Source organism: Vicugna pacos, chromosome 16, assembly GCF_048564905.1.
Source record: "Vicugna pacos chromosome 16, VicPac4, whole genome shotgun sequence".
Lineage (NCBI taxonomy): Eukaryota > Metazoa > Chordata > Mammalia > Artiodactyla > Camelidae > Vicugna > Vicugna pacos.
Window position 1 is genome coordinate 11,410,065 of NC_133002.1, and position 125,476 is coordinate 11,535,540.

The window sequence follows — 125,476 nt, forward strand, 5'->3', positions numbered from 1 at the left end:
GCGTAGGGAGGCCCCTCCCCTCGCAAACCCAAAACCGCAGCAGCGGAGGAAGCTGTCCGGCGCCCGGCGCTCCGCCGGCCTGAGCAGGGTCAGGCCGGGCCCGGGGTCGCGACAGCGGCCTGAGAGCGGACCGCAGCCGGGCCCCTGCAGAGCGGGTGCGCATGGGCAGAGCTGCACTCCAGCCTGCCTCCCCTCCCCCACTGCAGGTGAGCCGCAGAGCCGGGGCCCCCAACCCCCGCAGCCCCGGGGGTGACGTCAGGCCTCTGGACCGCGCTCCAGCCCCGCCCCTACAGGCAGCGCCCCGGGCCAGCGACTCCGCGGTGGAAGCCGGTCCCGCTGCGGGACACGCCGGCTGCGACGGGCAGAGGAGGCGGCGAGGCGCTCGCCCTACTGGGCTGGAGCCGCGGCCCCACGCCAGGGCCAGGCGCGTCCAGGCGGAGCTCAGGGCTCCTAGCGCGGCACACCTGCCCCACCGCCCGCACAGCCGAGGCCGCCGCGGGATCCGCACCCGCTTCCCCGCGGGACCGCCGGGCGCCCAGCCAGCCTCAGCTGTCCATCTCCGCCCGAGCCAGCCAATCGCCCGGGACTACCCCGGCCGCACCTCCCGGAATCTCTGACGGGCGTGCGGCTCAGCCTATGAGGTGGGGGCTTCGGCGGCCTGGGCTGGGAGCGGGAGCCAATGAGCATCATTTCAGGTGGGTGGAGGGAGCGGGACCTCGGGAAGGTAGCTTCGTTCGGGTTGCTAACGTCTTCCCTTGGAGATGGGCGCGCAAACCGACCAGTGGGTCTGGGGGCGGTGGTGACGGGCGTGGAGCTGGCCCAATGAGGGTGGGAGTGGGTGGGGCAGCCCGGAGTAGCAGTGCTAAAGGAGCCCGGTGGAGGCAGCGGTGGGTTTGGGACTGAGGCGCCGAATCTGTGGTCGCGGCTGGGGACGTGCGCCGGCGCCACCATCTTCGGCTGAAGGTGAGAGGTGCGGCTGCCGGGGTCCGAGTGCAGCGGCCAGGGACCGAGGGACGGTTTTGTGGGGGAGGGAAGGATCCCGGGCTGGGGGCCCGGGCGACTCTGGAGGGCAGGAACGAAGCTGAAGCGGGAGCTAGGGAGGACAGAAGGGGCTCTGGGCGGAGGGTTTGTGCTGCGGCGGCCGTAGATTCGTGCGAGGAAGGACCTTGTGGGGTGGGTAACGGCACCCCAGTGGGTGGAGAGACCCCTGGAGAGCCGGGAAATGAGGTCTTGAGGGTGAGACCCCTGCAGGGATTCGGTCCTGGGTGTGCGAGAGGACGAGCCCTCGGGGGCTAGGGATGAAAATCTGGGGGTGGGCATGTGCGGACCTGGTACTCGGCGTGCGGAATCCTTGGGGCGCGGGGATGGGGGCCCTCGTGCCCTGGTAAGGGTCCCGGGGGGGTCCCCCGAGTCTGTGCCTGCCTCCTGGGAGGGGCGGGAGTCCTGGGGCGGGCTGGAAAGCGCCATCCCAGTTGGGGGTGGGGGTCGCTGGACGGGAAGGGCCCCTGGGTGGGTTGCAAGGTAGATTAGGCCGGGTCCGGCACCCCGAGTGCCGTCAGAGCTTCGCCGCGGTCTCGGAAGGCGGGCGGCGCGCGGGGACCTGTGGGGTGGAGGGACCAGAGGGCTAGGCTGCTCACGGCCCGGGAGGCGCGCGGCGGATGAGGGTCTGAGCAGCCGGCCGCTAGCCCGGGGGAGGGTCGGGCTCCGCTGGTCCTGGGGAAGCAGGGCGGGAGCGGGGGCGTCTTACCACGCGCTCTGTGGACGGCGGGGGCCGGGGGTGGACACCGGGCAAGGCCCGGGCGGTTTGGGGGGGCGAGGCGGGAAATGCGGCGGGGGCGCGCTGCAGCAGGGCGGCCGGGGGGAGGGTCAGCCCTGCCTCGGGATCCCTTTATTGTGTAAGTGATCTGGGAATGGCTCGCCGCCGAGTCTCTTCCTCGCCTCCTGCAGTTGGGGTCACACCCTGCTCCCATAAAATCGGCCTGGAATGGGGTCGGAGGGAAGTTGCAGGCGCGGAGTCCCGGCGTTCGCGGGGGCTTTGTGGGCCTGCGGTGGGCAGATGCGGCCCAGGGACCGGGGAGGCCCCCAGCCTGGCCTGCCTGGGAACTAGGGCCTTGGGAAGGAGACTGGCGACTCGGCGGGTCCGAGCTCAGCTGGTGAGTTTTGGGGAACGTGGCCTCTGCCTGTGACCGTTATCTCTGTTTCTTAGGGCCTCTGCAGCTCCCTTCAAGATCACTGCGGTTGATGGAAGGGGGTGGGGTGGGGTGGGGTAGGGGAAAGCAGGCGGGCTAGATCCAGACGGCAAATGAAACAAAGACTGCTGTTTTCGCTGAATAGTATAATACTAAATATAATACTTCAGCTTTGCTGAGATTTTGGTTTTTTTTTAACATTGAAACTGAGGATTCTTTCAGTCAGGCTTAATAATTCTTGGTAGTATCTCACTCTGGAAAACTTTAATCTATTTATTGTTTTATTGCCTTCATCAATCTGCTCTTATTAATTGCCCTTTTAAGTCCCATGCTTTTGATGTTTGAGTGTGCCCTGTCTGTCACGGCTTCTGGAAAAGTGGCCATTTTATGCATCTCCTTACTTCTGCATCTTAAATTCAGTTCTTCCCCGTCCTTATCTGGAGAAAGCATATGGTGTAATTGTGCGATATAGCACCAGCTTCTGCAGCGAAGGGATGTGACCCGAGAGCTTGGCTTTTTATTTGGGCTCCTTGGGGAAATCATTTCAATGAAGACAGGCTGGATGGAAGGTGAGATGGAGGAAATTTTGAAGGGCACTCGTGGTACAGTGAAAGACTGTAGCTTCAGCGGTTCATACACTTTCTTGTCATATATGAAGAATAAAAATTCCGGGTGCTGGCTCTACATTTCAGAAATATTTAACAGAGTATAAAGATACTAACTGAGAGATGGCTTGGGCCATGAATAGTGAGTGTCCTTTTGCATTTGGTTTGTATTTCTGCTCATTCAGTTAAACAGAATTTTGGTAAATTAACAGACTTGCAGGTCTCTGTAATGTAAGTGACCTCTGTGGCAGCATTACACAATTTGGAACAATTCTGTTTTAGTTTCTCTGTCTTAGAGGGATACTTTATTATGGATAATTTATCCATTATTTTTGTTTGGCTTTTTATATACAAGGTATTCATAAAACTGTTTTCCTGTGTAGTAGGTGCTGGGAGACAGTTGAGAAGTTTGCTGGGTGGTATTTCAGTAATGGCCTCAGAGATGGAGCCCCAGGGGTGTGTGTGTCTAAAACCAATGAAGGGAATAGGGCTTTGTCTCTGTAGAGGGCTAATTCATATACAGATAAATGATTTAACTGTGAGTAGGCAGTTACTTCGAATGACACCAAGAACCTTCAGATTATCTTTATGTCTGTTGCAAAGAGGTTCCTATTTATTCCTTTTCTTACTAATACACGTTTTTTTCCTATAAAATATAAAGCCTCTGCCAGATTGTGCTGATGTGTTCATTGGCTGAGCCTGTAGTCTTGAAGGCATCATTGATGATTGAGAGGCAGGATGTCCTATACCACGTGCCCTTCAAAATTTCCTCCCTCTCAACCTCCATCCTTCCAGCAGGTGCCCTGGAGCTGAACTCTGTCTGGATTTACTCCCAGCTCTGCTCCTTGTTAGTTTAGCTCTGTGGCCTGAACTGTCTGTACCTCAGGTTCCTCATCTGTAAAATGGAGATACTAGTGGAGACAGTAATATTACCTACCTCTTAGGGCTGTTGTGAGGATTAAGAGTTGATACATCAACTGCTTAGAGTAGTGCCGGGCCATAATTAGTGATCTGTAACAACAATGTTGGCTGTTTTTAAAATTCTAGTATGATCCTTTCCATAAGGCAAAGCATTTGTGAGCGGTTTCCCTCTTAAATATCAGCATTACCAAGGTTGGAATGGAATTAGAAAAAATACAGCATATTTGGCAACCACAAGTGAAGAGGTAAAATGAAGGAAGCATCTTCCCGGGCCTCATGGGCTCTGTGGACCAAACAGGGCTTTGAGCACCTCCTACCTGACGGGTCCTCTTTTACAATGGTGACAGAGGGTGAGGAGACTGCCAGAAAGTCAGTACACATGTTAGGAGAAGGAGGATTAAATTGCCAGGTTGACCTGAAAAGAACTTCTGAAAGGGTGGCATTTGGGTCAGGATTTGAAGGAATGGTAGGTTTGGGGTTATGGAGGAGAAGCTGAAGCTTACTATGAGGGTGGGGGCCATTCATGTAATATTGATCAATAAATAGGTGTATAGATACCCTCCTGCGGACCACGCAGTAGGCTTCCCAGACGGCAAGGACAGGAAGCTGTCCTCATCGTGTTTAGCTAGTTGTAGAAAATCCTGGAAAAGTAGTTTGTAATCCCACTACCCAGTGAAGACCCAATGAATATTTGTTCCTTTAAGGAAAAAAAAAAGTGTATATGTGATTTTCCCCAGCAAAATAGGGGACATATTGTAATTACAGTTTTGTGATCTATTGATATTTTTTCTTATATTAAATTACAAGTGTTCCCCACCTTAAAAAAAGTACATACTGATAAATTTAAAAGGTGTTGATTTGATCAAAGAATTTAAAAATCCATTATCTACTTTAAAAAAAACCTGCCCTAGAAATGACCTGTTAAGTTATTCTAATTTATAGTCACTTGCTCAATCTAAGCCTACAATTATACGCCCAATGTAAAATTAAAGAAATGTGTGCATGCCTATTGGCAGCTAGACAGTTTCCGAAGTGTTGTGTAGGATATACAGTTTATACCTAATAAGAATAATCAGAGTAACTTGTTATCATACTTTGTTCTAGTTGGATATTTTCTCTTTTAGTGGACTGTCCTTCCTGAGGTGGAGTGTGGGTCCTGTTTTCTGTATCTAGATTCATCCAGGGTGATTCCCACTTCAGAGCCCGCCTCCCTTTTTCCTAGCAGCAGGTGCTGCAGAGGTTGGGAAGACAAAAGCTGTTAATAATTGTCTTATTAGTGCAGTCCATAGGGGTGATGGCCTTTGAAACCATTCTTCAACATGAACATGTGTGCATGAATATTTTCTTTATTGCCTTCTCCCACATGGATGCCTAAGAAGGCAACTGCAAGTTTAGTTAGAAAGGATGCTAGTGATTCTGTTGGTAGAAGTCTTAATTTTATGTTTTGTGATTTTTTTTTGCTTTATTCGGTTTTGATTTTTGTTTTATCCAGGTTTATACTCCTTAGAATGTTAGTGTATTCTTTAAATCAGGTGATCAGTTAGTCTGGAATATTAGTCTTCAACCTTTTTTCCTACCCCAACATATGTGGTAGTAGCTGTGGATCACCATGGCAACCAGAGAACTGTGGAGCAGTGGTTCTCAAAGTGTGGTCCCAGGACTGGCAGGATCAGCAGCATTGGGAAATTTGTTAGAAAGGCAGATTATCGGTTTCTCCACTCCAGACCTATTGAATAAGAAACTCTGGGACTAGAACCCAGCAATCTATTTTAATAGGCCTTTTAGATGTTGCCAGAGTTTGAGAACCATGCTCTAGGGCAGGAGTGTTTGTAATCCTTTACATTGTAACAGCTAGTTTCTGAAGAATCTTAGCTATTTCATTCTAGTAAATTCTTACTGGGGCTGAAAGGGCTAGTCTCTATACCTACTATGAACGATTCATCTTTTAGGACAAAGATAATTAGGCCCCTTTAAAAATCTGAAGAAAGAGCGTTCTCCTTAGAAAAGCCCAGATATACAAAAAAATTGTACAACATTTTTATACCATTTCAGTGATTTCATGGAGCTTGAAATTTGACTCATGGTGGAGAACCTTTTCACGACTTTGGACGACTGTGATTTTCCCTACGGCCTTCTATCCTCTTGCCTAACTGAGAATCCCCATCATTTTGGGGAGAGGGAAAAGTTGGGAGGATCTGATAGAGCCAGGGTAGTTACTCATTTGGCTTCTCACACTGATTTGGATGAGATTTGAGATAACCTGGACTTGGGAGTAATAACAAAAGTGTTTAATGATGGTATTGGATTCCAAAAGGATATTGTCAGGCAGGACTGATGAGTCACATCAGAAAGGTGAGTGAGTCAATTACCCAAGTATAAGAGGAAAGAAAGCTTAGAGTACCGTGTATGGAGCCCCAGCTGACAGCCCCTTAGGAGCCAACGGTAACTGAGCACTAAACAAACCGCTTAGGTCTTGGGATACATTAATTGTAAAAGTCACGGAAACAGTGCTTTCCCCAGTGTGGCCTAAGGCTGTGAATGGTTCCTTTTCCTCCTGCGCTGTTCAGACTGTTATCTGGAATGTTATGCTTGCTTCAGGGCCCCACGCTCTAAAGGGGACGTAAACACACGGAGTCTGTTCAGAGACGAGAGACCAGGGTGGCAGAGTGAGTTTCGATGAATGACGGATGCAGAGGAGGAGACGAGGGCGTGGGAGCAGCTGCAGGAATGGGAGTGGGGACCTGAATAGTCTCCATCACATACTTGAAAGGCTGTCATGTGAAGCCAAGTGACACTTGTCCTCTGTGGCCTCATTTGATCACGTGGGGACCGTGGGGGCCACAGAGAAGCTGCAGGGGGACTGACTTGTAAGGAAGGACTTGGAGTCTGTTGTGTGCGGGTGGAAGGGGAGGCCCGGTGTAGACTTGATGGTTGGCTCTCCTGGCGGCCCCCGTGCTCCCTTGTGGCTGCATCCTGGTTTACACTAACTCCAGCACCACCCTGGGGGCCTTTTATTATGAATCTTTGTTTGCTTTCTCTTCATTTTCCTTTCCCTCCTTAACTCCCTGTTTAATTTGTGGTGAGGGTGAAATAGGAGATGGAGAGAGGAAAAAGAGTCAAACTGGAGCTGCGCTTTTTCCTTCTGCTTGTTTTTCAGCTCAGTCACTGAGGGCACATCTTGAGTGGTCTTCAGACAACCAGAGTCATAATTTGTGGTCACCCCTGAAATTTACCTTGGAAACTCAGTTAGGATGGCCATGAAGAGAAATACCCCAGCTCCTTAACTCAGCGTTCATGTTTACCAAAGGTTTTGTTTTCAGTTTCTTAGAAGAGGAAAATTTGTGAATCCGTTTATTTTTAAACCTCTGACTTTGTCCTCCTCCTTTTCTCTTAGAGGCAGTTGCTCTTGGATCCTCCTGTTTCCAATGGCGCAGAGAACTGGACTGGAAGATCCGGAGAGGTATCTCTTTGTGGACAGGGCTGTCATCTACAACCCTGCCACTCAGGCCGATTGGACGGCTAAAAAGCTAGTGTGGATCCCATCGGAACGCCATGGTTTTGAGGCAGCCAGTATCAAAGAAGAGCGGGGAGATGAAGTCATGGTGGAGTTGGCGGAGAACGGAAAGAAAGCCATGGTCAACAAAGATGATATTCAGAAGATGAACCCACCTAAGTTTTCCAAGGTGGAGGATATGGCAGAATTGACGTGCTTGAATGAAGCTTCCGTGCTACACAATCTGAAGGACCGCTACTATTCAGGACTTATCTATGTAAGTATGCCCTCTCGGCGGTCATGGGAAGTGGTCCTTGGCCGTTAGTGGAAACTGTACAGGCTCATAATCAAATGAGAATGTGGAATACTCACGCCCTCTGTTTAACATTACTGTTTCTGCTGAAGATAGATTGTCTCTTGCTTGTCCAAGTCTTGCTTTGCTTTAAATCTTAACACATAATTTTAAATAGTCCAGTCTGCAGTTAAATATACTAAAATGGCATTTGAAGACTTTTGTAGCGGTTCTCTGGAGCATCATAAGCTGGGGGAGAGCATGTGGCAGAAAGAGCAGGGAGTTTAGTATGGTACTAAGAGTTGCACTAATGGTAGGATAGCAGATTGGTAGGAAATCTGTGCGTGTAAAGTGGTGGGGCTGCAAGCCTTAGAGGTTCCATGAAGAGTAAGAACCAGGTCACTGGGTACAGGGAAGTGGGAAAGGTGAATGCTGAGGTTTTTAAGGGGAAACACTTTAGGATGAGATTGAGGCTGGGGTTGTCCTGTGGTTAGCAGTTGACACATATGTTGCAGCCACTGACAATGTCGCTGACTATACAGAAGTTACTGAAAATAAGAAGGGAAGAGGTTGAGTTGAGAAATGCAAACCAGACACTGAAAAAGTTGAGAATGCCAAGAGGTCTGAAGCAATGGTGGACACGGGGGGCAATGATTTAAAGAAGGCAGGGTAGATGGAACGTAGATTTCGAATGAAGAGAAGAAGAAAGAAAGGTTGACATTGTAGTGGGCTGAATTTGGAAAAGAGTTGAGTTTTATGCAAAGGGTGTGCTACTATTGCTCATTCTTAATTCCAGACTTTAGCAAATCAGAAGCCGTCTTCCCATAGGATTCAGTGTATTTAGTGAAATTTACTGGGCACCTCCTGTGTTCTAGGTGCCGGGAAGAGCGTGGGGAACAGGCCAGGAAAGGCGCCTGGCTTCGTGATCCCATAAGGAGATGAAACAGGACTATGGGATGGAGTAAGTGGGAGGATGGGTCCGTGAAGGGGTCTTGGAGAAGGTAGCATCTGAGCTGGAATCTCACTGATAAGAGCGAGCTTGCCATGGGAAAATCTGAGAATGAATAGTGAATTCATGACCTTTGCCAGAGTAGTTTCAGTCAAGCCTGATGGTTTCTCTCTCTTTTTTTTCTCTCTGTGAGTTAGGATGCAGAGTAAGAGAGTAAGAGGCACCAGGGCTGGGAAGATGGCTTGAGGAGAAATGGGTGAAGTTTGGAAAGAGAGGAAGCCAAGGATAAGGAGAAGGACTCTTGAAGAGCAGCGCAGGGAATCCAGCTGAGATGGATTAACGGAATGTGTGAGGCGGCCACGTTTTTGTCTAGAGAGAGGAAGTGAGAAGATGGGAAATTAAGAGATTGTGGTCAGATCATAATTTTGACACTTGAGATTGGAGAGGTGGGTGGATTATGGATGACATGGGCTGCAGTGAACTGTGAAGGGTCAGAAGTGTGGAGACACAACCGAAAAGTTGTGGACCCCTGGTGTGGAAGGGAGCCCGTCTTTCCCTCTGTCCCCCACCCTGACCATGTGACCTCTGCAGGGAGGAGAGAGGAGGGAAATGGGAAGGGGACGGAGACTGTGGGTAAAAGGGAAGGAGAAAGGAGATAGTTTATTTGTAGCCATTCCTCATGATAATTCTAAGACTTTGCAAGTATCTTTTATTGAGTTTGTTTGATTTTTTTTTCCAGCTTACTTCAGGGACAACATGAGTGAATTTTTGAGTTGTTATTTTTTTTTGTTTTGTTTTGCACGGGGGGTGGTGGTGGTGTAGGTAATTAGATTTATATATCATTATTATTTTTTAAATGGGGGTACTGGAGATTGAGCCCAGGACCTGCATGCTAACTAAGCACACACTCTACTGCTGAGCTATACCTTCCTCCCCAGTTTCTGAGTTTCTTTTCAAAACATGGCTCCATGGTCTTTACAGAAGGAGAATCTGAGTTTTTCTTGAAATACTAAGATGACAACAGAGATGATGGTTTGGGAGGGTCATACCCTAGAAAGGGTTCCTGTGGAAGATTCAAGTTGGAGCACTTGACTCTAAAGAAACCTATTAGGAGAATGGGGCTGTGGATGGCCACGGTTGCTAATAAGCATTTGAGTGGAAGGTGTACTGGGCTTTGGGATTTACAGGCAGTTGAAATTGGTCACTTGAGGTGCCATGATATAGACACTGCAATAACTTAGGTAGGACCTCTTGGGACATATTGCTATAGATAAGATATAATGTATGCTCATTTAAGTAAGTTAGGTTACTGACCCGTTTAGTTGTATTATTTCCTTTTATTTTCCTTGGGTTTAATTTCCCCAGCATCTGGCTTCTCAGGTTATTAATTTTTATCTTTCCTAATAAAACCATTTACAAACTGTAAATGTCTTCTCTGCTACTTAGTTCACTTCACACATTTTGACATGTAGTATTTTTATTATTCGGTTCTAAACATTTTCTAATTTCCATTATTTTTTCTTTCCTATGAACCACTTAAAAATATACTTTTAAAATTCTTAAGTGTTGGTTTTCAAGTTATCTTTCTATTATTGATTTTTAAATTAATTGCATTTTAGTTAAAGGGTATAGTCCATAGAATATCTTTCCTTGTTTTTGCTGAGGCTTGCTTTGTGTAGCACATTGTCAGTTTTTATGAGTGTTCTTGTAAGTTTGTAAAGAGTATGTATTCTCTTATTGTTGGGTGTGGTGTTCATTAGACTATACTTTTTAATTGTGTTTGAACTGTTAATTTTTGTCTTCTTAGTCTGTCGATTATTGAAAAGTGTCTTAAAATCTCCCAGTGTGTTTTATCAATTAAGTATGCATTCCTCACTGAAATTTGACACAACATTGTAAAATGATTATAAGTCAATAAAAAGTCAAAAGGTAAAAAAAAAAGTATGCATTCCTTAAAAATATAGTTTAGTTTTGCCTGTTGATGAATTTTTATATGAATGAATCTCATAATATATAACCTTTTGTGTCTGTATTTTGATCAGCATCACATTTTTAAGGTTCACCTGTATTACTTTGTGTCGATGTAATTCAGTATTTCTCAAATAGCGCTCTGCGGACTACTTGGGTTTCTTTAAGACCCTTTCACGAGATCCTCGAGGTTAAAACTATTTTCATGATTATTGAAGACTTGACTTGCCCTTTCACTTTTGACATTGGTACGGATGGTGCAAAGGCAGTGGTGAGGAAAACTGCCTACACCTTGTCGTGAATAAAGGTGGTGACCCCAAACTGTTACTGGTGGTCGTTCTAATCCAGTTTTACTCAAGAATGTCCTTGATAAAACAGCAGAAATGATTGGCTTTATTAAATCTCAGCTCTTGAGAAACCCATCTTTTAATATTCTGTGTGATGAACTGATAAGCATGCATAAAGCACTTCTGCCGCATACTGAGCTCTGATGATTGCTTTGAAGGAAAGCGTGTGTAGTTATTTGAGTTGCTAGCTAAATTGGCTACTTTTTGTACAGAATACCATTTTTGTTTAATATTGGCTCATCGATAAGCTGTGGTTAATTTGCATTGGGGTATCTGGCAGGCATGTTCTTGAAAATAAACGAAGTGAGCCTGTTACTTCAAAGAAAACAGTTGGATACATTTGTTGACAATGATAAAATGTGAGTTTTCACTTGAAAATTAGAATTTTGGAAATTTTTGTCTACCGCTGTGAAGTTGACAGCTTGTCAGTACTTAAAACCTTTCTGATGAGATAGATGGCAATATTAATGATTTTTTTTAATGTCGTATAGTGTGAAATGTCATCATTTGGAAGACTTACATAATTCATTGAACCAGAGTTTTCCAGATGATGTGTACATGATGATACCAAATCACGCCTGTGTAAAAGTTGTGTTCAGCATGCTAGATTAGCCAGTGGATTTGATATATGTAACAGTATGGAAAGTTCATTTGGTGGGTGTCAGATGCTACTTTGCATCTGATCTCTAGGAAATTCTCCCTTGTCGAGTTTTGGTGTAGTATCAAAGGGGAATACCTACAATTACCTGAAAAGACTTAACTACTCCCTTTTCCAGCTAAATAATAGTTGGAAGAACTATTGGTATAAGTTGGTATAAGGATAATTTTCTTTATATACTTCAGTCAAAACCATGTCCAATAGATTGAATGCAGAAATAGATATGAAAATTGAGCTGTTTTCTATTAAGCCAGACAATGAAAGATTTGCAAAAATATAAAATAGTGCCACTTTTCTCACTTTTATCTTGGAAAATGAGAGGTTATTTTTCATAAGAGATGTTATTTATATTAATATGTATTTTAAAATGAATAAATACAAGTTTTAAAACTCAGTTTATTCATATATATATGTATGTACATATATTTATATATAAATATATAAAACAAAAGGTCTTTGGGCTCATTAACAATTTCTAAGAGTGATAAAGGGCCCTGAACTGTAAAAGTTTGAGTATTTCATTCATTTTTGTTGGAACGTAATGTTCCATCGTAAGATTTTTTTGACCCAATTTATTTGACCCACTCAACTGTTTTTGGACATTTTTTTTTCCAGTTTGGGGCTGTTACAAACATTGTTTCAACAAACAGCTTTAAACATGCTCATGTGCACAAAAGCATGGCCTTTTTCTGGGAGGTGTGTAACTAAGAATGGAATTTCTGGGTTGTATAGGACATGCCTATCTTTAACTCCTATCTTCAGCTTTTCTAGATGATGCCTAAGTTAGTCAGATTCCAGCAGGAAATAGAAGGCCTTCAAACTAGGTATTCTGCTAATTTAATAAGGGGATGATCTACAAGTATGTGAGTATAACAAATGCAGAAATCCTGCCGTATGCTGGCACTGGTGATGGCCAGGAGCCCTGGATCCATCTTGATCTTTACAGGAGCAAAGTGCTGTTCCGTCTCCAGTGGGAGAGGATGGCTGTGTGGAGAGGGCTTCCTGGTGGGAATTTTGACCTTCTGTAGAGGGAAGCCGACAACTGGCAGGGAGCAAGCGGCCTGGGGAATAAACATTCTGCCTTCATATTCCCCCCGACCCTGTCTCCTGCTGACTTCTCTCCCATTGCCTAACTCGGTTTGAAGCCAGTGAAAGGAATTTGATGATCTGTTTCTTAGGGTCAGCCTCACTTCCATTTGGAGTTGAATTCTGTGTATGGTAGAAGGTATGGGTAAGATTAATTACCCCATGCAATGGCTATTCAGTTGACCCAGTGCCATGTACTGAAACATAGCCCTCTCCACTGCTCTGAAGTGCCGCTTTGTCATAAATCAGGTGCCAGGTGCTCATAAATGTGCCCTTGACTCCCTATTCTGTTTCACGGGTCTGTGCGCCTGTCCTTGGGCTAATATTACATTGTCTTGATTATTACAGCTTTATACTATGTCGTGTCCAGTATGATAAGGTGTCTCATTTTTGTTCTTTAGGATTGTTTTGGCTGTTAGGTCTTTTGCATTTCAGTGTAATTTTAGAACCCGCTTGTCAGTTTTTCATACACAGACATACATACATACATAACACACACACATTCACACACAACCTTGTTGGAATTTTGATTGGGATTTTGTTGATTCTATAGATCAGTTTGGGGGAGAAATGAGATCTTTACAATATTTGATCTTCTAGTTCATGAGTATACCTATTTATTTAGTTCTTAATTTTTCTCCAAATGTTTTAGGTTTGTTTTTTGGGTGTTTTGCTGTTGTTGTTGTTGTTTGAGAGTCTGTGTGCTTCTTTTGTTGGATTTATTTTTAGGTATTAGATTTTTTAATACTATTTAAGTGGTGTTTTAAATGTTGCTTTTAAGTTGTTACCATTGTGTAGAAATACAGTTACCATGGTTTTTTACAATTAATGTCTGTATATTGACTTTATATTCACCAACTTTACTTAAGTTTACTTACTGATTATAGCAGGTTAGCTGAAGATTCTTTTGAATATTGTATTGAACATGTTTCTGTTGTTTGCAAATACTGACAGTTTTATTTTTTCCTTTCCGATTCATATATACTGCTTTACAGCATTGCCTAGGACCTCCAGTAAATATTTGCTGAACAGTAGTGGTGATTGGAGGCATCTTCGTATCATTCCTGATGTCAGAGGGAAGGCTTTCAACATTTCACTATTAAGAATGATTTGTTTTGTTTTGAGTATTCTTTCATCAGATTAAAGGAAGTTTCCTTATATTCCTAGTTTTTATCCTGCATGGATGCATTTTTAAAAATCCTGTTTGGATATTAATTTATCAAATGTTTTTCCAGTATCTGATGAGATGATAGTGCGATTTTTCTGGTTATTTTGTTATCATAGTAAATTATATACTGTATTTTTTAGTGTTAAACTCATCTCATAAGGACCAAGTATTCTTTTTATATATTACTGGATTCCTAGATTGTGTTTGCTAATATTTTGTTTAGAATTTTTGCATCTATATTCATGAGTGAGATTGACTTAAAATTTTCCTTTCTTACAATGTCCTTGTCATATTTTGCTATCAAGATTATGCTGGCTTTATAAAATGAATCAGGGAATGTTTCATCTTTGTGTTTTTTTCAGGAAAAGTTTGGATAGGATTAATGTTACTTCTTTTTAAAACAATGGTACAGTTTTCTTTGTGGGAAAGTTTTCTTCCATAGATAAGAACTTTCCAGATTTAAGATTTTTGGTATCAGTTTTGATAACTGAGTTTTTCCTAGGAATTTGTCTGTTCCATGTAAAATTTGAAATTTATTGATACAAGGTTGTTCATAATACCCTCTTGTTTCACGTAGGATTTGTAGTGATGTTCTCTCTCATTCCTGAAACTGATCATCTGTTCTACGCTTTTTAAAATGTCTCACCAGAGGTTTATCAATTTAACTAATCTCAATCATGTATTTTAATTAGTTGCACATATTATTATCCAAGATAATAATACAAGGCAATAAAAGTAGACTCACAGGGGACCCACATAATTTGGATTTTAGTCGCAATTTATGTGCCAATTATTGTATATAAGAAATTGTAAAGGCAATTTGAGGCCCTGGATGACATCAAGCTCGTTCTAGAGTTTTGCTCTGACCAGGCGGTTAGGTTGAGACAAGCATGCGTAGGTCAGCCAGGCCTTTACATCCTTCCCAGCTGGGCTTTGGGCTGGTCTGTTTCTGGTATACTCTAAACTCTTAGGTGTAGCATTCAGGGTCCCAGCTGAAAGCCTGGGGTGCTTGCTGTCCTCCTGGGTGGCCTTACATGCTGCTGGAAGCTCTGCTTATTTACTTGCTTTCTTAGCAACAGTTTTGGGGACTTGTAACTATTATCTGCCTAAAAAGAAAATAACAGTAACTGTACCATCAAATATTCAGTCACTTATCAGATTTTCCTAATGTCTCATAATTGTTTATTATAGTTGGCCTATTCAAGTCAGGATCCAAACAAGGTCAATATATTATAATTTGTTGTTATTTCTCTTCTATATGACTCACCTTTTTAAAAAAAGAAACAAAAGTCTATTGTGCTGTAGAATTTCCCATATTCTGGATTTTGCATTCCTGGGTGCTTCCTGTAAACTGGTAGTCCAGAGGCTTGATCCAATTTGGATTCAGGAGGCCCAGGAGGCCGGGTTGTCTCTCACTTGGTGATGTTGAGATGCTTCAGTGAGTCATTTTGGGTTTTATCGGCCTGATTTGTGCCTTTTACACAGGAGTGCTTGCCATTCGCCTAGAGTTTTAGCGCCGGTGGTGGGTGCTGTCCTGAAGCATCATTTGACGAGGGAGCAAGATGCTGATAGTCTAATGTCATCACACCTTCGGTGTTTATTAGCTTGATGAATTCTGTTAACTCATTGCATATTACCTGCCTCACTCACACACACACGCAATTTTCTTCAAATTGATTTTATTTTATTTATTTAAAATTTATTTTTTTTGTTTTTTTGGAGGGTAATTAGGTTTGTTTATTTTCATTTATTTATTTTTTAATGGAGGTGCTGGGGATTGAACACAGGACCTCATGCATGCTAAGCACGTGCTCTACCACTAAGCTATACCATCCTGTCTTCAAGTTTATTTTTGATTATTGTTCTTTTTACAGAATTTTGACCTTTTTTTCCCAAAGGAGCAATAACAATTAAAATTTTTGTTATCGTTTCTCTGCTGTCAGTATTCATTTTTCCTAAGTATTTTAAATTGATTTTATCTTTGTACTTACTTTTTATTATTTTATTTTTGCTTTACTTTTCTTTAAGAGTCTCTGTTATATTACATTCTGTTGCAGTCAAATCTATTGCCTAAAGTTTTCTTTTAGCTTTTTTTTTTTTTTTTAGCATTTTGTAGAGAATGTTCACAGGTCATTTCCCTGAATATTCTGGGTGATGATTTTTTCCTTATTATATAGGGTTGTCATTTTAAAAAAAAATTCACATAATGAATTTAATCTAGGTTTTGCAAATGGTGTGGGTGAATTAGTTTTTCTTCTCTCCTTTCCTTTCGGGTGGAGATCTGCTTGCTTCTGAGAGCTGCAGTTGGGGCGTAGGATTGTGCGATGTTCCCCGCTCAGTACCCCGTTCCTAATAGGAGACTGTCATAGCTGCTCCGTTGCATTGACATCTACACCTGCCTCCACTTCCTGCTTCTCTAATCCTTCAAAGCCATGAAATGATAACATGTGTGTATATCTCTGCTTTCTTAACTGGAGGCCTGATACTAAAGGATGAATAAACTTTCCCAGCACTGGGCAGGAGGCGGGGGTTCCAGGCAGTGATCAATACAGATGGGAGTCTGGAGGCATAGCGCAGCACAGGGGTTCTGAAAAATTGCAAGTTTTTGTGCAAGTCTTTTTGTCTGTCTCTCTCAGGTAAGGTATATAATAACGTTACTTGGTGTCTAAAAACCTTTGCAGACTTATTCCTCCAGCCTTTGCAGTTCATTAAAATGTTCTCTTGGCTTTAGGATTCCGGTATTTCCAGCTGTTCCTGAGGTATTCTCCTGGGCTCCCCTGTTGTAATGCATCTCCTTTTAAGCACAGTCTCAGGATATTAAAAGGGGATTCATTATCTTTCCCCGCAAATCAAATGATTCTCCTGTTTGACAGTGGCCTTTCCAGGCTCTAAAGCTTGACAACCTTGGCATCATCTGTAACTTGCGTCTTGAGTGATTTTTCTCTGTTCTGGGTTCCAAGTACTGCTGAGTCTCCATCCCGCTTTGTCCGTGACTCATCCCACCTCCGTCTGTGTCTTTCTCTTCTTGCATCCTGGCCAGTCACTGTGCTAAGACCGGTGGAGACATCTGCGCTTCCTGCTTCTCACCTCTTGCCCTTTCAGTCCATTTTGCATGTTGCTGCCAGATTTATACTTTTTCAGAAAGACCTCTTTCCTTCCATCACTCTTCTCCCCTGATGCTCAGCCACCCGGAGAGGACAACATCTAAATGGTTCCGTTTGCCTCTCTGGGCTCTTCTCTCTCACTTTTCATGGTCCAAACTGTTGTCAACTTGACCGCTCTCCACTGTGCCGTGGATATACCCTGCCACCAAGTTTTACAGTCATCCCATGTTAATAGCAATTCCTTTATGCCTCCTTTCGACCCGATCATCTTTAAAAAGAACATCAAAGATCATCTAGATCTGGACTTTGCTCCTGGTTTTACAGTTTCTGACAAGATGGCCATGACTTTGAGTGCCCGGGGTTTCTTATGTGTGCCACTCCTGAGTGTCTCTGCTGTTTGTGATACCTGTTCATCTCTCTCTCTTTTTTTTTTTTGTACCATTCTCTTTGTAGTGCCTTATTGTGTCTTTTTTTTTTTAATGAAGTATAGTCAGTTTACAATGTTGTGTCAATTTCTGGTGTACAGGCACAATACATTGTCTTGTTTCATACCTAGAGCGTATGTTTCTTAAAGGTGCTTAATTAATACCTTGTGTGGGTATTCAGATACTTAATAATGAAGTTTAATATGAACTTACGGCCTCCAGAGAAATTATTTTAATAACATAATGCCCTCCTGTCATATACCATGGGGAAGACAAAAGTGATACAGTCCTGGTTCAGTTATCACTTGTGCAGGAGCCCAACATTTGAGCTGATTTTCGAGGTAGAAGTTTAGCTTCTTCGGCACTTCCATTTAGCATTCCCACTGAAACTCGTATTACTGCTTCTCTTTGGCAAGCATAGGACACTGATGATTATTCAACCTTGTTTTTTGATGACTTACTCATATTTGTGGGACTTACTCATCTTTGTAATCCTACTCCTCAGAAAAGTACCCAGCACATGGTAGACACACATGTTGGGATGATTTCTGATTACAGATGTCATTGTTATGATGTGTTACCATGCCTTACATGCCATGGGATGTTGATCTGGATTTGTGTATTTTAATTTTCTTGGAGTTGTTGTTGTTTTGGCCAGTCTGTAATTATTTGCCTCTTACAAAAGAAAGTGAAGGGCAGAATTTGTAGCTTCGTGATAGACAGTTATTTCATTTCTGAATAAAAAAGTGGAGGCTGTATATGTAACAATTCATTGGGATGTGGAGCTAGGATTTGTCGAATTTACTGTGTATAAATTAAATGCAATAAAAGATATAAATGTTGAGACTGCCTCTCTTTGGTTTTCTCACCCTTAGTCAAATCTCTGTTTTTGTGTCCCTCGTTGCCTTTTTGTCCCGTGGGCGTCAGAGAGAGCAGAGCTATTCAGACAGGAGGTTCCGTTGGTAGAAGGAGCCAGGCTGTGAGGGTGGGAGGCCTGAGAGCCAGCCCCAGTTCTCAGGGATGTGATGCTGGACAGTCCCCCGGCTGCAGACCCCGGGTCAGCAAGGTAGGGCACATCATTACAGCGGCCCCAGGCAAACAGGGGCGGTGTCCATCTGGTCAGTGCAGAAGTCAGGCAAACAGCCCAAATCGGTGAGCTCTGGGCGGAGCCCTCCCCTGCCTTTGTCCTCTTCCCGAGTGCTAATCTAGATCGGAAATCCATTCGGCCTCCAGTGGGAGGGGAGCAGAGATAAAGGAGAACAGCTCTAGAGGTGGCTCTGATCACTGAAACTTTTGGGCATCCTCTCTCCCCGTTTCAGCGTTCAGAATAGAGTGGGCTCGAGAGCGCCTTCTGGTGGCCGCTGCCGAAGGTTTCAGCCTTTCTGGCCCCCGCGGAGGTTGGAGTCCCCTCGGGGCTCCCTGGGGAGTAGGCGTGGAGCCCAACGTCACCACTCGACCCCTTTTCTGGGGTCCTCTTGCCTTTAGATGTGGTCTCCCCGAATCACCCGAAGGAAGAGGTCCGCTCCTAGTGTCCTCAGCCCCAGCGAGGCCCGAGCATCTGGCAGCAATCCTGACCACTCTTGTTTTTCCCATAACTCCCAGAGTTAGTTCTCAGAAATCATTCTGTGTGAATTCAAAAACCCCAAAAGGCAAAAGTGCTCACAGTATTAATTCTGAGTAATGATTCACCCTATTTATCAGTAAAGTTTGTGTCTTCTAGACTGGCGGCTCTTAGGAATTATTGAGGGCCCCAAAGAGCTTTTGTTTACATGAGTTATTGACTGTGCTTAGAAATTAACATAAAATTTTCAAATATTTATCAATTCATTTAAAAATAAACATATAACAAGTCATAAATTATTTTTATGGAAAAAAACAGTATTTTCCCCCAAAAAAATCAGAAGAGAAAAAACTCTTTAATAATAATCTTTTAAGATAATTATGGATATTCCTCTTTGATACTGTGCCCAAACTTGACAAATCGTATTTCCTTAAAGATTAGCTGCAATGTGGAATCTGAAACTTTGATGAACTTCTCACACCTTAGACACTCGTGAGAGAATGAGTATGAAAAAGCAAATGACATATTGTTTAAACAATGGCTCTGTGAAGCCATGAAGTATATATTATTATTTGCATTTGACAGATGAGGGAATTGACTCTGGGAAAGTACTGCTTAATAAGCTATCTGTGGGAGAACAACTTGTGGTTTGGAATTGCCCGTTATGGGCTCGATTTAATTTTAGGGATAGATTAATTGCGCAGGATTACTGTGTGGTTTGTCTCCTGATTGTATTCTGTCTGATATACACAGTTGTTTCTGTTTCTGATTTTAACACTATATTTTATTTTTGTCTATTCTAGACTTATTCTGGACTCTTCTGTGTAGTCATAAATCCTTACAAGAATCTTCCAATTTACTCTGAGAACATTATTGAAATGTACAGAGGGAAGAAACGTCACGAGATGCCTCCTCACATCTATGCTATCTCTGAATCTGCTTACAGATGCATGCTTCAAGGTAACTGGAAATGTCAGAATACTAAATACTCAGAAATTCTTAAATATAATTTGTTTTTTTTAATATCAATCTTCTATAGAGGGCTTTAAGTTTTTTATTTTTTAAAGATTAAAAAGGACGTGATGGGTATAACTCTGTGGTAGAACACATACTTAGCACACATGAGGTCTTGGGTTCAACCCTCAGTACCTCCATTAAAAAAAGGAAAAAAAAGATTAAAAGAAAAATAGAAGATGATTATTGTAGAAAAATTTTGAATTCTTAAGATTAGAGTGGGCAATATGGCCATTTTATTTTTTATTATTTACTTGGTTGTTTTATTGCAGGATATAGCCATTTTCTGTAGGCAGCTGGTAATTAGGCCTGTTGCTTCATACATACTTCGTGTTAATTTTTGTGTTAGAAAGCATCTAGTTTTTATATACATTTAATCTCCACCAGAAGCCAGTATAATCAAAGCTCAAATGCATTAGTTTTAAAAACCAACGGGAAGAATAATAGGAAAAGTGGATGCGTCATTGGGGAAAAGAAAGCTTAAAAAATATTTTTTATTTACATTCATGAAAAAGGACACAACAATTAATCAGCATGTGTCAAGTTGGTTGATTGATTGTTTTCTTTTGGATTTAGAATGAAATAAAAATTTAAAGAGTCATTCATTTGAATTATGGCTTCATACACAGTGGTTTGTGGAGGGACGGACTTTTTTTTCAAAAACCAGGAGGTAGCAGTTTTGAATGCATTTAACATTATTGCTCAACAAGACTGCGTTTAAACATAGGACTTCCTAGCACTATGTAAAATCTGTAATTACTCTCCCTCTCTCTCTTTTTATTTTTTAAAAAATAAATTCTATAAGGTATAATAAAATCTGTGAGGTTCTTCTGAAACAGTCCCGTGATCTTTGGAAAACAGAGAATGCTGCATCCACCCATCAAATCACAGGTCATGAAAGGCTGCCTGGGTGCCGGGTCTAAGGCAGGGGGAGGGAGTTCACAAGTACAAGAGCCATTTCCTGCTCAGGTATCACTTGGATGCTTATTATATATCAGGTCCTCTGAGGCAGAACAGAAGGAGCTTAAAGACTAGAACAGTGGCATGGTTTCATAAGGAGAGGTTCAGAATCCAAAATGAGCTTAGGCTTTTAAAAAAAAAGATTAAATTTAATAACCTTTCCTTAGGTTCAGAGCCAAAGAAAGTTAAGAAATGGCCATGACTATGATAAATTGCTGTTAGACAATGGAGAAAGAAGAATCATCAGCTTTTCTATTTGTGTCTGAGTCTGTCTCTGTAAAGAAAGATGATCTTTATATGCAGAAAAGCACTTGTATGGATGAGCAAACTTTGCCTTATATGGGAGAAGAAATTGGCGAAAGTACACTCCTTCTATAATTGAATCCATATTTCTTGGTCTAAATAAATACATTCTCACAATTGAGATTACTGACCCCTTGGTCTTTAAAGTATTATGTAGAAGGGGAGTTCCCAGAAGGCTGGGATGAGCTCACATATAGAATTCTAATTTTTAAAAAGGGGAAGAGGTTCCACACTCATGAGCTTAACGTACCTACCAGGAAAGATTCTAGACTCTGTTGTTAACAGTCTGAAAACAGCCTGAAAATGTTCATCACATTACTTTAGGCTAAGTAGGAAGGGAAATACAGGAGACAGTGTTACCAGAGAATGAGGACTTGTGCATGGCATTGCACATAGCCTTCTGCGACGTCCTCGTGGCTGTCTGCTGAAAAGTTGGGCTTGAGGTGCTGAGTAGTGATCGAGGCTGGCTAGGTGTCAGGTGTGCACCAAGGGGTTGGTGCCCTTTCCAACATCCCAATCAACATACCTAAAGCTGTATGATGCATGCCCATAAAATTTATAGATGACATGAAACTAGGAGGAAAAATAAATACATTTGATGAAAGAAATAGAATTTTCTAAAGCTCTTGGCAGGATGAATGCTGGATTGAGCCTGATAGAATAGTTACTGCCCCGTTACTGGGTTATATATGAATACAGAATGAGGAAGATGGGGCTTACCAGCATATGGCAGAATGATTAATATCATCATCAATGCTAGAATGAACATTTGTTAAACAGTATTATGAGCCAGGCTCTGGGCTAAGTGCTATCTGTGTGTTATTTAATCCACAACGACAGTCCTAAAAGGTGACTAGAACTGCTGTCCCTGTTTCACTGAGGCACAGAAAGTTACGTAACTTGACCAAGAAAATGTAGTTGGTGGTCTTGGTTGGTTGGTTTGTTTGTTTTGACGGGGTGTAGTAAGTAGGCTTATTTATTTGTTCTTGGAGGGGGTAGTGGGGGTTGAATGCAGGACCTCCTGCATGCCAAGCAAGCAGTCTACCACTTGAGCTATACCCTCCTCCCCTGACCAAGAAAATGTAGATAGTAAGAGGTATGAGCTAGGATTCAAACCCTAGGCAGTGTGACACGTTCTCATCCACAGTAATAAACTTCCATGTGAAAGTTAAAAGAATTAGGCAGGAAGACTGAACCGAGACACATGCCTAGTCTTACAGAGCATGGTGTGGACAGGGAAAATTAGATGCTCTCAGTGGAGAGGGAGTTGTTGGGCTCAGACTGCTCATTTGCAGCCCTATGTGTTAGAAACCGAGTCCAGGAGCACGGAGACCTCCGCCCCAGTGGACGAAATCACGCGAGAGGACCTAGGGCTGCTGCTGCCCCAGGCTCCCCCACCACGTGCTCCTCCTCCTCTGCTCCCCATGGCTCACCGTGGCCTCCCACCCCAGCCAGCTTCCACTCAGTAGCGGCCAACACTGCTCGCAGCCTTCTGTTGACCTAGGCAGATATAAAGGCAAATTTTGCTGTAACAATAGTTGCAGGGGCCACCTGCTTGGGCCACATGAGTCTTTATGACCTGAGATTCTGCCGTCTTCCTGGACTCTTAGAGTGACATCCACAGCTCCTCATTTCCTCTGGTTTCCCAGTCCTGTCTTCATTTCCATAATGCTCTCTTTTCATTTTGCCTTCGGTAACTCCCACTCTGATGTGCAGATTTCCCTACACATTCAGTGTCTTGACAGACTGTTTTATTTTCCTCTGGGCTGCAACTGAAACTTGGCTTTCCCCTGAGGATGGGGTTTCAGCCCACTCACTGAGGATGGCCCCATCACTCAGATCCTGTGCGCTGGGCAATGGGGCCCTGCCCTTTCTCCCAGGGCATCTGCTGGACCATCATTACTCTTTACCCCTTGAGAACACTGCACCTGCTCTGCCTGCCCTCATGGCTTGTGGCAGCTCTCTTCTGGGTTCCCCGTCTCCCTCCGTGATGGGTCTGGCCCTGGCCACATTTCCTCTCTGCCTCAGGCCCTGCCGTAATCCTGGGGTGTCTCCTAGTTTTTCATGATAAACCAGCCCCTTGATCTCTCAGATCCTTCATCTTCTCTTCTCACGCTCTGACACCCTAGGCTTTGCTTCCCTCTGAAATTACCTTTTCTTCAAATAATTTTCAGAAACTCTGTTGCAGAATCCTTCCTTGTTGGCAGTTCTGGCAGTAAGCCTCCCGACCGTGTCCTTTGACGCCATTTCCATCTCCGGTCCATTGGTGGCTCTGCTCTTCCCCTGTGTATTATCAGTACCGGCTTCACTTTCTTCCTTGTGTGGTTTAGATTTCACAGTCTGTCATTTCTCCTGTCTGCTGTCAATGTCCTAAACCCCGTATTCCTCTGTTCTTTTGTTATACATCAAGGAAGGCTTCAGAAAGTCAGAAAATGTGTAACATCAAATACAGCAGTAGATATAAAGCTCTTTACCCGTCCCCCCATAAATAACAGAACCTAATATAATCGTACGCCACTTACAAGAGCAATGTCTCAAAGCAGAAGAACTGTAGCAGCACGGTGATTGGCATTCCCTCAGCCAAATGTGTGTGGAAAGAGAGCACCAATTAAAGTCACCTCAAGTTTAACGTAGACTTCAGAGCAAAACCAGGGACAGAGGGCATTATTTTATGTCAGGAAAAGGAATGTCTAATAATGAATTATAGTTGCCTTGAATCTATATATTGAATTTTATAATGTGCAAATACAGACAGTAGGAGACAGTAACACTCCTTCCCCTGAGAAGGTGTAAAATGTAGGAAAACCCTTCTAGGGACTGTGTTAGAGGATACAACAAAAATAAAACCAATATCATAGTAATAAGTGCTAGAAAAACTAAGGGTACGGACATCAGAGAAGAAGGGTTAGTGAGGGATGGAACAGTGATGTCACAGGGTGATAAATTTACAGATGTAGTTACGCTTTAACCAAAAATAAATAAACGTTAGCAATAGACAAAAATATATGTAACCTGAATGAGAAATTGCAAAACTTTTTTTTTAATGGTTGTACTGAGGTTCTAAACCCAGGACCTTGTGCATGCTAAGCGTGCGCCCTACCACTGAGCTGTACCCTACCCCCTGCAAAACTTTTTTGTAGTCTTAAAGAAATGTAGAGGCATGGCATGTTACTGGATGGGAAAACTAAATATATGTAGTTTTATTAAGATCTCATTTGCATACAATCGAATTCAGCCATTTTAGTGTATGGTTCTTTGACTTTTATCGAGGGCATATGTTTGTATAACTATACTCAAGATATAGAACAGTTCTGTCTTCCGCCCAAATTTCTACATGCTCCTTGTAATCATTCCTTCCCTCTAATCTGTGGCAACCACTGATTTTTTTTTTCTTTGTGACTATAGTTTTGCCTTTTCCAGAACTTCATGTAATCATACACACGTTAGCCTTTTCGGTGCGGCTTCTGTTACTAGCAGAATGCATTTGAGCATCCTTTGTCAGCAGCTCACTCACTGATTTTTAGTTCTGGGTAGTCTTCCACTGGGTGCGTGTCCACTGTTTATTTATTCACTGAACTGTTTGAAGGGCCTTTCTTAGGTAGTTTCCAGTTCTTGGCCCTCAGGGCCCTAGAAGCATTTGTATACAGGTTTTTGGTAAGTTTTCATTTCATTTGGGTTAATACCCAAGAGTAGGACTGCTGGGTGCTTAACTTTATAAGAAATTACCAAACTCTTTTCCAGACTGGCTGTGCCGTTTTCACCTTCACTAGCAAAGGATGCGAGTTCTGGTTCTGCATCCTGTCGGCACTTGGTATTGTCGATTTTTGTATTAAATCGTACTCTCTCTAATAACTGGGTAGTGGCATTGCATTGTGGCATTTCCCTAGTGACTGATGGTATTAAGCCTCTTTGATGTGCTCATGCCACCTGTGTATCTTTGGGAACGTGTCCAAATCTCTTGACCATTTAAAAAAAATTGGGTGGTTTGTTTTCTTATTCAGTTTTGGGAATTCTTTGTTCTAAAATTTAGTTACAAGTCTTAATGGATAAGTGATTTGCAATTTTTTCCCACCCACTCTGTGATCCATTTTGAGTTAATTTTCATACATGGTGCAAGATATGGATTGTAGTTCGTTATTTTTATGTGTGGACATCCAGTTGGTCTTGGCACCACTTGCTGAGAAGACAGTTTTTTTTCTCCAGTGAATTGCATTTGTCAGGATTCTCTGTTCCTTTGTGATCTGTATTGTCTTTTGTTTGTTTGTTTGTTTGTTTGTTTGTTTAATATTTTGTAGAATTCACCAGTGAAGCTATGTTTTCTTTGTGAGATGTTTTTTAACTACAAGTTCAATTTCTTTAATAGATAGAGGTCTGTTCAGGTTATTGTTTCTTCTTGAATGAACTTTAATAGTTTATGTCTTAAACACATTGTCCCAGGGAGGATATAGCTCAGTGGTAGAGTGCGTGCTTAGCGTGCGCAAGGTCCTGGGTTCAATCCTCGGTAGCTCCACATTGAAGAAAAAAAATTAATTAAAAATACATAAGTAACCCTAATTACCTACCCCAAAAAACGAAAACCAAAAAGATTTATACACATTGTCCCATTATTTTAGTTGTCAAACTTCTTGGCATGAAGTGTTTCCTAGTGTTTCCCTGTTACCCTTTTGGTATTTCTGGGATCTGTAGTGGTTTTCCCTTTCTTCTTCCAGATATTGGTAATTTGTATCTTTTTTCTAATCATTTTATCTAGAGATTTAGCAATTTCATCAGTCTTCTCAAAGAGTTGGCATCTGGTCACTAATTTTTTTTTCTCTTTTCTGTTTCCCATTTCATTGATTTCTTTCCTTATTGTTTCCTTTTTTCTACTTACTTTGGGTTTAATGTGCTCTTTTCTAGTTTTTTAAGGTAGGAGTTGAGGTCAGTGATTTGAAACCTTTTTCCACTATTGAAAATATAATTTGACTTGGATTTATTGAGTAGTTCATATGTTTTTTTTGAGAGGTGCTTTGGGAAATAACTGAGCCATCAGACGAGTCTTTATTCTTTAGAAGACTAGCTGCATTTTTGAAAGTAAAATTGTTTCCCTTAAATGTCACTTTAAAGCTGTGTCTGGTTACATTTACAAGTTTTTAGGGTATACAGATCATTGTAAACTACTGTGGCGCTTAAGGTGGTCCTTGAAGGGAGTAAGAGGATTCCATGAAGCAGAAGGGAGGAATAGTGCAATTGCAGACTTGGAAAGAATCTTTGAGGTTGTTGAGCCCACGCCTTATTTGTGCTGATAGTGAAACTGAGGCCCAGAGCTGTAGAAAACCAGACAGACATGACAAGAACAGGTGACTCTGGCTAGAAGAGAGTTCTTCTGTTTTATTTTGATTTTTTGTTGGGGTGGAGTGGGGTGAGAAGCGTGGGGGAGAGACGTCTGGAGCAGATTTGAAGAGTAGATTGTGGTTGTGAAGGTCTCAAATTCCGGACAATGATAACAGCATGTCCAGATGCAGGAAGAAAGCTGTTCTGAATAAATTAGGAGGCAATTTAATTTTGGTTAATTTTTGTGTATATTTTGATTGCTTTAGTGTATAAACTAGTTCAGAAAAGCCCTAAGATCTTGATTTGGTGGAGTTCTATAGACGTTGCTCAGACCAGGAGAATTTAGGAGTGTGAGGGTTCATACTTAGAATGAATAAGCAAGAACTTGGTAAAATCCTGGTTTTTATAGGTGAGGAATCAGTGACCAGCAAGGAATCAATGCCTCATTTGTGATGCATGGTCGGTTTGTGGCAGGGCTGGACCTGGGACACAAGATTCCAGTTCCCACTGTCTGGCCAGCGCCCGGCCCGGCACCGCCTGCTGGAGGTCTCTCAGTAGAGTAGGCCTAAGGCTAACTGTCCGTTCCGAGAATATAGAAGCCGGACAGTCTCCAATCTCAGGCAGCACATTCCAGCAGGGCGGGCAGTTGGTAGCATCGTTTGTCTAACTCTGAAAGGTGGTTTAGAGAAGGAAACAGTGAGGAGCCTGAGGAGGAAGGTCTGGGTACCTTCCCAGAGGAGGTACCACTGAGCTGAGCATGAAAGGACAGGTGGAGATGATCCAAGTGGTTGTGGCTCCAGGGAGAACGCGGCGAAGAGAGGATGTGGCGCGCTCCTGGGAAAGTGAGCAAAGGGGTCAGCGTCAGCTCCGCGCTGTGCGTGTTGCCTGCAGCAGCCAGAAGGAAGGATAAAACTGTGGTTAGGAGATATTAGGAACTGCATTAGACCCGAGGGGCCGGGCAGTGGAACGCTCTTTGTATAACTCAGTTTATACATAGAGTATACAAATGGATGTTTTAGTAATAGTCTATGGAAAGGGTCTGACACAGTGAGTGAACTCTTTCTCTCTCTCTGATGGACGTCATCTGTGCCTGAACTACTGTGAGATCTTCACTGGGCACCTGGTGGCATCCACCAGAGGAAAAGCAAAGCACAGCACAGGGAATGACAAAAATGCTACCTGGCTGGGCCCCGTGACCTCAGTTCCATTGAAGGCAATGACATTCTTGGCTGGGAGTATGGAGAACACGGGTGCTAGAGGTGGACCGGCCTGGCTTCTCACCTGGCATCCTTGCCCCTCTAGCCGTGTGACTGGAGGACTAAGTTCCTCAAAGAACATTTCTCATCCGTAAAATAGAGATGATGATGCTTGTAAGTGATTGGAAATCATCCAACCGCATTGGTGGTTTTGTCCTTGGGCTACACGTGGGTTTGCATTTCACCTTTTCACGTGAACAGTTCGGCAAAATATGAATACTTAAATCATTAATCACTTAAAAATCATGTTAGATTTTTTTCATTGTACAGCCTTTCATTATTTTTGGTGTATTTAACATTCTGACTTGCAACAGTGATTCAGCGTCATACAGATTTTATCCTCCTTCAATCTTCTCCACTCAGCATTTGATACTTTTTTTTTTTTCTCTGTTAAGGTCAAATTAATAATGATTCCTTGCTGGTTGTGGGTTTACTTGAAAGGCAGTGCATTCCATTCCCGGCCCCGCATCAGAATCACCTGGGGAACCTAAAACAGGGGTTTTCAATCTCCACCTGCTGAGATGATTTAGGGAAGGTGGAGCTCTGGAAAGTTCATTTTTATAAAACTTCCCAGTTGAATCTGATGAGCAGCAGGGTTTGAGAATCCAGGTTGATGAGGCATGTAAACTCGACTGAACCTGGATTGTTATCTACCCTGGAGAATCCGGCATGTGTGTGAGTGAACTTGACCAGATTTAGGACTACATAATATATAATAGGGTTGGGGAAGTGTTAACTTGCTCTGAGAGGAGCAGAGTTACTAATATTTTATAGGATATTACTGCAACTTTATTATTATATCAAATACTTTAAAAAACCAGGCAAATGGTCACTTTCTTTTTTTTGTTTGTTTTGTTTTGTTTTGTAGATCGTGAGGACCAGTCAATTCTTTGCACGTAAGTAAATGTTGAATGTTCAGACTTTTATTTGATTCTGTTGGAAAGTAGAGCAATTTTTTTTTGGTATGGGGGAGGGGGAAATGGAGTAGTAATTTAAGAGTTTGATGTAAAGCTTGCAGTTTTTGTTTTAAGACTTAAGATGTATAACTTACTTAAATCTGGTGTTCCTGTTTGGTTGTCAAACTGAGCTTTTCACACACTTCATATTGTCAACCTGTGAAACTTTATCTCTGGTTTCTTTGTCCAAGAGTTCACCTACTTGGATATTTCAGGAATTTGCCCACATCACCCAGTGTTACCCAGTGAGCATTGATTATCATGTGCCTTGAGTACCGTGTGCGAAGAGAGTCGGGCTTGAATAAAAGGAAGAGCAGGACAGGAAGGGGTCAGATTTGCGCTTTATCACGTGGGCTGCAGAGGGAAGGGGGTCAGGAGGGAGAGTTAAAACTGGAAAACGAGTTAGGCGGCTATTCAGTTATCTGCGTGAGAGAGGATGGTGACCTCAGTGCAGGTGTGGTCAGGTGGTCATGAGCCTAGAGCAGTGGGTGAATCTAAATGGTGTTCAGTTAAGGAGACAGACTCCCCAGCACGCGGTGAGCGGTGATTTACCTGCTTAAGGAAAGGAGCTCAGAGAGGAGGAGGAGGAGTTGGCTGATTTCAAGTTGTCTCCTGACGCAGGAAGGTGGAGGAACGAGTTCGGAGTGGAAGGTAGGGAGTTTGGTTGAGGACACTGACTTGGAGGTGCCTGTGGCTCATCTGAGTGGAGCTGTCCCCAGGCCGCTGGCCACGTGGATGTGGAGTGAGGAGAGCTGTGCCCGGAGGCGGAGCTGGCTGGCGGCCTGGGTGGTGGTGGAAGCCGCGATCACAGGAGTGGGAGGAAGAGGACCAGGTGCCATAGAGCGCTCAAGCCGCCGGCCAAGAGGAGGCCGGATGGAGTGGTGACACAGACGCGGGGGAGGGACATTTCAAGAAACAGGGCATGGTCAGCACATCATGCTGTTGAGATTGAGGGTGATTTACGGAGACCCGTGCCTGGGGTTATAGCGCAGGGAGGTAGGCAGTGGAGGACTGCGTGCACGGGGGACGGCGTGCCCGGGGCCGGGGAGGGAGGGCGGAGCCGGCCAGCAGTGGAGGCATGACTGATGCAGGGCGGGGTGGGGGTGGAAAAATTTTATAAAGTTCCAAAAAACCAAGTGTAGGCCTCCTACTTTCAAATAACTTGAGAATGTGAAAAGAGTAGTAACTGAATAGTAGTAAGAAATCAACAGAGAAGTTTTTGTTGTTACTGGTGGTGTTTTTAACGTGGGAGAGATTAAATGCTGAGGAGAGGGAGACAGAGGCAGGGCAGTGAGAGCCGAGGGGCTAGGAGGGCACAGGGTTGGATGTCTGGACAGGAGCAGGGGAGATCCGGCTCCTCTGGGGTGACAGGGTGGGGAGGCGGCAGCCTGGGACTTGAGAACTTTCCCGTCTATGAAGTAGACACTTTGTGCTTACTAAGAAGGAAGAGGGGAGAAGGAGGAATAGCTGACGCTAGTCTGCTTTGTTGTGTACATTGTCTGCCAGCGTTGTTTAGCCTCTGAGTTGTATTAATTAGGTTCTCCTAAACAACAAACCGCCCTGACACTTAATGACTTAAAACGGGTTTCCCAGCGGTTGGATTGGGCTCAGCTGGGCGTTTCTGCTGATCTGGGCCAGGCTGAGCCGTCTCACCTGAGGCTTGCTCCTGCCTCTGTGGTCAGCTGCTGGGGTGGCTGGGGGCTGGCTGACTGTTGGCTGGGTGCCTTGGTAGGCCCTTTAATTCTCCGGCGGCTTAGTCCTGGTTTTGACATGGCGGCAGGGTTCCAAGAGCATTGGGAGCGAGAGCTCCCACGTGTAAGGGTTGGCCAAGTTTCTGCTATATCCCATTCCTAAGCCAGACACCTGGCTGTGTGGGAGGTGGGAAGTGTGGGAAGCACGACCAAAGTGGGGGGTGGAGCAAGGTGTGAAGCACTGGGGCCACTGCTGGGGACAGTGAGTCCCCCATGAGAGTGTTGGAATGAAACCAGATCCAATCCACCAAAAGATCGAACAGTTGCAGTTCTTTTAAGTGGATGCAGGTGGGGGACACTGGAGTGAGAGAACTGACTACATTGGCAAGAGAAACTGTCACTTGGAGCATGGGATATGGGTGGGTGGTTGATAGGAAGGAGGTGGGTCAGAGCACTAGGGATCAGGTTATAATAGAACCGGTCACTGTGGGGATACTGGCACGTCGGAGCAGGAGTAGGCAGCGTGGCCACATGATGAGTTGGTCACACCTCGGTGTGGCCACAGGAGTGGGCAGCTGGAGAAGAGAGGTAGGAGGAGGTTGAGGGTTGAGTTGAGGGCCTCAGGGAGTCAGGGGGCCCGGGGTTTGGGGTGTATCATTCACACGAGGACAGGAGGGGCTGAGCGACACACAGCAGGGGTGAAGTGAGGGCCATGGCCTCCGGTAAGCCCTTCATAAAGCTAAATTATTTCACTTAGACGAATGTCCTTTATTCCAAGATAATACCCTTCCCAGTTTTTTCGGACTAGAAAGTGCTTGCTTTTTTTAAACAGGAGTGGAGGTTTTTGTTTGTTTTTAATGGTCTTACTAGGCAAAATATATCCAAGTGTCAGAACCACTGCTCCTGCTGTATGCGACCTCAGAGGGGCGGGGATGAGGGGGTGGGGCTTTTGTAATAAGAGGGTCTGGAATCAGCATTAAGGAGAGTGAGAAGGATGCCTCTGGCTTTCTTCCTGACTTGTTTGTGTGCACGCGTGTGCAGGTGTGCAGTGTGGGAGAGGTGAGATGTGTCTTCACCTGAGAAAGCTGCCCCGGGGAGATGGGGGAAGTGTTCAGTTAGGAGGCTGAGGACATGGTGACTTTGCACACCATGGAATGGGGGTCCTAGAGAGTATGGAGGAAGAGAGGGGGCAGGGGGCAGAAGATAGTGGGGTTTGGAGTCAGGAGAAAGAAAATGCAACATGAGAGCAGAGGGTAGGAATGAAAGCGACCAGAGGAACTGCATTGTAGGCAGTGGATCTGGGGGCAAATGTGAGTCTGAAGGATCCCTGTGGAGTCGTCTCTGGGCCCTGATGGAGAGAGGAGGGGACTTGGGCCCTCGGGAGGCAGCAGCCTTGGCTCAAACTTACTGGCCTCTAGTGGATGCCTAGCTCAGGTGGGCAGCCACGCAACCAGATTAGTTTTAGACCCTCATCCTTGTCACAGTCCCCTGTGGCTTCTTAAAGAATCAGTGTGGCAGGTGGCCAAGGGTGGTCTGGTGAGCGTTCCAGGTGCAGAGGGCAGCAGGTGAGATGTGGTACCAGGCGGTGTACAGGTAACTTGATGTTGCTGGAGCATAAGGTGTGCAGTAGGGAATACGTGCCAGTTTACACTCAACACGCCTGAACATTAACCTTTATCCTGTACAAACAGGATGCATCTCCCAGTATCCTTCTTTCCATCATCAACACAATGCGTTTCAGGGCCCAAGGCTTAAAATCTCAGTCTGCTTTGACTCTTCCCTCTCTTTTACCCGTTTCTAGTTGTCACCTTAGTTCATGTTTCTTCCCATCTTGTCCAAGCCCCACCCAGCCCCTGAAGTCTGGCCCATTTTGGTGGATCCTGGCCCACTTTCCAGCTTTCAGCTTCTTCCTCCCTCCAGGGAGGAAATATGCCCAATTTGATTTGCAGAGATACAGCAAGTTCCAGCCCACACCAGTGTCCTTTCATTGGGCCCTTTCCCTTTATATATTGTAGTACATTACTTATTTGGGTCATATGTATCTTTTCTTAATAGCTAGACAGTAAGGTAGGAACTGTGACTTTACCTTGATTGCTTTTTAATTGTCCCCTGAGAGCTTGGCACACTGTTCTGAACATACTTAGGAACTGGATAAAAATTCAAACAAAAGAATGAATCTCTTAATTAAGTAGGACCCAAGGAAACAGGCTTAAGTACAGATTAGAAAGTTATAGATACAAATGAACACTGCATGTGTTTTCAAAGGGTAAAACCTTTCTAATACCATTTTATAAAGACATTTTATTTAAAACTTCAAACCTACACAAAAGTAGGATAGTAGGTGACCCCCAATATGACCCCCATCACCCAGCTTCAGTGATGTTTAAATTTTTATCACATTTTCTTTACTTCATTTTTTCCTTTTTTTAACTTTTGCTGATGCATTTCCCCAAGTTTTTATTTTAAAAAATTTAAAAGCTGTATTTTACTGAAGAGTTAAAAAAAAATGGTACTTTTTTTCTTTTAATTGAAGTACAGTCACAGTGTGTCAATTTCTGGTATACAGCACAATGTCCCAGTCATGCATAAACATATGTATAAGGAGTGATACTTTAAATGCTCTTATACCCTTCACTTAAATGTGTCCATTCTCTGTACACACAGCACTTTTTTTTTTTTTTTTTTTTTTTACCATTTGCAGATTGTTTGCAGACATCCTGACACTTTACCCCTAGACACACAGCCGGTGTCCCCTAAGAGCAAGGGCGTTCCCACATAACCAGGCCATTATCACACTTGAGAAGCTTGACAGTGGCTCAGTAATGTCATGTCCTATGGAATCCATATTCAAATGTCCATAATAGTCCTCAACATGTTTTATTAACTTTAAAAAAACCCACGATCCTGTCAAGCTCTCACTCCTTGCATTCCTTACGTCTCTTCATTTTAATTCTAGGCTAGTCTGTTCACTTTTTTTCCCTTTTTTTTTTTTCAATTCCATTGGCTGTCTTCAAAAAAGTCAGTTATTTAAAACCTGATCTACAAATGTCTTTTAACTTTTTTTTTTAATGAAGGTACTGGGAGTTGAACCCAGGACCTCATGCATGCTAAGCATGCTCTCTACCACTTGACCTATCCCCTCACCCTCTACAAATGTCTTCTTAAAATACCTATTTTGAAGCAGTTCTGACCCTGACTTCCCAGGCCCCACTCCTCCACGTGGGCCTGCACGCAGACACCGGCCACAAGCTCAGGGTTCCCAGGCCTCCTGTACTTCTGACCAAACAGCTACACGTTTGGGGGTCGCCATGGCCCACTCAGATTCGATACTTTGCTAAAATGACAAATCTGAGCCAACCAAAAGAAGAGACACATAGGGTGAGGTCTGGGGGGTTCCTAAAGACACAGCTTCCTTATCTCTGGACACCTCCCCTCCACGCACATCAGTGTATGTCACCAACCCGGGAGCTCATCCGAGCTTTACAATCCAGTTTTTACTGGGTTTCATCACGCAGGCACGATTGATTGAATCATTGTCTACATGATTGGACCCAGTGTCTCCCCACTCTCCTCCCAGAGGTGAGGCTCACATCACATGATTCCAAGGCCCCAAACCCCTAATCACCATTTTTGGTCCTTCAGCTTGGCCAGTCCCCATCCTGGAGCTACCTAGGAGCCCACCATGACTAGCAAAGACATCCCATGACTTAGAGGCTCCCTCCCAGGAACCAAGAACAAAGACCGACCAAACTCTTTATTATCCGGCATCAGTTAATAGAGTCATGTCACCACCAGAATCTAGTCACTGCAGCGCCATGAAATGAGCACAGTCAGTGAGCTCCTTCTGCTTACGAGTGAGGGAGGAACAGAATTTGTGTGGCCTGCCTGCAGGGTCACAGTGATGGTGACCCTGCATACAGTAAGCAGGGGGCCGGCTGCAGGTCACATACCTCTCCTCTGACTGACTGGGTGGTTCTGGAGCTTGGATGACCATTTTTGTTGAGGACGTTTTGAAATGTCTGGTAGCAGGAAACACTTGGGGAGGGAATGACTGATGTTTGGCAGAACCAAGGGTTAGTGAGCACTGATTTATGTTTGTCACCAGAAGTGCCCATTATGGGCACTAGCACTTGTAATTAGATGGTCATTGTTGTTTTCGACAGATGTTTGCATCAATGAATAAGCTTAGATTTATAAGTCTCCTAGCAGCTGGCTGTATCTTCCTGGGCACAGAGGAGCAGTCATCAAGTACCATGTTTGTTTTCTTTTCTTTCCTTTTTTTTTTTTTAAATTAAGTTTTCTGAACGTTGTGTTATGAATATTTTCAAGCATAAAGCAAAGTTGAAGGAATTTGGGCATCAAGACCCATATATCTACCACCTCGATTCTAGCGTTAATATTTCACTCTACTTGCTGATTACATATGGGTCTGTTCATCCCTCTCCATCCATAGAGCCATTTTATTGTTTGTATTGGGAGGAAAACTTTTCCATCTGAGGCCCCGTGATAGGGGGCCTGCAAACTGACATTAGACAGATGAACAGGAGAAAAGACAAGGCATATTTATACATGCATGTGGGAGTATTCAGTGAAGAGTAACTTGCTGAAAACCAGAAATGAAAGGCTTACATACTAAATTTAACAGAATGGGGGGTGTAGGAGCACTAGGGCTCCTAGGGGAAAGCCTGTTGGGCTTTATGATGCTGATAGACAGCTGAATTTGCTCTTGTTGATGCTGAGGGTCAGACTTTTTCTCAGTCAGAAATCCCTGGGATGGGGAGGGGAGGTGGTCAGTGGCAGCTATGTTTTCTGGATCCTCTCCTTAAGTTTAAGTGATACTTCTTCCTGTGGCTGCAGATTGTTTAAGTGTTCTCAGTTTCAACTGAAAACCACTTTGATGGGCTGTTAATCTGATGCCTTTGTAGATATCAGTACACTTCCCTCTGAATACATCAGCATCCGTGACATTAACCAAAGTCCAGTATTTACATCTTTATCTTTTGAGATAAAATTTACATATAATGAAATGTACAAATCTTATGTATGTTCTGGGTTCTTTGTCAGCTAAACTCCTCTTAAGATAGAGAACATTATCATCACCCTAGAGAGCTCTCTCCTATATCCAGCAAAATTCCTATCCTCACTTCTTTTAGCGTCACTGTATTTTCTTAATTCTTCCATACTACCAGTTATGATATTTAGTAACCGCTTTTTGTGCTTATATCTATTAGAGCTACATTGTGGCTTAAGAAATACCAAATGTGAAACAATGTATCCCAGACTTAAGAAAATATGATATGTTCCCTGGTGCCTTTGAGAGCCACCAAATAAAGAACTCTATGAGTGTATAACTGAGGTCTTCTTAAATTTAGTGCATGGCGGGGCTAATTAAGTTTTCCATATGATAATTGTCAACAAAAATTTAGTTGATCTAAAAAAGAAATGGAAAATTTTGTTCTAGCCAAATTTGGGAATCGTCACCCAGGAAGAGCATCGCAGACAGCTCTGAGAACTGTTCTGCCCATGTGGAAATCAAGGCAGTTACATCAGTTTTTTTGAGACGGGGGCTGTATTTTTGAGACAGAGTGGCATATTATTGACAGTTTATGTAATCCAGGTCTAATTGTCATCCTGATGGGTCATGTGACTCCTTAAAAGATCAAGAAGGAATGTTACCTTTTAAAGAGTTGTCTTGTTGATGCTAGGAGATTGTTGCCCTTTATGGTGGAGCTGGTGTTCCTGCCGATGGGGAGGTTTGGTCCATGCATGATGCAGGTATACGATGCACAGTGGGGAGGGGTGAGGAGGTCGAAGGGCAGAGAAGAATTTGTTTAAATTGTTCTTGTCTTGCCACAAAAATGAGCTTTATTTCTTAGAATAGGTAGTCATTTTTTTTAATTGGAGATCATCTTTTTATTGACATATAGTCAGTTTTCAATGTTGTGTCAGTTTCCAGTGTACAGCATCATGTTTCAGTCATATGTGTTCATTTTCATATTCTTTTTCATTATGGTTTACTACAAGATATTATAGTTTCCCGTGTTACACAGAAGAAACGTGGTATATCTATTTTATATATAGTACAGTCTTTACTTACCAGTTATTTTATATTGACTACCTCTGCTTACAGAGGTTTCACAAAGAGAAAATACAATTGGCAGCAACAGTTTTTTAAAAAATCAATACTCACGTGATTTGATGGCTTCTCTTTAAGCTTTACGTTTCTAGTCATTTACTCTCTAATTTACTTTTCCCCCCGAAAGATGAACATTTAATTTACCCTCTAGCCTCATCTGCGTACAACTCCCCACCAGCCTTTATTTCTGAAGACTCGGGCAGGCAGTGTGAGCTCACACTTGAGAATCCAAACCCCCTGCTTAGTCAGTATTCTGCTGTCCTGGCAAGGACTTCCTTGATCATGAGAGAGCACTCCATGTAATTGGAAGTGAAATCCTGTTAAGAGTGTAATCCTCATGTTGACTTTCCTTCTCATTTTAATTAAAATTCACAGTCACCCTTGGTGAGAAAATTACTCTGTTCTCTAAGCCCCCCTTTAAAAAAAAACAGTTTGCATTTTATGACTTTTAACTGCTGGTTAACTCTAGTTTATCTCCTTTTGAGTGTGTTTGACTATAAAATAACAATTGGGGAACAGTGGTTGCTTCACATCAGCCTTCTATCAGAATGTAACAACAGATTTTTTTTGTTAAGAAATTTTGTCATATACAAGTGTTACATCATGGTGATGATAAGGTAACCTGGATTTCAAACGCTTGTTGATTCTTGCTGTAAGTAAATACCTTAAAAGACAGCCATATCAATAGGATTAAGTAGGTAAGGCAACCCTGAAATAGACCCCATAAGTGCAGTCAGCTGATCTTGACAGGGGATCGAAGGCAGCACGATGGAGCAAAGATTGTCTCTTTAACAAACGGTGCTGAATCAACTGGACATCCACATGCAAAACAGAAAAGAAAAAAACACCCAGAGTGAATCCTAATGCAAAGGATGACCTTAGGGCTGATCACAGGTAAAAATGTACCATTCTGCTGAGTGATGTTGATAAGAGGTGGTTGTGCGTGTGTGGGTGCGGGAGGGATATGGGAAATCTCTGCCTTCCTCTCAGTTGTGCTGTAAACCTAAAACTGCTCTTAAAAAAACAAAGTCTTAAAAAATATAAACAAGGCAACAAAAAAAAACATTGTGTTGTCAGATGGGAGTTGGAATTCTTTCTTGTCCCAGCTCTGCTGTGGCCCTCGGTGAGCCGGTCAGCTTCTCTAGACCTCAAGTTTGCTTTTCCAATGACTCTTTGTTTTAGATTTCCTCAAGTCTTAAAACCTGTGGGGATTTTTAGATGATTGTAGCTTTGTCTCAGTGAGAGCTGTGTTGTGGGAAAGAGTGTACAAATCAGCTTGTAAATGGAAGTTTAAAATATTTCAGGCAAATCTTCCAGAAAAAGGAATCAACATCTTTGCAAATGTTACCTCCACTAATCTCTGCGGGGGTATCCCTGTCATCTCTGTTTACATACCACGTGATCCAAGGCTGACACTAGCTTGTATGTGTGTTTAATAAGACCTGAACCCAAGTCTATCTTGATCACAAAACCCCTGCTCTTCCCAGTAGGCTGCTTTCCGATAGAACAGAGTTTTGAAACTGGAGGAAATTGTCAACTAATGTTTTATATAAATGTTGAAGTAACATATATATGTGGTTTCCATATTGAGGTTATCTACAGCAAGAACTTCAGGCAAAGGGTGTTTTTGAAGCTCGGCTGAATTTGATGTTACGGACGTCCAGAGAGAATAAAAACAAAACTAGTTAAGATCAGGGAACGGGGGGTTCTCATTGGGGAAATACCCACAGTCTAGAAGGGGTTCAGAGAAAGATCCCAGAATTCATCATGGGTTAATGATCTGCTTAGCTACTCACCCCTGCTGTTTTTAACATTGTTTTGGATCGTGTGTCCCTTTGAGAAGCCATAGACCTCTCTAGAAAACACAGATACTTTCAGGTTAGAAGCGTCTGGTCTTTGATGTCTGAATGCGCTGCAGTGCACACAGGGCCCCCCCCCCCCCAGCAGGCTGCTTGTTCTGTCCTCCTGTTAACCTCGCACTTGAGCCCAGAGACCAGCAGAGAGACCCACAGCCCCTCACAGGACAGAACTGCTGCGTCGCTAGATCTCGTCTCGTTGGTGGAAATGAGGTCAGATTCCCTTTATGCTCTTCACTCTTTGAGGGCTTGGCCTGCTGTTCCTTTGAGGATTCTCCTGGTTTTCTTCGAGAGAAGCCTGCTGCGCTTTCTTTGTGGTTTCTTGCCCTTTTTGTTCAAGCTGCTTTATTTCGCCCTTTTTCCTTCTGGGACAGATGTGCCATTTCCCCTTTTAAAAATTTTTTCCTAAGAATTATGTTCCTTTCATCCTGCTACCTCTTTCATGTCCAAATCAGGGGTTATCACTTTTTTTTTTCCCGACTTCTGTCAGTTTCTTCCTCATCACTGTTGACCCGCTAACTGGTTGTTACCGCTAAGCCACTTACTGAGAAACTTCCGCCCAGATGCCGGGCTCGGCTCTTGGCGTGCGCTATCTCAGTCCTGTGAAGTAGCCGTATCTCATTTTAAAGGAGTAGGAGCTGAGGCCCCGCTGAGCAGCTTGCCCAAAGCCCCATAGCTGGAAGTGGTGGGCAGCTTCTGAATCTGGGTGGGTCACCAGGACCCCGTGGCTGCTTCTTAAACCACTTTACTAACACTCCAGGTTCATAAAGGAAGTTAGCGTTTAGTGATTCAGGTCGCCTCCTGTGTGGTGGATGACTGGTTGAGTGGACAATAATGGGTGATATTTATTGCATCCTAATTATATGTTTTAGATGAGCTTTTTTTCTTCACAACAGCCTTACATGTTAGAAGCTATTATCTGCATTTTGAGGTGGAGTGTGTAAGTCTCAGCGTCTCCCCTCATGGGACCTCAACCAGAAGGTATTGAAAAAAGTCTTAGGAGCAATATTTTCTTTTATTTTTTTATTAACCTAAGGAAAAGGAACTTTTTTTGTTTTGACACCTTTATTGTGGTGTAATTCCTATACAGTAAATTACATATTTTAGATGTACAATTTGGTGAATTTTGATAGATGTGTCTACACTTAGGAAACCACCATCACAATCAAGATAGCTAACATTTCCATCACTCCCCAAGAGGTGCAAATTTGGAACTCCTGATTTATCCCTCCCCACCCCTTACCTCCTGGTAACCATAAGTTTGTTCTCTATGTTTGTGAGTCTGTTCCTGCTTTATAAGTAAGTTCATTTGTGTCCTGGAAGCAATGTTTTCTATTGGCAAAGCTACCTTAGACTTGCAGTATGTAAAATGTAGCAGGGTTCACCAGCAGTTGTTAGAGTACAGCTCAGTACGGCTGCCTAAGTGTGACTGACAAGGAAAAAATGCTCTCAGGACACACTGAAGCATGTCCAGCTGAGCGGTTAGCTGAGCCCACGGAGGCAGACTGACCTGATGAGAAAGTCGTAACTTTTTTCAGGACAAGTTGTCATCAGTCCGCATAAGGGCCTCGTTTCTTAGCATAATGAAAAATTCTCTGTTTGAATCCAATAGCCAACATCATGATTAGCTTGAAATACTAGGTATTTTGAATAAAGAACCAAACAGAAAACCACCATCATAGCTCTTAAGAAAAGACACTTGAATAAAATCCAGAGTCTTTCCCGTGACTCCAGGGTCCATCACATGCACCCTTTCCCACTCCCGCAGTAGCTCCTGCCGCTGTCTGCCTTGCTGGTTATTGTATCCAGTGCTGCACACCAGCCACCGGCTCCTGGAACATACCCAGCTCTTTTCTGCTTGGAGGCGTTCATGCCAGATGCCCGGCCCTGACCCCTACTTGCTGCTCTCCCTCGGGAGGCTCCTCCCCACCTGCAGGGAGTTGTGCCCTGCTCTTCTCTGCCTTTCCCTTCTGCCGCCGCCTTGTTTCCCGCATCCTATAATCATCCTGCTTGTTTTCCTTGTTGACTCTAAGTCTCTTCTAATCTTGAGCTCCACAAGGACGTGGACTCTGTCCACAGCTGTATCTCTAGCACTTAAAAGAATGCCCAACACACAGAAGATGATCTGCAAGTATTAGTTGAATGGATGAATAAATAAAACATCACCTTCTCTATGTACCAGTGGTAACCAGGTAGAAGATATAATGGTGTTGAAAGGACATTAATGACAGGAACAAAAAAATATCATATAGAGCCTAGAAATAAACTCGACAACGCGTATGTAGGACCGATATTCATTTATTCAACAGAATTTTTCAGGCACCTGCTATGCTAGGCACTCTTAACGTAAAAGATAAATAAGGCATCATGGTCCTTGCTTGTTTTGAACTTGGAAAAATACAAAATTTAACTGAGTCAGGAGCTTAAAATAGCATGTATATTATTTAAGTCAAAATTCTGTCTTTTTTTTAATATGGGGGAGCAGGAGGTGGGGAAAGGATATAGCAGAAGAAAATCATCTGAAGTTTATCTGAGAAAAAAAAACCTCAGAGGCTACTTGGTTTTTTATTTTTTATTTTATTTTTAAAGAACAGTGATGGGTGTTCTGGTTAGTCCTACCTCACAACTACTGCAGTATGGTACTGGCTTTGAGATAAGTCCCAAGTTTAAGTGAAGATAACATTTCAAATCACTGGATAATGAATGTCTTTGTCAACCTCTGATATTGGGATGTGGGCTGAGTCATTGGAGGAGAAAATCAGATTAAATCTTTATCTCAAGCCATAAATGTTTTCCAGGTTAATTAAAGATTAAATTGGAAAAAGTGGAAAAACCATCAAAATTCTGGAAGAAAATACAGATGGACTGAATAACACAGATGCTATAAAAATGAGACTATAGATGGATATCACCTTGGTCCAGGGGAGGCCTTTTAAGCCTGAATAGCAGGCAGAAACCTCAACAGAAAGTTGGTAGTCTTGAGCCCCTGACATTAACTTGGACGGCCAAAGGAGGGGAGGGTTTTTAGTACGACAGTAGGTGGTGGTTAGTAAGCTATGTATGTAAAATACTCTCAGAAAGCAGTCAGTGGTTTGTATCTAGAATCATCAGTCTGAAGCTGGAAAGGATCGGATCCAGTTCCCCCGTTGTTTCCAGAGAAGAGGCTTTCCTCCCTCAGCCGTGCAGCTGGTTGGCCAGTAGGAGCCCTGGACCCAGCCCCTTGGTGGGGTCTGGCTGGGTGCATGGAGTTAGGAAGGTAATGCAACCAGGAAACCTACTGGAAAATTCAAATTGAGGACAGTTCAAATAGTACAATTCAAAGTACAATTTCAAGAAAGGGTCAGAGTTTGTTGGAAAAATCAAATTTTCAAGCCTTAAATAGAACGGGCCCAGCAGATTACCATACCAGTTGGCTGTGTATAGAATAACATTTTTGAGTTCCTGGAGTGGGTCCCCCCCCCCCAGAAAATTAATCTAATTAGATAAATTTTTTAATCTAAAATTGAGATTTTATTCCTTGTCTGGAGAGGTTTGCTTTGCTCACGTCTTGGGGAACCGTAAACATTTGAGCACAGAGGCCATCATTCAGGTATTGCCGGAGGCTTACCTGGTTTCAGGCTTACTCCTGAGGGGAAGTAAAAAGCAACCTTGGAATATTTCCAAGCAGCCTCGTTTGGAAATAGTGATGTAGAAAGTGCTAGCATTTGTCTCAGTTCATAACGAAATTCATAATGTTCATTCATTTTCTCTACGAGTTATGTCCTGGCTGTGTGTCATCACCGCACCAGGTTACATGGATTAAAAAGAAACCAGCACAAGTAAACACAATTGCAAACACACATCAGCAAACATGGGCGGCCTTATTCTTGCCTCGGGGAGCCCAGTAGGTGAGGCTTGTGATCAGTGTGAAGACGTTTACAAGGTGTGTACAGAGTGGAACGTGGGTCCCAGGGAGAGCACCGTCGTTAGCCTGGGCTGAGGGAGCCACTGAGGAGGCGTTCGGTGCCCTTGAAGATGCCGTCGGTAACTGGCGGACATCCCAGAGTTCTTCCTGGTGCTTCAGATTAAATTAAATTACCTTAATTGTCTGGGACATTCTGTTTCCAGTGGTGGGTGTATTTCTGCCGCTGAGGAATTTCTTCACTAACATGGCAATGGACCTCACTTCTCTGGCAGAGCTCTCCAACTCCAAGACAGAAAAGTGTGTTGTGAACATTTTCCTCTGCCCCCTTACTGGTGTCTACCCCCCAAAATTTGGGTTGATTTAAAAAATAATACTTTAAAAATAATAATTTCCCAACTACTGGTGATGTTTTTTTCTATTTTCATTTTACTTTCTAGTAGTTCTTGTTCCAGCTGAGTTTAACTTTATAGATTATAGCTTTGGAGTGTTTTCTTTAAAGCAGTTGTGTTAATGTCTCTTCCAGGGGTGAGTCGGGTGCCGGGAAGACAGAAAATACTAAGAAAGTCATTCAGTACCTTGCTCATGTCGCCTCTTCACATAAAGGACGAAAGGACCATAATATTCCTGTAAGTTTTTGTTCTACTGTTGTTTTTTTTACCCCTTAGATTTATTCTTCTGTAATTTCAGAAGCAAGAACCAGGAAGCAAGTGTACTCAGTGTGCCGCTGTCATTGGCAGCTCCCTTGTCTCCACCCTCCCACCTCACCCCACCAGCAAGGAGGAAGCCAGGACATCAGGAAATTGCTAGTAACCAGTGATTCCAGCAGAGCACACTGGAATTATGGTTGTGGCTCTGAAGCCAAATTTCTTGTTAAGCTTTGATGGGAATTGTTCAAAACCGATGAGCAGTACTTGTGAAGACTATTTTCCACCGAAAGAAGATCCTCAAGTATTTTCAGCAATTCTTTCCAACTTAAAGAGCAGCCCTTTGCTACTGCCTGTGGCAGCTTGAGGGGAGGATAGAAATCAGGGGAGCGTTGGTGATAGGAAGGGGGCTAGAACATAGACATCAGTTAGCCGGAGTTCGTAGGCCTGCAGAAGCAGAAGTTAACTCTCCCCGGGAGAACGCCGAGCAGACCAGCCCTCACGGTTCTAAACCACATGGTGACTTGGTGCTTTGGATGTGGCTTTTACCGCTAGGGAGAGAAGCCAAACTTGCTAACATTTGCGTTTATCTGTTTGTAATGAGCAGCAGGAATCACCTAAACCAGTGAAACACCAGGCAAGTGCTTTTCTTTATGCTTCTCAGTCTTGAGTGTTTGCGCTGATTTCTGCTTTAGACTGAGTCTCTGCGAGAGACAAATACCATCGTTCTCGGGGGGAAGCTCTTGCAGACAAAATACTTAATTTTGCAAATCTGTCGCTTAGAGGCTTATTCTTCGCTGGGAAGCAGCATGCCATTTTGCTTTGCGTTCGTTTGCTAGAGGAATTGTGGTATTTTTTTCATCCTTTTCATCATGACACTGAATCATATGTTTATGAAGTCCGTGAAGTTAGTTTCATGTGTCAGTGGCCAGGTGGCATCCCAGTAACCGTTCTTAAACACATAGAAGCCTAACTTGTGTCATATGTTAAATGTTGAGTTTGGGGCTGCCGCTTTAAACGTTGCAGCTTTAAATACTTCTAACTTGTTAACGTTGTATGGCCCTGTGTGTGTTTTAACCCGAAAGTCTCACTGTGTTTACTAGACAAATTTAGAACTTTGTCCAAGGCACCTGGTGAGGAGTGTTCTTCTTCATTATTGGATGCCCGTGTCTTAGCTCCTCAGAGCAAAGCGATGGCCAAACCACGAGCCAGGGCGTTTCCTGCCACCTGGGAAGAAGTAGGGCAGAGCCAAGCCAGACGCCTTGGGTAGAATGGGACGTCTGTGCTTGGACTTGATCCTTTCCCGGGCAGTGGAACGGTTCAGACTTGTCTGTCCTCCACAGGCGTAACCATATAAAGCCAGAAATGATAGTGTTGTGAAAATGATCGGTTAATATAAAGAAACGATCATACGCATCTAAAGGAATAGTCACAGGTGCTGAGGTTTTCACATAACTTTCTTAAATTCTTCAGAAATTCTCACACACCAGAGCTGTATTGGACCTGTGGCTCTCTTTTGTTCTTTTAGCTGCAGACCAGACCAGCGGTACAAATTGGGAGGATTGATGAAATAATCACTCTCCCATAGGTTATTTAAAGGCTCCTTTGCCAGTTAAAGGATGACTCTTTAGGTCAGAAACCAGCTTTTTTTGGTCCTTCATAGAGTACATGCTAAATATGTACCTTCAAATATGTACTTAGATCACTAGTGAAATCGTGTTAAATAATTAATGTACAGATTTAGGTTTTCCAAATCCTCTGCAGATTACATAAATCATTACTGTTAACATTCTGTTTCGATGTCATCTTAAACTACAGAGTGGATCCCTGTTGTGTGAATAGCATGCCTACCCCTAGGTTTTACTTGCGGTCAGGTCAACCCCTGTAAGCAAGTCCCCTCCAAGAAGGGATGGCTCCCTGGCCGCGCTGCACTGGCGTTCCCGGTTTGCATGTCTGGCTGCATGTTCTCTGTGCGCAGACCCCTCAGTGTTGCTTTTCCCGGCTTATTTTAATACTTGCCTAGTCAGGTAGTGGCTGTGCCGTGTTTTTAGAAACATGAGAAGAATGCTTGTTCTCAATTAATCTTTCTTCCCCAGCACCCCTGAGGAATATGAAACACTTCTGAGTGTAGGGGATGGTCACGACCTGGGGAGGGTCATATCAGGAACTTATTTCTCCCCCCACCCCCAGGTGCCCCTAGGCATGACTTAGAGCCCGTTTTGAGGTTGATTGCTGTAAAGTGATGGTTATACTTTGTAAGATCAGTGTTTCTTTTGGTTTGATATCACTGGTGTCTGAATTTGCATTGAACTTTATATAAAGGCAAACTGAGTAGGATTCCCAGGAACCATTTGGATAAACTGCTAGCATTTTATCACTAGACAGTAGGATAAATAATAAAAACAAAGGGAAAGGCATTTGTAGGCTCCTGACATTTGTTTGTCTTTGTCTCTTTGCTCATTTTTTTAAACCACTTTATTGAGGTTTAAATTTGTGTCCCATAAAATTCACCCATTTAAAGTGTACAACAGTTCAGTGGTGTTTTTAATATATTTGCAATTATTACTGCAGTCAATTTTAGAGCGTTTCATCACTCCAGATAGAAACCCCTGTACCTGTTCGGAATCACCTTCCATGTCCTCCCAGCCCGTGGAAATCACGAATCTGCTTCCTATCTGAATTTGCCTATTCATGTAAAGTACAAAAGGAATCACGACACGTGGTTCTCTGTGACTGTCCTTTCCCTTAGCATGGTGTTTCCAAGGTCCACCCATGTGGCAGCATGTGTAAGTGCTCCGTTCCTTTTTATGGCCAAGTAATAACCCGTTAAATTTGTCATATTTTACCTATACATTCATCAGTTGATGGGCGATTGGATTGTTTCTGCTTTGGGGCCATTATGAATAATACGGCAGCATACAAGTTTTCATGTAGACATGTTTTCAGTTCTTTAGGTGCACACCTAGGAGTGGGATTGCAGGGTCATGGGAACTTTCTAACCTTTGAGGAACTGCCAAAGGGTTTCCCAAAGAGGCTGCATCTCTTTACATTCCCACCAGCAGTATATGAGGGTGCCAGCTTCTCCATATCATGGCTAACACCTGTCATTGTCTTTTTATTAAAGCCATCCTAGCAGGGTGAGATGATCAGTCTTTTATGTTACCTTCTAACTTCATCTTCATTATGGAAATATGAACAAATTTAAGAAAAGTTTTCAAAATTAAGGTCATAGTATTTAAGAAGTAAATGTTAAATAAACATACACCTATAAGCATTTACTTTTTATAACAAAAGAAAGCCTTGTTTGGCTTAATGCCGCAGCCAAGTGAGTACAGTTTCAGTGCCCGGCCCCTCATCACGGGATGCTGTTACAGACCCCAGGGTTCACCACAGCAACCAGGACACTGTGCAGTTTCAGAGCAGATTTGGGGACAACTAATGTTAAAACTTGACCATCCCCTAAGAATGACTTCTTCAAGCTAGCCCACCTCCCTGCTGACTTTGGAGTCATCCACATCCAGATGGCAGCTTCCAGGTGACTTCATATCTGCTGGTCTAACCTGCCTTGAACTAACACAGAAAGATGATAGACAGCAATTTCAAACTCATTTTCCATCTATAATACAGCAAATGTATAAAATACATTATGCAATAAACTCAAGGGTACCGTTTCCATCACAATTGGTAAACCTTTAAAGCCTCATATAATTCTAAACATTTAGAACTTTAAAAATAATTTAATAGCTGATGCTGTTTTTCCCCCCACATTCCAAAATGACATTTCTTGTTACCATTTAGAGTAGAAACAGGGACATTGCCCATCCAATTCCAGTGGAAAAGTTAACACTTAGTCACTGCCCCCTGATGGTTTATAAATGGCTTCATAATTTGGTTGAGAGATCTTAGCACTGTTTATCTAAATGTGAAATTATTTGACGTAGAAATGATCAAACTTAGTGGTAATTTCTTAAAGATCATTTTTGTATTTTTTATAATATTAGCTGTGTGTCCAGCTTTTTGTGACTCATTTATGAGTTTCAGGGATCTTTACTTGGTCTCAGTGATGTAAAGAATCCATTAGAAGGGAATTACTACCACGACACTGTCCATGTAGTGGCCCCAGGAGCCTGGACCAAGTCTGAATCTACCACAGGGTCTGTGAGGACCCTTAACCCAGATCTCATTGCCACCCTTGGCTCACCACCATCTCCTCCCCCGTACTGCTAGAATGTCTTAGGACCTCTGATTATACATCCGTTCAGCAAATATTCGTGGAGCATCGTTTTGACATGATACTGACTGACCTAGTGCAGGGGATACAGCCAGTTCCTTAGAGCCAACAGAAGAATGAAATCAGAATCAGTGGGTCACATGCATGTGCACACACACAGTCACATGTACGCACAATCACATACATAGACACACACAACGGAGGAAAGAAAATAAACAAGAGTCTTGACCCAAAGAACCCTTACAGCCACATCTAGGAAATAATAATACTTGTTTTACCTCCAGATTAGGAAAACATTTTAATGATAGATTATTATTTAAAGTATTTTTATTGTGACTTTGTAAGATAATGTGTCATTTTAAGGAGTCTCTATTCTCATTCCTGATCTAACAGTGGATGTGTCATGTAAAGGCAGTGCCCCACTCATCAAGTCAGCGTTTCTCTGACAGCTCCTACACTCTGACCACGCGGACTGAGTGAGGTTTAAGGATCCTAGAGCCCAGACAACTGTTGCAGAGCCAGCACACCCAGGGCCTTGCAGGATGTTAGTCACAGACTGAGTGACCGCCGGCCCCCACGGGAAGGGCATTCCTCCATCACAGCACGGCGGCTGCCGTTCTTAGGGTGGCTCTCAGCCGTGACCACGGGCTCAGGATACCATGTTTAAGAAATTTCGATAGCATATAGCATTCAGAGCCGTTGACGTGAGAAATAATCGGATGTTTTGAAGTCAGAGAACGGGAAGGTTCACTGTGCAGGGGGCGTGTTCTCTAAAGCTGAGAAGGGGAACTGGTGCCGTGTCACGGCACTCACACGGCTTGGGGTTCGTAAGAGGACTGGACGCATTTCAGCTGAACACAGCTGTAGAGTGTAGTGAGGACCTGGGGGACCTGGACAGTCCAGACAGATGCTCCAGCTCATCTCCCCACTGTCACGGGCTTTAGACACACTCCCTACCCTCTCACCGGAGGCAACCACACCTCCTGATATCCAGCCACACCAGGGTTACATGTCGAGACCGTGTACATGGCGTAGATTTGTTTCTGATTTGGGGTTTGATGATGGTGTGACACATGCATCACACAGCAGCTGGCCATTCGTTTAAAAATCTTATATAAAATTCCTTATACTCCTTTTTTGCTTGGAGAATCATGTTAGCTAGCGGCTTTTATTCCTCTCTTTAAATCTAGAATACTATGGGTATTTTAAAATAGAGGGGTAAGATTTGTGTTTGGAAAAAGCAGATTTATTTATGTCCTAAAATTCCATCCAACAGGACGCAGCTTGACCTGTGGTGCTTTTCGTGGCCAGACACAGAGTCACCCCACCCCTTGCAGCTTCCCTTGTGCTGCTTGATTAAAGCACATGTCAACATACTGCCACTTTTTGTTTGTAAAATTTGTCTTGTAGCTTAATTTGCTTATAAATAAGGACATGAATAAAGCATACACTATATCACAGTATACTTAGCTTTTAAAATTTGAGCAGGAAGTCAGTAGCTTCACCATCTCTGTCACCTCTGAAATTGGAGACAAGGACCTTGCTCTAGGTCACTAAGATACTATGTGAAACCCTTGGAAAAATGACGAATCTTGTACCAGTACAATGGAAATTATTAGAATTTGCTGCTTTGAATCTTTGAAACAAGGCCAAGTAGAAATAAACAAGTATAACTATTAATATGTTCTTTTTTCTTTTCAGACCATGTAACAATGTCTTTTAATATTTATAGGGTTTTTAAAAATTATTTCTACCATCTCTCCATGCTCAGGCAAAAATAAGTGAACTGTTTAGCAAGTATTAATATGTTCTTAATGGAAGTATCATGCTAAATTTCATTTCATGAAAACTAGTTTGCTGTATTTAAAAAACTCTCCACTTAATTTATGTGCTCTGTCCTTAAATTTATCACCTGTTCAATGTGACATTTCTTTGCCTAGTGATCATTTGAGAGATGCTAAGATTTTTCCTTCAGCAGAGCCCCTCAAGACCAAGAGTTAGAAGCCAACCACAAAGTTTGCTGGATGGCAAATAAAGTGAAAAGGCTGAGGGAAAGAAGCAGTTTTTTGTTTTGTCTTGTTTTGTTTTCCCTGAGGACTGGAGTAGAGATACTAGATTAATGTACTTCTGCTTGTGTGTGTGTGTGTGTGTGTGTGTGTAATGTCTTTCAGGGGGAACTTGAACGGCAGCTTTTGCAAGCAAATCCAATCCTGGAATCATTTGGAAATGCGAAGACTGTGAAAAATGATAATTCATCTCGTTTTGTAAGTTGAAAAGCACCAGAAACTTTTATTTTCTCCGATTTCTAGTTAAATGTCTACTGTGATTAAACAGATAAAGTACCTTCCTTCCTAATAGATGTGGTGTGGAGCAGTGCTGTCCAGTAGAAATACAATGCAAGTCACATGGAATTTAAAAGTTTCTAGTAGCCACATTTTTAAAAGCAAAAAGAAAAGAAAAAAACAACTAGGAAAGTAATTTAAATTGTGTTTTTATTATATGTAAGTATATAATCATGTATTGTTACGTGGCTGTATAATTAAATAACCTCTCTGGACTTGTTTCTTCATTTCTGATTGGGGATGGCATGTGATTACAGGGTTGGCTTGGAGATTAAACAGGACGCCGGTTGAGTACTTAACACAGCACTGGGCATGGTAAACACTCAGCACGTGAGATTGGGGTTTGATGTGGGAAATGGTTCTTCTCGTTCTTTGCAGTGTCTGTGGGGTGTGGACCTCAGAGCAATTCGTTGCTGTTCTTACGTCTTTTAAAAAATCTTCTCAGCTGGTTGACTCTCTTAATTCATTGACAGCTTCACTTTCTCCCTCAGTCTGACCAGCTCTCACAGCTTGTCTGAGATGTTACCCTAGGTGACAGATCAGTGCTACCACAGGACACTGCTCCCCCAATTCAAGCTGCTCAGCATCAACACTTTAATAGCAAATCATCTCTAAGCTCAGATTCAATAAAATCTTTTGCCCTGGATTAGAGTCATCAAGATTGTCACCCTGTCCACAGTCAGATTTGGGCCCGGGGGGGGATCAATTTCTGTTACTTCTACTTACATCATTTGAGTTAATTCTATGTTTTTCCTCCTCCCTCTGATATTAGATGTATTGGTCAAAGTCGAGAAGGCCAGAATAAAAGAAACTTCAATTCTAACAATTCCTTGACAGACAGCTTTTGGAAATCTGGGTCTCTGACATTTTTACTCTGGGAATGTGCAGTCATGGTCTGCACATTGATCTTCTGATGACGTGGTTTCTGTGATCAGGAGAAGCTGCCAGATCACAGAGGACCCGGTAAATACAAAGGTGGCAGATAACCCTCTGTGTGCCTTTGTTGGGCTACCGTGATACCACAGATGGGGTGACTTAGCCAAGAGATGTATCTCTCATGACTGGAGGCCAGAAATCTGAGGGCAAAGTGCCGGCCAGGTTGTGTCTTCCGAGACCTCTCTCTCTGGCTTGTGGACAGCCGTCTTCTGGGCCGGCAACGGTCTTCCCTCCGTGTGTGCCTGCTCTGCTCTTCTTAGAAGACACCGGTCGTACTGGACTCGGCCCACCCTGGTGACCTCATTTTAACTTGTGTCTGTGAGGACCCTTTTTTCAAATCCTGTCATGCTCTGAGCTACTACAGTTAGGAATTCAACACGTGAATTTGCGGGTAGGACACCATTCTGCCCATAACTCTATCAGAGGTAGTTTAAGTACAAGAGGCTTTCCAAGTGATGTAAGAAACAGGGCCCTGTTTGCTTGGAACGTTGTCCCTGCCTAGGAAGTCAATCTGAAGATTCCCTTAATCCAAGTTCATTTAATAGTTACTTTAGCCTTTTGTGTACAAAATGGGATGACATGTGCCTGTGTCAGTGGGAAGCATGGTTGTGACTTTGGGATCCCGGGAGACTGAGATGCGTCTAGAGTTTGTGTCATCCCGTGGGCAGTGACCCATGATGCAGCCCTAAGTTCTTCCTGCTGAAGTCAGTGTTTAGCGGCTGGATCGTGGGCTGGTAGACATGGTGAGCTACCAGCGTTGGTATGTGAACCTCCGTGAAGGTTTACAAGGGTTTCTTAGTGGAAAAGCTTTTCTTTTACCACGTAAATCTAGTTGCCAGTCTATTCTGATCACCCCCCAACCACTCTCTAAATTCAAGAGAAACAGTTTTGTGCCTGCTTATCTCATTTTTGTTTAGAGAAGAGAAATTGCTTCTAACCTGTGATCTGTGTCAATTAGTCCATTAATTGATTTTACTGGTTCCCTAAGGAAATAACTAGTTGGGTTGACTGACTCACATTCAGTTAAAACATCCCCTTAGCAGGTTTCTGTGGGTGTTGCCAACACTGGTTCTCAGAAGGTTAGAGAGTAGCCAGTGCAGACTCATTTTTAAATTAAATGTTGTATAATTTGGAGTTTGGGTTCTGCCTTTCAGTTTGCTGTCGAGCACCTGTTCTTTGCCGGACACTGTGCCGTTTGTTATCTCCATTGGGCTGCCTGATAGATTTCACAGTTTGGTGTATTCCAAATGGAACTTTGTCTTTAAGATTTCTCTTCTAAGGCTTATGTCTGCTTGTCTGTGATCGCTCTCCTGCTAGGATGTACGATCTCTGACAGCAGGGACCTCGCCTGCTGGGCTCTCTGGACCCTTGGTTGCTGGCACTGTGCGTCGCACGTATAAGTAGATAGTAGGTGTATGTGTTTATGGGATCCGTTTAGTTAGAATGCGGTTGCCTGCTAAGTGCCAGGCACTCTTCCAGACCCTGGGAATGTATTAGTGGACAAAAGTCTGCAGCCTCAGGGAGCTCACCTTCGTTTGGGTTTTAACTTTAATGTGTTTTTCATGACATACCATCATGTACAGCTGAGCTCAGGGGGCGGGTTGCATGTGCTGGGCCCGCTGAGAATATGCGTGCCCCAGTTTTAGAAGCAGGGGCAGAAGGTATGTGGGAGGTGCCGGCTCCACGGCCAGGCCGTGGGTTGGGTTGGGATTGGTTATTTATCATACTGAGAGAGTGAGATGATGTTAAAAGATGAGTTCTGTGAGGGGGAGGGCATAGCTTAGTGGTAGAGCACATGCTTAGCATGCATGAGGTCCTGAGTTCAAGCCTCAGTACCTTCATTAAAAAAATAAATAAACCTAATCCCCCCTCTCAAAAAAAGATTTAACAAAAAAATTTTTTTAAAAAGATGTGTGTACAGTGGAGTTTCATGTGGTCATTTACAAGCCACATGCTTGCAGTGAAAATATTTGAAACCATAAACTCCATAAACTTTAGAATCCATTTGTTTCCATTTCTTTGATCTGATATAGATGAGTAATTTCCTGAAGAATATCTTTGCTTTCAAAGATGCTAGCGTATGGTTTGTGTTACAGGGGATTCTTTAGGAGAGCACTACCCTTATGAAAATAAGCGTTCACAGTTAGTACAGCTCTCTGTTTATGGAGAAGTCAGATGCATCCCAGATGGAGGAGATTTGTGTAAAATGAATCTCTTGTAATGAAACTTTAAGAACAGGGACTTCAATTTCAAAATGATTGTATCAGCAGACACATCTTCCCTCAGAAGGTTTTAATAGGAATCACTTTCCATATTTGTGCAAATCTTTTTTTTTTCTTCAAACTGAAATAAGCCAGTTTGGCAATTCCCGATTTTCTGTAACTTTTTGGTAGGTGATTAGCCTGTAATCGTTGGAGCTGGATAAAGGCCCCAGGTAGCCTGCCTACCACTTGGCTACAAGGCTGCAGTGAAAGCAAGTCAGAGTTCTGCACTCTCACGCTTAAAGCAGTTTTGTGGATAAATTAAATGCAGTCGGTGCTCTGTCTTTAGTAATCTCACCTAACCTTCCCTAAGGATTTCCTGAGGCAGATGCGATGGTGTCATAGACAGTCTCTGGTCTGCACCAGGCAACACACATCTTACAAATCAGCGGCTACCTTACTAACGCTGCAGCCCCTGGGGCTTGCCCACACCAGGCTGGCGACATCTGTGTGTTTCCAGTCTGTCCACGTCTCTTAATACCACTCATTTTACCCCAGAAGTTTCTAACATCCATTATACTAAGTAACAAGGCCACTTAGTTCACAAGAAAAACTCATTTTATAATTAACAAAGCTTCTGGTGTACTTTGGAGACTAAGATAGCTGAAGCATTTAAAATAGCCATCTGGCCTTGGGATTAAGTCCTAGCTAATTACTCCTAGAATGGGTTTTCCCATTTAGGGCAAATAGCTGCCTCCAGAGTGGAGATTTTCTGTGAAGCAAACTAACACACATACACAGCACAGTCACTACCTATGCCAATGTGATTTCAAGAAAATTACAGATCTTGTAATAACTTTGAATTCCAAATTAGGAAGGGCGTATTTTCAGAACATGAAACAAACTTGCATTGCCCCGATAATAAGTTGCTAACAGTCAAGGTTTAATTACTATGGATACATCGTAACCACCCACAGGAAAAGTTCCAGAAAGTCAATGTCCATTTAGAAGGAGTGAAATTCTTTAAGTAAGATAATTTTCTTATTTTGTTGATAGTATCAAAGTACCCAAGTTGTCCTATGCACCTCCTGAGTGAAATTCTTAACAATTTCTGTTTCACATGAAAGAGGAGATTCCAGCTGCCTTTGCTGCTCAGAACTCTTGCAGTGATGTGCTTCGTAGGTCTTGTAATGGGACACACGTGCATCGTAGCAGAATGCACACTCCGTAGTTAATACATAAGGTTCTTGTTGTATTTTTGGTTTTCCCTTTGTGTTTGTCTTCATTGGTGAGATCCTGGCTGCGTATTCTGAGTACTGTAACCTGACCTACATGGGAATCTTTACAAGTTTCTGCACATCATGTTTATAAGGTTAGAGGACCCAACCCACTTAAAAGTAAAACTCTTCACTTGTTTTCCACTTTAGTCTAAATTTATTTCTTAATAAAAATGTTAATTCTGAAAGAGGGAGAAACTTTTCAGTCTATAGATTTTATTTTCTACTCTCCCTCCCTAACCCCCAAGACTGTCTAACACTGAAGTGATTTCATGTCCCATGGCCGGCTTCTTACCTAATTTGCTGGGATATCCAGCATTAAGGGGAATATTTAAATCCTAGGCTGTTTAGGGAATATTCAGGAAAGTGTCTTTCTGGTTCTGGAATTTCACTTTTTCAGGTTGTTGTGCAAGTACTTGGGCAGACCTCGTGAAATAGCTGAGCATGACTATCACTTAGCATAGAGAGTTCATAGTTTTCAACTTTATAAGTTTTTTTTTTGTAAGTATTTTCAAAATAGAATCAATTCTAGAGCTTTGGCTTATAACCAAGATGTATTAGTTACTGAACAGGTGGTTTTCAGATTACTGGCTTGTTGGGATCTGGCAGGTGGGAGGGAGGGACGCCCCAGTCCACTCCGCCTCCTCCCCTCATGTGGTTTTCCTCCTCCCATCCCCTTCTTGCATCAGTGTTTGCCAGGCTCTTTTCCTGCAGCCAGAAGATACTTCTTGGGCACTAGCTGTAACAGTCAGAGCAGCCACGGGTGCCTTTAGGAAGGGGAAGGGGCTGTCTGGCCAGGGGACCAATGAGAAAGCGAGATGTCGTATGTTGGTGACTTTGCTTGTTCATCCAAGTAAGTGACCACACGTCCAAGCTGTGTGGGGTCATTTCTTTTTAGGTCACCTGATCAAAAGATCAAAACTTTAGTTTTCTTCCATTTCTCCTTTGAATCTAACTTCCTTTCCTAGTTTATATTTTTCACATGAAGTAAGGGAAGAATAAATTCACCAAATATAAAATGGATAATGTTCAATTTTAAAGTTATTAGGGTTCGACATTACCAGTATGGTAACTTTGTCTTCTTGCCCAAAAAGACTTTCTTTTGTTTAATGGATTTTGAACTTCAAATTCAGAATGGTAAAGAAAAGGGAAGTGGAAAGAGCATGAGAAGTTGAAAGCTTAAACAGCATGTTGATGAATGCATAATAAAGAAATTAGACCCCCAAAAAAGAAATTAGACAAATTATTGAAAGCTGAAAGCTTACGTTATTATAGAACGAATTTAAGGGAAATATTCAGTAAGAATTAGGTGATGCCATATGATTGTGAGGAACCTTCCTGCAGTGTTGAAACTTGAAAAACCTGAGCAATTATGTTGGCAAGGTGTTCTTTGCAGCTTTGAAGTAATAACACTGTCTTGACTACTCTCTCTTAAAATAGCAACCTTTTTATTAACTCAGTGAAATATTGTGTGGATAATACAGCTGTTTAAAGCGTGCAAAGAATTTTAACCCTCATTGTAACATCCCGGCCTGATTTTAGTTTCTGAGTTTTTTGAATGGTTCTGTTTGTAAGAACTGATCGTCTTTGATCTTTATTCTTTCTTAAGGGTCTTCCACAAAACAAGGGCAAAACTGACTTATTTATTTATTGAGGTATAATTTATATACAACAAAACATAATTCAAAAATTCTGTGACTGTATGCCAGTACTGACTACTCTTTTTTTTCTATTTAAAGTAAATATTTATGCACTGAAAAAATAACATTGGAAAGGTGAGAAGAGTGTTAAAGGCGTGGGTAAAAGAATGGGCGAGTTGAATGGAGACATAGTGGAAGAATGTAAACCAAGGGTTTTCAGTTTAACAAGGGTGTATCCTATTTAATTTAACAAGTTTATTGTAAATCTAAAGAATAGATGTTTAACTATATTTTTTAAAACGTTTTCCTAAGGAGTCCTAAGATAGTTGGTTTCTTGAGTTACATTTTGTACACAGTAAAATTCACCCTTTTCAAGTGTATGGTTGGATGGATTTAGACAAACGTGTGTGGTAGTGTAACCAGCACCGTGATCTTGAGGTAGGCTGGAGATAGGCTGTCCCCATCACTCCAGGTTCCTCTTGCCTTTATGTGGTCAGGCCCCTCCTTCTGCCCCTTGCTCTGATAGCCACTCATCTGTTTCGTCTCTATAGTTTTGTTTTCTTTAGAATGCAAGTCAATGGAATCATGTCAAGTAAATGGAATCATGAAGTGAGTGTATTTCCTGTCTAGCTTCTTTCACGCAATGTAAAGCTTTTTAGATCCAACCATGGTGTTGGATTTAGCGCTGGTTTGTTCAATTTTATTGCTCAGCAGTGTTCCATTGTGTGACTGTACCACCGTTTCTTTATCTGCTCACACTTGACGGACATTTGGATTGTTTCCTTTTCGGGGCTGTTAGGAATAAAGTGGCTGTGGACATTAATGTGCAAGGCTTTGTGTGGACAGTGCTTTCGTTTCCCTTGGGTAAACACCTAGTCATGGACTTGCTGGGTCGTATGGTAATTTGTTTACTTTGTAAGAAACTGGCAAACGATTTTCCAAAGTGGCTGTACCATTTTGCATCCTCACCAGGGTTGTATGAGTCTCGGTTGTTCTGTGTCCTTGTTGTTCTTTCTTTAAAAAGGATGGGTGTGTACTGGTACCGCACTGTGCTAGTTTTAGTCTGCATTTCCCTGTGACACTGGGCAGCTTTCCATATACCTGTCTACCATTTGCATATCTTCTTTGACGAAGTATCTGTTTCAATCCTGTGTCTAGTTCTGTGTTGTTTTGTTTTTTAATTGGTTGTTTGTCCTGTTGCTGACTTGTAAGAGCTCTTTCTATATTCTGGGAGCAAGTCCCGTATCAGATCCAGGTTTTGCAGATACGCTCAGCCAGGTTGGTTTTCTCTCTTCATTTTCTTTGCAGTGTCTATTGAAGAACAGAAGTTTTGATTTTTTTCCCCCCCACTTCTAAAAAGTTATTGGCTTTGAGTCCAGAAAAGTTTTAAATTTTGATGAAATCCAACTTAACCGATTTTTTTTTATGGTTTATGCTTTTTGCATTCTATCTAAGAAATCTTTGTCTAACTTAAGGTCGTAAAAGTTTTCTTCTGTTTTCTTTAGAAAGTTCTTGTAGAAAGTTTTCTTTTATAGTTTTAGCCCATGCATTTAGGACTATGATCTGTTTTGAGTTAATTTTTGTATGTGGCTTGAGGTTTGTTTCATTTTGCATAATTTTTCAAGCACCATTTCTTGAAAAGATTGGTCCTTTCTCTGTTAAATTACCTCAGCACCTCTGTCACAGATGAACTGACTGCATGCGTGGTCTGTTTCTGGACTCTGTTCTGCTCCATTGGTCCGTGTCTCTGTCCTTACACCAATACCACACCACCTGAGTCATTTTGTAGCTTCTTGAAATTGAGTGGTGTGAAATCTTGTCCTCTTTCTCAAAATTGTTGTAACTTTTCTAGGTCCTTTCCATTTCCCTTAAATTTTAGAATCTTCTTGTCCACATCCATAAAAGCTCTCCAGTCCTTTGCCTTTTCATGTGATGAATAATAGTAGTATGTTTACCAGTATCAGTCCTTAGCAGTCCTGGAATAAACCATTCTTCATCATTTTTAGCGTTCCTTTGTTTTGCAAAGTATTTAATTTGGCCTTTTATATCCGTGTTTATAAGTAAGATATTTGCTTTTATTTTGCTTTCCCTTTTTTATAATATGTTTACCAGTTTGCATATTTGGTGTTGTGACAACTTTATAAAATGAATTATGAAATAACCACTATTTTCTGTTTCCCAGAAACAGTTGTATGGTAAAGCAATTGAATATTCCTTAGAAATTTGCAAAGCCATTTCTTAAGACCAGTCCATCATTTTTAAAGGAGTAATTATACTTCATTATTTTCTGTGATTATGGTCTGTTCAAGTTTTCTCTTTTTCTTGAATGGATTTCTGTTTTCTTAGGAAATCATCTGCATTGTTCAGTTTTTTCAAATCTGGCATTATAGGGCTAGATACAGTGTTCCTTTAAAGCTATTAAAATCTTGTTTAGAAGAGCTTTTAAAAAGTTCTAAATGGCTAGGGTTTCACTTTTATAATGTCCAGGGAGGTAACCTATCCTAGCACTGTATCTTTTTAAAAAATTTATTGAGGCTTTTTCTTTTCTTTTTTTGGAGGGGAAGGCAGTGCATAAGCTCCATCTTGCAATCCATTCATGAAGACATAACAGGGCACATTGGCTTACTTTTCTTACAGTTTCACATCTCCTATGTCCTTAATTTATTTTCAGTTTTTGCTTTGTAATTTATTTTCAGGGCAAGTTTATTCGGATCAACTTTGATGTAACTGGCTATATTGTTGGGGCCAACATTGAAACATGTATCCTTTTCCATAATCGCATTATTCAAAATAAAGAATGTGGGTGGGAGGGTATAGCACCAGGTCCTGGATTCAATCCCCAGTACCTCCACTGAATGAATGAATGAACGAACGAACTTAATTACCTCCCCACCCCACCCCCACACCAAAGAGGGGAAGAATTATTTGACCTTCCTTCGGCCTCGTGGCAACCCTCTGTGATACCTCTCCCGTTATCCAGATGCTAAAGCTTAACCCAGAGAGATGGTGACTTGTGCAGACACCTTCAGCTACTGGACATTAGTTCCAAAGTAGTGGTTTGTTGTTGTTTGTTTTTGACACCAGGTCATAATCTGTTCCCATGGCTAGAGAAATGGGGAGTCCCACTGAGGTGAGGATACTGCACATGGACCCAGGCAGTGTTACGTGGTGTAAGGACGTTTAGGTGAATACTGTTGCATTGGACTCCTCAGTTACTGTTGTGTTACCCCACTTTTCTTTACCATCTGCTTCTGATATTTGCAGGGTGAGCATATACCCACTGAAACAAGCCTTATTAATGTACAGAGTTGAAATCATTTCAGTTTGTGGTTGAGCAGGATAAAACTAGAGGGGAAAAAAAGTCAAATACATAGACTAGTCCTGAGAAATGTTACGTGCATAGAATGGCCTGAAGGAATGATAGGTATATATAGAATTAATTTGATTAAAGAGATGATAAAATAGAAATGATTCTAAATGATACTGTGCCAATTAGGAAAGATACAGGTGGCAATTCTGTGATCCTTGTTAAATACTCTCCAGTGACAGGAATAAATTGTATCTCTCCCTCAGGTGAGGGAGAGAGAGAAATTTTCCTGTTAATTCAGACCTGGATTTTGTGTCTCTAAATATACTCAGAGCAAGAAAGACTTGAAAATGACAGGCAAATGGATCTGGGATTCCTTCATACTGGTCTGCTGTAGGTAGAATCATTCACGTGAATGTACTTGTCACTGCGTGTGGAGGATGTTTTGGGGATTTTTTTCCTAGCTTCTTACAGCTCCTTGTGTAGAGCTGTTTTTTGACCATGACCCAAGTCGGGTCAGCAGTGCAGTGGGTGAGGGAAGCACTCTGGTCTTCAAGTTCCCTCCCAGTTCAGAGGTATTGGAAGATGAGTGAGAAACATAAATTGCATGTATTTTTTTTCCACTTACGAAGTTCAGTCATTTAGAATGGTTCATTGCAGGATAGTTGATATATTTCAGGGAAAGGAAACATTTTATGAATTAAATGTGTACAGACACTGAGAGGACCACCTTTTTCATGTCACCCTTAACCATGTTTGCTCAGACCTTCTGGAAAAATCTCGTGCTGTTCGTCAAGCAAAAGATGAGCGTACTTTTCATATCTTTTACCAGTTGTTATCTGGAGCAGGAGAACATCTAAAGTGTAAGTTACAGAGTTTTTCACTATTTTATATCAGTGGAGTTATCTTTTTTAATATTAGAATTTTGTTTTGAAAAAGAGAACAGCTTTGGGAAACAGTGTTAGTTTTATACACACACACCAAAGTTTTAGTTGGTTAAATTATGAAACTGAAATGGAACTTCACGCCATGGGATACGTACTTGAAGTGGCAGGCATGTGGGTGGTGGTACCTTTTGTACTTTTGTTTCTTTTCTCTTAAAATAATTTTAAATTAGAAGACAAATGATGTGTTTTTAACATGTTTTATTTCAAAGTTTATAAATACAAAAGTAAGAAAAATAAATTTAATGAATAAAATTGAGTAAATATGTTTATGCCTAGCTTGACAGCTGAACGTACATGTCATGCTTCCAGTAGTACTAGAAAGAGCCTGAGGGAATTTTTATTTATTTTGTGAACCACAAAGCCTGGAAGTTTGGGATTGGGCAGGGTAAAAAGTAGAGTTCTGTTCTGGGATTTTGCTGGGTCAGAAGGGAGAGAAGATACCTGACTTTCTGGTTTCTTCTGAGTCTCCAAGTCAATGCTGCTCCTATAGAATTAGTATGTCTATTATCTAGATGCCCCAAGAGACGTATGAAACCCAGTGATACTTTTCTCGTCTGGGGTCTAAGCTTTTGCTAACCGCAGATCATCTGTGGAATCATTAAACCCAGAGATTAGAGAAAGAGTTGCAAGGAAAAAAAATAAGCAGCAAATAGAGTAGTTGCCAATGAGAGACTAAAAATTCAAGATTTTACAGTAGGTAATGGTGAACAGAAGAAAATTCTCAGGCTTTCAGACTGGCAGTCATTCTGCAGCAGTAGTGAATCAAAAAAAAAAAACCACCAGATAAAACTGTTAAAGAAGGAGATTTAAAAAAAAAGAAAGAAAGAAAGCAGGCAAGTCCCAGTAGAAGCTGACTGTGATGTAGGTAAGAATTAAGGGAAGAGGGGTGGTCAGGAGACATTCTCTGCAAGAGAGCCGGTTACGCAGAGAGCTGGGAGCACGTGGTAACATCTGCCATGAGGATAAATTTCTAACTATTTTGGTCGCTCCTGAAAACGTCCTTCTGCTCTTAACAACACATTTCTTGAAGGAATAAGTTAAGTTCTAAATCATGGCCCCTGAAGTACAGGAGTCAGTGGCGGGATCCATAACAACATCCTGTCAGACTATTAACATGTCAGACGTCACTCTCAAAGGCAAATTACCACTAAACAAACTCATTTGGAGAAAAGGTTTCAGTGCGGTGTCTGGGTTCGGGACTTGCCTGGACCACATTCTCCACCTTCGACATCCATGGTCTTCATCTAAGTCCACACAGTCTTTCATATTGATAATAATGTTTGCTGCAAACTCCTCGCTAAGACAGGAACGTAGAATTTAGGTTTGACAGCTTTCCCTCAAAAGATGGCTAACATATTTAAATCTGAAAACAGTGAAGTTTAGTTATCTGGAAGATTTACGTCATTGAGCAGCTATCTGATTTCAAATATGATGCTGGACAAACCACTGTCCCAAAAGCCCTTGTAGAGATTTTTGTCGTTCACATCATCTTTTTCCTTCGTTGTATAGATAATGGAAAACTGACTATGTTTGCACTTAACATGACTATATAAAGTAAAAGTATGTGGTGGTGATGGATTAGATGTTCTTCTGTAACATCAGTCCAGTCCAGTCCGAATGTGGGGTGTGTTTTAGTCTGTTGGTGACGGTTTAGTAAGTTGTGTTCCATTGTACTTTCCTTTAGCTGATTTGCTCCTTGAAGGATTTAATAACTACAGATTCCTCTCCAATGGCTATATTCCAATTCCGGGACAGCAAGACAAAGACAACTTTCAGGAGACGATGGAGGCAATGCATATAATGGGCTTCTCTCACGAAGAGATTCTGTGTACGTGATTCCTCTAAGATTCTGATACTCAGCTTCCGTAAGACTTACAAATTGGGGGTTAATAGTCTAAACTAGAAAATGACTGAGAAACTAATGAGAACTGCTCGTAATTTTTATGAAATCTTGAGCCGTGTCTTACTGAAAAGTCTTACAGGGCTCATTTTTAGCACAAAATAAATTAAGACTATCTGCTACATTTTGATGCAGTATTTTAATTAATTTTTTTCTTTTTATATCAACATAAAGCAATGCTTAAAGTAGTATCTTCAGTGCTGCAGTTTGGAAATATTTCTTTCAAAAAGGAGCGGAACACTGACCAAGCTTCCATGCCGGAAAATACAGGTAAAATGACACAGACGGTTTTATTTCTGTTTCGGTGGTTCGTTGCTGTGTTCTCCGAAAACATTACAGCGTAAGCATGAAAGCACCCCTGAAGTATTCCCCATGAGACCCCCCTGTTGCCCCCGGGCAAGGGTCGGTCTGACTCCATGAATGAGGGAAGGGGATGGGGTGTAGGGTGAGAGGTGGCCGCGGGGACCACGCGGCTCCTCCAAAGGGCGCAGCTGCTGGCTCCTAGCCAGCGTTCACCTCAGCAGGAGTATGGGCCCGGGGTTGCCAACTGTAATTGATCTTTCAAAGAAAAGTGGAAAGCTAGATGTCAGTGTGAAATCTTCAAGCTTTTAAATGTTGAAAATGGATTTTTTTGAGGGGTGGGTGGGGAGGTAACTAGGTTTATTTATTTTAATGGAGGCACTGGGGATTGAACCCAGGACCTCATGCATGCTAAGCACACGCTCTACCACTGACCTATACCCTCCCCCGCCCCAAAAACGGATTTAAATTCACACGGGTCGAGAACAAAAGTTTGTGAACCGTAAAATGTGTTTGTAAGCCTTGTGAGGTTGGCTTCTGAAGGTCTGGAGAGGAAAGGAAAACGGGGTCTCTGTTGACTCGGGTGCTTGATTACTGAGTCCCTTCTCCTGCTTCGCTTGAGCGTCCGCCATCTGCTGCGGCCGGTGAAGGCTGACATAGCTCAGACTCTCTGCCCTGGAAATAGGCTGCCTTCTCTGTAACAAACATCGATTTAACTCCGTGTAACCCTTTTAAGGGACCTGTCCCTCCCCTGACGCCTCATCATCGCTGCGTCCCCACAAAACCTTTGCGCCTCGTTTCAGAGTGTTGGATTTCTGGGACCATGAACTGTCTCGTTCAGTCAGTATTTTAATTGACATGGGGGCCCACTTCCTCCGTATAACTCTCACAAGGTTAATGAATAAGACTTGAAGCAGCTAAAGGTTTAGAGCAAGACACGCATTAGTGTTGAGTCTGCTTTGAAACCTTGCCCCCCAGAGGATGGGTGGCCCGTGCGAAGGCAAGGCAGCCGAACGTGTGTCCACTTTTCGGTGTATGACGAGATGTCTTTTCTAATTGTTACTTTAAAACAACTCTTAGCTTATAATGGTTGGCTTGCTTTCCCTTCTTTTTTAACGCCTGTGATTTGTTACTTTTTCACTTGACTTTGTAGAATATGGCATTTGAAAATCTCCCTGAAAATCTGGAAATGTCTCATCACGGCAAGCGTTTCCTTCTCTTTTTTTTTTGTTTTTTCTCTATTCTTTTCCATCTTTCTTTCCTTCCTTCTTTCCTTCCTGATGCATTTACAAAACAACTGTTTAAAAAAACAGAAAAACAATTAAGATGGTTCTGGTGTCATTGCTTCATTGCTGTTCATGACATCACCAGTGATGGAAGTAAAATAAATGTCTTCCCAATTGTGTGCGAGGCTTTTAAAATATTACAAATGTCTGTAAATAATTTTTCTCAGATTATTACCGGTATTAGGTAGTAGTAGTTAATTAACATTTGCTCTTTTACTGTGTGTAAGAGTTTGTACTTTTTAATTACAGTAAAACTTAATAGTGTTAGGAGCTCCCACGATCTCGTCACCTGTGTCAGATGATCCTGTTTCACTGTGCCTCCGCCCACTTGGTCTTCTCTGGATTATTTCAAAGCAAGTTCAAGATACTTTATTTGTAAAGATTTCAGTCTGATACTTGACTCAGGATCAAAAAATAAGGATATGAAGTGGGTGTATACATTTGGACTTCTTTAGTATTGGTGGTAATACTACTTTGTCTTACCAGAGATTTTCAGGTTACCAATATTTTTAAAATGTTTAATTGTGATAAAATATGCATCACAATGGATCATTTTAACCATTTTTAAGTGTACAGGGCAGTAATGTATATTCACATTATCATGCAATCAGTCTCCAGAATTTATCTTGCAAACTTGAACTCTAAGACGAACAACTCCGTGTCTTCCTCCCCATCCCCCGGCAACCACCATTCTACTTTGTTTGCATGAATTTGACTCCTACTAGGTACTTCCTGTGAGTGGAATCATTCTGTATTTGTCTTTTGTGACTGGTTAGTCACAAAAGGTTTCTAAAAAGTCACGTCAGACTACTAATATTTTATTACATATTAATTTTCCATGGCATTTTTACATGTTGGTACCAAAATGGCATTTTTTAAAAAACACTTACAGCCTGTGGTACTGGAAGTTAGATTATCCCACTACAGCCCCTCCTTCCTCTTCCATCCCCGCCCACAGAGATGAATAATGTAAATATAACAAAGAGCTGTTCATTCCTAGCACCGGCAGCACCACAAATTCTGAAAAGTGCATCTAGTCACAGAAATCGATCCCAAACATAATAATGAATCAAAAAGAGGAGCACATTTTAGTTATCGGGCTTTGAATAGAAGGCAGTTTGAAACTAGATAAAATCTGAAAATGTAATCTTAAACAGACCAAGCGAGAATTGGGAAATTAGGGTCATTATTGCTGCTTCAAAAACAAAAGTAAACGCCCCCCCAAAAGTCTGTTAGATCTAATCACCAATCTGCAGGAGAACAGAGACTACAAGAACGTGTTAGATGACCACGGGGTACAGTCAGGATGAACGGTTCCATTTCCAGTGATGCTGAAACATTTACCCACTCCCCCTCGAAGCTGCCTTCAGAGGTATATTGGCAGAATACCACCTTATAGATTGAATTTGACTTTTTTTAAGAAGAACATAAATAGCAAATAAGAGGGTAATAAGGCTTAGAAGCAGATGTGATGCAATTATGAGTAAACTTGTTTTCCTGTTGGTTTTAAAGGTTATTAGGAGGCAGTCTCTAAAGAGGAACTCCCAGTGTCTTCTGAGCAACATGTATTCAAAAATTGGTATTAAAATTTTTTTTCAGACTTAGAAAAAATTGCAAGAACTAGTACAAAAAATTCCCACGTATCTTTCAGTCTCGTCCCTCAGCTGTTAACATCTTGCATAACCACAGCACGTGACCAGAATCGAGACATTCGCATGACTGCGTATCTGTTCTACAGAGATACTGTTGTCTCTCCCACTTGTGTCCCTTTTCTGGTCCACGGTCAGACATTGCATTTAATTTTGGTGGCTCCTTAGTGTCTTTTCATCTGGGACAGTTCCTCAAGTCTTCGTCTTGCACGGCTTGGCACTTTTGAAGAATACTTGCCAGTTACTTTAGAAAATGTCCCTCAGTTTGGGTTCATCTGATGTTTCCTCCTGAATTCAGGTTATGCGCTTTTGGTTTAAGAATATTGCGGAAGTGATGTTGTGTCCTTCTGGGTTCATCATGTCAGAAGGGCTAGGGTGTCAATCTGTCTAATAATTGGTGACATTAAGATTGATCACTTGGAAAGGCAGGTCTGCCAGGTGTCTTCACAATCAGATTACCATTTTCCCCTTTTTTTAACAAGTATTTGGGGGAAGGAGAGTCACCTTAAGGGAATTTCCTTTCATGTACTAGTTTTAGAGTCTGTTAATGGTTTCTTGCCTGAAACAGGTGTCACTTGTGGTGTTTGTGAAGTGATTTTTCTATTTACATCATCCTTTTGTAATTTTTACCTGAAATTCTACTGTAAGGAAGAGCTTTCACTTTCCTTCATTCAGTTATTTGTCAGGTTAGACACACTTATTTTATGGGTTTATAATGCATTATATCATTACTTACTCTTGTTGCCGATTTGGCCGCCCCTTCAGGTTAGCTCCTGGGTTATTTTTACATGACCCTGTTGTTGTCTAACGGTTTCTTACTACATGGCACCACAAAAGATGGTCCAGATTCATTTTGTATTTTCCCCGCCCCTGCCCGGGAATTGGCCATTTTTCTGGGGTTTTTCATATTGAAGAATGGTATTTAGAAACCAATATCTGGGTGCTGGCTGTGCCTGGGGGTCCTGGGGTCTCACAAATGGAGCAGGGAAACATGTGCACACAGACAGACACACACACTCCTATTTCTTTTTCTAGGTATATATATTAAAAACCATGGGTTCATACGGATACCTCCAGTTTTCATCCAGCACTGTAGGGTTCATCCTAGCCATCCATCTCCTTCTCTTTATTTGAAACTCCTTCTCCAACAGCAGGAAACCTGGCTCTCATTATCTACAGTATATTTATTTATTTATTTGTTCTGTCCTGAAATACGCATAAATAGCTTCAGGATTGCTAACCCATACCTCTCTGGAAATCAAACCTGTGAATTAGTGTGCGGTATTTGTGTGTGGTTCTTTAGCTTTAGAATTTATAGTCAAAATACTATTTCAGTCTTCCCTCCCCCTGCCTTTATGTGGCTGTGTTACTCGTCTGTTACTGCAGGTAGCGTCAGTTATCTCTTCGTGTTGCATTTTGGGTCCCCCTCCACTTCCATCCATTTTTATTTTATTTTCTGAGTATATGAAACATACACATGATTCTAGAACAACTGTAGAAAAATGGGTACTCTGCATTGATTTTGTTCCCACCCAACCCCATCTCTTCTGCTCCATTCCCATTCCTCTGTTCTTTCTGCCCTGTCTACGCACACCCCGTGTAGGAAGTCAGCCTCGGTAGTTTCTGATTTTATTATTCTTTTTTGAGCAACACTTTTCAGCTCTGCAGTAAGCGTTTAGCCACCCAAGGAACCAGCCCTTCATAAGATAAATAAGTTCTGATATGTCTCTTTAAATTATTTAGTCACATATCTGTATAATAACATCATAAGTCCAAAGTTGTACATGCCACAGCCCAGATCGCCAGTAGGTTTTCTGTTTCTTAGATTTTAATTAATGGTTGTGTTTCATTTTCCTGCTCGAACTTTTTGGCTAAGCCTGGTCCTCTGAAGTAGATAGAGATTCTCAGGAAAGGGAGTAAGAGGCAGACAGAAGAACATGCATCATGGAAAAAGACGTATCCCTCAACATTTTAATGGCAAGAAAATGGGAACATCCTTAAAATGTCCAGCAGAGTGAAGTCAACCAAGATACAACTACACTATGAAGTGTGGTTTTTTTTTTAACATTTTTTATTGATGTATAGTTATTTTACAATGTTGTGTCTGAAGTGTGTTTTTTAGCTGCTAAAATGATGTTTATCATGATACAAAGCAAAAGAGTGTGGGTAACTTGCTTTCTGTACTTCTTTGTGTTTCTCAACTTCGCATCGGATATACACGCCCGTGTGCACATGTGCATTAACAGGAGGGAGGACGTGTGGGTTGAGGTAGAGCTGTTGGTAAAAGCCGGTGAGAAGAGTCACAGACCAAAGGAAGTGATCTCTGAGGCACAACCTGCCTGCCCACCCATGGTCGGTCCTACTGGGGAACCACCTGGGTCAGGTGGGTGCGGTGCATCTTTGAGAAAGAACTTGGTTATGCTTCTAATAGAATTCAAACTGCTCTTACCCTTAAAGAATTTCATTGTAATTTTAATATTGAGTCAAAAATCAATAATTGGTGCACTTGTTGGACCTTGGTGACAGTAGACAGTGAACTTCTGGTGAGGTCGGTGGCCTAATGCTGATGAGAATCAGTCATAACAAAATTAGCAGCTCTTGGTGTTACTTTTACAAACCTTTAGATTTCTTGCCTACTAAAATATGGTGAGGCTCACTCCATAGGCATGACACGTTATCTTGGTAACGTGATGATTTAAGCGATTTTAAACACCATTCTTCTCACTCTGTGCCTTATCCATGAGTTCTAAGACTCAGGAGCTTGCATTAAACGACCCTGAATAAGTAATGGCTGGCTAATCAGCTTTTTACAGTCTAAGGATGAATATTAACTTGAAAGGATGCAGGTGGTTTTCATCAGACCTAAATCTTGTGTAACCACAAGACTTTAATTTCTTAATACAATTTGATGATTGTGAAGGTGTGTTGTGTGTTTGCTGGCTGTGTGGTGACTGGGCGTAAGGAGAAGCCTGGCATTTAGGAGACTTCTTGCTCTCCAGTTGCACAGAAGCTCTGCCATCTTCTCGGCATGAATGTGATGGAGTTTACTCGGGCTATCCTCACCCCCCGGATCAAGGTCGGCCGCGACTACGTGCAGAAAGCCCAGACCAAGGAACAAGTAAGGTTAACCCAGCTGTTCTCACGCGCTTGTCTGAATGATAAGCGTGGTCGCTAGACCTTCTGACTGGCATGCAACCAGCTAAGTCAGTAAAAGCTCCATTACACGATGTTTCTTAATACTAATTGAGTATTTTTTCCTCAGAAAATTTTTAAAGGTGACTTTTTTAGAAAAGGAAATTTGAAGCATCACTTTGGGTTCTCCCCGGGTAGCTGGGTCATCAGGAGGGCACAGCCGTGTACCTCAGGACCCCGCCCAGCAGTAGGGTGCACTGGTCCCCTGTCCCTGCACAGCACAAGGACACGGGATTCCGAGTCACCTGTTCCGTGGTGGACTCCGGGCCAACCTGCCGCACAGAGCTCCCGGGCGTGGGGAGGGGAGTTTTCACTGGGCGTCGTCACCCATTTCCTGCACTGGTTATCGCCTGTCTGCATTTAATCGTACTAATCCCCTCTGTTGATGTGCAAGACTGAGACATGATTAAGCAGTGGACGGCTATTTTGGGTTTGGGGGGCACTGTAGATCATTGAACTCCATCTAACAGCTCCTAATGCTTTGTTGAGATTGTCCCCAGAATTAAAGGTTGATGTTGTCTAATTATAGGCAGATTTTGCCGTAGAAGCATTGGCAAAAGCTACCTATGAGCGGCTCTTCCGCTGGCTCGTTCACCGGATCAATAAAGCTCTGGACAGGACCAAACGTCAAGGAGCATCTTTCATTGGAATCCTGGATATCGCTGGGTTTGAGATTTTTGAGGTAAGTCCCTCTCCCTCCTGCTCTCTTTGATTCTGTTTATTTTTCGTTAATAAACATTTCAGAAGGCTCACTGTGTACCAGGTGCATTGCCAGGCACCTGGAGTGGAGTGGTCGGTAAGCAGGTGCAGTCTCTGCCTTTCTAGTAGAGAGTCACACAGTAAATGGCAAAATCCACTGCATTCTCAGAACCTCGAATGATGGGGGGTTGGTGGTCCTGCATGGGAGGGAATTTGTCAAATGTTAGGAACTTCTGGAAAGCCAGTATGACTAGACGTAACTGGGGACATGAGTGTGAGGTGGGACACAGGCGGAGCATGGAGACCCTGGAGGATGGGGTTGTCATAGCCCAGGGGCCGGATGATGGTGGCTTTGGGCGGGAGTCAGGAGCAGCTGTGTGAGATGGAAAAGTGAGGAAAGATGATGATCCCTGTTCTGAAGATACAATGATGGATTTCAGTTTATTTCATTATTAATCTGATTAGATTTCTCCACTCACTGTCAATCCATCAAAGGTTTGTAGTCACACACTTGCTGTGGTTTTGCTAAAACATTGATAGAATTTTGGTCTCCTAAAAGTTTACATCTTTACCTCTCCTTTGATAGACTGATTATATAGTAAGTCACAAATACTGGATGAAATACTTCTTGGGATCAGTGTACTACTTTGGCCAGTTGGATATTGAGCTATCTTGTTTTAAAATGAACCCCTTTAAATTGTAAGTCTGTTCTCATAAAATCCAGACTGTTGCTTGTATAAGTTTTATCCAAACTGCCGCTAGGCCTGTAAGAGATTGCTTTAATATGTACTGATTTGTATGATAAATGCTAGAGAGGGTGTGGAGAAAGAGGAATCCTCCTACATTGTTGGTGGGAATGTATTTTGATGCAGCCACTATGGAAAACAGTATGGAGGTTCTTTAAAAAACTAAAAATAGACTTATCATACGATCCAGCAATCCCACTCCTTGGCGTATATCTGGAAACAGTGAAAACTCTAATCTGAAAAGATACATGCACCCCAGTGTTCATGGCAGCACTATTTACAATAGCCAAGACGTGGAATCAACCTAAGTGTCCATCGGCAGATGAATGGATAAAGAAGATGTGGTATATTTATATGGTGGCATGTTAATCAGCCATAAAAAAGAGATAATGCCATTTGCAGCAACATGGATGGACCTAGAGATTATCAGACTAAGTGAAGTAAGTCAGACACAGACAAATATCATATATCACTTATATGTGGAATCTTAAAAAATAATACAAATGAACTTACTTACAAAACAGAAACAGACTCACATAGGAAACAATCTTATGATTACCAAAGGGGAGGTGGGGAGGGATAAATTAGGAGTTTGTGATTAAGAGGTACAGACTACTATATATGAAATAGATAAACACCAAGGACCTACTGTATAGCTCAGGAAACTATATTCATTATCTTGCAATAACCTATAATGGAAAAGAACCTGGAAAGGAATAAGTATCTATCTATCTATATATGTATCTCTGAATCACTTTGATGTACACCTGAAACTAACACAACATTGTAAATCAATTATACTTCAGCTTAAATTTTTTAAAAATTAAATATGTATTTTTTTTTGTAAATAACTTGATAAATTATGAAGGTGGCTGGGTGCAAATTGCATGTCTGTTGCTTTTCTATATGTAAATAATGAAAGAAAAGATCCCTATTTCCAACTGCAACAAAAACAGGTGTGATACCTAAGAATAAATTTGAGAAGAAATGGGCAAGAAGAAATGTTAAAGACAGCTTTACAGTGGTACTGTGGAAAGCGAGACTTGAAGAAATGTAAAAACATACCTTGTTCTTGGGTGAGAAAATTCTCTGTCATAAAGATACAAATCTTCCCCGAATTTGTCTTAATGGTTTAAAACCTATTAATTTTTAAGGGTCAGAGAAGGACTAATTTAAAACTAATTTGAAAAATAATAAAAAATAAAGTATAGATAGTAAGATTCTGGAAAAGAAATAGAGGCTATGACAAGATATAAAATGTTGTAAAGCTGTAGAAATTCAAGAAGCATGGTTTTGACATATGAACACACAGGCAGCAGAAAAATGTTAGTAAACAGTAAAAACGCAGGATTGCTTAGTGGGAGTTAACTCACTGAGCAGGGCTGAGCAGTCAGGCAGTCTGCAGGGACCCAGCGTCACACCTGCTCGCTGGGCCCTCAGAGCTTACAGAGCCGGGCTGGCCTCGCTTGGCCTCTGGCCTTCCAGTGTCTCCGATTTTCTTTTTCTCACTTTCTTCCTCATTTATTTATTCATTTCTCTTCATCAACCATTCACTAATAAAAGCTGTCTTATTTGTTGATATTCAGCATACTGAGTGTGTCATGGTCTCATTTTAGCTTCTCAGTGCTGTGATGGGGGGTGTGCGCATGTGTGTGTGAGTGAGACAGACCCCTCAGTTGTCATTGTCACTGTAATCACTAGTGTAGCTGATGCCCAGGTAGTAACTTCTCATGAGCTTTCTGAGGACTAGGTGACTCACTGTCCTGCTTGCTCTTCCTCCCCCTGTGTGCTGGGAACATCACGCTTCTGCCGTCTGCAGCTGAACTCCTTCGAGCAGCTGTGCATCAACTACACCAACGAGAAGCTGCAGCAGCTGTTCAACCACACCATGTTCATCCTGGAGCAGGAGGAGTACCAGCGCGAGGGCATCGAGTGGAACTTCATCGACTTCGGGCTGGACCTGCAGCCCTGCATCGACCTCATCGAGAGACCTGTAAGACCCTTCCCCATCGCTGGCCTCTCCGCTTGTGGTCACTGCACACCGAGACGGAAATTACCCTGTCTCATCAGTGTTGAGATATTTTCCAATCTAAATTTCCTAGGATAATGATCCCTCTGACAAAATACCCATTTGAAAAGTGGCGCACTGGTCAGACCCTTGCTGAGCTGTCTTTTCTCGTGGCCTTGTTCCCATCCTCGTGTGGGTGACCGTGCCCTCGGGTGCCACAGTGGCGGCGGCAGCTGCGTCCCCTTCAGCCCTCAGCCTGTGTTGAGGGTGTGGGGCTCACGTCGGGGGCAGTATGGGGGCACTGAGAATAAGTCAGGCCGTGCAAATTCATTTGGGGACAGTAACTAAAGCTCATCCTTGTAAGTGCAGAGATGCTTTGATTTCGCAGATTTTTTTTTTAATTTGCAGTTTCAGGGGCTTGGGGGACAGATACGTTTTTATAGCAATCATAGCAGGCACCAGAGATGACTGTTGGTTTGGTGCTGTGTTGAAATACATAGAACTTTGTATGACTCATTGATGGAACTGCTCCGGGCGACCTCAACCAGGTACTGGTGATTCAGCTCCGCTGCAGTTGCTTTTGCTCAACAAGAGAGTAGCTTTGCTTATTTTATTTTGCTGACTGCCAAAAACGTAGGAAAACTAAAGCTCCATTAAGGATCGATACCAGTAACTTTACATGAAGTTCTGCTGCTAGTTAAGAGGGTGGGGTGTGTTCTAACAGCCGGCAGGTTTGCCCCGTGAGGCACGCCGAGGCTTTGAAGCAGTTCTTTCCTTGCTGCTCAGTCCCTGCTCGCCACCGTGCTGTCCGCGTGTGAACGGTTTAGAGGCTAATGTCTCCAGAGCTGGACGTTACCTGTGGTCGGAGGGCTGGGGGCCAGTCGGGAAGAGGAAAAGCCCAGAGGACGCTCACCCCATCAGAGACGTAGTTGTAGCACATTAGACACTTGGGTTCGAGGGGGTTCGCATAATTTTCGTTTGCGTTAAGAGCGCGTCTTACCTTGTTCAGAGCAGAGCTCTCCAGTCACCTGTCGTTGGGACGAATCCGCTTCTGTGCACCTCGAGCATTACTCAGAAGTAAAACTGAAGGTGCAGGAGTGGCACCTAACAGTGCCCTCTCACACAGACACAAACACACGAATACACACCCTTGCAGATTTGTTGCCCAGAAAAGTTGTTTGGGAATTGATGCAAATAAGGGCATGGGGTGCTGGCTGTGAGCACCAGCAATGACTGTCTGGCTCCTCGTTTGAGATGCTCGTGTATGTGTATCTGTATGGTACTGATAGTCCTGCATTTTAAGAATGTGTTGACTACGGATATGCACTTATAATTTAAGGTGGAAGAGAAACCGTAAGAGTTGTTAAGTAAATCTCTTCGTGCAATAATTGTACCAAAACTCTTCCAAATGGAAAATTATCAGCCCTACGTTTTAAAAATATCTTTAGAGGGTTTTTAAATCTGATGGTTTTGCAACTCTTAAGTGAGTCTTAAGAATATACATTCTTCTTCTTTTTTTTTTTTTCCCAGATTTTTTGGGGGGTGTTAGGGGGAGGTAAAGGGGTTTGTTTATTTAATGGAGGCACTGAGGATTGAACCCAGGACCTCATGCATGCTAGGCACCCACTCTCCACTGAGCTATACCCTCCCCCCTACCTTCTTCTTAATGATACTTAATTGCATTTCTTTTGCTTTATGCTCTGGGACAAAATATATATCATTTTTTTCTTCACTCTCACAGGATGATTTTACTCTAAAAGAATGATAGGGGAAGGTAAACATTTCAACCTTAATGATCAGTCACAGCAAAAGTAGGTGATGCAGAAAGGTTTGGCATTTTCAGTTGTTTTGCTGATATTAAGTATAAATACTATTGAATTAGGATGAAATCAAAGCAGCAAGAATTTATTAAATCCTTAATTACAGCTTGGAAATGCAAAGATTGGGGGTCCTGGGGGTGGTGTATGAGGGGAGTACACAGCATGGCCCTGGGACTCAAAAAATGGTATCAGGTCTAAATGATGCTCTATGTTCAGTGAAGGCAGAGGCCACAGCTGGCTGGCAGTGTCACCGAAGGTTTCCTGATGAGGGTGTTGTGAAGGGAGTGACAGAGTGTCCCAGGGTTCTGTTTTATGGACAGAAATTAGTAGGGGAGCAGCTTCTTCGAAATCCCCAAGTAAAAGGGAAAGCCGGAACAGAGATCTTGACACTGAAGGATGAAGGAGCAAAAATGAAAGGAGACGAAATTATGAAACTTCTGAGTCATGCCGTCACTGAGTCTTTTAGAAAAGATGAAACTATTTGGACTCCTATTTCAGAATTTAGAAATACTGTCACTGAAGGGGATTTGAAATGTAAAAATTATGGCAGAAAGACGAATGTTTCACTTACTTCACTGTTCACACAGAACTTCACTTCTCGGAGCTGTCGGGTGAGTGGGGTGAACTGAGCTCAGTGCCATCCTGGACCCTGCTTCTCTAGGATTCCCTCGTCCTAGTGGCCTTTGACCGTAGTGCCCGTTGAGCAGCCCTGAGCCCCGCAGGTCCTTTAGGTAGAGGAGCCGCAGAGTTGGGGTCTGGGTGCTGGGCTGCCTATGGGAGGGTGTCTCCACCTCTTCTGCCTGCTCCTGTCTGTTACCAGCGCCTTCCTCTGACCACGTGATTACACGGTTTCATTTCTGTTTGACTAGAACCTCCAGTTACTTTTAAAGCAGTATTTGTGTGGAGCCAGCTCTTCCCCAGTAAATACAAAGTCCTTGTGAGATGAGGAGCACTGATCCTAGAGATTTATTCAGAAAGCTGATTTCGTAGTCGTGCCCTGGAATCGGCACGTTCAGTCTTGTGTCGCACACTTGCCATGTTTGCGGTGTGGCAATAAACAATGACCCAGAAGCACCATCAAAAGTAGGCCATCACCCTTCAAACACTTCATTTAACTTTCCTGCGGACCTCACTTTCCTCCAAAAACAGTCATTCCATTGATTTTCAAGCCCAGAGAATGGCAAGCTCTGGGCATGTTTTTCATTTGAGATATAATTCACACCCCCTAAAAAGTCACCCTTTTAAAGTACATAAATCAGTGAGTTTTGGCATATTCACAGAGTTTTCAAGCCATGACCACTGTGTGATTCCACAACAACTTCATCGTCCCAGAAAGAAACTTCCTCCCCGCGGGCTGTCACTCCCGTCCCCTCCTCCAGCCCCTGGGCGCTGATCTGCTGCTTGTCTCCAGGTCTTTACGTCTCTGTCTTTTTTTGGTGAACCAGCCGAGTGAAATAAAACAGGCCCTTAAAACAAATGTATAATTGATAAGTTATTTTACCACCTTCTATATGTTCTGCTTAATAATAGCTTTAAGTACTTCACCAAGTGAAGTGCTTCATTTTATTTAATCATCGCTTAAACAAAAACTTAAGCCGACTAGAATATAAAGTATCTGCAGTATTCTGGCTAGTTGAGGTTTTTATAATTTATCCAGCCCATCACTGAGTATAAATATTCAGTTTTGTCTCTGTATCTCTCATTTCTTTTCTGGTGTCTTTTACTTGCTGCTTTTGGTGGCTGTCTACTTGGAATTCGTCTTTCGTGAAATAAGTTAGTCAGCCGTTTTCTTACCACTGCTTATTTAGCCGTTTGGGGTCTCTGTGTTGGCATTATAGTTGTGGTTTGGCATTACCTTCCATCCCAGCAGTTTGATTTCCATAGATCTTCATGAAGCTCTAATTGTTTTGGAAGTTAAACTACCAAACCCAGTGGAAAACACCCTTGTCTGTACAGCGATGCACGAAACTTGTCGATTCTTACTGCCTCTGTTACCAGGCTAACCCTCCTGGCGTGCTGGCCCTTTTGGATGAAGAGTGCTGGTTCCCTAAAGCCACCGATAAAACCTTTGTTGAAAAACTAGTTCAAGAGCAAGGGTCCCACTCCAAGTTTCAGAAACCTCGTCAACTGAAAGACAAAGCCGATTTTTGCATTATACATTACGCAGGAAAGGTAAGAGTTAAGTAACTCCGTTAAAAGTACTGTGTGTGAAATTCTGCTGCATTTGATGAAGGTTGTAACATGTGCTGATAAACATCTGTAGTTGCTGTCGAGACAACCCGCTTTTCGGATTGTTATATGAACGTTTTTGGTTAAGGCTGAAAATGTTTCTCAGTTTTGTTTTTTCTGTCTCGCCACGTTCGGCCGTGGTCCGGTCCAGGTGGACTACAAGGCAGACGAGTGGCTGATGAAGAACATGGACCCTCTGAACGACAACGTGGCCACCCTCCTGCACCAGTCCTCGGACAGATTTGTGGCGGAGCTCTGGAAGGATGGTGAGAATGCGTTTGTAGTCAGGCGTGGCCGGAGTCTTTTCCAGTTGAGGCTTATATAACGGTTCTTTCACATGTGGATGTGTGTATATATTTTTTACTTTAAAACTTTATTTTCCCTAGAGCAGGGCTGCCATCGTATCGGAATTTACCCACTTTAAGAATACTCAGGTAACAAGACATCTGCCTTCCTGGTCAGATGCTGTGGGTAGTGTGGAAATATGCTAGTCCCAGAACCATGAACACATTGGCCTCAGGCCACCCTGGTCCCAATTCAGTTGTAATCTGGGCACTGGGATTCAGAACCAGAGAAGACTTGTGTGTTTTCTTGTGTTGCGTACAGGTCAGTTGAGCTGCATCCTCTCCCAGCACACACACACACACACAAACACACACACACCCCCCAGCTGGTTGTTTTCATTTCCATCAGTCTTCATAGTTCTTTGTTTGCATGAACCTCAGGTGAAGATTTTGGAGATTTTTATCAGACGAGAGGTTTTGCTGGTGCCAGAAGGACAGAACGTGTGTGTGTGTTTACGCTCAGTGGGACCAGCATCTTCTAGAGCTTTGCTCACACTGAACAGTTCACCCTGGTTGTGCCCACCGCTCTGCTTGGCCCCAGGTCAGGCCTGGTCAGTAACCTGGCTCACTTCTTCTGTGGCATCTCAAGACCTTCTTATTAAGGAGCTGTCTCCTACTCAGAGGTGGAGGGAAGGAAACACAGAGCGCAGATAAGAGGGCTCAGGGCATCTGGGCAAATGGAGATAGAAGAATGACCACAGAGAAAGTGAGTTGGGGGTGACGACCATGTCAGAGACAGTCTGGTCAAGATCACATACCCGGGCTCCAGCGCGGGGGTGGGCGCGGTGCACATGTGCATACGTGTGTCCTGGGGGGAGACTGTGTGCGTGAGACTGTGCAGAAGGAGGGATCGGAGGGAAAGGTTAGGTTTCCAGCAAGTAACACAGAAGCTTTTAATCATTGTGCCTTTGGATGAAAGTCTTCACCTGGCTGCCGCTTGCTCACTGTCACTTGCGATGACTTGGTCAGTCTAGGGGGCTGCATGAGGACGGAGGAGAGAACAGGACCCCAGTATTCATCTCATGAGCTAACTCATCTAGGGGTGAGTGGCATTTGGGGATGTGATGCTGGTGTGGGAGAAGAGAATGAATGACTACAGTGCAGAAGTGGAAAAACTCACAGCTCAGGACAAGTGACCCACTGGGGCTCTAGGGCAGGGCTGCGGCCGGAAGGGAGCGTGAGCAGGAAGGGAGGCCGGTGACGGGGTGTGTGACCACGGAGGGCCCTGACTGCCAGTCTCAGTGGATTGGACTTTCGTGACTCAGTGGCATCAGTAGGTTTGGGGGCCAAGGTCAGAGCACACTTGAAGAAGGCAAGTGGTTCGTTGGATGGATTGGGGTGAAGGACCCCAGAGCAGGGAGCTCAGAATGAGACGGCTGAGGTCAAGAGCAGTGGGTTTGGAAGGAAACCCGAGGAGAAAAGGAGCAGAGGACACTGGCAGTTTACTGTTCGCGTCTCAGACTTTCTCTCTTCATTCTGAACGAGGAGAGAAGCAGGTATTTGGGGAATGAAAGTAGGTCCTGGGCTGCTGCCCTGGTTCTGACTGGTTCTGACTGGTTCTGACCTTGTGAACCACCCTTGACTCTTATTTTTTAATTTCTCAACCAAGAACAATATGGTGGGGAACAGCTGTTGAGCACCTGCCCCCTTCATGGAATGCGGCACACCTGGGCACACACCGACCGGCACGGTTGTCCTCAGTGAAGGGGGTTGGGGACCGCGGTCCCCCCAGAGCTTTGATCTGGTTGAAAACTCGGGACCCTCACAGATGCAGGGACAGGACCGAGCAAGCCTCCACCTCAGCTCCCTCCTCCCTATCTTCTCCTTTAACTCCACACCTCGCCGTCCCGGTGCAGGAGGGCCTGTGGCGGCAGCAGGTCAGAAGTTTCAGGAGCAGGAGGTTTGGTGGGCGAGGGGGGAGTGGGGGCTGCAAAGAGGACACACGTTCCGGACTGTAGGCGCAGGTGCCGTGTCCGGAGAGTCCTTACCTGCCTTCTGGTGCTTTTCATCATGTTGATACAGAGAAGTCACTCGCTTGTTGCAGAAACTCTGAGAGGAGACACGTGTGGCCCAGGAGGCTCCTTCCGCCCTGCCCTGGGCCCCCATTCACCCCGCCTTGGTCCAGGCTTGGACCCCACAGGCTGCACCATTGGCACCGCCCGGCTGTGGCCCTAGCCTTTCTAAAGATGGGTGGCTTGGGAACACATTTGCCCACTTTTGTCTAAACAGGCTAAGAGAAATCTTATCCCAAGTGTGATTCGGCCGTGCCACCAGCTTCCATTCTGGGGTAACCCTGCGTGTTTGCTCTCCTGACGATGCTGCTGGTAGCCTCCATCAGCTTAGGGGACTGGAAACATGCCTATCTGTCTCTCTCGGTGCCGTGGCCTCTGGTCATCAGGTTCAGCTGAGTGACAGGATCTCAGGTGACTCACCTTCAGCGGAGAGGCCGGCAGGGCCGCAGGGTTACACTTGGCCAGTTGCAAGGACCGTGTGTCCCACGTGTGAAGTTAGTGGCAGGCACAGAAGTTTGAAGAGAGTCCTAGGGTGGAGAGTTTATCATGCTGACTCTGGACGTGGAGATGTCTTGGGAGAAGGGGAGCTTTTTCACTAGGAAAAGAAAGTAGCTCTGGAAAACCCCTGGGGAAAGACACGTCATTATTTTTCTCTTTTGACAGCCATATAAATGCAGAAGCAGAAAATGACAGGTTGACTGGATGTGTGGATACATGATGTATGAATATAGTTTGCCCGTGAAGGTGCAATACCTTGACTATAAAACATTTGTGTTTAAATAAACTTGGTGTTAGAGTTTTCTCAAGGCCAAACCAGGAGAAACAAGAATTATTGGTGGCAGCCCTGCCCTAGAGATTCATAGTGCCCTACTTTTTGCTAAAAGATGTTTGGTATCTCTGTACTAGCTGCACACTATTTCTTGCCACTTCCTGGGGTTAATATAGAGGAAAGAACCTAAATGTGCCTCTAGGATATTTTCATGAGTAACACTATGATTGATAAGTGTCATCTTACTTGTGATTTGAAGTTACTTTAACATATTGCAACAATAGAACTTGAATTTTATTTTCCTTAATGGTAGTTAACCTGTTTGTAATTTGTATTTGAAGTAAATTATATTTTTAAAATCTGGTTTGGAAGTAGAATTACACAGCAGTGTGAATTTTTGTCAGTAAAAGCCACTAATATTTACGTTAATCAGAGTGCTCTAGCCTGCTGCAGCCTTGACCTGATTTGCTGATTGCAAGATAATTTTACAAAAGGCAATACAAAGAGTCCCTTATTATGACTCTTAAGTTCCATCCTGCATTTACATGGGGGTAATTGTTTAACTTTGCTGTGATGTAATGCTCACACTTAGAGTTGGGAACGATTCAGCTTAAATTTATTTCACGAAGAACTTTGTCCAAATGTGCAAATTCTCTAAACAGTAACATTTGCATGGGATCTGCCTTGGACTAGCTACCTTTATGCCCGATTGCAAAGTTTACTTGTGATGTCGAATGTCTTTCACACTAACTGAAGTGTTTGTATATTTGCTCTTCTGTCCTCCTGTTTTTGCTGTTTCTCTGCTTTAGAGATTCAGAATATTCAGAGAGCTTCTTTCTATGACAGTGTTTCTGGTCTTCATGAGCCACCAGGTGAATGTATAAAGCCTGTAGATCTTCCACACACAAGGGTGTTAAGCCCAGAGGAAGAACTCGCGGGGGGCTGGCAGGGTGGCCGGGGAGGGCAGGGCAGACGGGGCGGCGGGGCTGGTGTCCGGGTTTCTGTTTTTGTTTTGCTCATAGACCTGCATGAACCTTCATTTCATGCTCAGTTTTTATTATTCTTCAAGGCAACTGTTTGCATAAACAATTCAGTCGCTACTGCCTACACATCGCTTCCTCTTATGCGTGGCTCGTTCAGCACTGCACAGTGAAGGGTCCATCACTACCTTTTCCAGCAGTGCCGTTTGATACACAGTCCTCCAAGGAAATTGTTAGGAACTGATCTGCTTGTCTCTGAGTTACCTTTAGATTTTCAACCTGAGGAATTCCAAAAAGGAGTTTTTTTCTTTTTTCAAGTCATTAACATTTCGTGGACAAATAATTACATAAATCTCACATGTTGGTCTCATCATTACACCTTTTATTTGGAATTTATGTGCATATCTGGCTACTTGGCTTTTTCTTTTGAAATGAAAACAGTGAAACTAGATGCAGAGCTTGATATGTGCAAGTTGAGACTAAGAGCAGAGTGTTAGAGTCTGTATTTTGAACCTGAAATTGAGCTTCAAACATTTGGGCCTTATGGTTTGACTCCTTAGCCTTATTTAAAGTATAGCCTAACCTGTAGACCTACTGTACCTTCATTTAAAAATAAATTAGATCGCTAGAACGCAGCCTAACTGCAGCGAAGAGGCCCTCCAGAAGCCTAATATAAATGAAGGCCGCCCAGCCTCCCGGTGCTGAGTGAAATTGTCAGGTAGTAAAATTCAAAGACCAAGTCAAATTCATCTTATAAAATTTCCTTAACGATGTTTGGAACATAATGCTGAGATCCAAATTCATCTGAAAAGTTTTTTTTAAATATGATAAGAGAACATGCCCATTTTAATCCAAGATTCCTGATAGCAATTTTAACTCACATCGTGTGAAAGAGATTGTCAGCCGGGGCCGGGGAGGGACAGATTATGCCAAAGATTATTCCGTGAGCTGGAATGAATATTCCACAGGAGAAATCTTCATAGTCGGTCATCTTTAGCCTTGGGGGGCAAATATGAGAAAGTTGGGGAGAGAATGAGCTAGGAGGAGGTTTGAAGCTTACAGTCTGCCTGGGACTTGAGCTTCGTTAGGTTAGTGCTTGATCTTCTGCACGTCCTCCCAAAGTAGAGTGCCCTCTTTAAGTCAATTCCTGTAACTCTTGGATTTCTTATCTTTTATGAGGCTTCCAGTCTGGGAGCTCTTGTTGCTCACTGTCGCTCCCTCCTCTCCCGGCACAAAGTGGGCACACAGGAAATCACTGCGGAGGTGGGTGCATGTCCTGCACCTGGTTTTCAGATGCACGGCCTCCCCAGCCCTGCTGCCACAGCACAGATGGCCTTTCCTGGGGGACCGTGATCTTCGGAGTCTGTGGACCAGGTGCTTGTCTGGACCTGCGGGATGGAGCGGGGAGCCCACTCGTCCCTCCCGTGTTCTCACCTCAGCACTGGAAACATGCCTATCTGTCTCTCTCGGTGCCGTGGCCTCTGGTCGAGTTACTCGGCTGAACCAAGTCTCCAGGTCTCCATCTTGGCTTCTCCCAGGAGGGCCCTCCCTCCACCAGGGCTCAGTATGGCCTTTGGAGTTGTGGATAGTATTTCTGCAGCAGAAACGCTCTTCTCCTCAACATGTTTATGGATTCAGACCCCAGAGAAGGGTAGTGGGTTTTAAATGAAAATGGGGGCTTTAGTATTTTACACGACTTCTCAGAAGATGCCGGACGGAGGAGCTGCTGCAGGGCTCTGAGCAGGGACTGCCTCTGACGCGCCGAGGCAGCGGGCGTCTCTAGGCGAGACGGCGCACAGCTGCCGCGGGCCCTGTGCTGTGCTGCTCGGGACAGCCGTGATGTTAGGTAGACAGTATTCGGGAGAACATGCAGGCTTTTGAGGATAAAGGGGGACGAGGGTAAAGAGGTTTCCAAAACTATCAAAGGACACGTGCAGAAGAGAAAGGGACAGAGTTCCTAGAGGCAGGATAAAGAGGGTGTACACATTTCTGCCACAAACCAAAGGACTATTTTCTTTCATACAGATTTCGGAAGTCTAGACTTCTGGGATAAACTAACAATGGAGGATGTAAGTGCAGTGAACAAGCAAAGAGATTTCCTAACCTCAAAGTCATAGGCGAGGTTTTTAGACTGAAAGGGTCAGTGGCGATGGGGCGGCTGGCTGGCTGTGGCTTTAGTCCCCATCTGCACTGTGTTGGAGGGACAGGGAGGTATAACTTGCCCGAATGCTAGTTTACACTTGCCATCTCCTTCCCTGGGTAGTAGGTTCCAGAACCCCCACGAGAGCTGGATGGCAGCTGGCAGGGCAGGAAGGCTGAGCAGCAGAGACAGTGTGAGAAGTGCAGGAGTGAGTTTAAATTACTGATAGAGAAAGCCGTGCACCCCTTTCAGCCTCTCGTGGAAGCAGCACTGACACACGGTAGCAGTAACTAACTGGGGCTGCGAACCAGCAAGGAAGGGCTGTCGGGGGCTGTGGGGCGCCGCCTCGCTTGCTGCGAGCTCTGGGGTCTCTTAGTCTTCTAACGGCCGCTGGGTCCTCACCTGCCCCTTGTCGTAGCAGGAGCGGTGATGTTCTGACTTTAAAACCTTCAAACCAGTTTTTTGTCCCTTCAGTAAGTCATTAGAACCGGGTAGCATAACGATAACTGAGGGTAACCACTTAATCTCGTATAGATCACGTCCATTGGTCACAATCTCTTTCTCGTGCTTTTTTTGACTCTGGTTCAGGTCTGACACAGTTTCTGTGTGTAGTTAGATTGTCATCATTTTCAGTGGATGAAGGTTTTTTGTGTTGCTTTAGCATATTCTCCATATTTTTTTTTAATTTTATTTTTTATTGAAGCGAAGTTGATTTACAGTGTTAGTTTCAAGTGTACGGTAAAGCGATTCAGTTACACATAAACATATATATACACACACACATGTATTTTCAGGTTCTTTTCCATTGTAGCTGATTACGAGAAACTGAATACAGTTCTCCGTGCTCTACAGTAGGTCCTTGTTCATAACTCTGTCTGGAGTCTTAACAAGAGTTGGGAGCTCACGGAGAAGCAGCTTCCAAGTATGGCACCTCGAGTTCCGAGGTCATGTGGGGACGGTGACACTGAGTTCTCAGTTACTGCGAGTGTCAGACAAGGCAGCTGGAGCCTGACCCGGTGCGGGAAGCGCCCGAGGACGTGCTGCCCGGCCTCGAACTTGCCGGGCGACTGGCTCTACGGCTGCTGTCACTGCTGTTGCGCCCTTGTTGCTGCTGCTGTTGTGATTATGAAAAGCAGGGAAATCAACAAATGTTAATTTCCTTGGCCATTACTTAAGGCAGGTCTTCTTTTATTCATGGTGCCCCAAGGCCAAGCTGACAGGTGGTCACACTGGGCGTGAGTTACTTTCACGGGACCTGCAGGCGGAGGAGGGAGGAGCAGAAGTGGGGGCCGCTGTGGGGCGCAGTGGGCTTTGTCTGCCCAGACGACGGTGACCCCTGTGGGGGGTCAGGTACAGGAGAGGGAGGTAAAGGGGACAAATTCAAGGTCAGCTTAACACTGGTGCTTGGGAGCAGAAAGACTGCTTTCTCCTTTAATTGCATGGTCCCTGCCAACCTTGGGACTTCCTGGAGTTTTCCTAAAACTTTCCGAATACTCTAGAACAATTAACAGATTGGTTTTACAACCCAGTTATGGAACCATTGTTAATTACTATGTAATAGGGGTATTAGGGAGATATATTCCCTGTTACGCTGCCTCTGGGAATTCATAGCATTAAAATACTTGTTTCTGAATCGCTCTTAACTGTTAGTAGTGTTTTAGTGTACCTTAGAGTAGAAGCGTCTTAATGTGTTTAAGTGAGCATTGAGAACCTGGCACCCCGCCAGGGCCTGGGGGCTTCTGTAGGATAGGAGGCGGTGATGTGGTCTCTAATCATTACCTCTAAAGATAGGGTTCTCCCCTCTTTTTTGGTTTCCAGCTACATTAACTGGAGTGAGTTTCTGAAGAGCTGGCTTAAATTTCAAGTTAAATTGAATAGTGCTAGGACTTTGGCTGATGCACAGATGTAAAGAACACGAAAATCTCATGTATTCCTCTTGTCTCCTGAGACTGTCTGCCTGAAGAAGGGCCAGTTGAGCACCTTGGCGCTGGACAACATCACTCCTCAAGTGAAACTGTCGATGGCAGGTTTAGGGGATAGGTGATTACAGTTGCATTTTTTTCTCTTAAACTCTGAATATGAGATCGCAGGTCTGTTTAGCTCCTCTAACTCCTGACTGTCCACGTCAGGTTTGTAGCTTGCTGAATTGTTAGTACAAAATACTCTGAGCTCTTCAGGCTACTGGGCAACCAAATACTGAATTGCAGTGCCCACGAGCAGCCGAACAGCCTTTCCTGGCGCCTCAGATGGAAGAGTATGTAGCAGGAGGAGAGACAAACCCAGTCGTAACCCTGAAACCCTGGGCTATGAGACTCGGAGGTTTTAGCAGCAGTATTTATTGGTCTTAGAAGCAGCAGTGCTGTTCATTTCCAGGAGCTGCTAGAATCTTGTCTGCATTTTCTACCTTTCTCTGATTCCTGCTGTAACCATTTTGAACACAAAAATATTCTTTCAAAACAGGATTTTCTAAGGCTTGATTTTTGAGTGAAATCATATATTATTAGTGTGGCCCAAATCATTTCATGAAGTTCCCAAAGTGTTTCTCTTTTACCCGCAAGATAATTTTGCTCATTGGTAGAAGCTAACCATGAGTCTAAGTTTTAGAATTAAAAAAAAGAAACTGACAGTTTAAATCATTAATTTTTTAAAAATCTGAATATTTAGCTTTGGATTACCCTTACTAAAGTTAAATTTGAAAATCAGGTACAAATCAGATTATATTTTTTACTATTTTGAAAAGAGACCGGCGGTCCCTGCCCGGGGCTGCATTGCCAGGCGGCTGTCGCGCTCTGTGGGGGAGCCGCCCTTGCCAGGAGAGAGCTGCAGGCCAAGGTGGCTGAATCCCTGCCAAGCCAGCGTGGCGATCCTTCTCTTTTGTTGTGGCTGTGACTTGTCCTCGTGGTTAATTTTGTGTTCATTCAGTGGATATTTGTTAAAAGAATTACTGTGTGCCAGGGGCCACACCGGGCCCAGCACTGGGCGGTGGGGAAGGCAGAAGAAGTGGTCTGAGCCAGTGATCAGAGGGGTCATGTCCAGGCACACCAAGGGTCAGCTCCTGGGACCCAGTGTGCGAGATGCTGGAGCGATGTCTCCCAGGGCCTGTCTGGCATGATGTGAAGCCTAGAGGAGGGAGTGGCCTGTTCAGACTGGAGGCAGAGTGGACACTGGAGCCTAGAAAGAGGTGGCAGGTAAAGGAATGGAGATTTAAGAGCCAAGAGTTTGCCAGGATGGCTACAAGGGGGTGGGGCCTGGTGGGATGGAGACTTGAGGGCGTGGAGTCTTTGGGAAAATGCAGCTGGTCTGTAGAGTTGGAGCCGAGGCCCATGCAGGAAGGGAGCATGGGAGGTCCCTTCACTGAGCTCTTGCCTGCTTTCTGAGCACCTCGGTTCTGTGAGGTCAATCACAGTGGCTCCATTTCACAGAGTAACAAACCGAGGCTTGGAGAAGTTGGGTAACTTGACCCAAAATCACACAGCTCATGGGCAGCAGGTGTTTCTGACTCTGAGTGGAGTTCTTCCCTGGGCTGCTCTGTGGACCGTGTCCTACGTGCTGTAGGAGAGAAGGAAGGATTTGAAGTCTAGGAGCAAATATCTCACTTTGCTTCAGAAATGCCTGACACTGAGACCACAGGTGTGACTGGGCAGGGCCGCGTGGCCGCGGGGGTGGAGGGAGCAGTGGGGCGGGGAGGCTGGAGGAAGGGACCGGTTAGGATCCTGGTGAGAAGTTGGAGCCCAGGCTAGGGCGGCGGAGAGGGGGCCGGATGGAGGCTTCTGGAAGTTTGGCTTGAGCCAATTCCCAGTTTCTGGCTTGAGTAACCAGTGGCCACCTGTGCACGGGAAATATGGGAGGAGGGATGGGGGAGATGTCCCCTGTTTAGACATTGATCTCGGCCCCTGGCTCCTGGCCCCCCTCGTCCTCCTCATCAGCTCTTCCTCCCCAGCTCCTGGGCCGACCCCACACCCTCACCTCTTTTCATTCACTCTTCAGGCGGCTCATCCAGTCCCGTGACTTTAGTACCGTCTGCAGGTTGACAACTCCCAAATGTTCCTTTTCTCCCCCAGACCTCTCTTCCCAGCAGCGGACTAGAATGTTCAGTCATCCACTTGGCAGCTCACCTCCACCTCAGTGTCTCACGGGCACCCAGACTTAGACAGAGCTTGGATCTGTCTTCCTACCTGCAGAACCCACTCCCCTTCCCATCCTCCCAGGGACACCACAAGCCACTCCCCTGCTCAAGCTGGAATCCTAGGAGTTATTCCTGACATGTCCCTCGGCCTGATTTTCCATGTCAGGTTAATCATAAGAGCAAGCCGATCCTCCCACCAGCACATCGGGACTCTTCCTTCTCTGTCCATCTCCTGTGATCTCACAAGTTCAGGCCTCCATCATCTCTCTCAGAGCCTGGGCTACAACATCGGTCACCCCCATCCCCCCGCTCCCCCCAGTCCATTCTCTAGAGCAGCCAGTATGCGGGTCCATCCCCTCCTTACCCACCGTGCCTCCCTGGCACCAGCTTCTCCACTTACTCCTGCCCCTGGTCCTTCACACGCACTGTTCCCACTGGCTCATTCTTACCCTTCAGGCACTAAATGTAATTTCCCCAGAGAGATCTCGAACCACCCATCTTTCTCATAGCATCTTGTTCTTTTCTTTCAGTGCATTTCTCACTGTTTGTAATTGTGAATGTATCTAACGTTTTATATCATTTATTTGCTAACGTATGTATATCAAGCATGTTATAGGCCAGGCAGCATGCTAGGTTCGAGGGAGGTGATACTGAGTAAAAGCAGATGTGACAGGCACTTAGCAAGACTGTGTGGAAGGCAGGCCGAGGCAGCGCTGTGCCGTCTGGGTGGGAAGGAGAAGGTGGGTGCTTGGTGACTGGTGCTGGGTCAGGTATAGGAGGGAATCACAGACGAGATCAGTCAGGATGAGACTGGGGCTCGAGAAAGGCAAAGGTCAAGGGATGTTTGCCTGCCCTTGTGTGCTGCCTCATTCTAGAAAGGATCTCAGGTGAATGAGTTTGGACCCCTAGTGAGCATAGCATCATGATGTACAGGGAAGCAGCAGAGACGTCACCAAGGTGGGGCAGCAGTTCGAGAAGTAGATGGAGGTCCAGGGGAAGGTGGGGTTCGTGGTCCACGGAGAAGCCAGGAGTGGAAAGTTTGAGAATGCTGCTGTGACGGTCAACAGGCATATGGCCAAGGGTCAAGTTCAGTCTGCACCAGACCTGAATATCTCCTGAGTCTGTCGGGCAAGGGGAGGAGGGCGGCCTGGAAGCCAGCTGGCTGCAGGAGGAAAAGTCAGCGGGAAGGACCAGGCATGGCAAGTGTGAGAACTGCTCTAGAAAGTTCATTGTCATGGTGTGTGCAGGGGCGGGCTTGGTGCTTTTTTTTCTGCTGCAGCAGGTGGAGAGGACAGATTGAGGGCACAGGAAAGAATGGTGGTCTCTGAGGTGATGCTAGGTAGACCCAGAGCACACACAGGGCATAGCTTTGCCCTGAACCCCTGAGTCTGGCGGCTTCAGAGGAGAAAGTGCAGGGGGTGTGCAGGCAGGAGCCTGGGCCTCCGTCCCTGTTGCCCACCCTCCTCGCAGCCCCCACCTGCATAACTGAAGTCAGCCTCCTCACCTCCTGGTTCCTCTTCCACAGAAACTTCGCTGCAAACTGAGAACTGGAATGAAGAGTGAGGTTCTGCTGACAGAGCACGTCACACGGTGCCCGGTCCCCACGCGCTTCCCGCCCTGGGGAACAACGAGAGAAACGGTGGAGGGGGCTGCTAGTGTGGCAGGGGCGTTAACAGGGGCAGCTCAGTTGACACTTTGGTTTTTCTATATTTCAGTTACGTGTTTCCTTCATTTACCATTTTTTTTGAAAAGTGAGAGCATATTATGCACCAAATGTTTTGCCAGCGGCGGGTGCGCCGGCCGGGTCTGTGTGGACGGTGGGAAGTCTCAGCTCCTCTAACGGCAGCGTAGCGTCCGGGAAGTCGAACCATCATTGAGCTCGGCCTAGGCAGCCTTCCGCTTTTGTGTCCTCCCCTGTCATAAGGGGTGCTGGCGCTTCGAGGAGAGAGCTGAAGTCGACTCGTCCCTAAAATCCTGAGCTGACGTAATCTGATCTTCCTGCATTTGTGCCTGAAACTCAGAAAGCCCTTCTCGTTGGAAATCCAGTGGCTAATACGAGATGACTCTGGTCCTTATCGCTGCACGTAATCTTTACGTGGATTTGCTTTGTCCGGTCGTGTATTTTCATTGTATCCGTAGAAGCCATTTCTGATTTTGAGACTTGTCACAGGGTCAGTTTGTGTATCAGTAATGCCAGCCGTGACCTTTCATTTACCAACAACTGTGTATGTAATAGGCAGGCGTTGTCAGACAGTGAGCTCCTGGCACTAGCGCAGCAGCAGGCGTCTGCTGGTGCGTGGTGTGCACGGTCCGCACTGCGGTCCCCCTGCCCCACAGTGTGCGGCTGTTAGCTCCACGGCTTGCGCGGTGTCCGGTGCGCTGGCTGCCTGAGCGGTGCGGCATCTCCCGCCATCTGTCCCACAAGCTTGTGCTGCTGCACTGTCACTGTCTTCCCTGCCCGGCTGCCGGCTGAGGTCCGGCTCATTTCCCTTTCCTTTCTTCTTCCCACCAGTGGACCGGATCGTGGGGCTGGATCAAGTCACGGGGATGACCGAGACAGCTTTCGGCTCCGCGTACAAGACCAAGAAGGGCATGTTTCGGACCGTCGGGCAGCTCTACAAAGAGTCTCTCACCAAGCTGATGGCCACCCTGCGGAACACCAACCCTAACTTCGTGCGCTGCATCATCCCCAACCATGAGAAGCGGGTGCGTGTTCAGCAAAGTGGGTACTGGTATGAGGCCGCCCCCGGCCAGGCGGCAGAGGTGAGGCTCTAAAACTGTCATTTGCCCAATCAGGCTGGGAAGCTGGACCCCCACCTGGTGCTGGATCAGCTCCGCTGTAACGGCGTGCTGGAGGGCATCAGAATCTGTCGCCAGGGATTCCCCAACCGGATTGTTTTCCAGGAATTCCGACAGAGGTATTGCTCCCTTTGTATCTTTTTTCTGAATGTATCAAAGCTTGTCTGAAGATGAATCACGCAGTGAGATAATGAGCGGAGATTTCTTCCTGTTCCCTGGATAGTTTTTCTTTTCACACAGGGAAGGGAGCGTCACTCTGACCCCTGCTGTCAGCCAGGACTGTTGAGCGCCTGCCTTACAGAGGCCAAGCGCTGCCGGCCGCGGTGGGTGATCAGACGGTCCTGGGCCCTGCAGCAGATGTGAGAAAACACTGAACACTGAGAACTTACTCATTCAGACAGTTCTAACTGGGATTAAAACTTAATTATTTTTTAAACTGATTTTTTAAAATAAATGAATAATATATGTTCCTTACAGGGAAAATTTTAAAATACATAAAAAGTAAACAGAAATTATTCAGATGTGACTTCTGAAAGCACTTTGGGGGTTTCTTTCCATCTTTTGTCAGTGACTGTATCTCTGTACCTGTGTGTACGTGTGTATTTTCCCCTGTGTGTACACAGTCCTTCTAAAATAGAGCAGGGAATAAGATAGATTGAAAATAGGATAGAAGAATTGAGAAAGAAACGAGGAGAAGATAAGTGCGTACAGAAGTGGGTGAAAACATGGTGGTCATTTTAAAAGTCTGCTGTGTAATTTCCTGTGACAGGTGGTCTGCTTTGCCTCTTTCCCCTTGGAAGTCAGGTTTCCCAGTACGACAGCATCTGTCGTCCCGTAAAACAAGCTACAGGTGGGACCCAGCCTAATAGCTGTTCCAGTCCTTCTGGCTTTTGGGGGGACACCCATGCTGTGGCCCCATCGTGTGGTAAACGGGCTGGTGGACTCGCCCTTTGTGTTAACGGGAGAAAAGAGAACGTAACTGGCATTCAGAATGCAGAGCTGGCTGGTGTAGCCAGGATTCGTCGTTTAATACAGCCAGTCTTGTGCTAAAACTTACCTTACTCTGCACACAGCAGAGTGCGCAGGGGCCAAGTGTGCAGCTCGGTGGCCACGTGGACACCCCGCCCTGTGGTGTCTGGCGTCACCCTGAGACTAATGTTCCAAACAGGGGCCTCTGAGCGTTGCTCTTGCAGCTTCACTCTTGTCCAGTGAGGCCTGCGGGTTGACAGTGACTTCGCAAGGCCAGATTCTCCTTGCGTCTTAAGGACGTGGACATTTTGTGGGAAGTAAAGGAAAACAATAGGTTTGATTCTTCTCTGCCACAACTCCTTGAACCTGGTCTCTGACCTGGGAGAATTAACCACATTTTCATTTTGCTGCTGCTTTTAAGAAATAGAAACTAGATCGGCAGAAAACCTCAGATTATCAGATGGTTATTTTTCTACTCTTAATTTGACAGTTGCCTATCACGTTATTGCCTCTTAGAGAAAGCAGAACTCCTAGTAGGTACATGTTTCCACGAATTTTTACAAAAGGCTTGTTGGCCACTTCTTTTACAGATACGAGATCCTAACTCCAAACGCCATCCCTAAAGGTTTTATGGACGGCAAACAGGCTTGTGAACGAATGGTAAGCTTTTCTTGGTTTTTCTGATTTGAGAGCTGTCAATACAATCATTTCGGTAGCAAAAATAATGAATAGACTCTTTCTCTCTTAGATCCGGGCTTTAGAACTGGACCCAAACTTGTACAGAATCGGACAGAGCAAGATCTTTTTCAGAGCTGGAGTTCTGGCCCACTTAGAGGAAGAAAGAGATTTAAAAATTACCGATATCATTATCTTCTTCCAGGCTGTTTGCCGAGGCTACCTAGCCAGAAAGTAAGTGGGAAATGGTGAATTAAGTGCTCAGCGTGTGTGCTGGTGCCGAGAATGTTTTGTGCTAGAAACACGAGTGTGCATGAGGCGTGAGGCCGCTGTCCTGTGGATTCTGATGGGACTGATGGCCAAGCAGACACATGTTCCCCATCAGGACACAGCAGGGGCCGAGGCAGACGGCAGGGGCGGGGGTGCCATTTCCACGTGGTTCCTCAGGGAGGCTTCTCTGAGCCGGAACCTCAGGAATGAGAAGGTGCTGGCGCCCTGAACAGCGGAGAGAGCTCTGCAGCCAGGGGACCACAGCAGTGGTTCTGCAAAGTGACGCCATCCGTATGTCTGGAGCACGGTGGGGGGGCGAGTCAGGTGGGAAGAGAGGCTCGAGAGACGGGCCCCTGGGAGGTGTTAGAGGTGCAGGTGAGCAGCACTGAGGGGCGGTCCAGACACTGCGGTCACCTGGCTGCCTCGTGCAGAGCAGTCAGGTGGCCCAGGTGGGAAGTTGAGTGATGCCGTGGAAATGGCGGTACCTGGGCCGAGGGTGGTGATGGAGACTGAGGGTGGCAGCGGGATCTGAGGTGGGGACGTCTGGGGCAGCGTCTGTGAACAAAGTGCGGGTCCCGTGACAGATGCTGGAGGTCGGCTGAGCGGCCCTGCAATCTGGCGGGGACTGGGTGGGGGCAGCCCACTTGGAGGCATCATCGCGCCCGTCCCCACTGGGGAGTCTCCGACGACGACGGCTCTCCAAACACGGTTTCCTTTAATAGTGAGTTTTCCCTGCTCTCCTTCAGGGCCTTTGCCAAGAAGCAGCAGCAGCTGAGCGCCCTGAAGGTGCTGCAGCGGAACTGCGCAGCCTACCTGAAGCTGCGGCACTGGCAGTGGTGGCGCGTCTTCACCAAGGTGGGCTCCCGGCTTGCCCCAGACGGACGCGGATGGAAGGACGGACAGCTCAGGGGACCGGGAGGCGCTGCGGGGGTGGGATGCGACGCTCACTGTTCACTGTCGTCGTAGGTGAAGCCACTCCTACAGGTCACTCGCCAGGAGGAGGAACTGCAGGCCAAAGATGAAGAGCTCCTGAAGGTGAAGGAGAAGCAGACGAAGGTGGAAGGAGAGCTGGAGGAGATGGAGCGGAAGCACCAGCAGGTATGGCCCTGAGCTCCTGCCGGCGCCCAGGATGGGAGCCTGGCCAGTCAGTTACTAGCGAACTTCATCTTGTTTCTCGTGGGTTTGCCCCTGTCCCAGCGCGGCCACTTGAGAAGAGAGGTAGCAGACTCATCACGCCAGGCCCTGGGGTTTGGGTAAACTGAGTCAGCCTGTCCTCTTGCGCTTGAAGGACACACAGATGGTCACATTTGCTGTCAGGCGTGTGTTTTATACCTGTTTTCAGTGAGATTCTCAGCATTGCCCCCTTCCTGTGACTGCTCACCGGGAAATAGAGAAATGTAAAAGGATGAGACGGCACAAGGCCCCCCACCTGCCCCTTCTCCAGCGGCGGTGGTCTCGAGTCCGTGTCCCTCCCCCAGGAGGCTCTGCTTTGTGGGCAGAGTGGAGACCCAGGGAATGTCTGTAGGCGACAGTGACAGGATGGAAATGTTCAAGGCCAAAAGATTAACCATAACGGCCAAGAGTACCACTGGATACCAGTGACCCCATGAGCTTTAGATCCGATGAACTTTACAGATTTGAGTAATATTTCAAATGTTCTTTGGTCCTTTTGTGAAATACCTTAATAGTAAGAACAGGAGTTCTTAAAATAGCATGAATTTACCATGTATTACTCAGAATAACTTTAGACGGCAGAAACGACCAAAAGTGTTTACATCCAGCTGATTCTGCTGGAGCTGAGGACACATTTGAAAGTTGTGCCGGTGACGCTACCTGTTTTTAACTCTGGGCTCCTGGTGACGGTCCCGCGTGTGCGAGCGTGGGCACGCCGCAGCACGGGTCCCCTACTGTGGTTGCAGCTGCTGGAAGAGAAGAACATCCTGGCGGAGCAGCTGCAGGCAGAGACCGAGCTGTTTGCTGAAGCAGAAGAGATGAGGGCAAGACTTGCTGCCAAAAAGCAGGAGTTAGAAGAGATTCTCCACGACTTGGAATCTCGGGTTGAAGAAGAAGAAGAAAGAAACCAAATCCTCCAAAATGAAAAGAAGAAAATGCAAGCACATATTCAGGTATCTACTGGAGTCTCCATTTAGTGTTATATCGGGGTTTTCCAAGTGGATCTATTGAGTGAACAGACACTGTGGGTTTGGATTCTTGTGTCCACTGAGGTGCAAAAGGAGCCCAAGTAAGCAGTCCCCCACCTTAGAAGATGACCATCATTCGAAGCACACGTGTAATAGATTTCCTTCAAAAGTAGATTCATTATTTTGAATTGGAGTCTTTTTTTTATGTTTTGATGTGGCATCTTCTAAGATGCGAAGTGATTCAAAGTGGAAACATCCCAGGGTCTGTAGCATCCTGTGGGGACTGAATTTGTTCTTTGTCATCACTCATTCCACTGCTCACTCCATTCGTGGGGCATCTCGAGGTGGCTTGGTTCTTAAGAAGTGCTCAGCACGGACACCGCGTGTACTCACTTCAGGGATGATAATGTCCTACTCATACGGGGGAAGGACACCCAGAGTCATCTCCTGTCTCACTACGCTTTTTTTTAATACTCCACATTTTACCTTCACATGAAATGCTTGCATTACCGTACTCTTTAGAAAACAGGCATTTTCATAAGAACAGGCTTTGTTTTGTTTTGTGAGGATTTTTTTTTTTGGCTTGTTTTGATTTTCAGTGCTTTTTATCTTCATACCCGTTACTGGAAACTTTTTTTTTTTAGCTTAATTTTATTTATTTTTTTATTATTAAAGAATAGTCAGTTTACAATGTTATCAATTTCTGGCAAACAGCATGATAGTTCAGTCATACACATGCACAAATGTATTCGTTTTCATATTCTCTTTCATTATAGGTTATTACAAGATACTGAATAGTTCCGTGTGGAATCTTAAACTCCTAGTTTTTTGCACTATCATCTTAATTTATTAGCTCGTTTTGTGACATGCAAATTCATTCAAACACGTTATAAAAATATGTATGGTAAAGTTCTTACTACGTGTTGATTCTTTCTTCTCTGATGTGTCAGGCTCTGTACTAACCCCATGGCCCTTGGGCAAACCCACCCTTGTTACTGGTCCCTTGTCCTTTTTTTATTTTTCTTTTTTTTAACCTGTGAGGCTTTCGGGGATTTCTGATCTATACACTTTGCAACGAAAGCTACTAGAGCTGTCTTTGGTTTTTATTTTGTTTTTAATACTAATTTCCTGATGATAATATTGAATGATTTTCGTAGAATACCTAGAAAGTACAAAGTAGCACTTAACAGCCTCCTCCCACCTGTCACCCCCATTGTCCTTTTTATTTTAATTTTTTTGCTTGCATGTGTGAACCTCATTTGGATTCAGACAAACAAGTGTATTTTCAAATGGGCCTCGTCTTTTAAAGAGAGAGCCTGAAGGTTTTACAGATGAAATGTGATGTCCAGGGAGATTTGCTTCAAAATAACCCAAGAGGAGAAGGGGGGCGTCTAGAGGAAGTGACATTGGCTGTGAGTCGATGCTCGTCAAGCTGGGTTGGTGCGTCTGCCAGTGCCTCGTGCTTCTCTTTGTATGTATATGTGTTTGAAGTTCCCCACAGTAAAAAGTTAGTATTTCCAAAGGTTTCATTTCAAAGTCAACCATGATAAATTATATAGCCAGTTACCCTTGGAAGCTTCTTAAGCTGACCCTACAGTGGTTTGTACGTACAACTGTGTCGCCTAATGCATATGTGGATGAGACACAGTGCTGTAGGGCATGAAATAAAGAGAAGCACCAAATAGTTAAACTACGAGCAAGCGCTGGACTCCCGCCCCGTCGGTGACGGGCTCGTGGGAACGGCGCGCCGAGCTGGGACAGCCTTCCCCACCGACCTGTACTGTCTCCACTGTGGTGTCTCTGTCCTCGCTGTCCTCTTTTGGCCAAATATACTTAGTAGAATTCAAATAAATTAAGTATGTGTTTGATGCAGTTCTGTGATTATTCTGTAATACGGATTTTAATTACTACGTTATTCCATTTGACACCAACTTTTAATTACCAGGACTCTTTTGTAGTATGTTCATAGTTCCTCAGTGTGATAACTCTTTACCCTACATTCTTTTATAACTAAATCACATCTGTGCCTTTTCCTGACATTGCTGGTTTAAAAGGAATGCTCTTTCAGAGCTGCTGCATTTTGCCTTTTGGCTTCCAGAGGGACTGGCCGCTGTGCACTCAGCCTACGGTGGGGACATGTGTCTGTTTCACATAACTGCATTTCGTATTTTTAAAAATATCCTTGCCATACTGAAAATCAAAAATTGGTATTCCATTTGAACACATGTTGCCTGATTGTCGGCGCAGGTAGATTTTGTAGAGGGTGAGGGCTGACCGCGTGCTCTCTTCACAAGGACCTGGAGGAGCAGCTGGACGAGGAGGAGGGGGCTCGCCAGAAACTGCAGCTGGAAAAGGTGACGGCCGAGGCGAAAATCAAGAAGATGGAAGAGGAGATCCTGCTTCTCGAGGACCAGAACTCCAAATTTATCAAAGTAAGAGAGTCTTTCCACTGAAAAGCTGATTTCAGAATGTGGAAAATACTTGGGTTGAAAATACTCTGCTTCAAACAGGAAATTCTCAAGGAGAGTTCGGGTTCTTTTGAGTCTCTAGAGACCGACAGTCCCCATAGACTTCTAAAGACAGAAGCTATTTAACTTTTAAAACCAGCCGAATCTCCTCATAACTCCTTAGACGGTCTGACCTGCACATCAGGTGCACGTCGGTCACTCACTGCTGACTGGTTCCCGGCCGCGCGTCCCTTCACTTGGCACAAGCTGCGGGCCTGCAGGCCGGGTGGCCCAGCCAGGCTCTGGGGTCGTCCCCGCCACCAGCGAGCCTCCTGTGCCTGCCTGTTTGGAACACACGATCTGCTGGGGAGACCGAGCCAGCCTCACTTGTCTTCTGAGTGATGGCGAACCCGCTGCTACTCGGAATGCCTTCTCTGAAGCCCTTTCTTCTGTTCAGGAAAAGAAACTCCTGGAGGACCGCATCGCTGAGTGTTCCTCTCAGCTGGCAGAAGAGGAAGAAAAGGCAAAAAACTTGGCCAAAATCAGGAACAAGCAAGAAGTGATGATCTCGGATTTAGAAGGTGAGTGTTTGGGGTTAGAGAAGTTGAGGACTAGGACGTGAGTCTTTAGACCTTACTTAAATCAGAACGTGCAGTAACAGGAGATGTACAGGGTGCCTGCTCGTCAGTTTGGGTTCAGCTGAGAAAACAGGTCTCTTGCATGGTCCCATTGTTTCCCTAGTCACCGAGTGTTTATGATGGAATGGCACTAAATCATCTTTTAAACATTCATTTTTTCTTAAGTTGGGTCTTGTGGTAAAATACTTCGCCCTTCGGTGGGCTAAATTAAGTTCGGGCTGTACGGGCCGTTGAAGTTGTGTGTATTTAATCTGAACACTGCACTAAGGTGCCTGCGTGTCCCTCACAAAGGGACAGGAGAATCTGTGCAGGGTACCAGCGCCTCACTCCAATGGCTCAAGTCATGTCAGGAAATGGTAGGATTTTTGCAAAATGAATCGTTGCCTTCTACAAAACAAGAGGCTGGAGGTTGGGAAGAGCACAGAAAGCCTTTCTTCGACCCAAAGCTGGAGGCAGGTGTGGACACTGGAGGAGGGAAGAGCGTGGCTCTGAACGTGGCTCTTGAGCTCCTCTATGTAATGGGGAGGAAATGGGTGGTTTTCAGAAGGACATTTAGGAAGTGCTGTCCTGTTGTCGTGTAGTATAGACAGGAGAGGGCCAGGAGAGGAGTCTTCCCACGCCAGGTTCCTGCCCGTAGATGGTTCCCCCACGCGGGGCACAGAGAGCAGGTGGAGGCAGGCCTGGGAGGAGAGGGAGAAAGGCCAGCATCTGAGGGATCACTGCAGAATTTAGAGGGAGAGATGCCCACTCCGCCCTCTGGCCCTCCGGGCTCGGGAACTGCAGTCTGGTTTCCAACCAGGGATTCGCGGTGGAAGGGGCCGGGGTGACGGCAGTCACACGCCGACCGGCCTCTGCCAAGCCCTCTCCAAACGACATGACATGCGAGGGTTCCAGCTCTGATCTCGGGGCCTGCTCCCCATGGAAGGATATCTTTAGGATCCTCCCGACTTCTTCCTGAAAATTCCACCCTCCCATTAACTTATCTCGCCTTCAGTTTGATCTTGTTGGGTTTCAGATGATGGAGCAATTGGCACAGTGTTACTAAAGGCAGTGACATGCGTTGGAATACAGTGGCTTATTTTCAACTTTAATCAGTATGCTTTGAATTTGCCCACGTGGTGTGTCGTTCAGCGTACTGAGGAGCTTCTTGTTCTTGCCTTAAAGAGCGCTTGAAGAAGGAGGAGAAGACCCGCCAGGAACTGGAAAAGGCCAAGAGGAAGCTGGACGGCGAGACCACGGACCTGCAGGACCAGATCGCTGAGCTGCAGGCACAGATCGATGAGCTCAAGATCCAGGTGGCCAAGAAGGAGGAGGAGCTGCAGGGTGCCCTGGCCAGGTCCGCACAGGCAGGGGCCGGCAGGGTGGAGGACAGCACGGGGCCTTCTCAGCACTGGGTGTGATGCAGGGACCTGGGAAGCCCAGGAGCATCTGTATCAGGGCAGCCAGGAAATCTCATCCGTCCTTCTTGGTATTTACACTTAGAAATCACAAGTCGTATCATGAAATCCTTGGAAATTCACACCAGAACAGATTATTTTACCATATCGAATATTCTGATTTCTGTATATTACACATTAACTTTAGTATGTTTTGGAGGAAGGAAATCACTTTTCAGAAATGATACTCCCCCCACTGCTAGGATGATTTGCTGTTCAGCTCTAAGCCATTCAGTTTTAGAGAAGAAGTCATACATAGTAAATATATTTATAACTAGCATTGCATTTCTTGATAAACAATAACCATTTGGTTGCATGGCCACAGGACTCAGTTTATAATTTATTACAATTGAGAAAGTCTCACAACAAAAACCCCTCTCTGTGTCTGTCACTGTCAGTCTCGCTTGCAGGGTGAGGTGGGGGCTGGAATCTAGAACAAAAGTTCTCCCCTTGCCGTGGGTCAGCCTCCCCTCCCTCCCGCAAACTGCCCAACTAGCCCCGTCACGGCAGCTCCTGACACTGAACCACATGAAGCGGAGAGACGAACGTGCAGTGGAAGGTGGGAAGGTGGCGGGTCTGCTTCTGCTTCGTTCCAAGAACTTCTTTGAATTTACTGATTGGCTCTGGGCTGGAACCAACTGGATGGGCAGGACTGCCCTCTCGAGCAGTGTTTTATATAGGAGAACATCTTGGTTGAGAGGGGATTTTTTAATATTGTAATTGTTAAACCAAGATGGTCCTACCATTTAATGGGGAACTTTAGCCCTTGGGGAAGGACCAGGGCCCCATCCTGATTCTGGCTCTGCAGCTGCTCGTGGCTTTCCAGCCGTTCGCCCGCGGAGCGGCCGGCACCCAGGCTGCGGGCAGAAGGGTGAGCACGGGGCCTCCTGTGGAAACGGCCCCGGGCGCCCCGCTGAACGCTGCGGGCGCTTGGATGTCTTCACAGGGGCGACGACGAGACGCTGCATAAGAACAACGCACTCAAAGTCGTGCGGGAGCTGCAAGCTCAGATCGCCGAGCTCCAGGAAGACTTCGAATCCGAGAAGGCGTCACGGAACAAGGCGGAAAAGCAGAAGAGGGACCTGAGCGAGGAGCTGGAAGCTCTGAAGACAGAGCTGGAGGACACGCTGGACACCACGGCGGCGCAGCAGGAACTGCGGTGAGTGTTGGGGGTGCTTGTCCTGGGGAGATGGTGTGGTTTTCATGCTGTCACTTTGGGTGTCCAGTCTTCCTCCAGGAAGCGATGGCAGGTGGGACGGAACAAAATATCGGTGGTTAAAAACAAACCAGCCTGTAGGTAGAAAGCACGGGGCAGGTGGAAGACCAATAGCCCAGCGCACGGAGGGAGGTGTGATGAGAAAAGGCACAGTCGGTGATGGATGGCTGAGGGACAGGTGTGCACGGGGGGCTGGAAGGTTTACACATGGACCAGGTAAAGAGAGGAGGGACCGGAGGGACAGATGGACAAACGGAAACAGGAGGAGAGATGCGGGTGGTTGGGCATCTGCTGGTGGCAGCAAATGATCCGAACAGTGAGACAAATAGCAGAGCAGAGAGGCGTGTATTCACAAAGATGACAGGGAAGGGGAGCGCGGGGACCCAGACAGAGGTGTGCATCAGGCAGAGGCCTGCGCTGTGACAGGTGAGCCTGGGGCCACGTGTAGGAGAAGAAAGAGACACGCAGGGAAGCACAGCCAAAGATTCCCAGGAAGTCATAGGAGAGTGACAGCTGAGAGCCACCCCAGGAACCCCACACACACACACACACACACACACACACACACACAAACACACACACTCACACACTTGTCGGCTGTTCTACGGTGTGCGGGATGGAGAGGGTGGCCCGTGACTGAGAAGGGGGCAAAGGCAAGGCCTGGAATAAGGCAAGGACAGTTGGGTCCTCTACAAAGACATGTCTGGTTCAAGAGGTAGGAAGCAGCCTGGGGCCCCCAGGAGGGAGGTGTGTTGTGTGGAGGCCGATGGAGCCCTCCCCGGTGGACGACCATGTGCTCCTCGGGTGCGGGGCCTGGAGAGAAGGCCGCCCTCCTCTGAGCAGCCAGGCTGAGGTCAGACGGTGGGTGTCAGGATCACTTGGTGCTGGGGTTGAACCTAGTGATATGCCAAGGACTTTGCCTGGGAACATGTGGGACCTCACAGCGACCGGAGGCTGTGTCCCCAGAGAGCGCCCACCTGACCTCCCTACCCACTTCCACAGAGTAACTGTTTTTAGCAGTTTTAAGTCCTGGCTCCTCTTTAAAATACTTGCTTTTTAAAAATCTGGAAACCACTTAACTAGACTTTGTTGAAATATCCATTCTCAACTGGTCTTTTAACCTGAATAGAAAAAAGTGTTCTGATCATTTCTTCCTTTCAACTCCTGTTTTAAAGAAAAAAGTACAAACGATTTTAATATTTATTAAATCACGGATGTGCTCAAACACAGTACTCACTGCTTCTGCGGGTGAAGGGGTCCGATTGCAGCTCAGAGCCCTTGGCCCCCGTGCCCTGCGCTCCATGAAGGACTCAGGCCCCCGCCGCTTCCTCCCGGGCCTGTGTGTCACGGGATTAGCATAAAAGTAACAGTTCTCGGCAAACCAGGTTCTCTTCCTCGGGCTCGTTGGCTTTGGAGTCTCTTTAGGACTTCCACTGAAAGACTAAAGGAAGTGGGGTGGTTCACCCCGGAGGAGGAAGGGCGATGGGCTTCTCCGACTGTTGGCTTCAAGTAGGGATTAGGAACGAGGCTATTCACCCAAGAGACAGTGCGCTGAAGGCGGGGAAGCGGTGCTGCCGTCGGACAGATGCAAGCGCCAGCGCTGGGGTGAGCTGACGTCCCCTCGGTGGGGTTTCTGTCTTGCTGCGCTGCCGCGTAGATCCCAGTGTCCTCCTCCACCTCCACTGTCATCCCCTCCTCCACCTCCACTGTCATCCCCTCCTCTGTGGAGAAGGTTACAGAGGAGAAGGCCAGACCCATGTCTGCCTTCCACCTCCAGTGAGCTGGGGGGCTGAGCTGGCAGCCACCAGGCCCCCTTCTCTCTTGGCACTGCTGGTCTCAGCCCCGAGATCTCACCTCCGCTGTAAAGAGAGGAAAATGCGCCCACACGGCAATCAGCCTACAAGTCCCTGTTCCAGCTGGTTATGTGTCTTAGAGCAAGTTTGCCAGAGCCGTGCTTCAGGCTTAGGTGAAGTTACAGCTGCGACGGCTCTCAGCAGTAGTGGTGTTGACCTTGCTGCCTTCGGTCTTTATTTAGCTCTGCGCTCAAAGTAAAGATGGTGCTCAGCCCTCTCTTGTTGGGGTGCGGGGTCCTTCCTGGTTTACCAGTCTCTTCAGGATTTGCCCTTTTCCAGTTTTACTGAAATGTCTCCCGGTGCTCTGGTGGGCACTTTGGCATCTGCAATTCAGCCAGACCGCCCCGCACACGGAGAGACCCACAGGGATATTATTCGGTTCTGACTGTAAGTCTCACATGGAATGAGAGCTGTGCTGGTCCTGGAAGGTTTCCCAACATCACGGGAATGACGCGCCAGCCTGTCAGAAAACAGCGCGTCAGATAACTATCGCAGAAATCCATGTAATATTTCAGACAGAAGCAGACTTTTAAAATGTGTGTTTAATTTAATCATTCAACTAATTCTGAGCATCTTTCTCTAAAAATGTTTCTCTAGTACCAAACGTGAACAAGAAGTGGCAGAGCTGAAGAAGGCTCTTGAGGAAGAAACTAAGAACCACGAGGCTCAGATCCAGGACATGAGGCAGAGACATGCGACGGCCCTGGAGGAGCTCTCAGAGCAGCTGGAACAGGCCAAGAGGGTAGGGACGCCAGCCGGTCGGCCTGTGCACCCTGCCGGCGGCGGGTAGGGAACTGAGAGCCCCTCGGTGGCTGCTCCAGAAGCACACTGCTTGCCTGCAGGAGTCTTGTGCCCCTGATTTGGTTTTATTTTTTAAGAACGCAATAGATCAGCTGTGGTCCGAGTCACATGTTCCTCTCCAGGTCTTCTTTCACTGGTGTCTTCTTTCTCCCGATGACTCAGCTCAAAACCTTGAACAGTTGGAAGTCCTCCCGCACATCTGCTGCCCGGGAGTCCCCAGGCCCTGCGGAGAGCACCTCCTGGTGTTCCTGACACTCCCCCACCTCCTCCCGCCCTGGCCTCTGGCCTGTGACCGGGCACCACACATGTGGTTGCCACACGTTCACCACTCCCTCTTGGGTATCTCACACGCAGGCTTCCTGTCTTGATAAAACTTCGCTTCACTCACCCTTGACTCAAACCATCCTCCTGGCAGACTGGTCTCGTCACTTCCCACGGTCATCCCTCCGTCGTGCTTCTCACTCTGACGTCCCTGTTTTCTCCACCTGTCCACACACCCCCTTTGACTCCTGCAGCGATAGTGTTAACACTTACTGACGTCCACCCAACCGCGTGTCGGTCCCTGCGCCCAGCGCTCCACGGGCATTGCCTTCTTTACCCTTTTACTTGTTTTAAGCTTTAGCTCCTTGCTAAAAAAATGTTCACACCAACAAAGCTTGTTTTATATGAAGGATGACACGAATGAATGCTCAGTGTGTCGCCCGCAGGCTGTGCTGACAAGGACGAGGCACACAGCGCAGGCCCCATCTGTCCCTGCCGCCCTGCGCGGTGGGTACAGGTGTGCGCCGTCCGGAGCCGTCCTCACACCCAGAACAGCAGGCGCTGGCTGCAGACCCACTGTCGGCTCCGCTCCCCGGGATCCGGAGAAGTGTCTTCTGTGGTGTGTGAGAAACCCACAAGCAAACCGTCTCTTCCTCTTCTCTTAGTTCAAAGCCAACCTGGAGAAGAACAAGCAGGGCCTGGAGACAGACAACAAGGAGCTGGCGTGCGAGGTCAAGGTGCTACAGCAGGTCAAGGCCGAGTCCGAGCACAAGAGGAAGAAGCTGGACGCGCAGGTGCAGGAGCTCCACGCCAAGGTCTCGGAGGGAGACAGACTCAGGGTTGAACTGGCCGAGAAAGCGAACAAGTTACAGGTAGGCCTGGGAGACCCTGACCGGACGTATGTAGCCCACAGCACCAGCGGGGTGGAGGGGACTGGCACCCAGGGAACTTGTGCTGCCCAGGCAGGCATTGGGCCCCTCGTGCTTGCCTGCCCACCTCTGCTCACAGCGCCCCCAGGCGAGCCCGGTGGGTGAGGGTGTGAGGCTCAGACCTCAGGTCTGGGCTGCGCCTGGCGGTTTGCAGAGCTAGCGCTGAGGGCAGCCAGGCCCTGCTGAGTCCAGAGCCCTACCCGACTGCTGCCAAGCCTGCGGGCCTGGGCTCTCTGAAGGATGCTGCTAAAAGGAGGGGGGGAAATGTCATTAACTTGAGTCACACATGTAGATACACGTGTGCCTTCCCTGTGCTCACAGGACTAGAGGACAAGCTAGAACGAAGGGCATCTAAGACCCACCATGCCCCCCAGAAACGCAGAAGGGCTCACACCACGGGCTCTTCAGGGGGGATATTCTAGAGCTCTTGCTAAAGATGAAAAAGAAAATGTTTTTATCACATGACTCATAAAATCCGACCATAAGAGATAGCTAAATATTCACAATAAGTATATAATGCCATATTTTTAAGCTTAAAAGAATCCTGGATGGTGAACATTAGCATTTAAACTTCTCTGAATCGCTCATAAAGTTTTCAAGTTCTCAAAGAATATGAATTATACTTGCCCCCACCCCACCCCTAAGCATATGGTTAATGCATCTTAGTGTGAAAAAGGATTAAAATAAACACCTGCTGACTTCAGAGCCTCCTCACATAGGGCAGCAGTCACTCTTAGAGGAGACTTGGTGTAATTCTTGTCTCTTCACGATAAAGAGATAGCAAGCCAGAGTTAGGAGAAGGCCCCTCTGCGCGGGCTCTGCCATCACGCCCCTCGCCGCCCTTGTCTGCGGTGGGCAGACAACGTTAGGCTGTCCGTGACAAGCCTGCGTCCTTGGCGCTGACGGGGGCAGCAGCGTCCCAGTGGTGAGTCCCCTTAGCTGAGGTTGGCAGTTTCAGTTTCACCCCCTCCTCCCCCCGATATGCTCTGTTCGTGTGCATTTAGGGTCCAGAACCACTGCTCTTTCCCATCTGCCTATCGTTGAATTGAGTCTAACCTTTTACTCTTTCTTGCAGAATGAATTGGATAATGTCTCGACTCTTCTAGAAGAAGCAGAGAAGAAGGGTATTAAGTTTGCTAAGGATGCAGCTAGTCTTGAGTCTCAGCTCCAGGACACACAGGTATCCTGCGGGGCGTGAGGGCCTGTAATCGTAGCTCTACCGTTTCTGTGATCTGTAAGCTGGCGAAACATGTAGGCCCAGAATTGCCTTTTTAATCACCTCTTTCTGGTTTTCTGCTGTGCTTTTATCTTCAGCCATCTTGCACTGTAAGCAGCCCTGATACTCAGGAACTCTCCTCTGAGCTCACATCCCAGGGCCCCCAGCTCCTGTGTCTGGCGGGCGCCGCCCGGGTGCGGTTCACCAGGTGGTGGTCCTGTTTCCCACACATGTATTGCTGGCTATTTTAAATAAGATGGTTTTGTTAGGTTGAAGTGTCAGTACGCTGACCTAAGAGAAACAGGAAGGGACTCCAGAAGCGATAAGATGCAGGGGGTGCAGGACTGGGAGGCCGATGGGGCCCTGGCCCGGCCCCGGGGGTACCGCTGCCACTGCTCATGAATGAGTTTAAAGTGACGTTGTATTAAGGGTGCTGCTGAAAATGACAGTGTTTTAGAGTCACTTGTCACTGGGTATCTCTCATACACCAGGGCTCTGTTTTGCATGGCATGGATTTTTTTCAACAGAAGCATTTTGGTTTTGGTGATAATGAACCGAAGCACTGACCTTTTATAAAAATAAACAGGAGCTTCTTCAGGAGGAGACACGCCAAAAACTGAACCTGAGCAGTCGGATCCGGCAGCTGGAGGAGGAGAAGAACAGCCTTCAGGAGCAGCAGGAGGAAGAGGAGGAGGCCAGGAAGAACCTGGAGAAGCAGGTGTTGGCCCTGCAGGCCCAGGTGCGTGTGTCCTCTTGGGACGCTGTGTGGCCTCGATGTGTGTGTAGCAGCGAATGTCCCTCCTCTGCCGGGCAGTTCCAGCTCCATTTGGGACAGTTAATTGGGTCTTACACTAAATGAAGACCATTACGTGTGTTTTTTGTTTTTTGTTTTTTGTTTTTGTCTTTTGACCCAACCAAATGCTGATCCTATGCTGGTTATAACGTTGGGAGCATTTAAAATAAAGACCCCAGGGCTGTGTCAGTTCTGCAGGGTTTCCTTCCACTTACCATTTTCTGGACGATTGGCTAAGAAATTTGTAGTTGAAGATTCATTTGCTCAAAATATCATAGTATTGATTTCTGCTAGTCTCACAAAATACTGGAAACAAGTTTGATCTTTATTCCTCAAGCATGAAATCCAGTTGAGTTCTTTAATACTACTCTTTTCTCTACGTGAAACTTAGTTGACTGACACCAAGAAAAAAGTAGATGATGACTCGGGGACCATTGAAAGTTTGGAAGAAGCCAAGAAGAAGCTCCTGAAAGACGTGGAGGCGCTGAGCCAGCGCCTGGAGGAGAAGGCTCTGGCCTACGACAAGCTGGAGAAGACCAAGACGCGCCTGCAGCAGGAGCTCGACGACCTGCTGGTGGACCTGGACCACCAGCGCCAGATCGTCTCCAACCTGGAGAAGAAGCAGAAGAAGTTCGATCAGGTGGGTGCCCGACGTTCCCGACTCCCGGGCGCCGGGCCAGCGCCACGCAGGCTTCCCCAGCAGAGCCCTCCCTCCTGTCCTTTGGATTAAGATCGTCTTTTCTTATTTAGAAGCAGCGTATGCTTATAGCAGAACTGGGAAGAGCAGAAGAGCAAATAGAAGGAAATAGGAGAGCGCCCACAATCTCGTGGGGCTGTTTTTGTTGTTGTTGTTAACTTTGTCTTTTTTTTTGTCTTTTTTTGAATTGAAGCATAGTCCGTTTACAGTGTTGTCAGTTCCTGGTGTACAGCATCATGGTTCAGTCATACGTGCACATACATGTATTCGTTTTCATAGTCTTTTTCATGAAAGATTCCTGCAAGATACTGGCTACAGTTCCCCGTGCTGCAGAGTAGAAACTTGTTGTACATCTGTTTTATGTATCGTAGTTAGTGTCTGCAAACCCCGAGCGTCGTGGGGATATTCTTAGCAGTAAGGCATGTAGCAAGTGAGAAGAGTTAATGTTGCTTCTCAATTGGTTTTCCTGTTTCCCCGACGCCATCCGTGCAGCTTTTAGCGGAAGAGAAAAACATCTCTGCCCGCTACGCTGAAGAGCGAGACCGGGCCGAGGCAGAGGCCAGAGAGAAGGAAACCAAAGCCCTGTCCCTGGCCCGCGCGCTCGAGGAGGCCCTGGAGGCCAGGGAGGAGTCTGAGAGGCAGAGCAAGCAGCTGCGGGCGGACATGGAGGACCTGATGAGCTCCAAGGACGACGTGGGCAAGAATGTGAGTGTCCCCAGAGGCCCGTCCCTCCGAGGGGGCAGGCGACACAGTGGGAGGAGCTGTCCATCCACTCTCGGTTCCCTGCGCTGGAGCCAGCTGGGGAGTTCTAGCAGCTTCCCTGGCCTTCCCAGCCCCCCGGCAGGGGCTTTTTAAACAAAGTTCTCCGTCCCTGAGCCACAGTGGTCATCTGCGGTCCCCCCAGATTGAGGGCCGTGAGGTCCACCTCCTGCCCAGAGTGGGGAACCTGGAGGAGCTGGGTGGGGACCCCTAATCCTGCTGCTGCATGCACCTTCCCACAGAGCTGTGGTGATCTCTGCACCCCACGCCTCTCCCTTAGTGTAGGTGTTGAGGGCAGGGCTGGGCCGCGAGCCCAGGCCAGGGAGTCAAAACAGGTTCGGGGCTTCACTCTCCACCAGCTCCCATTCTGACCAGAGCTGCTTAACCCCTCTAAGCCTCAGTGTCCTCTTCTGTCAAGTGGACGTGAAACTTGCCTGTTTCCTGATGCTTTAGCATTATGAAGCTTGCAGATGTGCTTTGAAAGGTCAAATCTTACCTTCCTGCTGGGTCTCCCACCACCTGTTGCCCTGGGGACCAGCCCCACGGACCAGAAGAGGCCACCCAGAATAGACATGGCCAGGATTACATAGTAAAACGTATAGAATTCCACAGTGGATTCCATGTTCTTGTTCCATATTAGTTTTCTCTAGAACAGTCAACAGTCACGCATTCATTCTGCAAACGTTTCCTTTTTGCCTGTGGAGCGCCGGGCTCAGGTCCTCCTCACTCATGAGTCTTCTCCTGCCCCGTGAGAACTGACCTGGCTGTGAGCCCCGAAAGGACACGTTAGCGCCTGCGCAGGCCGGCCCGAGGGTTGTCTCCAGGGTCAGAGAGGACGTGAGGGGAGGCAGCCCACACAGCACTTGGCACAGGGAGCTAGGTCAGTGCTTGTGGTGGGATCTTTGCCCAGAGCCTCCTCTTGTACCCTGCCTCACGGGCCTAACACACCACGATATTTTAGACTTTCCACAAGATCTTTCCCGCACCAAGAAGGGATGTACTGTGGTACCTGTCAGACACAGACAGCAGGCTGGTGGCCAGTCAACAGGCAGGTTCTCCGACACCACGCTCTTTTTACTGTTCATCGGCTTTTAAGAGCTCTCAGTTTTAAGGTCATGTGAGAACAGGTGGTTGACCGCAGGGCACGCGTGAATGCAGGTACAGGACTGGGTTCAGAGGCACACTCTGCAATGGGAACCAGGGCCACTGGGGGGTCGGAGGGTGTGCGTGGTGTTGGCGAGCTGTCCCTCTGCCAAGGGTCAGCTCCTTCCTATGCTTCCTCTGGTCTAGGTTCATGAACTTGAAAAATCCAAACGGGCCCTAGAGCAGCAGGTGGAGGAAATGAGGACCCAGCTGGAAGAGCTGGAAGATGAACTTCAGGCGACTGAAGATGCCAAGCTTCGCCTGGAGGTCAACATGCAGGCCATGAAGGCCCAGTTTGAGAGGGACCTGCAAACCAGAGACGAGCAGAACGAGGAGAAGAAGCGGCTGCTGGTCAAGCAGGTAGGTTGGAGGCGGTGTGGCCCCAGGAACGGGAACTTGTTTGTCTCGAGCCTGGTTTGGGGTTAATATCCTGTTTGTTCACGTTAGAACATACTAGCTGGAGTAAATTTAATTCATTTGGTCATTTGAGAACTTTATTCTTAAAAATGTGATGTAACTGGTTCTGTTCGTATTTCTCTGCTAACGCCATTGCTGCTGACTAGCCAGGGTATCAGTGGGAAAGCCCTCAGTGGCATCTCCAAGGATAGGCAGTCAGGTTCAAGTTCTGTGGGTCTTCAGGGTATTCTGAAGTTCAGGTCACATGCCTTCATTAAACACTCTTTAAAAGGAAAAAACTCCAGGTATTTACTTTCTTTATTTAAAAAAGTTGCTTGGGCACTTAAAATTTGTATTCTTTCCTGAGCGTATGTCAAACTTCTAATTTAAAAGCTTACTTTAAAAACTAATTGTGGATATTTTAACAGTCCCTTGGAGTTCATGGTATTAAGTCTTGGATCTGGGATGTATGTAATTTTACTTTGTTATTCTTATTCCACTAATTCTATTAGTCACTTACTGCTAGATAACAAACTGCCTCAAACTTTGTAGCTTAAGACAACACTTGTTAAGTCAGTTTCTGTGAGTCAGCAATTCTGAACTGAATTAGCAGGGTGGGTCATCTGAAGGCTGGAGGACCTGCGTGGTGCTGGCCCGAGACCTCTGCTCCTTGCCATGTGGGCTCCTGTTCAGGTGCTGGAGTGTCCCTGGAGGAACTTCCCCAAGAGCTATCTCATGTCTTCCAGTTCTGTTGCATCACCTAGACCATGAGCTTGAGAGCAGGGCCCTGCCGTTTTCTGTGCCCTCGCAGTAGTCAGTGGAGATGGTTTGTACCAGGCGGGGCTGTTGAAAGATCTCTCTACAAGTTCAGCTGTGGTGGTTATCTGTTACTCACCGCTCAGTAGCAGAGAGCGCCTCTCCAGTGACCTGAGCCCTCGTGTGACAGGCTGCCTATGCTCTGTGTGAGGACCCAGGGGTCTAACCAGATATAACCGATACTGTCCGCTAGGTGCGGGAGCTCGAGGCAGAGCTGGAGGACGAGCGGAAGCAGCGGGCGCTTGCTGTTGCTTCAAAGAAGAAAATGGAAATAGACCTGAAGGACCTGGAAGCTCAAATCGAGGCCGCAAACAAAGCTAGGGATGAAGTGATCAAGCAGCTCCGCAAACTCCAGGTGAGCACGGCCAGCCGGCGGCCTTCGACAGCCAGTGTCACCTGGCCCGCGGAGGTCCAGCACGACGTGGCCCATGAGGCTGGGAGAGGAGCTGTGGGCAGTAGCCAGCCTGCCGTCCGGCCAGCAGGCCCCGCGTCACCACTGCAGGGAGCACACTGCAGCTGTCACCCTTGGCTGTGGGTAGGGGCCACCAGCCATAAAAGTGGCACATGTGTACCACCAGGGTCCATAAGATGTGCTTGGCCCCACTGATCTAGTCTTGGCCTGAGCTGAGCTGGAGTCAACCGGGGGCGCGTCCTCCAGGGGACATGCCCTTGGGGCTCTGAACAGTCTCTGGCGCTTAACTAAACCCACAGCCACTGAGGCACCGAGAGGAAGGTGGCGTGGACTTCCTTCCCTCCGCTAGTGCCAGAGCTTTAGTGACCCCTTCCCTCTGCCTCAGTCGTGACTTTTGCTACTCAGTTGTCACTATCACAGTAACAAGAAGTGATTTCTGTAACAACTCACAGTGTTGATAGGATGTGTTGGGCCCTCTCACATAAATAGGCACGACTTCTCTGGAGGGAGGTTAGGACAAAACTTCTAAAGAATATTTCCATTCCTTTGACTTCGGTGATTCCGCCTCTTGCGAATTTATTCTAACAAAATATAAAGATGAGAAGAAATATTTGTATACAAAGATCACAGTGAAGCGCTACTGGTGGTGGCAGAAAAGGAAACAACCTAAGTGTCAGCAGACCGCCAGCCCCTCACACGATGGGGTCTGTGTGCCGGGGCGGCAGGGCCCCAGTGAGTGCAGGGCAGTTGAGTCAGTAGGACACACACGTGTGTGGACTTGCGTATACAGACATGTAGATGCACGTACTTAGAAAGTTTGGAAGGAAAAGTCATCTCTGGATAATTGGTTTATGAGTAACTTATTTGCTTCCTTATATTTCTTTAAAAAGCTAAATACAAAGGTTTTTATTTTAACCCACTAATTATAGAGAATGTAAGTCACATTACTAGGACTTTATTTAACAGCTTTATTGAGACATAATTCACATGTCATACGATTTACCCATTTAGTATTTGTTTTTTTTAGTATATTTGTAGGGCTGTGCAAGCATCACCCACCATCTGATTTGGACATTTTGTTTCCCTCTAAAACCCTGCACCCTTGAGCTGTCCCTCCACACCATCTCTGCCACATCCAGCGCTGACCAGCCAGTAATCGTTCTGTCTCTGTAGCTCTCCATGTGTTGGACACGTCATACACGTGGAATCCTACAATGGGCGGCTTTTTGTTCCTGGCTCCCTTCACTTATAACATATGTTTTCCAGGTTCATTCACGTTGTAGCATAAGTACTTCGTTCCTTTTTTATCACCAAATAATATTCTATTGTTTGGATATACCATATTTTTATTAATCCATTTCATCAGTTGACATTTGGGTTATTTCGACCCTTTGGCTACTAGGAATATTGCTGCTATGAACATTCACGTATATTTTTGTGGATATGGGTTTTCAATTTTCTTGGGTATATAGAAGTGGAATCCCTGGGTTATATGGTAATTCTGTTTAACTTTGAGGAACTGCCCAATCTTTCCACAGTGACTGCACCATTTTGCATTTCTGCCAGCTATGTATGAGGGTTCCAGTTTCTCTACATCCTCACCAATGCTTGCTGTTGTCCATCTTTTAATTACAGCCGTCCCAGTGGGTGTGAAGTGGTATCTCACTGTGATTTTGACTTGCATTTCCCTAAGGACGAACGATGTTGACCATCTTTTCACGTGCTCAGTGGCTGTTATCACACATGGGAAAAAATGTTTTTCAATCCTCTGCCAGTCTTCTTGAGTTGTCTTTAATGACTGAGTTGTAACGTTTCTGTGTATACTCTGGATGTTTCACAGGAGTTATACAATTTCCAAATAATTTTCTTTCATTCTCTAGATTATCTGTTCACTCATTCAGTGGTATTGTTTGTTGGAGTCTAGTTAATTTTTTCTTTTGTTTCTTGTGTTTTTGTTATCTATGAAACTACTGCCTAATCCAAGGTCCTGAAGATTTAGTCCTTTGTTTTCACTTAAGAGTTTTATACTTTTAGCTCTCTTTCTAAATCCATCTTGAGTTAATTTTTGTCATGTGGTTTGATACATAAACCCAATTTTGTTCTTTCTGGATGTGGATATCCGATTATCCCAGCATCATTTGTTAAAAAGGCTATTCTTACCCCCATTGAATTGTCCTGGCGTGCTTGTCAAAAATCAGCTGACCATGATTTTATTTTTAGACTCAGTTCTCTTCCATTGACCTATATGTCTGTCCTTGTGCCAGTACCACACAGTCGTGATTACTGGAGCTTTGTAAGTTCTGCAGTTGGGAAGTGTGACTTCTCCAACTTTGTTCTTCTTTTTCATGACTATTTAGCTATTCTGGGTTCCTTACAATTCCACTTAGGATCAACTTGTCAATTTCTGCCCCCACCCCGACCCAAAAAAGGCCAGCTTGGATTTTTATTGTGTTGACTTGGTCGATCAATTTGGAGATTACTGCCATCTTAACAGTATTCATTTTTCCAGTCCATGAACATGGCTATCATTATATTTATTTAGCTATTTAATTTTTTATGATGTTTTGTATTATAGTTCTTGGTGTACACATCTTATATTTCCTGAGCTAAATTTTATCCTCTTCGATGCTAGTGTAACTGCTTTGTTGATATTTGGAATGTTTATAGTTAGTATACAGAAATATAATGGACTTTTGTACAGTCATCCCTTGGTGTCCATGGGTGATTGGATCCAGGACCACCCCACCACCACCACCCATGGATACCAAAATCCTTGGATGCTAAACGTCCCTTATATAAAATGGTATAGTATCTGCATATAACCTACATACATCCTCCTGTGTACTTTACGTCATCTCTAGATTACTTATAATACCTAATACAATGTAGTTGCCTGTGTGGCAAATTCAAGTTTTGCTTTTTGGAAATTTCTGGGAATTTTGTTTTCCCTGAATATTTTTGATCCACTGTTGGTTGAAAACAACAGATGGGGAACCCACAAATACAGAGGGCTGACTGTATACTGATCTCAGCTGCAACTTCACTAAACCTGTTTATTAGTTCTAATGGTGTTTAGTGGATTCCTTAAGGTTTTCTGTATACAAGGTCATATCATCTGCAAATGGACCTGGTTTTATTTCTTCTTCTCCAATCTGGATGTCCTTTTTCTTGGTCTTGGCCTAGTTGCTTTGACTAGACTCTCTGTTACAATGTTAAATGCAAGTGGCAAGGTCAGACATCCCCATCTCACTGCTGATCCTGGGGGGAAGTCTTTGACTGTTCAGTATGATATTAGCTGTCTGCTTTTCATTGATGCCCTTTATCAGAGTTGAGGAAGTCTGCTTCAGCTTATTGAGGGTTTTTATATTGAAACGGTGTTAGATTTTGTCAAATGTTTCTTCTACATTTGAGATGATCATATGGTTATATTAATTTATTTTGGGATATCAAACCAATCTTGGGTCCCTCAGATAAATCCCACTTGTATGGTGGGATATAATGGTATATAAATATACACAGTGTATTACAACTCAGTTTTGATGGATTCAATTGGTTACTGTTTCGTTGAGGATTTTTGCATCTATATTCATAAGAGATATTGGTCTGAATGTTATCTTATGATATTTGTCACTTCCATATAGCTATATATTTACAATAAATGCATATTTTATAATCTGGAAAAAATATCATATGTTTAAAAACTAAGAATGAACTCTACCCCAAAACCTTTTTCCTATTGAATCTCAGGCTCAGATGAAGGACTACCAGCGTGAATTAGAAGAAGCTCGTGCATCCCGGGATGAGATTTTTGCTCAGTCCAAAGAGAGTGAAAAGAAACTGAAGAGTCTAGAAGCAGAAATCCTTCAATTGCAGGAGGTTTGTTTACTTATTCATCTATTTGTTCAACAAGTATTTGCCCGTAAAATTTTTCTAAGATCAAATAAGTATATTTTAGTATCTCTGTAGCCTAGTATAATTTCACTATCAATTTCTCATTGCTTCAGTTCAGCAAGCAAACTGGTCACACTTTGATACTGCTCTGCCTGGCAAAGACAGAGAAGTCAATTAGTAATTTCTTAAATCTAATTGCAGTTTGTGGCACATTTAAAATGCCTGGAGCAAGGTGGCAGTGGCCTAGAGGTGCTGCCAGATTTTACGTTTGAGGAAACTGTTAACAGCCAGAGCTTAAATCACAGTCTGAGCTTGTTTAGGAACTTGCCTCGTCTGAGCGAGCCCGCCGCCACGCCGAGCAAGAGAGGGATGAGCTGGCAGATGAGATCGCCAACAGCGCCTCTGGCAAGTGAGTCTCTGGCAGCGGGTGGGAAGGAGCGGGCGTCTCTAAACCAGCGGCGGCACCCCCCCACCCCCGGTCCTCTCGGGTGCCCGTGGCCCACCCCTGCGGGGCACGCCCACTACACCGAGCCGGCCGTGGTGGTCGTCTGGCATCTAGGAGTCGGCGTTTGGTCTGCTCATTTGTTCAAAGTCTGGGAAGATGAGCACGAGCTGCGGAGCTCCAGGGGGCCTGCGCCACCCAGGCAGGTCACACCTCCCAGGGTCAGTCACGCCCGCAGCAGGCATGAAATACACTCAGAACGCACCGGTTTCCATGGGGTGGACAGCCTTGCAGCGCAAGTCCTCACTTTCAAATTCACTAGATTTGACGAGGAGATTCCTTAGACTTACCTTCCTCTGAATGCATTTTTCATTAAAAGCCATTTTTTTCCCCTATTAAGAGGTTGCTTTCTCCATGTAATTACTGTACTGAGGATTCATCATGGTCATTTTCTAGCATGCCATGAGGAGGAGTTGGCATTTTATCTCAAGGCATTGGAAAACCAGTAGTTCAAGCCAGGGAATACCAGGATCTTTTTGCACTTTTATCGCTGACACTGGCTGCTGTCGTGGAGATGAGGCAGGACACGGTGGGTTGACGGGTGGGTGTAGGGGAAAGAGAAAAATCAAGAATGCTGCTCGGTTCCTAGCAGCAGGGTGGGCAGAAGTGCCCTCCGCAAGTTGCCCCATGTCATGCAGCCCGGTTTTGAGCTGTCTCCTCCCGGCCCCGGCAGGTCCGCGCTGCTGGATGAGAAGCGGCGTCTGGAGGCCCGAATCGCGCAGCTGGAGGAAGAGCTGGAGGAGGAGCAGAGCAACATGGAGCTGCTCAATGACCGCTTCCGCAAGACCACGCTGCAGGTGGGCGCGCGCCGGCGGCCCCGGAGCAGGGGGTGGGGGGCTGTGCACCCACCCCCACCCCCCAGCACCACTAACCCAACTCCGCTCCCCAGGTGGACACGCTGAACACAGAGCTGGCGGCCGAGCGCAGTGCCGCCCAGAAGAGCGACAACGCGCGCCAGCAGCTGGAGCGGCAGAACAAGGAGCTGAAGGCCAAGCTGCAGGAGCTGGAGGGCGCTGTCAAGTCCAAGTTCAAGGCTACCATCTCGGCCCTGGAAGCCAAGATTGGCCAGCTGGAGGAGCAGCTTGAGCAGGAAGCCAAGTAAGAGCTTTTTGCTGCCATAAACCAAAGAGAGGTTTTTACTGCATCTCTGCTACCAGACCAGGTCTGGGGCTCAACCTGTGAGTCAGAGATGACAAGGACACACGTAATCAGAGACTAGTTGGTGTGAGCCCTCAGGGAAGGCTGGACTCGCCTGTCCGCTTTTCCTGGACTCAGCTGAGGGCTATTCAGCTGTGCCTCATGATTTTCTGGTGCCACAGTTTACATCTACCCAAAGTCGATTACCCAAGTTGGTGGCATCACGTGAAATGCTGCAATTTGTTGGCAGAGAAAAATGCAATGTGACAAAAATAAAAGCTCTTCTGCTCCCATAGGAAGGGATTGCTTAACAATTTCCATTCTGTTGTAGTAAACCATTCTGAAATTTATGAGGACTTGCACAATGCAGTTTTTGGCAGGCATTACTAAGCTGTTAGAGTCGCGTCACAGACTACCAGAGCTATAGAGCCGACCTCCAGCTTCACCCTCTTGTTGGGGAGCTCGGGGCCCAGCAGTGACATCCTCCCAGCCCAGCACCCCGGACTTCCCACTGCACTCAAAACAACTAAGGGTTTGTTTGCTATTGGTTGTAATTAACATGGCTTGCCCTTTCTGCTGAGTCCATCACTGTCCACTTTTGCATAACATTTGTGATGGAGCAAGAGAACTTTTCTGTTTTCAATGGAGCGCTCCAGACAAGTTACCTTTCCATGTGGGAGAGTGGAGGCTAGTTTAGAAACATGGTGATTTGTTTGGCTCCTAACTAAAATGTGGGGGCTGGGGGGTGGTTCCGGTGTTAGCTGCTCTATCTCTAGCATCTTAGTAGGTTGTCAGTAAATTTTACATTGAAATGATCTCTTAATAAATTCTGTTTTGTTTTCCAGGCTAAAAAGTTAGGTGATTAGAGTAACCAACTAAGGATTTGCCTTCAAAAAGTCTACACTCAGTACAAGTGGCATTTGATCTTTGAAAAATCACTAAAGTGATTGATACCTGTGTGGGAAAATAGTACATTTTCTCTACCTGTCAATGTTAGAATACATTAAAGGCAATCTGTAGTTTGACCAGAAGGGAAAAGTTTCTGGGCCACATTGGTCATGATGATATTCTGGATACAGAAGTCCTGGAAAGCACTCAAACATGTATCATTTCCCAGAGAAAAAAAGACTTTCAAAAATGCGTTCCCCGTTCCGACTGTCACATCAAGAACCATGAGAACTAACTAACATCCTGGTGACTTTCGCAGGGAAAGAGCAGCCGCCAACAAACTAGTGCGTCGTACTGAGAAAAAGCTGAAGGAAATCTTCATGCAGGTTGAAGACGAGCGTCGACACGCGGACCAGTATAAAGAGCAGGTGAGGGACGGGACGGGCAGGATGAACGTGGCTTCCACCTTAGATGCTGTCGCCAGGAGACAGAGGCAGAACCAGCCAACCGTTACCATGTGACCAGATGAATTGGGAAGAGCTATTTGAATGTTTCAACAAGTCAACAAATCTTCCTTGTTCCTGCCAGGCGCTCCCGGGTGCTAGGGATACAGGGGTGATGAGGACACAGCCCGCCCCTCAAGCCCTGCCAAGTGCCCCCGAGACACAGAGGAGGGGTGGGCGAGAGCAGGTCCCAGGGCTGTAAGTGTGGGGTCTGAAATGAGTCTTAGTTATCATCTGCGTTTCCTCCACCAGTATGGACGCTTCATGAGCGCAAATTTCTACCTGTTTCACGCACTGTCATCTCTTGAATGCTTGACTAGTCCCTGGGCACAGTGGGCAGTTGCTGAATACTGGCTGGGAAGAGGAATGCATGTAGGACCTGAGTGGCCTTCCTCATCTGTGTCCAGGCACCTGTTTTCTCAGTATCAAGGGCCTGTTCTGCTAGGACTTCGGACTGTGGTCAGCTCTGCATCGGCTCCAGCCTCGAGGGCTGTGCATTCCTGCTGGCTTTCCTGAGACTTGCCGCCGGGGGTGGAGCTGAGGATCCACGCCTTTGGCCCAGACCACCCCCCTTCTCTCGCTTGCTCCAGTCAGATACCCAGCCTTCCTTACAACCCCCACACTCAGGGCCTAGCAACCCGAGGGCAGTTCTGGGTGGGCATGAGCTGGGCCTGAAGGACACTGGCCAGTCTCCGTATGGCTCAGGAGTGAGTGATCCGGGGGCAGGCTGAGTCCTCACGTCAGGTCTTCCAGAGTGGCTCTGTACTTGAATCAAAATATAATGTTGACATACCCATGTTGAAAGGAGGTGTTCAATGAATGTACCATCTCCTGGGGTTGGAGACCGTCCATGTGCATTTTGTGAGAACAGCAGTTCCCTTTCACCATCCCATAGGTCGCTCGTGCGAAGATTCTACGCTGTCATTTTTCCATAGAAAAATCAAGGCTGGAGATAGGGTTTTCAAGTTTTTTTTAAATATTTCCTTTAGCATAATTTGCTGTGTAGACACTGGCTTTGCTGAGAATGGCAGGCTGATGAGAAGGCCTCCATCCATCCAGGCCCCCGTCTGGGGAGTGCGTCAGTGCACACTCGTATGTACCTGCATGTGCTCACACGGCTGAGCTGGGCAGGGATCTGAGATCACACTCAGGACGCTGTGATGCCAAATTCGGATTCCCCAGTTTGGTGTGACTTGGTTCGTGTAACTCCCCCAGATGGAGAAGGCCAACGCCAGGATGAAGCAGCTCAAACGGCAGCTAGAGGAGGCAGAAGAAGAAGCCACACGTGCCAACGCGTCTCGGCGCAAACTCCAGCGGGAACTGGATGACGCCACCGAGGCCAACGAGGGCCTGAGCCGCGAGGTCAGCACCCTGAAGAACCGGCTGAGGTGAGTGAGCACGGAGGCCCGGAGCCTGCCGACAGCCACGTCTGTGGTTTCCTTAGGCCCACATACCGCTCCTGGTTCTTGCTCGTTCACCCACTCGGGATCTCTGACCATTAGTAGTCCTTGCGCAGAAGGGGGGGGCACTGGCTTTCACTGGTGGCTGTAGAAATACACGGTGCCAGGCTTGAGCACCTGGCCAGAGGTGTGCCATGTCCCTGTCCCTTCTGAGGAGGGGCCCCAGCCTCCAATCCTCCTCCCATCTCCCCACACTGGGTTTGACGTGCACCGGGGAGAGGGCGGAACACAGGGAGCCAAGGCTAAGCCTGCCCGGGCCCTGCTTTTGTACAGCCAGTGAGCTAAGAATGGTGCTGACGTTCATAAAGGTTGGAAGAAAACAAGACTGTGCAGTGGGGACCATAAGTGTCCCACAAAGCCTATGTAGAGAATTTAACCTCCACCCTTTTAGAGACAGGCCAGCCCGGGGTTAGCAGGTCAGAGCTTTGCTCCCTGTGTCGCCGGCGGCAGCAAGCCAAGTCCAGCCACCCCCCAGCTCTCCAGGAGCCTCCTGCTCGGTGCCACTGCCTCGGCCAGGGTAACGCTCCGCAGACGGGTAGCAGGGTTGGGGGGAAGCACAGACCTGTTCCTGATCGTCTGCACCCCAGCTGTGTGTCCTGAGGAAGGCGTGGAAGTTTTGAGTCATTAAGTGGTTGAGCAGCCGGCCCCGTGTTCTTGGGGATGAGCCCACACCTGCCCGCTTTGCTCTCTCCAGGCGAGGTGGCCCCATCAGCTTCTCCAGCCGATCCGGCCGGCGCCAGCTGCACATTGAGGGCGCGTCCCTGGAGCTGTCAGACGATGACACAGAAAGTAAGACCAGTGATGTCAACGAGACGCAGCCGCCCCCGTCAGAGTAGGTCCACGGAGGCCGGGGGAGGCACTACAGCGGGACACGCAGGAACTCACCCGGCGCCACTGCCTCGGGGCCTCCTGCGGATCCGGGGACCTGGCGGACGGCGGATTCCTTCCTGAGAGCAACTGTGTCTTAAGGCCTTGCCGCCCACATACTGTATCCTGCTTCAGACTTAGGTACAATTGCTCCCCTTTTGATATATATACGTACACTAAACATACACATAGTAAACAGATCGTCTCATCATTGCATCTATTTTCCACATATCCATCAAGAGACCATTTTCTAATACAAATTAAGAAAAGAACCTTTTTCAGATGAACTCCAGACCCGCTGCCAGTCGCTGGGTTGTGGGCAGCCCCGCGGTTGCTGCCCAGTCGCTCTGCATGCTCTGTCGTCCGGACAGCTACCTTAGTTCTGTGTTCACGTGGCCCCTGCCGCCACGTCAGCCACATCGAGTCTCTTAGAACATTGTGGAACCTAAACTGCACTTGCAGCTCTCATCTCCTTCAGATAAAGATCAACACTATTTCGGTGAGCAAACTGTGAAAGGGGCTTGGAGAGACTGGCGTGGGGGGTGGATCGGGGGAAGCTGCATCCGTCTCCCTCAAGTTGCGGTGTTCCCGAATCTCTTCACGTAAACTGTCCTTGGCCAGGGCCGGTCTGTGCATAGAAAGGACAGTGGCCGCGATGCCGCTGGGGCGGCGGGGCGTAGCTGTCACCTTGACTTCTGAATGGCCTCCTGAGGCTGCTTCCGGAGTGAGCAGCTACTGCGGGCACCCTCCCCCCACCCCCCGCCGCCGAAGTCAGGGGTAGCCTCCCTCCCAGCCAGGCTCTCATGCTGACCTTGCAAATTCAGCCGCTGCTTTGAGCCCAAAATGGGAATATTGGTTTTGTGTCCGAGACTTGTTCCACGTTTGTCGGCGAGGTTGACAGAACCTCGAGAACAGGTGCCACCTGCCTGAATGTTGAGATGCCAGTGGGTGTGACTCCTTCATTTCTCCTTTCTCTCCCCTTGGGACAGTGTTACAGTGAACATTTAGCATTCTGTTTTGGGTTGGTAGTTAATCAAACTGACATTACAGAAAGTGCCTTAGACACTACAGTACTAAGACAATGTTAAATATATTATTTGCCTCTGTAACAATTTAATGTATTAAGTTTTGACTGTGCTTCATATCATGTACCTCTCTAGTCCAAGTGGTATTACAAACATTCAGTGACAATGAATCAGTGTTAATTATAAATCCTTGATCCTCTGCAACGTGCTTGAAAACACAAACCTTTTGGGTTAAAAGCTTTAACATCTGTTAGGAAGAATTTGTCATGTGGGTTTGGAATCTTTGATTTTCCCCCTTTATGAATTGTACTGGCTGTTGACCACCAGACACCTGACTGCAAATATCTTTTCTTGTATTCCCATATTTCTAGACAATGATTTTTGTAAGACAATAAATTTATTCATTATAGATATTTACGCCTGCTCTGTTTACTTGGAGGAAAAAGCACCCGTTGAGAATAAACAGACCTCAATAAACAAGAATAATCATGTGAACGTGAAATCTGTTTTCTCACCTTCTGTTCTTGATTTCCTACCTGTGATCTGATCGGAGGTTGGATGCTACATAGACATAAAATGCTGACAGCCAGGCCTGCTTTTCCTGAGGGCACCGCGTGCCCAGAAACTGTCAGGTGACGGGCTACTGCTTTGGACAGTCTCGGCTACAGGTGCCTCAACACGCAGCTGCATCCGGCAGGAAAGGGCCACTGGGGCTGGAGACCCAACTGTTAATGGAGAAGGAGCCATCCAGGGTGCAGGACAAAGCCGTGAGGGTTTCAGTCACCAACAAATGAAGCTCATCCCTGGGTTAGAGTATTTTAAGAGGTCCAAAAAGCTGCAGGTTACATTTACAGGCAGGATGCACACTGAAAATGCTTCGGGAGGACTCAGTGGTGAGCTCCAAGGGCAGCTGCAGGCTGGTGAGGATGGGCCGGAGGGAAATCCGAGGGGTACGCACACACACAGAGAAGGCTGGGGGTGTTCCAGGATGGGCACAGATGCTCCCTTCCCTCTGTGTCACGACCACGGGAGGAAAAGGGTGAGTTGCACTTACCGGGTCTTGTGTGTTCTCACCCTTGCATTCAGTATCTTGATCCAGAGGTTTGTGGAAGTCAGAGGCTTGTTTTTCTCAAAAAGAACCCTTCCCTGCTGGGGAAGGAAGCGGGGGCTCCCTGCCCTGCCGGGTGACCGAGCAGAGTCATCCTTGGGGGAATTAAGAACTGCAGGTTCCCCCCGATTCCATCCCAGCACTGGCCTAGTGAGGCGAGTGCTGTACTTCCTAGAATCTTCATAGTTCTAATTGGCACATTTTTAATGGTTTACATAATAAAGGTTTAACCGGTGTTAATGTCAGTTTCCCAACTACTCCGCCTATCAGGAGAAACAGTCCAATTCCTGATTCCACAAAGATGCTAACTAGAAGGGACCGTTCTTCACTAAACAAGCCACCACCTCGTGGTCTAAGTGGTCTGTAAAGCCTCAGCTGGACATTTAAAGCAGGACAGCAAGTGGGAGCTGGGGTCTGAGCACACGTGTCAGACTCAAAGCAGCTGGCCAGCTCCCACCCCGCAGGAGTGGGGGCCATCGTGGGGAGGGGTTCAGGCAAGACAGGTTTTAACTCAGAGCCGTCACACACACCAAGTGCTCTGCCCGCCCCTGCCACAGGGCTGCTGCTCTTTTCAGTGCAGACATTCTAAAGAATTCTTTAAAATTCCTTTGGTAGGGATAACACCTATTTCCAGCTTGACTGTCCTGGGTATTCTGACACATTTCCTTTCTGTCACCACCTTCCCCATCCCTGGAAGCCCCAACTAAGGCAAAATGAGCCGGAAGGCCAAATTCTTAAAACCAGCCTTCCCCATGGCTCTGAGTACAACTGCCCCACGGCTCCTTCCCCCTTCAGGAATGTTGCCGATGTTGCTGTAACAACCAGGTCTGTGTCAAGACTGGGGAAGAAAAGAGCTGACAGTTGTCAGACTCAAGGAACCACACCACTTCCTGCCCTACTCCCTTAGAAAAAAAAATCCAGTCACAACAGGCCATAGGTTGGAGTCTAGGAGGTGGAGAGGATGGCTCCCCTCCGCCTCGTTCAGGCAGGTCTGAGCGAAGCCTGTGGCTGAGACCAGAGGGGAGTCCCCATCTACAAGGGCTGCCCAGTCACTCCGGAAGGGACACCACCTGCACCAAGCGCTGTCCCAAGCCCTGAGCGTTTGCTAGGACGCTGTGTCCCGGGCCAGCTGTCAGGACCGGCCAGGCAGTCCACTTCCTCGTGTAGCCACCTGTCGTTTGGGAATCTAGCAAATTATGTGAAGTATCTCATACAATTCTTGTCAGAAATCACATGAAACTACTGGTAAGGGTATGCCGACGCGATGATGCCAGTTTCCAAGGACGACGCTACCTGTCCCCGCAGGGCCTGTGCACCATATGCAGAAAGCGTGACCACCCTTCAACCCTTACCGAGACCACAAATTCGGTTGTGACGCATTACAGCAGTGAGGCCTGTTTATTTTTTCAAAGTAACCCAATAACGGACTCCATCCCCACTAACTGGATGTCACGACGCCTTATTCAAGACGTAACGTGACATAAGCAGACTACTAAACACCAGGTCTGACTGACACCCAAGCAGAGCACTGCCTCCTTCAAAGGACCACACCGCACAGAGGCTAAGATGCCCCTGTTCTCAAGTGTAAACGCGTGCGCCTCACAATCACCGTCGGGAGGTGGCAGCTGTGATGTGGTCCTCACTGCCTGACTCCTGGTAAGGGCAGCAGAGCCCAGCGCCAGAGCCTGTAGAACCGGTACCAGCAGCTTAGAAGGAATTCCGGAGCCAACCGCGGAATACGCGATTCAGACGCGCCGCGTCGCCCGTGCTCAGCGCGGCGCAGGGGCGACGTAGGGAAACACGGACAAGGACCACTCTGGGTCAAAGCGCGGTTCAGAATGTCAAAATCACAACGTGAAGTTTCAGGGCTCTCTCACACTCCTTTTTGTATATGAATTAAGTGTGATATGAAACTCTGTATAAAGTCTAGAAGAACTAATAAAGTCTTAAATAAGCGTTCTCATAGTTTTAATTGGCACGTTTTTAATGGTTTACACAGTAAAGGTGTGTTTAATAATTGCTGGTGTTTAAGATTCTAGGAAGTACAGCACTCGCCTCACTAGGCCAGTGCTGGGATAGAATCGGGGGGAGTCTGCAGTTCTTAATCCCCCCAAGGATGACTCGGGTGACCCGGCAGGGCAGGGAGCCCCGCTTCGTGCTACTGTCCCACCCCGCCACCAGCAGACCTTCCATCAGTGCTGCTGAGGCTGTGAGTTCCACCACCGTGGGGCAGCATCCCCAAAGTGAAGCATGCTGTATCACTGTTACCACATTGCTTATCACACTTAGACTGATTCAAGACTGACAGGATACTTCAGTGACACCAATATGTGTAAGTGTACCTAGTCCCCTAAATTCTAGGTGACGGTAGGATTTGCTGGTGGGTGTTGGGGGGGGCAGTTAAAACAATCACTTTTTCTTTTCTTTTCTTTTTTTTAACCAAAAATCAGTTTTTCACAGCTTCATCTACTGACAGGGAACAGAGCCTCACAGAGATAACCGTTTATCCACGTGTGTCCCAGAAAACCTCTGGCCCAGTCCTGCCAGCCCAGCCCCTCTCCTGGGCCTCTCCCGGCAAATCATGACCCAGGCAGGATCTCTATTTTAACTGGGGTACCAAACTTGATACCTGGTTAGAAAACACCCCACAGGTAAACAAGTGAAACTTCTGCTCAGCTTCCCTTGGTGAAGACTTCGGAGCTGGCAGGGAATGCTAACAACTCCTGCGGGTAGAGACGGACAGCATGATAAAACAAGACTCCACATCATAGCCTCACGGGGTACAAGCCCCGCCCGGTCCCCCCGCACCAGCTCTGTAAGCTTAGTTCTATTTTCAAACTTGCCTCTTCACGTGTGCTGTCTTATAAAGGACATATGTCACACTAATATTTACTGGAGATGATTGTTTTTCATTAAAATTTAAAAAGGGCCACTGTATTTCCATGTATCATATTTTTAACAGTCATGGGACCAGTTTTTAGGTAAGATGCTCTAACTCATAGGAAGATGATTTACAAAGATGTCTTCTGCCCCCAGTCCCACTTTTAGGAAAGACTCAAATAATACAGCTGTATTTTTAAGGCAGCTAATGTTCTCAATTTGTTTCAACCTTTGGGGCAAATAAAGAGAAAAACCACCTGTGAAGTGAAAGTCAGAATGTAGAAAAGGCTTATCTTAGCACTTTCTAGGCAAACCGTGCAAACAATTGACAGCCTGGACCCCTCCTTCTTTCAGGCCTTGTTTCCACCAGAGGCCCGGCCAGCTCTTCTCAGTTGCAGCCAAGCAGGAGGCATCTGGCTGCTCCCTAAAGCCACTGCTCCACCCCAAGTCACATCCCCTTCCCCAGAGGTGCCAGCTTCCACCTGGGCTCTCAGGAGATGCTAACGGCGTCTCCAGGACAGCTTTGGAGAGAAGCGGAGTCAATACACTGACCAGGCACAGCGCTGGACAAGCCACAGTCCTCCTGCTGCAAAGGCTGTGCAGCCAGCACCCTCACCACTTCCCATCGTTCAAAATCAGCTCACCTCCTGAGGCATGAGACAGAGGCAAGGCCGGCGAGGCCTGGAGTTTGGGAAGGTGGTGAGGACAGCAGAAAATAACACTGAGCTCCTTTCCTAACCTGGCTTTTCCATGAACCAGCCGTGTGAGCTCCCGCCAGGCATCTCGACTCCGGGCCCACATTCCCTTCTGCTAACCGCGGCAAAACCAGCCCACCCCACTCTCGGGTCAAGGTCACCTCACCTAGTCCTCACACACCTCACTTGTGGTTCAACATCCCCGCTGTGGCTTCCAGCTCTTCCTGGGGGCGGGGGGCATGGCTTCTGGCCACTAGGCTGACAGCAAGGGGAGCACTGGCTCCTTCTTACTTACGCAGGACCTTGCAGGAACAAGGGATGGGTAGGGTGGTGAGATGAAAACACCTGGAGACAAGCTGTCCTTCGCCACCTGGAGGTCAGCCCCCTCCACGCAGGGGAGACCACTATGTGGACCCAGATCAGGGGTGGCTCATGCCTGAAGGTTTCAGTGAGAGCCGGGCAAACCTGGCAGTCGTGCAGCCTGTGGACAGGAACCCACTCAGAGGCAGGTGCCTAAGAGAGGATCTTTAGCTGGACAGGCAAACTGTACACATTACCTGTCAAGCCAGGTAGCAAACAGCCTATCTGCACAAGGACAAAGCAGCATCTTAAACCAGATACAGACGGTCACCGACTTAACGATGGTTTGACTTACGTTTTTTTGACTTTACCATGGTGCAAAAGTGATACACATTCAATAGAAACCATACTTTGAATTTTAAGTTTTAATCTTTTCCCAGGCTAGCAATAGGCGGTACAGTCCCCCTCAGCGCTGGGCAGGGCGGCTCCGGGTTGGCCATGCGACCACGAGGGTCAACAACCAATACACTGACAGCTGTTCTGCACCCAGATGACCATTCTGCTCTCCACCTTCAGTCCAGTATTCAATCCACTACATGAGACAGTCAACACTTTTTTTATCAAACAGGCTTTGGTGGGAGATGATTTTGCCCAACTGTAGACAAATGGAAGCATTCCCAGCACGTTTAAGGTAGGCGAGGCTAAGCTGTGATGTTCAACAGGTTAGGTGTAACAAACGCATTTTCAATTTAAGGTATTTGCAATTTACAATGAATGAGTTTATCAGGGCGTAATCCCATAGTAAGCAGAGGAAGCTCTGTAATCCACACAGAAAGCTCAGAGAGGCCGGAAGGAGTCAACCAGCTTCCTCACAGGGTCTGCTGCAGCTATAAAAAAACAAAAATACGTGGGCGTCTCCTCCCAAAGTAAACCCAGCAGCAGACTGCTGCACTTTCACAGACCTGGCCCGGCTCTCCCGGACCCAGAGCAGTCAGCACAGCCAGTGAATAACATGTGGGGCCCTGCATCCAGGGCCCCTCTCCCACTGGGAAGCCACGGACAAGCATTCAAGCTCCAGAACTCATCCTTGCTGTAACTAGAGGAGCTCAGCTTGCTACGTTTTTGATTTGGGGTACCTGCATAAACAAAGAGGTCTGCTGAAAGCTGAAACCCCTGATCTAATCCAGTCCTTCACCGCTGGCTGGGAAAGCAGCTGGGGGACGCTGCCCATCAGTACGACACCTGGAGTTTTCAGCTGCTCAGCCAGCACAACTGGGGCACACACACACCACTGCAAGCGACTCTCTGAGTCAGCTTATGACAAAGTCTCCAGGAACAACTAATAAAGATATTCCTGCACACATATTAACTGACAAGAAAAACTTTTCAATGTATCCTGCTTCATGTTTCTTATTCACTTAGGAACTGGAGTCACTTTTCATTTACATATAGTTTTAAAACTACAAACTACTCCGTTTATGCTTTGTCATAAGCAATGTTCAGAATATGACATATTCATAGAGACCCCCAGTTTACTTGTTCCCCAAGCCCAGTCACCCTGGGTCTTGCTACCCAACATCTAGCACCTTCTCAGCATCAACCTGAGGGATGAGGAGAGAAGCCCAGGACCGAGGAGCCCCTAATCCCTGAGCCCCAGCACGTGCCATGAAAAGCAG

At 45.6% G+C, this 125,476-nt stretch overlaps 1 protein-coding gene and 1 long non-coding RNA gene across 4 annotated transcripts; one reads left to right on the forward strand and one right to left on the reverse strand.

Annotated features, from left to right (window-relative positions):
• The first annotated feature begins 384 nt into the window (after positions 1-384).
• MYH10 (myosin heavy chain 10) lies at positions 385-119,230 on the forward strand. Of its 3 annotated transcripts, XM_072940633.1 has the most exons (42): positions 385-641; positions 7,110-7,485; positions 19,570-19,726; positions 28,478-28,505; positions 42,676-42,778; positions 49,199-49,291; positions 58,120-58,183; positions 59,495-59,593; positions 61,362-61,505; positions 61,752-61,847; positions 67,812-67,930; positions 68,534-68,686; positions 71,269-71,442; positions 75,276-75,449; positions 75,658-75,772; positions 79,441-79,503; positions 88,390-88,583; positions 88,674-88,795; positions 90,236-90,305; positions 90,394-90,554; positions 91,337-91,445; positions 91,557-91,688; positions 92,510-92,716; positions 95,026-95,163; positions 95,636-95,759; positions 96,981-97,152; positions 98,199-98,411; positions 100,919-101,063; positions 102,049-102,255; positions 103,388-103,492; positions 104,115-104,267; positions 104,713-104,961; positions 105,511-105,723; positions 107,068-107,280; positions 108,326-108,487; positions 112,292-112,420; positions 112,756-112,844; positions 113,611-113,734; positions 113,827-114,035; positions 115,282-115,390; positions 116,681-116,853; positions 117,620-119,230. In XM_072940633.1, the coding sequence occupies exons 1-42, from the start codon at positions 637-639 to the stop codon at positions 117,759-117,761; spliced, it is 6,027 nt and encodes a 2,008-aa protein (XP_072796734.1). In that variant the 5' UTR covers positions 385-636; the 3' UTR covers positions 117,762-119,230. The 3 variants fall into 3 exon arrangements, with proteins under 3 accessions (XP_072796734.1, XP_072796735.1, XP_072796736.1); XM_072940634.1 differs by lacking the exon at positions 79,441-79,503 and having other exon boundaries at positions 388-641; XM_072940635.1 differs by lacking the exons at positions 385-641; positions 79,441-79,503 and adding an exon at positions 841-963.
• Positions 104,626-106,356, reverse strand: LOC140686454 (uncharacterized). Its single transcript, XR_012060287.1, has 2 exons — positions 106,274-106,356; positions 104,626-104,931 (listed from the first exon to the last, which is right to left on the reverse strand). It is a non-coding gene; the product is annotated as an uncharacterized lncRNA (long non-coding RNA).
• Positions 119,231-125,476: the final 6,246 nt, after the last annotated feature.

Coding starts and splice junctions, on each gene's coding strand:
- MYH10 (XM_072940633.1), top strand. Junction 19,727..28,477: donor TTACAGATGCATGCTTCAAG/GTAACTGGAAAT, acceptor TTTGTTTTGTAG/ATCGTGAGGACCAGTCAATT. Junction 104,962..105,510: donor AGCAGAAGAAGTTCGATCAG/GTGGGTGCCCGA, acceptor CCATCCGTGCAG/CTTTTAGCGGAAGAGAAAAA.